At 42.4% G+C, this 144,179-nt stretch overlaps 1 protein-coding gene and 1 non-coding gene across 3 annotated transcripts; one reads left to right on the forward strand and one right to left on the reverse strand.

The window, feature by feature from the left end:
• Positions 1 to 37,903: 37,903 nt before the first annotated feature.
• RMDN2 (regulator of microtubule dynamics 2) lies at positions 37,904 to 103,734 on the reverse strand. Of its 2 annotated transcripts, none has more exons than XM_032776525.2 (11): positions 103,581 to 103,734; positions 101,629 to 102,093; positions 95,556 to 95,748; positions 93,119 to 93,221; positions 90,832 to 90,892; positions 76,876 to 76,951; positions 73,482 to 73,559; positions 63,327 to 63,425; positions 58,491 to 58,544; positions 58,319 to 58,399; positions 37,904 to 38,624 (listed from the first exon to the last, which is right to left on the reverse strand). In XM_032776525.2, the coding sequence occupies exons 2-11, from the start codon at positions 102,081 to 102,083 to the stop codon at positions 38,571 to 38,573; spliced, it is 1,254 nt and encodes a 417-aa protein (XP_032632416.1). In that variant the 5' UTR covers positions 102,084 to 102,093; positions 103,581 to 103,734; the 3' UTR covers positions 37,904 to 38,570. The 2 variants fall into 2 exon arrangements, with proteins under 2 accessions (XP_032632416.1, XP_074920332.1); XM_075064231.1 differs by lacking the exon at positions 103,581 to 103,734 and adding an exon at positions 103,334 to 103,437.
• A 34,513-nt stretch (positions 103,735 to 138,247) lies between these two features.
• On the forward strand, positions 138,248 to 138,320 carry TRNAM-CAU (transfer RNA methionine (anticodon CAU)). The gene has a single exon. It is a non-coding gene; the product is annotated as a tRNA-Met (tRNA).
• The last annotated feature ends 5,859 nt before the right edge of the window (positions 138,321 to 144,179 follow it).

The following is a 144,179-nucleotide window of genomic DNA, read 5'->3' on the forward strand; positions in this document are numbered from 1 at the left end:
GATAGGATTCAGGGAGACTAGACAAATGGAGAAAGTGCGGCCACAAAGAAACCTCATTAAGTTTCAACAAGGGACAAGTGCAAATCCGCACTAGGGAACAGAAAACCCATTGCACTGCCTACCAGTCTGGGACTGTGTTGGTAAGTAGTAGTGCGTGAAGAAAAGGATCTTGGGGTGTTACGGTATGATGGAAAGTTGAACATGAGCCTTACAGTGTGCTTTATGTAGCCAAAAAGGCTAATAGCATACTGGGCTGTATGTAGCAGGAGTGTTGCCAGCAGATCGAGGATTGATTATTGTCCCCTCTATTCGGCAACTGGTGAGGCCGCATCTGGAATATGTTGTTCCATTTTGGGCGCCCATCACTTAACAAAAAAGGACGGTGAACAATTGGAAGAGAAGTCCAGCGGAGGGCACCAAAAATGTTAGAGGACTGGAGCACATGACTTATGAAGAGAAGACTGAAGGAACTGGGCTTATTTATGCCTGCAGAAGAGAAGACTAAGGGGGGGATTTGATAGCAACCTTCATACTACTTGAAGGATTGCTCCAAGGAGGAGGGAGCTAGGTCTGCTTCTCAGTGGTGACGGAGGACAGAACAAGGAGCAATGTTTGAAGTTGCAGTTGCGAAAGTCGAGGCTGGATATTAGAAAAAAACTTTCTGACTAGGAGAGTTGGTGGAAGTATTGGAATGCGGTTTACCTAGGGAGGTGTAGTAATCTCCATCTCTTAGAAGCTATTAAAGTCCGGCTAGACCGCACCCTGGCTGGGATTATTTAGGGAAAATGGTCCTGCCTTTAGCAGGGGGTTGGACTAGATGACCTCATGAGGTCCCTTCCAACCTTTTGATTCTATGATTCTATGATCTTGTGTAGAACCCTGTGTATCAGTGGAACCGGTGGAAAAGCGTACATGAGGGAATTGTTCCAAGGAATGAGGAACGCATCCTCTAGAGATGCATTCCCAAGTCCCACTCTGCAGCAAAATAGATGGCATTTGCGATTTTGAGGAGCAGCAAGCAGGTCTATCGACGGAGTGCCCCAGTGGGAGAAGAGCTGTTGGAGTATCGTGGGATGTAACTCCCATTCGTGTTCCTCAGAGAAGTGCCTGCTGAGTGTGTTGGCGATAATGTTGTTGTGACACCCAGGCAGGTAGGAAGCAGGGATTTCTATGTGATGTATGCACCAATTCCATAGTCAGAAGGCTTCTGCATGTAGGGAGTGTGATCATGCTCCTCTCTGCCTGTTGATTTAAAATATACAAGCTATATTGTCCATCAGAACTCAGATGGACTTGTTCTTTATGGTAGAAAGAAAGTGAAGGCAAGCATACTTGATGGCTCTGAGCTCTAGAAGACTGAAGTGCAGACACGTCTTGCATTGGGACCAGTGGCCCTGTACCTTGTGGTCACCTAGGTGCACTCCCCAACCTATCAGGGAAGTGTCTGTGGTGAGCATGAGTACTGGGGAGTGTGGAAGGGAACACCCATGGACAGGTTCTCTGGTTTTGTCCACCAATATAGAGAGGCCAATACCTTCGGTGGTGGAGTCAGTGTTATGCAGAAACTGCCTGCTGGGTTTCTAGTTGGAGCTGAGCCAACCCTGAAGGCATCTCATGTGCAGCCTGGTATATTTGACCACAAAGGTGGTGGCTGCCATGTGACCAAGAAGCTGTAGGCAGGTCCGTGTCTGTATTCTGGGGTGAACAGAGATTGTGTGTATGAGATGTATAAATAGCGAGGAATCTGTTGGATGTGTGAGGGACCATAACCCCCCCCTCCTCCTTATACTCGTAGCTTTCTGTCCATGTAGAGCCTTGTCTAGCCACTGCCTTTGGGAGTTTGCTATCACTGTCGCAAATACTGCATCGGGACCCTGACTGAAATAGTAATCAGATCAGTCCCTGCTGCAGAACCCTGACATTAATATAAGCCTCTGTGATTTTAACATATAATTTTGTAACAATTAAATGCTTTTAGCTTTATTGTTTCACAGGCCCATATATCCAGGCCTCAGGCTTTAGCTAAATAATGTAAAATAAAAGCCATGGGTTTATTTCTCAAATAAACTTGTTTATCAGTATACTAGGCACTGGGTGGGGAGGAAACTAGATATGAAGAAACAGGGTATAGAACACGGACAAAAGAGGAATTAGGAGGGGAACAAGGGATCACTCTCTCCCCCGCCCCCGGCTTGTTAGATATAGCTTTGCCATTATTTTATAGTTAGATAAGCTTTGTAATTGTTTTTACAGGCCCTGTGTTCGGACTTTGGGCTCTAACAGACCAGGTGTTAAATAAAACATTTTGTTTGTTGGAAACTGAGGACTGCGCATGAAATTATCAGCATATTAAGCACTAGGGCATAAAAAGAACTGGGGTGTAATGAAAACTAGGTATAAAGAAATGAAGTATGAAGCACTAACAAAAGAGGAACTCGGTGGGGGACAAACGGTCACTTGAGTGCCAGCCCGGCTTTAAGCAAAATATAGCATGATAATTACTGCTTGCTTACGGTAACTGCAAGGTGGGGTTATCAAATAACCAGCTCAATCACTGCCAGAATGCATGATATATGCAATATTCCAATAGCCTTTGCAATATGTATTCGCAATCAAGGGGTCATAAGACAGTCAGTATAATTGCAAAAGAAACAATAACTGGAAAATACCCCAAACTGAACTTACAGTAAATAACCTGCTGATTTGCAATATTAATTACCAAAAAAGGCAAATAACTTGTGTAATCAGTATGACGTTTTGCAGTTTTAACCTTTATAAGCTTGGTAAAATTTGTAAGGGACAGAGCAGCTTCTTCCTTGCATGGGATTTTCTCTGTCTCTCCCTGTGTGCATACTTGTACTCTTGTTATAACAATAAAGGTGCCTCAGGCTGTCTGATCCAAAATCAACTGGGTGGTGGTCTTTTCCCCCACAGGTGGAAGTGAGGCTCTGGTTTGAATTGAGTCTAGGTGAGCTCCAATGAACTCTATCTGCTGTGTGGGTATCAGGGTGGATTTTTGGAAATTTATTTGAAAGCCTAGACTGTGAAAGAGGGAGATGGTAAAGTTTGTTGCTTGTAACGTCTTGTCATAGGAGCTGGCTTTGATAAGGCAGTTGTCTAAGCAGGGGAAAAGTATGATCCCGTGTCTGCGGAGGTAGGCCATGACTACGGCTAGGGTCTTGGAGAATACCCTTGATGCTGTGGAGAGACCGAATGGGAGTACTCTGTATTGCAAGTGGTTATGTCCGTGTGTGAATCACAGGAAGCGTCTGTGTGCTGGATGAATGGATATATGGAAATAGGCATCTTGTAGTTCGCGGGCTGTAAACCAGTTCTTTTGTTCCAGCGTTGGTATTATTGTGCCCAATGTGACCATCTTGAATTTTTGTACATGGACAAATTTGTTCAGTCGGTGTAGGTCTAGTATAGGTCTCCATCCCCCACCTTTCTTTTGGGTCAGAAAGTAGGGGAAGTAGAACCCTTTTCCCCGATGTTGCATCGGTACACGTTCCACTGCACCTAGGTGGAGAAGATGAGCCACCTTTATATGGAGGAGGTGCTCATGAAAGGGGTCCCCGAAGAGGGATGGAGAAGGGGAAGGATGAGTGGGCAAGATATGAAAAGGGATGGAGTAACTTGACTGAACTATTTCTAGGACCCAGCGGTCTTGGGTGATCTGTTGCCAGATATGGTGAAAAGCTTGGCGGCGGTGGCCAAATAGGCAGCGGAGTCAAGGAGTGGTCATGCACCCCAACCAGCGCTTCAAAACTGCTGTTTGTTTCCCAATGGGTGGGAAGTAGTTGGTTGTGCATGGTTTTTGTCTGTGCCTAGGAGGTCTGTTGCAGTTTCTCCCAGTATCATACTGGTCTGGATGGGGGCCAGTGATATTGTTGTGCATGGGGTTTCTGATAAGGCTGATACTGTTGTCTCCTGAAGAGGGATGGGTATATGCCCAGTGTGCGCAGGGTGGCTGTAGAGTCTTTCATAGTGTGAAGGACTGTGTCACAGTTTTTTGGAAAAAAGTTTATCTTTATCAAAAAGAAGCTCCTCCACTTTGGTCTGCAGATCTTTGGGGATATCAGATGAAGACAGCCAGGAAGACCTGCGTATCACCACTGCAATGGCAATGGTGTGGGCTGCTGTGTCCACCACGTTCAGGGATGCTTCTAGCTCCGTTCTGGACACCAATTGACCTTTGACAAGGACTGACTTAAAGAGGCTACAACTTTTCAGCTTGGAAAAGAAGAAACTAAGGTATATATAATAGAGGTATATAAAATCCATGAGTGATGCAGAGAAAGTAAATAAGGAAAAAGTTATTTACTTGTTCCCATAATATAAGAACTAGGGGCCACCAAATGAAATTCATGGGCAGCAGGTTTAAAACCAATAAAGGGAAGTTGTTCTTCACACAGCGCACAGTCAACCTGTGGAACTCCTTGCTTGAGGAGGTTGTGAGAGCTAGGAATATAACAGGGTTTGAAAAAGAACTAGATAAATTCATGGAGGTTAAGTCTATTAATGGCTATTAGCCAGGATGGGTAAGGAATGGTGTTCCTAGACTCTGTCTGTCAGAGAGTGTAGATGGATGGCAGAAGAGAGATCACTTGATCATTGTCGGTTAGGTTCACTCCCTCTGGGGCACCTGGCATTGGTCACTGCTGGTAGACAGGATACTGGATGGACCTTTAGTCTGACCCAGTATGGCCATTCTTAAAAGTCCGCTCTCCTGTCCTCCGGGATATGGGAGGTAAAATCAAAGAGCTTGTTGTAGTCATAGCCTGTGAGGGGGGCGGAATAATTTACAATTCTAAAAATTGTAGAGTGGAGGAGATATAAACCTTTTGGCCCAGGATGTCAATGCTTTTGAGGTCCTTGTCTTGGGGAGTGGGCCACTATTGTGGCTTCTTTATTCTGTGTGTTGCTGCATCCACCACAAGAGAGTTGGGTTGTGGGTGGGAAATAAGAAATCTATGTCCTTCACGGGAACATAGTATTTACGTTCAGCCTTCTTGCATGTTGGTGGGATGGAGGCAGGGATCTGCCAGAGAGTATTAACTGGTTCTAGGAGGGCTTTGTTGATGGGGAGCATGATCTTTGAGGGCACAGAGAGTTGGAGGATTTTGAGGAGTTTATGTTCTGTCTCCTGGAATATCCTGGCTGAGTGCCACCCTCTTGAAAAGGTCCTGGAATTTTTTAAAGTCGTTCACCTTTTGTGGAGGTGGAAGCAGGAGAGCTTCATCTGTGGCTGATGGTGAGGCAGGAACCAGTAAATCTGGCAAGGGTTCATAGCCCACATCTTCAAGGGGGTTCAGGAGCTCTAGATGTCAATGTAGGTGGCGAGAGAGATGCGGAACGAGCTTGCGGTGTGATAGAAGGGGTGCAAGGAGGAGTGGTGGCAGGAGCTGGCCATGGGTACCATGGAGGCCAGGGCAGGAAAATTGGGGTTCCATCCACAGGGGGATGAAATAGGGAAACTGAGGCTGGTTCTTATGATGCGCTCTGCCCTAAGAGAGATAAGGCTCTAGTGGAGGGGGAGAATCAGGTGGGGAGAACTCTGCCTGCTGCTGTATGTCATTCTCACTGTCAGTGAAAACAGCCAGGTCTGGTGGCGAGAGCAGTTGTTCAAAGATTGAGCGCTCTGTGTCAAGGAGTGGAGATTCAGTCTCAGGGGCCACAGAAATATCAGTCTGGTGTAGAAATTGTGGGCTGTAGTGCCATGGAGTGTTCAGTGTGAACAGCAGCCCGTAGCGATTTGTGCTTGGCTTTAGCTGGAGCCACAGAGCATTTGTGGCAGCCCTGAAGAGGTTCCATGTCTGGTCCGAGGGTGACAGGCAGGCTTGGTGCCAATGCTCTTGTTGGCACTGGGGTGGAACACGCTGCCAGCACCGGGTCTATTGTCGGTGTGGGGGGACCAGGGCTTCCCACTGTGTGAAGTCGGGTCTCTGCCTTTGTGCCCCACGCGAGTCACTGTTGAGGTGCTGGGGCAGCCAGAGATGCCTGCTCTTGGTGCTGTCAGCACCATGGGTAAAGACCTTTTAGGAGATCCTTTACCCCTTTGAGTGTCTCTGAGTGGAGACATCGGGGCTTCCTGCCTCTTCGCTTGAGAGGGTGAAGCTACGCTCCCAGTCAATTCCAACTTAGTAGGGGAGCATGAGGGAGAAGGTTTACTGCCCTTCTCCAGAGGTGGTTGCAGGGCTCTCTCCATCAGGAGCATTTTTAGGCACAAGTCTCTGTCACGCCGAGCCTTAGTTTTAAGGTTGGTGTAGTGAAGACACTTAGCAGAGACATATGTCTCACCAAGGCATTTCATGCAGAGTGAGAGCCTGTCAGACCACAGCACAGAGTTGTTGAAGAAGCTGCATTTTTTAAAGCCTGGAGACCCTGGCATCATGGAAGTATGATTGCCTGGGGGAAAGTCTCAACGGGAGACTAACGTGAGGAATTTTTTTTAAATAAGCTAATGAACTATTCTAAAAGAAAGGGAGAAACTGAGATTAAGTCTAACTAACTATTTCTATCTACTTATTTCCTTCAGTGACCAGAGAAGAGATTAGCACTGCCCCGAGCCCCATCTTCAGCCAAGGACGGTTGAGAAGGAATCGAGGGGGGTGCAGGACGCGTGCACTCAGGCAGACTCTGATGACAGCACCTGAGTGTGTGCATCTCGACCAGGCATTGCTACCGAAGATCCCTGATCAACGGTGCCGGGATGTACCGTCACCTGGAGTGGAGCACCCAAATTAAAACTAACCTGTTCTTCCCCACCATGAAGGAACGCTAGAGAAATAAGAAACTAACCCAGTGGTTTTCAACCCATGGTCCACAGACTATGTCTAAGATTTCCAAAGGGGTCTGGATGTCTATTTGAAATATTTTAGGAATTCACAAATGAAAAAAGGTTGAAAAATCACTGGATTAAAACAATAGCCTCTCTGAAGAAGGGACTTTCACTAAACTTGTTCTGCCTAATCACAATTTCAAAATGCTTTATATTTTGTTTCTGATTCTTTTCCTGCTCTGTATCCTAACCAATATTTGGACAGCTATTGATGTGAATTTATTAGCGTTTGCACTACGGGACTCAGCAGGCCCATGTCTTTGTACTCAAAACCCCAAACCACGTGAGACTATTTAGTGTTGAATAATGGGAAAGTCACGTTAATGCCTTTGATTGTCCTGGTCCTTTTATTTCATCGAAATTAACATAAAAAGGTGTCAAGGAATCAGTGATGTCACAGAGCCTGTGAAGTCAGTCTCCAGCATGTTCATCCTCTTCTCATCAGAAGGGTTATCGCTTGCTTTTCTGTGTCTTGGACAGCTCCTCAAAGTACCGATTGTGCCTTCTATTGAGGTTGGGAATCGGGTTCAGTGGTAACAAAAAATTGGAAGATACTGAGAACGCTACAGGGCTGCCTGTAGCTTGGAAAAAATCAGTAGCTCCTGAACTGTGTCAACATACATGCAAGAGAGGGAGTCATGTAAGATGAAGCAATAAATACAGCAGAAACTAGGGACGCACACTAACCAAGTGCACTAAAATGTTTCCATTAAAGCCAAAAGCAAAACTTCCATTGACTACAATGGGAGCAAGATTAGATCCAGAATGAGAAGAACAAGCGACAAAATGCTAAAGAACCAGATCTGTGGTGGAAAATGATTTTCAGTGGCTAATAGGAACCAAGTGAGCAGGGTCTGGGGAACAATTCACAACCAGTGGAAGGAGAGGTGAATGGGGTCATTGGCCCAGGACCTGGGAAAACTACAACAAAGATGAAGACAGACCTTGAAAGGAACAACAACCAAGACCTAGTTGAGAGAGACTTAGGGTATTAATGGGGACTGTCCAGGCAGTGCAGCCATGCAGATCGAAACACTGAGCAGAGAAGCACTAGCACAAGAGAGAGAGAATCCAGCTCACTCAAGAGAAGCTAAAAGGAGCCACAAGCACCAACTTCAAATGGAGACAGAGTGTAACAATCAGGGACTGAAAACAGTTGTGGTATGCCCATACCCATCACCAGCACATTTATGAGCCTGCTGCCACTTTGTCCTGCTCCTGACACCTACACTGGTCATTCAAAGCTGCTCCATGTACTGAGGGACAACAGATTTCAGAATTGGGAGATTCTTGCCTCTGAGGCCTATTACGCCACTGTCCCTCATCAAATGGAGCAGTTTGTGCTCCCTCCTGTGTGTGGAGTCTGTCATTTGTGTGGGAAGCTGTGTGCGTGGGGAGGTCTGGACCAACTGTGGAGAGGATCTTTACTCTGTGGGGATTTGCAACAGTTATATATGGGCTTGTGTAGACTGGTCTATATCAAGGGTGTGTATGGAGGGGAAGAATTAAATAGCTGTATGGAGGGGAGTGTTAGAATGAACTGGTGGTGGGTGACAGACTCAGTTGTCTATTTTCAGTGGTGGATGGAGTTTCTTTTTTGGGGGAGGTGGGAAGGTGCCTCTGGTAAATACCACCACTTATTTCCCCACCCCCATCCCATCTGACACTTGGTGATATTGTGACTCAGTGGTTCAGTAACTAGAGATAAAAGACTGCCATCTAATCCATATTTAAAGGTGAATCTAAATTATTCCCACAAGAGAGGTATCGAGACGACACTAAGTTCTTTTGTATATATGTGTAATCACAATAATGGGGTTGAAATGGAGAGGTCATTTCTACCTTCCTTTTTGAACAGAAAGGCTCTGAAAGGCAGGCTCCTTATGTCAGATTCTGACTGTATAAAATGAGTGATGTCCAATCTGCTGCAGAGCACTGAGGAATGGTACTGTGTACCTCTTGAATGTTGTACAAGAGAAACAGGCCTCTCTAGCACAGTTTATATTTTAACTCTGTTTTATATTTTAATTGATGGTTAATTAGTTTTTCCACTCTACTTAGAAAACCATAAAAAAGTATGAACCATGGACTGATTCTCTGTTGTTCGACTCAAGCAAAAAGTGCCACTGAAGATTAAATCAGCAGCTTTCATAGTTACTCTAATGACAAGTTGATTTTTTTTTTTTTTTAAGAGAAGAGAAATCAGTTTGTAATATGGCTTTTCCTTCCCTTGGTGAAGTTCATTCAAGCATATAGCTGCTGGAACCCAGTGTCATGCTGCCACTTGTTCTGTGTTAGAACTACACTCATCTTTCTGCTCCTGGCAGAGAGGAGGTAGAGCTGTACCTACTCTGCAGAACAATATGCCCTGCAGAGAAGCTTCCTGGGTATCCTTTCCAAGTGGCACAAGAACAAAGGGGAAGTGTTTTCTGTAAGTTCTCTCTCAGTTCTCTCTCCTGACACCTTGTGTATTCTTGCCAAGCCAGCATCTTCCAAGTGTGTGATAAGTACACCTGCCACAGCGAGTTGACTGCAAATTCGCTAATGCATCCTGAGAAAAAGCACTTCAGAAAATAAAAAAGTTCAATAAAATAAAACCAGGTCAAATCTTGAATATAGGAAGAAATCAACCAGAGACAAATTTTTACTATATTTGTTAAGCAGCATGCAGTACAGTTTAAAAACAGCTCTAGTTAAAGCAGTGCAATCCTCTAATGCGGCAGCAGTTATTCCAGTATAAAGGTGTTTATGCTGGTACAATATATTCCTCTAGAGCAGTGGTTTTCAACCCTTTTTCATTTGTAGACCCCTAAAGAAAAATTTCCGATGGAGGTGCAGAACCCTTTGGAAGTATTAGTCCACAGGTTGAAAACAAACTACTCTAGAGGCGACACCTAGGGAATAAGCTACACTGATATAAGCACCTTTAAATACTGATATACATGTGTCTACACTAGCGGGCTGTACTGATTTAGCTATATTGATTTCTAAATTGATAAAGTTGTAGCAGTATAAAAAAAACTGTGTGTAGACCAGCCTTTATTCTGTTTTTTCAGTTTACATTGTGCGCGCGTGTGCGTGCACACAAACACTCTCACTCTCCCCCATTGGCTTCTCTTTCTAGCTTCTGTTTGGAGCAGCATTAACTTCATCCTTGGGAAGTTTGCCAGTGTCCTACAAGAGCATACTATTATGGATTGGGTTATACCTTGTTATGAATCAAGTGTAACCACCATTTTGCCTTCAGGATAAATGTAAGGAAATCATTGTAATCATGTGACTGAAACAATTCAATCGCCCCCATCCCAAACACAAGCCCACATCTCCAGCTGAAACAAGGACGCATCAAAGGCCATTCAGAAATTTGATCTACATAGGCCGGGACGGAGCCAGTTGTTTGGGTAAGGGTGTGTTTGAGAGCGTGAAAAGGAGGGCAGAGACACAGAAGTAGCCAAGCAGAGAGTACAAGAAATTCTGGTAATAGGCCCTGGAGGAAAGCTAAGAGAGAAAGCTATTTGAGCACAGAGTGCTGGCTGGAAAGGCAGGTTTGGAACAGCAGCAGAGAAACTGTCTCCCACTGTTTGATTGCAGCTGTGTTCAGAGAAACAAGACTTTACGTAATCTTTGTAAATAAAAAGATGGCATTAAAGAAGTTACTTGGCTATATCCATCAATTTTTCTCCCCAACTGGAACAACCTGCAAAAACCCAAATTTGTTAACTGCTCTGTCAAAAGGGGTAACAATACCATGTTGAGTGGCTGCTTGATGTATCCCAAACCAGTGGATGCTTCTCCAGGGAACAACACGGGTGTAGGAAGGGGGTAAGGCCATGTAACATAGCCACCATTGTCCTTCTTCTGGTATGTCAGACCAGATTTCATGCACATTTGCTCTTTCTGAGTAATGTAGGGGATCTCTTGGCCCAGAATGATCTATTAGAGGCTTTTCTGCTCCTGCATTGTCCAAGTAAGTCATTCATGACTTCCACAGATGGTTCTGTTTTCTGAACTAATGAGAAACTTATGCACTGTCTAATCTCCCCTAAAAAGCAATCCCAGCACAATCAAGAGAAAAAAATTCACCACTTGCCATGGGGAACCAAGAGCTGTCCTGACCCTGAGGGCAAGACAAGTGTCACCAGGAGCAAAGGAGCTAACAAATGGAGGAATCTTTAGGTGTGAACATGTCTCCAACAGTGAAAGTTCCCTCATCTTTTAATCAGTTTTAGCACTATTAAAATTTTGAATGATGACAATTCCCCTTTGAGAAACAGAGAACTGTAGGCATTTAGCTTCACTGTCAGAATTCTTACCATGCTGACACTAAGCAGAATAGCCATTCTGTTTCAAATAAGGATTGAAACCAGGACTTGATTACCCAGTGCTGGTTTGGCACATGAACTCAGTCATTTGGTTGAATACTGAACTGTGATATTTCAACGTTTAAGTTTTCCTCCCTGTCATTCCAAAAGAAGTTACTTTAATACTATTACCATGAACATGTGTGTTTCTGTGTATCCATGGGTATCTGCTGTGTAAATATGCTAAACGTGTGTTGCTCTGGAATTTGTCTTTTTACCTTCTGACTACAAAGTAAAAATTTGTTTGACTGATCAACATTTGCAGGGTTTTTTAAAATCCTTTCCTTGCTGTATACTTTGAACGTGGGTATCCATTAAATATAAACAGTTCTAAAATGAAGATATACTTCAAATATGGGCAGGAGCAATTCAGATAAAAACTGAAATAAAATAAGAAAAATGCAATTAGAAATTAAATTCTGCTCCCTTGCTCATCTCTATTCAGGGCCAGCTCCAAGCTTTTTGCTGCCCCAAGCAAAAAAAAATTTCCCATGCCCCTCCGGCCCCACCCCAACTCCTCCCTTTCCCCACCCCATTCCAATCCCTTCCCCAAATCCCCAGTCCCGCCTCCTCCCACGGGCATGCCGCATTTCCCCTCCTACCCCTCCCTCCCAGACAGAGGGAGAAGCGGAGCGGCAGCTTGCTCAGGGAGGAGGTGAGCTGGAGGGGGTGAGCTGGAGGGGGAGTAGTTCCTCTGCTCCCCCCCCCAGGGTTACTTCTTGTGGCCCTCCTCACCCCCCCCCCCGCCCAACAGCCTCACCTCCCTCAGGGCTTTTTGCACTCTAAGCAAAAAAAAAAAAAAAAAAAAAAGGCAGAGTGCCATCCCTTAGAAAGTGCCACCCCAAGCGCATGCTTGGAGCGCTGGTGCCTAGAGCCAGCCCTGTCTCTATTGATCTCTTCCTTGCCTTCATCACTTGCTGCTCAGGACTAAAATCACATGCTCAAAAGAATTGTCTTAAACCACAGTAAAATGAAGATCTACAAAACCCCAAACTAAGCTTCATGATGTTTTAATAAGACCAATACCCAATGACTTGTGTCAGAAGACTAGGTCTTTTCCTTATACCCTTCCTGATGTTTGTACATATTCACATATATCTATAGATAATTGATGCAACCAATTTTATACATTATACTCTAGGAAATGCATCCACCCTAAGTATTTTAGAAGGTTCACAAAGTACAGTGCAGTTTCTCTTGTATTTAAGAGTGTGGTTTATTGATTTACCATTTCCATTGCTAAATGTAAACATTGTAAAACTATCTCACCAAAGATGAAGTATTATATTTCACCTGTCCATAGCAATGGAGTTGTAAACCTAGGTAGTCATACCAAGAATCAAAGCAATGGCCTATGCAAATTCTTACCAATGTTACCTCCACACAAAACAGGTGGGGTGGAGGAGGAGGGAAAAGAGGAGGTTGCCTCATTTATAACCTTTATAGTAGTGGTTGGAGCACTCATCTATGATGTGTAAGAACTTGGTTTAATTCCTCCCTCTCCCTGATGAGCACAAAGGATCTGAACAGGGGTTCCTCACATCTCCAGTAAGTGCCCTAATCACTGAGCTATGGACTATTCTGCTGTGGCTCTCTCTCCAGCTCTGTTGTTGAAACTGTTCCACTGTGTGTTAAATAATTAAATAGAGGCATGGGGTGGGGGGAGAAGAGAGAATGACTCTATAGCTCAGGGCTAGGGCACTCACTCAAGAACTGGGGAACCTCTGTTTAAATCCCTTCTCCTTATCAGGCAGGAGGAAGAACTGAACCAGGGTCTTCCATATCCCAGGCGAGTACCTTACCTGCTGGGCTAACAAGTTATAAAGGAAGTTGCTGCCTCCTCATTGTGTGTAGTGTTAGGCAGGCAGCTAACTCATTCTTGCAAGAATTGGCTAAGGCACCTGACTCCAGGCTACCTTCAGCTGTTTGCAACCTAGTATGTTTTTAGCTTATAAAATGATTAATCTAAAACAGGATGAGGAATAATGCTTGTTCTTGAGTACAGGAAAATTGGACAGCTATGATAAAGTCATAATAAGATAGGATTATCACATACACAAAAAAACAGTGTTCCTAGCATACTGCAAAAGCAATATTCATCCATGTATATGCATAAAAACATCTGGTTTTGTATCTACTGTTCTTGATATTTGAAGACAGATATAAAAATTATGAAGAAATGTATCCCATTCAGAGGGACCACAGAAGGTATATGCATCATTTAAGTCACACTGAAACTTTCATAATAGATCTTACATATGACAAATAGCATGTAAGTCTGGTGCATGCTGTCTGCACAGGAAGATTTGCATGTTAGAGCATGTCTAAACTGCATGAACACTGGGAAGCCTGAATATGAATACCAGTAGGCAGATCCCTGCCCTAGTCACCCTCCAGTTATACTGGCTGAGGATTTCTCTCATGGCATAATACGAATGCACAGATTTTAAGGTCAAGGGAACATTATGATAGTCTCTAATCTCAAGAATAATACAGCTCATAGAATTTCATGCAATTATTCCTGCACGGACAATAATTTGTCAAAACTTTTGGTCTCTAAGAGGGCCATCTGGTCTTAACTTAGAAACACCAAGTGATGAAAAATTTAACACCCAGCTCCTGAATGTGATTACATCAGGCTAAATTTTCATTTTTGAAAAAAATGTAAGTTTCTTGACCTCACGGTTATGAAGAAAAGCCAAAAACATGAACCAAGTGTAACTAATGAAGTGATCCCTGCCCAAGTCTATTGAGAGCCTGAAGTATCAGCTCCAGGAGACGTGAACTGCAGGGGTAAGCAGGCAGTGAAAGAGAAGATTTGAACTCAAGGTCTTCTGACTCCCAGCCAGCACCTCTTCACGTAAGCTCCAAGATATCACAGTTCATCATTTGAAATGAAAACTGCTGAAATGTGGGTCTTACCACATGAGCTGGGACATAAGAATCCATGGGTTTCTTATTTTATTTAGCTGTGAAAGCACAACTCTCCTCAGAAAAGTGATGCTGTGAACATGGTAGAGAGGGGCTCTGGGCCTGTAGCCTCCCAAATGCTACCAGAGCCAAGGAGTTCAGTTCCAAGTAAAAAGCTGTTTTAACACACTGTCAATGCTGCAAACTGGAGATGGTCTGAGTACAGACAAATCTTGCCACTGTTAGCAAGAGCTCTTCTGTTGTGGAAGGGGAGGTCCAATTTGAATGGGTCATGCAAGGGGTTTGCAGCCCTTGTGTGAAGAAGAGACCCATTCTCTGGGGATCCCTTGCAAAGAGCAAGTAAGGTACAGGAAGGGGTTGATGTTGGGATGTCAGGGGTCCCACCAGTGTATAACAGAGTTGACTAAGGGGCTCTGGTGAGGGGGATTCCTCACCTCTCCATACACATCTGCCCTGTGCCCAGGCCAGGCACAAAAGTAAGGATTTGCCACAGTCAACAACAGCATCAATTTGTACTTCGGTGATTTGAACATTTCTAATGTCTCGTGGAACTAGAAGATCCTGCTGTTTGCTTTGTGGGGGTAGATTTTAACAACATTCACATGCTTTATATGCCACAGCTGGAAACGTTTTTTCTGACTGCACCTGTTTTGGAGTCACAGACCACTTACTTGTCTACATGGGTTTTTAAAAAAAAAAAAAAAACACCCAACAACTTTATTGATTCTTTTTTCTTTTAAACCACACAGGAAAAGTGCATTTTTCCATCTTTCTATGAAACTCACACCAAATTAGGAGACATATTTTATGTTCCATGTCACACTCCACTGATGTGCTTGTAAGAATTACATTAGCAGGTATCCTCTCTGGTCTCTTTGTTCACATGCAATAGATTACATACAGATTTAAGTTATTCAGTGATGGCTCCACTTTATTTCTAAACCTTTACAGCAAAAGGGTCCTAATCAGGTAGCTACTCAGGTGACAGTGAAAGGAAAATATTCAATTTACTTTTGGCCAAGGCAATTCACCACTGATTTCCCCAACCTGATGGGGAACTGAAAACGTGTTACATTAAAAGGACAGAACTCTCAACACCCAGAATAAGAACCTAGCACAATGGGAGTCATCTGTTTCTAGTATATGGGAAAGAGTTGAAACAGAAATAATACTGTTGGTAGGTGAGTGGGCCAATACGTACTAAGGTTTTCATATGTTATAACATTAAAAAGGGACTTTCAAAAGCAGCTAAGTGACTTAGGAGCACATGCTGATTTTCATGCTTCTTTGGCATTTCTGAAGGTTTCATCCTTAATCATTACATTAAAACTGAACACCACCACCAAAACCCTACATAATCTCCACACGTACGGGCAGCAGCAACATTGCTAACTACATTGGGGTATTTGCACAGAAAGACACGTGCAACTGGTATAATTAGCTGTTTCTTTTTAACTAAGCTATGGAATATTCTGATGTGGGTCTCCCTCAATCTCTCCGACTGAAGTTGTTCCACTTCAATTATACAAAATAATTAATATTAATTGGGACAGAGAAAGTTAGAATGGACTCCATAGCCTCGTGGTTAGGATAGTGATCTGAGGGGTGGCCAATCTCTGTTCAAATCCCTTTTCCCCCAGAGGAGGGGGGGACTTGAACTGGGGGTCTCCCACATTCTGGGTCAGTACCGATCCATGAGGCTAGATGTTATGAGAGAGCTACTTCCTCTCCATCCACCTCCCCTCTCCACAGTTTGTGTGCACTCACCTGATGGGCCTCACCTAGTCAGTGGTCTCTGAGCATAAATACCAGATTTCTGCCCACAACTCCCCACACACGACTCAGGTGGCCAAAGGCCTTTCTTCTCTGGCCTGTGCATCACTCTGAGGCTTAGATGGCACATAGGTGCCCAGGTGTCTAGAGGGAGGAAGTAGTGTGCATCTCCAGAGACAGACACATAGGAGCCTAGGGAACTTTTACTGAAAAAATGTAAGTGCTGAGTGAATTTAGGCACCTGTAGGGCCAGGAAGCTGCCAAGTGGGCATTTTGTGAATCACAGTGATACCTAAAAATGGGACTTGGGCACCTAAGAACATTTTTGGATCACACCCCGAGTCACACATAGAAAGTTTGGCAGAGCAAGGAATCAAAACCAGGTTTCACCAGTCCCCAGTGAGCACCCTAAACCCACAAGCCCATCCTTCCCTGGGATTGGGGTCAACAAGCATATTAGCTGATGAGATTTGTAACATGGTTCAGTGTAGACCAGAACAAACTATGTCCACCATCGTGTCAGTAAACCATGGTTAAACATGGCTGCACGGTCCGGCGGATCAAAGCATGTTTGATATAACGCAGTTTCACCTATAACACAGTAAGATTTTTTGGCTCCCGAGGACAGCGTTATATCGGGGTAGAGGTATACATGGTTAATTTTATGTTAGCTTTCCTGACTTCATAATGTGAATACTAAAGAGTTTAGCAACTGCAGTATGCACAGAGTTAACAAAATGTTTTATCATTTAGTAGTAAAAAAAAGTCAGGCAGAGAACAGCATACCTAATTGCTCAGCAGCTGGACAGGCAGCACACTATCACTGTTTCCATCACAACATCTTTCTGTATTTTTGTTTCTTTCTACTATCAATACTATCAGAATAGCTAAATAGTTACCCATGTTGGGGTAGAACTAGGTGCTTTCATGTGGTTGTTGCTTTCTAGAAAAAACACTCTAGTACTGGATTTCATTTTTTTTTAAAAAAAATCCAGCTCTCAGACATGCTTCACTGCACATTAACATGGGGGAAAATATGGCAAAAGGCACAGATAGAAAGTCTCAAAAACCACTTTCAGTACAAACATTTGGATGGAGTAGCAAAAATAGTTCAGTTAATTTCTGGAGACATACCGTGATAAAATTGGAGGGATTTTTCAACTTTCTTTTTTATTGCTTCTGAGATCATGGGCAGGCAAAACCTCAGGAATCCACTATTTCTCCCCATCCCAGGTACATATATTAGGTCAATTTTGTGGTGTATGTGATGCCCATGAACGGGTTAATTTGGAAACTGCAGCTTTCAGAAGCTGCTACAAACAGCACTATGCCCTCAGAGTAAATTCAGCCAAATGAGAAAGTGTTCTGATTTGTGCTTCATTGTGTAAGTCTGTCCTTACTTACCAGCCTGCTGGGGAATGGAAGGGAAGCCCAGGCTCTCTCTGCCAGATGCATTCAGTTCAGTTCTTATTTAGTTCAGTAGTTTTTCTAATTTGCATTTGGATTCCTAATCTGTTTCTCCACCTTAGAATTTTACATGGGATGTCCATCACTGCGGTATCTGAGTGCCTTCCACAGAAAATCAATAGCAAAGTCCCTAGAGGGATTCATGATGTCGACTCCATTCTATATTCAGTCTTATACTGCACTCATCACCAGAGTCTCTGAGCACCTTCCACTTGTGCATTAAGCAACTTGATTTAACACCTATCAAGTGTTGTTTGTTCTCTCATCCTCTCCCCAAGAAATACGTGCAGTGGACGTCTTATTCTGGTAGTTAATGGGTTTTTTAAAATATATACGTTGAATGGATTAAAGCCATCTCACAAAATAGGAAAAGAAACCCATACATACAACCCACCTTTTACCATGATGATTATGAAATAATGAATGAAAAATACTACTCCCTCATTTAAAAAGTTACTCTCCATGAATGAGTGGGTGAGTAATTTCACAGGGCTTTCCTCCATCAAATCTATTTTTATTTCCTTTTGCTCATCACAAGAGACACTGCTGGGGCCTAATCCAAAGTCTATAGAAGTCAATTAAAAGACCTCCAGTGATTTCAGTAGACTTTGGACTATGTCTTTAACAAGGTCTGCCACCTTGTTCCAGATTAAACAGGAAATGAAACAAAGTGGACAGAAATAAAACTGTTCACTGAGCTGCTTTTGCCTCTCCATAAATCTTATCATCAGGCAAAGGAGGCTCAAGCCAGAAGAACCCATTATTTGAACTAGACTGTCAGTAGGGAAACAAGACTTTGGGACAAAACAGGAGCAAAATACCAAAGCCCTGATTCAGGACTGACATGCTTCAGTCCTCTTGACTTCCTGAAAATGGAGTGCTTTCCTGAATTGGGCCATAAAGATATTATTGTTCTCCCACTGCTTTTCTATTTTCTTGTTGCTATAACTGCCAAAATATTCTTTGATGGATATTTAAAAAGGACACATACTTCAATTAAACAAAATGATTAACTGTCCAAGACAGGTAATAAATAAATGGAAATGATCCAAAATCCACTCAAGACAATGGGAGTCTTTTCAATGGCTTCAGTGATCTTTGTATCAGGACCTTAATAAAAATAAAATTTTCACCAAATATCTAATGAATGAGACATTTCTAGTTTCATATGGTGACAGGCAAAGAAATAGTACACCTCTACCCCGATATAACGCGACCCAATATAACACAAATTCAGCTATAAAGCGGTAAAGCAGTGCTTCCAAGAGGGCGGGGCTTCGCACTCCGGTGGATCAAAGCATGTTCAATATAACGTGGTTTCACCTATAACGTGGTAAGATTTTTTTGGCTCCCGAGGACAGCTTTATATCTGGGTAGAGGTGTATTTGGCAATGTGATGGTTTGCACTGTAAAGAAAATATTGATCTTGTAGTGCAGCCTTAATTTCTCTTGCTAACCAGAGGGGAAACAGCTTACAATCATAAAATGAAGCACTGGAAGGGACCTTGAGAAGTCTTCTAGTCTAGTCCCCTACACTCGTGGCAGGACTAAGTATTATTTAAACCATTCCTGACAGGTGTTTGTCCAACCTGCTCTTAAAAATCTACAATGATGGAGATTTCACAACTTCCCTGGGCAATTTATTCCAGTGCTTAACCATCCTGACAGTTGAGAAGTTTTCCTCATGTCCAACCTAAACCTCCCTTACTGCAATTTAAGCCTATTGCGTCTTGTCCTATCCTCAGAGATTAGGGAGAACACTTTTTCTCCCTCCTTCTTGCAACCTTTTATGCACTTGAAAACGGTTATGTCCATTCTCAGTCTTCTTTTCGCCAGACTAAAACTCAGGTTTTTCAATCTTCCCTCATAGGTCATGTTTTCTAGACTTTTAATCATTTTTGTTGCTCTTCTCTGGACTCTCTCTACTTTGCCCACATCTTTTCTGAAATGTGGAGCCCAGAACTGGACACAATACTCCAGTTGAGGCCTAATCAGCACAGAGTAGAGCAGGCAAATTACTTCTTGTGTCTTGCTTACAACACTCCTACTAATTACACATCCCAGAATGTTTGCCTTTTTTGCAACAGTGTTTCACTGTTCACTCATATTATAGAAGGGTTGAGTGAATAGGGGGCTGGCATGTTTGGGTTAACTTTCCTTAATCTTTCTTGTCTTAAACCTTTCAAGTGCCTCTGTACTTCCTGGTTTGGGCTGAAATACCATGAACAAGGTTATGCAGAAACCACTAAGCACTTGGAATCTTGAGGGGGAAGCCTGTTCTTTCAAGTTGCCTTGTCTGATTTCTTAGACTGCTACAGTTTCACTGTATCTTCTTGGGAAAGGAAGAGAGGGGAGAGAATTGTTCATCATCTCATGTTAGTTTGTGGTTAAGTTACCTTTATATCACTTAGAATAAAGCCAGTCTGCTTTCAGAGAGTGGTCACAAAATTATATATCCTATTCTCATGCCCCACATCCTGCAAGAATGGCTTTTGTTGGGAAGAAAGGAGTTGTCTTTAAATTTGTACCATCTCTGAATAAAAATCATGAGCCAGGGTGGGCTGGCCAGCCACAGACTAGGATACCTCAGTGTGGGGCCTGGCCATGGCCATGCAGCTCTCCACCCCAAGTTATTTGGCTCAGTCTCGTGACTGCCTCCTTATAATTGCTTTGCATTCTGGGGTGTTCTGATACAACAGCTGGCTTTCGCTGGCCTGTAGCAAAGACTGTAAAGGGGAGTATTTAAAAAGTACTTTCCACAGGAGATGTATTAAAATACACTGTGGCGCTCTGGGTAACAAAGTGTGAAAACACTACCTGACAGGTCACAGGGGGGAGAGCGGGGAGGAGGAGAGAGATGACATGACTCCAGGTCAAACAGCGTCTGACCAAAATACCCCTAATTAATCCAACCCAGTTAGTTCTGCTACTGTAAGATTAAGGATCCAAACTGATACAGAAACTACATCAGTTAGTGCAGCACCTCATCCACTGCATTGCACATGCTGTATGTATTAAATACGATATAAATTAAGTAGCCTAACTAGTAATCAAAACTACTCTGCATGTGGCTGCGGGAGAGCAAATTTTACTTTGAGACGCTTCACTTCTGTGTTTTCTGACTGTTTAGTGTGTCAGGGGAACTAGGGAAAGTCAAAGCCAAACTTCAGGGGGTGGGAACTATGCAAACAGACAACAACATACAGGCGATTGCCAGAAATCCTGCAAACTAAAACCATCAAGTTTTACTCAGTTTTGCCCAGGATTTGACTTTTTATGGACATATTTCTTTTTGGGCACAGGCTCATCTATCTCAGGACAAACCTATCGACAGGCTTGCAGTTAGTGTTGAATGGCCTGCCCATCTGCTTGGTGCAAAATCACTTAACAACTTAAAATCCTGGCTCTAAGCTCATTGGTTTAAGGTTATGTTTTGGCTCTCTCTTACTTGGAACTCGACTGAAAATACCATTTGGTTTGGCAAGAAAACTGGAGTGGAGTGGTGGTTGATTACAATCTTGAGATCATTAGCTCCTTAGAGGGGGAAGAGGGATACAGATGCACATTCTAGTCATCCATACTGGGCAGATACTACAGCCTGGCTTTTGATTTAGGAAATTTTTGTGGCAGAGCCACACTGCCTGAAGGCAGGCAGAGGAACACTAGAAGACTGCTTCCCAGAGTACTCCAGTGCACAGAGGAAGCTTGCACAATGCTACACCCCTTCACGAGGTTTGGAATACTCCCCGCTGCTAGCCTGGTCTGCTGGCTAGAATGTGGTAGGGATTAGAGACATCTGCTCTCTAGAGGTTTCACCTGCTCCCTTCCTGAGAGCCATGCACCACTAGGGAAGTAGTGAGGGACTCTTTGCACTGCCCTGAAAGCACAGACTTCAATTTTATCAGACTCCTACCTAGGCTGCAACTCCTAATGCATAGCAGCCATGTTTAAGCAATTAGAAATAATCTCCTGCAAGGAAGGGAACTCAGCAAAAAAATGGAACTAAAATTAAGGAAAGACACTGGCATTTTAAAGTGCTCGTATCTAATGCCTTGTATGCAAGATGGGAATATTCAAGAGGCATTGGAATTTCTCAAGAGTAGAAAATACTTTTTTTCAATCCACCTTATCCTTCCAAAGAGTATAAATTAATAATTCCAAAAGGACATTCTGGAGGACAGATGTTTTAGCCTTTTTCTGTGCTTCAGGGTCATCAATTGGTTTTGGATCCATACCCTCTGCACTATATTTTTTGTACCCATTTTCTTTTAAAAAATGATTTGAGAGTGAATTCAGAGCTCAAGAAGATGAAGGAAGCCAGGCATATGAATGGGAAAGTGCTGAGTAAGCTTTCCTCATGCACCTCTCCTACAGCAGATTAATCCTCTACTACAGTACATTTCCTGTGCAACTTCCAGGCCCCTTTAAATAGAGACTTTTTATAATCATGCTGAATTGTGTGGTGGTTTAGTGATATGCATTATGGATACATCTGCTAAGAACTAGAGAATTGATCCAAAGTCCACTGAAGTCGATGAGAGTCTTCACATTGACTTTAATGGACTTTGGAAAAAAAATTTTTCCTTTTTTGCACTCAGATTAGGATCTGAACTCAGGTCCCTAGCAGAAGACGACTAACATTAATTTGCAACAGCATTTACCCTTCTTTCATCCCTCCCTGCAAAAAAAGGGGAGGAGTGACCAGTGACAGAAACTGACTGGCCTGCAGCAAAATCAGCGTGTATTTTGAGACTATTAGCTAGCACCTTCTCCCTCCCTAACAGAAAGTCCACACCTGCTCAAATCTTCCTCTGACAGAGTAATTATCTCCACGTGGACCCCGCGGCTGAGTTCTATTACAGTTGCTGAACTTAAGGCAGTCAGCTGCCATTTCTTCCCTTTTTATAGGGTTGTTTTAACTTTCTCCCCACCCAACACTGCACATGGCCTACATGATGCCCTGTCATTGCCTGTCTCTTGGGAGAAGACTTTACATGTTAGGTGGGTTCACAAACCTCTAAACATAAGCAGGCCAAGTCATGTTTGTCTAACTATAAGATGAGCTACTGCACAAGTCAAACTTATCACAATTCCACTGTTTAATGGTGTTTAGTAAGAAGTGTAGTCCTCATCCATTTTTCATATCTATGCATTCATTTCAGTATTCAGAGGTAAAGCAGAGATTAAGGACTTGAATCTGATCTGATTTACACCAGTGTGAATCAGAAATATTTGCACAGAAGCCAATGGAGTTACACTGATTTCAATGAAGTCAATTAGGCCCTTGATTTTTATCCAGTAAAACTCAAACACACAACATAAATAAGAACTCACTGTATGCTATTGTTCAACTACACACTGTTCTTCATCAGGAGAAATATTCCCTCACTCAACAAATTTCTGCTACTCTTGATTTTTTTTAAATACTTCAGCAGATTTATCATCTGTTTCAAAGCTTCTCATAGAGTAGTTTTCACTTAGAACTGCAAACCAGATCCTCAGCTAGTATAAATTAGCATATCTTAATTGAGGTCAATGAGCCAGACCCTCCTCCCCCAGTCTAAATTGGCATAGCTCAGTTGTTAATAGAGCTACATGGAGGAGCTATACTGATTTCCATCAGCTGAGGATTTGACCTGCAATGGTACAGTAGTTTATAAAGGTCCATTAGTGAAGATTATAATTAACCAGAGTAAACAGAAGAAGTATAAGAGATTAAATAAGACAATACAAATAAACTCAAGTCCCACACAAAAATATTATAAACTGTAAAATAGTCACAATAGCATTTTGGAGCTCAGTGCACATAAATATTTGTTTAATGTTAATTAACTGTTCTCAGAGAAGGCAGCAACAAGTGGCAATCATTTATACTATGAAAGGTCTTCTCCTTGTGCTATATTTTAAAAGACTTTTAGTGTACATGAAATTCTGCTAAAAATTAAAGTGCTGAACATTTTTAATTATATGCAACATTTTTTCAAACCCTTCATTCTGTTATACTGCTTACCACCTCGTATGTAGATGAGGGCTATGCACAGAGAGAGAAAATCATCCATATCTGAAATGGCTCATTTCATTAACTAGGGCCCCAGTGCTGTAACTGGTTCAACACAGATAGGCTCTTGTGCCCCCTGAGAATGCCACTGAAGCCACAAGGACCTATCTGAAGTCAATGGGCTCCACACAAGCATGTGTCTTCTTGCATGGAACTAAATTGCAGAATTGGGGCCTTGAAGTCCTCCTTTTCAGGACATAGTATTTATTTTATGAAATGCCTTATCATGGCTATGGGTAACATCCCTACCAACAGCTTCCATATTCCTCTGTTAACCCCTTAAAAAAAAATAAAAACAATTACCTACTTAAGGGTAACATGTTCCAGCTGTTGTCAACCACAAAAAGGGTCAGGTTCAATTTTCTGGAGATTCCTTCTGAAAACAAACATCTCCAGCTTGAACCCCTACCCAGAAACCTAGGCAACTACTTACAATCACTCTGGGTACCCTTGATAAGCAATACTGCAGGGGTTTAAAATAGGGAAGGAAGAGGTGACCAACCAAAGGAACTTGGGAGAAGCAGCAAACAAGATCTGTTAGGCAAGACTCCCACTGCAGGCTGTTTTAACAGTATTCCCAGCCTCAGATCTCCACTTGCACTTGGAAGTGGCTTATACATTTTACCCATTTCCCTCCTCCCCAGCTCCCCTACTCACAGTTTGTTGTCCTGGGTTTTTGGTATCCAAGCATTCTGCAGGTTAGTGCTGCTCCCACCTGACCCAGCTGGAGTGAGGTCAGCTTTGATTGCTGCATAGGAAGTCTCTCAAGCAGGCTGCTGCTCTCTGCAACTTCAGCCCAAGCCACCTCAACTCTGCACTACCTACTACCTCAACGCCAGACCATCCACCCACTGTCTCAGCTGTGCACTAGTCACTGTTTTGTAGCTGTCTCAGGTGTTTAGAGAGGTCTCTACAGAACACAGGGCCCTCAACAGAATCCTTACCAGGAGACACCCTCCCCTCAGAGGATGCAACCCTTTTCTCTCTCTCTCTTTCTCTTAAAGCTCCCCCACCCAACTGTGCATCAGTGTGGTGAAGGTTAGTCATTCCCTCTTATTCATCAACAAATGCTAGCCTAGCAGAGCTCTCTCACCTACAGAGCTTCTGTCCCTGTCCATGAGTTCTCAGGCAGCTCTGGGCTGCTCTTCTCCCATTTCACCAACAGATGCCAATAGGAAGCTCCCAGCTCTCTAGTGCAAAGGTGGGCAAACTACCACCCATGGTACCATCCTGCCCAGCCCTTGAGCTCCCTGCCGGGGAGGCTAGCCCCCCCACAGCCTCAGCTAGCTGTGCTACCAGTGCTCTGAGTGGCGGGGCTGCGAGAGCCACCAGGTGTAGTGTATTAAATTGCTCCCCATAGGAATGTGCTACTTATGGAGCACTAGGACTGTCAGCCCAGAGTAGTAGTGTACACCGTTAGAAGCACATTCCTCTGGGGAGCAATTTAATACACTACACCTGTGCAGGGAAGCCTGTGCCTCCCCAAACAGCTTAGCTTCTGCCCCCTCCCACTTCCTGCCCCCTGACTGCCCCCCTCCCCACCTAATCCCCCCTGCTCCTTGTCCCCTGACTGCCCCCCCAGGTCCCCCTGCCCCAACCACCCCCCTAGAACTCCACCCTCTATCCAACCTCCCCTGTTCCCTGTCCTGACTGCCCTGACCCCTATCTACACTCCCACCCCCAGACATGCCCCTCAGGACTCCCATGCCTATCCAACCGCCCCCATCCCCTGACCACCACCACCCAGAACCTCCACACCATCCAACCGCTCCCTGTCCCCTGACTGCCCCCTGGGACGTCCTGCCCCCTATCCAACCCCCACCCTCCCCTTCCCTTCCCAAGCCGCTCAGAGCACAGGACTGGCAGCCATAAGTAGTCCACTGTAAGTAGCACATACAAGACACCCGATCTCCATACAGTTTCAGGTCAAGAAGTTTGCCCACCCCTGCTCTAGCACTTCAGGACACAGGGTTTACATCAGGATTTAGATATGGACTTAGGGGGATAACTTCAGGCGCTCACATTTGACAGTGTTGGCTACAATGCCTGTGCGTGTGCTAAAAAGATTTCCATTCTCATTTGCCAGTTTTAAAAATCAGTTTATCCAGAACAAAAAGAAATTCAGATTGAAATAGAAATGCACCTACTGCTACAAAACCATCAGTGGGGTAGGAAGAAGAGGCCGAGGCTGACATCTGTTCTATCCTTTAGCCTAGTGGCTACTGCAACTCACCTATGAGCTGGAGACCCCAAGTTCAAGTATCTCCTTCTGCCTAATAAGGACAAGGGATAAGGCTCTGCCACCTCTCAGGTAAGTGATCTAACCCACTGGGTAATGTCATTAACCACTATATGAATATTTTGTCATACTAAAAATGTTACCACAAAAGTATCCTGGTTTTTTATTTTGAAGAGCTGATAACCGTAGGTATTGCTTTAAAACTTAATACATTACTTTATATTGTGAACCGAAGGAGAGGCATTATATGATTTGACCCAGTGTTTTGGAAATTACCCACCCTAGATATCAAGACACAATCAGGAGTCTTACAGAAGACTTTTATTTCTCCCTAGAAGATCCTCTCCAGCATCTGCAAGATGAAAAAAATGAATATCTGAGTTCCTAAGTTTGGGAAACCAGTTATTGGACAACTTGTACCAACTTTACTATCCTGTCCCTTATTTGACTCCTGAACATTGAAAAGTATACATTACCCTGTGCAGTAACCGCAGTTCGACGAGATGTGTCCTCTTATAGGTGCTCCACTTCAGGTGCACATGCACCTCTTGAGCCCTGGATCAGAAATTTCTAGCTAGCAGTGTTCATTCGGCCCATACATATGCCCTATGCCTCCTAGTGGCAGACACCAAGACTGAGGCTATATACGGGAGTGTGGGTGAACCACCCCCAGTTCCTTTTCTTCTCAGTCATCCCCCAGGGAATGACTGAAGCAGAGGGGAGCAGGATGGATAGTGGATCACCCATAAGAGGGGGACATCTTGAAAAACTATAGTTACTGTACAGGGTGAGTAACATTTCCTTTTTCTTCAAGTAGTGTCCCTAGCGATGCTCCACTTCAGGTGATTTCCAAACAGTATCTCCAGAAGGAGAAAGGAGCTTCAGAACAGGATCCAGAACTGAAGATAGTACTGCAGAGCCAAGTACCACATCAGATCTGATGGCACAGAACAGGGTGTGATGCTTTGAAAATGATGGACTGAAGACCTGGTAGTGGCACTGCATATCTCAGATACCAGGGTATTCTTCAAAAAAGCAGTAGCTGGCACTTGTGATCCGGTTAAATGTCCTCTCACCCCCGGCGAGTGGGCTGAGCACCTGCAGACTCGACCCAATATCCATTTAGAAAGTCTTTGGGCAGAAATGGGAGCCCCCTTACACCTGTTCATTAGGATATGAATAGGCAGACACACTAGTGTTCTGTCTTGGGCTGAAAAGGTAGAGAAAGAACTGAGGACGGTTCACCCACATGCCCCTATATAGCCTTGCTGTCTGCCACAAGGAGGCATAGAGAGCATGTGTGGGCCAAATGGGCACTGCTAGCTAAAAATCTCTGATCAAGGGCTCAAGACGCATACATGCACCTGAAGTGGAGCATCCTGGAAAAATGCAAATATAGTGCCCATCTATAAAAAGGGAAATAAGGACAACCTGGGGAATTACAGACCGGTCAGCTTAACTTCTGTACCCAGACAGATAATGGAGCAAATAATTAAGCAATCAATTTGCAAACACCTAGAAGATAATAAGGTGATAAGTAACAGTCAGCATGGATTTGTCAAGAACAAATTGTGTCAAACCAACCTGATAGCTTTCTTTGACAGGGTAACAAGCCTTGTGGATGGGGGGAAGCGCTTGATGTGGTATATCTTGACTTTAGTAAGGCTTTTGATACTGTCTTGCATGACCATCTTATAAACTAACTAGGGAAATACAACCTAGATGGATCTACTATAAGGTGGGTGCATAACTGGTTGGAAAATCGTTCCCAGAGAGTTATCAGTAGTTCACAGTCATACTGGAAGGTCATAATAAGTGGGGTCCCACAGGGATCGGTTCTGGGTCCGATTCTGTTCAATATCTCCATCAATGATTTAGCTCATGGATGGGAAAACTATGGCCTGTAGGCCAAATCCAGCCCGTGGGATTTTTAGCCCTGCGCTGCTCCCAGAAGTGGCCAGCATCACATCCCTGCGGCCCCTGGGGTATTGGGGGGAAGGGCACAGAGGGCTTCATGCGCTGTCCTTGCCTGCACGCACCCCCCCCATCCTCGCAGGTCTCATTGGCCAGGAACGGAGAACCATGGTGCAGTGCAGGCCTAGGGCAGGCAGGGAGCCTGCCTTAGCACCACTGCCACCCTGGAGCCACTCAAGGTAAGCGGCGCCAGGCCGGAGTCTGCACCCAGATCCCCTGCCCTGAGCCCCCTGCCGCACCCCACACCCTTCCTGCAGCCCAACCCCCTGTTCTGGGCATCACATTTCAGGAAAGATGTGAACAAATTGGAGAAAGTCCAGAGAAGAGCAACAAAAATGATTAAAGGTCTAGAAAACATGACTTATGAGGAAAGATTGAAAAAATTGGGTTTGTTTAGTCTGGAGAAGAGAAGACGGGGGGTGGGGGAGGAGGGGCGGCACACATATGATAACAGTTTTCAAGTACATAAAAGGTTGTTACGAGGAGGAAGAAAAATTGTTCTTCTTAACCTCTGAGGATAGGACAAAAAGCAATGGGCTTAAATTGCAGCAAGGCAGGTTTAGGTTGGACATTAGGAAAAGTTTTCTAACTATCAGGATGGTTAAGCACTGGAATAAATTGCCTATGGAGGTGGTGGAATCTCCATCATTGGGGATTTTTAAGAGCAGGTTGAACAAACACCTGTCATGAATGGTCTAGATAATACTTAGTCCTGCCTTGAATGCAGGGGACTGGACTAGATGACTTCTTGAGGTCCCTTCCAGTTCTATGATTCTATCCACAGGGTCACTATTCGAAGAAGAAAGACTCTCTCTCACACATCCAGGTGTTGAAATTCTATCCACCACACTGGCCATCTCTTTCTATAAACTGGAAACCACAACTCCAATTCTCTTTACTTGTTAGGCTGGAAAAGTTTATCCCCATTCACATCTGAAACCCTTTAAATGTATTTTTTCTATTACAGCCCCATTGGTACCCAGTGAAAATTATTTGTATGACAGCAGTGCCTCATTTGGGCTAGGTGCTGTACAAACACAGAGGAGCAGACAGTCCCTCTCTCAGGCAGCTTACAATCTAGGCAGACAAGAGATGGGAAAGGAAACAGAGATGAGGTGACTTGTCTAAGCTCACCCAGCAGATCACTGACAGAACCAGGAATAGAACCCAGAGCTCCTCTGAGTCCTCATCTATTGCTCTAGCCCTGGACTACATTGGCTCTTAATACAGTTCCAGAATCTCAGCCTGTTTACTGAAATTTAATAAAACATTTTATTGAGAAGGTCTAACAATATTTTAAGGAAACGAAAACCTTTTCTCATTCTTCATTCTAATATTTTGTTTACCAGTGATATAATGCAGGGGTTACACAGACATACCATGGATGAGAAAAGCTTGCTTTTTATACACTGCCAGGAATGATCTCATAGGCAGTTAGATTTGTTTCAAGGTCTACTTGAGAAGATCTGTGGTACGTAAAGCACTAAAAAAATCACAGTATAACTTTATGTATAAAGGAAAATCCAGGTGCTGCGCAGAAGTGATGATGGTGATTAAGTAGGTACTGCTCTCTCTCCACTGAGCTGGTATTGAATAAATGTTGGAGCATAGTATTCATGGTCACAAGGGATTCTATAAATCTGTTTGCCATGGAAAAACATGGAATTTGCATTTTTACAGAAAATCTTTAGTTTTTACATTTTGTGACAAAAACTATCATCATGTACCAGGCCACTAGTGCATACACCGAAACAGGGGAATGACACTTCAGCCTTGGACAGCTCGGCTCTGGCTGTCAGCTCCAGGTGGTGGGGCTCTGGCTGTCAGCTTTCATTTTAAACACAAAAAAACATGCATTTGTGTGTTTTAAGTGGAGAATTTTGGGGGGTTATATCACAGAAAACCAGGATCACTGGTGGTCACTGTATCCAGGAGTTGCTGTGTTTTGGATAAGAGTTCAAGTGTAGGTTGGTGACTTCTTGTGCCCATTAAAAATCACAGGACCACATACATTCCTTTGTAGGTAAATCCCCAAAATTCCCTGACATTCACAAGAGACTCACTGGTTCCAACAGCTTTACATGGAAGATGTTCAGATACAATGGTGAGGGGCAGAAGTAAAAAATGCAAAGATCTATATGGAGACAGAACTTAGTAGATAGATAGTAAATCCATTCTACCTACATTTCTCTGGTAGCTTCTTGTCCATGTTTTTGGTGACATTTTTAATATTACAAGAGTTTTAAAAACTATATTCAATTGGCTATAAAAGTTTTCACTTCTTTTACTAAACTATTTTGTCACCTAATACTTTTGAACAGCTTCTACATTGCTTTGAGAGGTGGTGGTTTAGTGAATTTAGTGAAGCTCTGTAAAGAACTTTGGGATTCTGCAGAATGAAAGATGGTAGCTCTCTAAATGTAAAATTTTCATTATGACATACTTACTATTGATATGACATATGAACTACCAAATTAATATTACAAAACATTACTGAGACTGTAAGCTCTTCGAGGCAGGGACTGTCTCTTACTATGTGAATGTACAGTGCCTATTGCAAGGTAACCCTGATCCATGACTAGGATGGAGATCAGCAAGCAATATCTGAGACTATTACTTTTATTTCAGTAAAGCACTGAACTCGGCCCTGTACAACACAGAACAAAAAAATCCTTGCCCCAAAGAGCTTACAATCTAAGCATAAGAAAAGAGACAGCAATCCAAACAGATTGGGAGAGCACAAGAAAACAATACTAGTCAGCATGATAAGCAGAGGTCACAGCTATAGACTCGGAGTGGCTCTGTCTCTTCTGCACTGTCTAAAGGTTCCAAGAGGTTAATGAAGTCAAAAAATAGCTCCCTAAAGGTGATGAAACTAGACAACCAAGGTGGGTGAGGTAATATCTTTTACTGGACCAACTTCTGTTGGTGAAAGAGACAAGCCTTTGACATATACAGAGCTCTCCTTCAGGTCTTTCACCAACAGAAGCTGGTCCAATAAAAGATGTTACCTCACCCACCTTGTCTCTCCGATATCCTGGGACCAACTTGGCTGCAACAACATTGCATGAAACTAGGGAAGTCAGTGCTCCTCTCCTGGATGTTTTCAACATAAAGGAGAATATATGGCCCTTTGTTTGAAATGATGCTTGCTCTTGCTCATATATTCACCTGGTCTTGCTTGTATATTCACCTGTATTTATGTTTCATTTATGGGAACATTTTCTTGTTCTGGCCACATACTTTAATCCAGATTAAGATCATGATCCACAATTCATTAAAGGCAATTGGAGTTTTTTTCAATGACTTCAGTGGGTTTTGGATCAGATCCTGAACAAACAAAATGATCTCTCTGCCTTTCCTGTATTATTTAGGGTACGTCTACACTGCACGATTATTTCGAATTAGCTTAAACCGATATTACAAAACAGATCTAATAAAATCGGTTTAGCGCGTCCACAGTGGGATCACGAAATAAGAGAGAGATTTTGCATTGAACTGCATCGCCACCCGTGCTGATCAAGAGCTAGACACGTGAAAGCAGGAAATGTAATTCTAAAGTCCGAGGCTTTTCCTGTTTACGGCACGCCTCATCCGCATGAGTTCGGATTGCGGACCAGAGCGGTCAGTGGTGCACTGTGGATACTCTAGGAGGCCAATAATGTCGATTTCCGTCCACACGAACCCTAATCCGAGTTATCACTAATCGAATTTAGCGCTACTGCCTACTCGTCGAGATCACAAACAGTATCCTGACCGTTGTCAACACCTCGCGTACTCTCGTGCTGACTATACTGAACAATGAACTGCAAAGCAGGAGGAGAGGAGGGAGGCAGCTATTGCTGAGCGGGCGAGGACAGCGATGACGAGATGGAGCAGAATTTTCCATAACCGCTGGCCCCAGCGTTTTGGAGCTACTGCTATTAACGGGGCATCTTCTACCCATTGAACGCCGAATTTGGGCACGGGAAACAAGCACAAACTGGTGGGACCGCATTGTTTAATGTGTGGGACGATTCGCAGTGGCTGCGAAACTTTCGCATTGCGTAAGAGCACTTTCTTAGAACTTTGTGACATGCTTTCCCCTGCCCTGAAACGCCATATATACAAACATGAGAGCAGCCTCACAGTGGAGAAGCGAGTGGCAATAGCCCTCTGGAAGCTTGCAACGCCAGACAGCTACCGGTCAGTCGGAAATCAATTTGGAGTGGGCAAATTACTGTGGGGCTGCAGTGATGCAAGTAGCAAAAGCAATCGTTAAGTTGCTGCTACGAAAGGTTGTGACTCTGGAAACGTGCAGGTGAGTGGATGGCTTTGCTGCAATGGGTTTTCCGAACTGTTGGTGGGCCATAGATGGAACCCATATCCCTATCTTGGCCCCAGAGTGCCAGGGCCCCAGTACGTAAACCGCAAGGGTACTTTTCAATGGTGCTTCAAGCACTGGACCACAAGGACGTTTCACCCACATCACGTGGGATGGCAGGAAGGGTTCATGACGCTCGCGTCTTCAGGAGCACTAGTCTGTTTAAACGGCTGCAGCAAGGGAATTACTTCCCAGACCCAGAAAATAACAGTTGGATGTGGAAATGCCTGTATAGTTATCCTTGGGACCCAGCCTACCCCTTGATGCCATGGCTCATGAAGCCATACACTTGGCAGCCTGGACAGTGGTCAGGAGCTGTCAACTACAGGCTGGCAAGTGCCGGATGGTGATAGAATGTGCATTTGGCCGTTTAAGGGTCGCTGGCGATCATTACTTACTCGCTCAGACCTCAGCCAAACCAATGTCCCGCTTGCTATTGCTGCTTGCTGTGTGCTCCACAATCTTTGTGAGGACTAAGGGGGAGACATTTATGCTGGGTGGGAGGCTGAGGCAAATCACCTGGCCGCTGAGTACGAGCAGCCAGAGACCAGGGCGATTAGAAGAGCACACCTGGAGGCGCTGCGCATCAGAGAAGCCTTGAAAACGAGTTTCAGCACGGCCCAGGGTACGGTGTGACTCTGTTTGCTTCCCCTTGATGAAACCCTCCGCACTTGATGGACTTATTCAGTGTAAGCAACCCACCCTCCCCTTTTGATTACAGTGTTGCGAAGGAAATAAATTCAGTCTCGTTTAAAAATCATTTATTATTCATTAAATAGTAATTATGCATCTGTTAAAAATCATGTGTTTTTCCTTACTACTTTTCCCTGTAAGCAACCCACCCTCCCCCTTTCGATGTATTCTTTATTACAAAGGAACTATAAAAAAAGGCAGAGAATTAGGAAGGTATCCCTGGCTGCTGTGCTTTGGAAGGAGGGGGAAGGGAAAGCCATTAAGCACATTGTAGCGTAATTACAGCCTTTTACTTGAACTCTCCAGGGGTGTGGAGGAGTAGGCGGGTGCAGAAAGCCTTCCCCACGCGTTCTTACACGTCTGGGTGAGGGAGATATGGGACGTGGGCTTGCAGGGAGGTTATACAGGGGCTGCAGCGGCACTCTGCTATTGCGCTGCTCTTCCTGAAGATCCACCATGCGTTGGAGGATATCAGTTTGAGCACGCAGCAGATCCAGCGTTGCATCTCGCCAACGCTGGTCTTCCTGCCTAGCCCTCTCAGATCGTTCACTGGCATCTTTCCTGTACTTTGCTACCACATCCTTCCAATCATTCTGTTTATCCCTCTCATTGCGTGTTACTTCAATAATTTCTGTGAACATTTCATCTCGCGTCTTCTTCTTCCTCCCCCGTATCAGAGCACGCCCTCGTTGATGGCATAGGGACTGCAGAGAAATGTGCAGCTGCATGGGGAGGCAAACCAGGGTGATAAGTATGTGGAAAGATACCTTTACAGAGCAATGATAGTACTCTTTCACAAAGAACACTATCCACCTTACAGAGCACATGTGATCTCTATACAAGGTCGCATTTTGTATCGTTTAAATATTCAGTGTCTGTGTGTGACTGGTGTGGCACACACACAGACGCAGGTACGGCCACCCTACTGTCCACGCGGCGATGGTAAGTAAGGCTTTAAAAGTTTTGACTTCTCCGCCGTTCATATACACAGTGATCTATATGATGCCTTGCTCCTGTTAAGAGGAACCTGCAAAGCCCAAAACCCCCCTCTTTCACATCCACCAACAGCGCATGGCTCCTATCATTATACGATCGCTGCTAGTGCTCACCCTACTTCACCCCCGCAGCGCGTTGCTGGTAGCTGGGAAGAATCCTGCTTGCCAGACGCTGAAAACTCGTCGCTATCCCTCCTCCCATCCCCCCGCTCTGGCCAGTAGCAAAATCGCCATGTCTGCCCCCTATTTACATTCCTGATTTCTACAGGTAACAAGGATGATATCTCTCTCCTGAGAATACCACCGCAGGAGGCAGATCGTTTGTTTCTGCAATGCCTTCAGTGCAATGCCTTCAATGCCTGCAGTACCAAATGTCTTGCAAAATGCATGGCGTGAAAAGTTACCTACTATGGGGAACGGAGAAGGCTGTCTTGGCCAGAAATGTTCTCATATATCATAAGGTTTTTTGAGTTCCTCCACGATCGATTCATGGAGATTAATTTGGAGGATTTTCGCTCCATCCCCAGACATGTTAACGAAATTTTCCTGTAACCGTAATGGCTGCGACTGCAGCAAAAGCCCTGGTGTCAATGCGATCTAAAAAAACCGTCTTGTTTTAATCCGTGTTTTGGTACAGAATGAAGGGACACTTACCGGAGGTCGCTTCCATGGCTTCACTGTCTGGGCTTCTCGCTTGGAGCGCAGGGACTGTAATTCTTGGGTCTCAAAAAGATCCTGGCTGTTGGGGTTTACGGACTGCTGTGTGCTCCTCACCATGGTCATCTTCATCCTCATCTTCCTTCTCCATCTTCCCCCTCGGCTACATCCTCAGAAACACTTGATATTTCAATCCCAAAGTCTGAATCCACGGACAGGGGTGGGGCACTGGTAGCGCTGAACCCCAAAATTGCATGTAGTTCAGCATAGAAGCGGCATGTTTTCGGCTCAGAGCCTGACCTTCCGTTTGCTTCTCTGGTTTTCTGGTAGGCCTGCCTAAGCTCCTTGACTTTTACTCTGCACTGCAGGGAGTCCCTGCTGTGCCCTTTTTCAGCCATAGACTTTGAAATTCTTTCAAAAACTTTTTCATTTCGTCTTTTGGAACGCAGTGCTGTGAGCACTGAGTCCTCACCCCAGATAGCGATCAGATCCAGAACCTCCTTGTGTGGTCCAAGCTGGCGCTCTTCTTCGATTATCAGGAGACTGCATTGTTACCAGTGCACATGAGCTCTGTGTGCTCACCTGTGTGTGTGCTGACCCTCACGCTGGACAATCAGGAAATGGAATTCAAAGTTCGCGGGGATTCAGGCTTTTCCTGTTTACCTGGCCAGTGCATCACAGTGTAGTGTCCGATGCTATCATGAGTGCCCCTGTCACAATGGTTGAGAAACCCAAAATTGGAGTGGCTCACTTGGGACAGAGTCAATCGCTCCCTTCTTGTTTCTAAAATAGAGTACGTCCTGCCTGGACTGTCATAGCCCGCTGCCTGCCTCCAAGTGCCCCCCCCCGGTGTATGTCACGAATAAGTCTATGTTTCTTATTCTTGTATTCCTCACGACTGCATGACACAAATGGGGGGGGGGCCCTGCCACGGTAGCTGCGGAGGGTTGGGAGAGAAGGGAAGCAATGGGTGCGGTTCTTGCGGGGGGAACCCCCTGTTAATACAGCCACGGAGTAGCTGCGCTCTTCTAATACACTTGACTCTTCTTGTAGCAGGACAGACTCTATTTTAGAAACCATAAAGGAGGGATTGACTCAGTGGCCAGTGAGTCAATCCCAAGTTTGCTTTTGCGTTGCGCCCCCAGCTGATTTTAGCCAGGGGCAATCATGATAGCAGCGGACAGTTCAGAGAAGGAGAGATAACCGTCATGTCATTGCCAGTTTTTCTCCAGCAGTAGACGGTACAGAACGACTGGTAACCATCTGTGCTATCATTGCAAAAGCAATTGAATGCTGGTGTGTAGCGTTCGAGTGTCGCCTCTGTCTCCACAGCATCTAATACACAAATGGTGACGGGAAAAACAAAAAAGCGGACGGTCTCTAGGGCTGCCGTGCTATTGTTTCTGCAAGGGCAATCCAGGAGAAAAAGGTGCGAAAGGACTGTCTGCTGATGTTTTCCCGGAGCAAGGAATGACTGACGACATTTACCAGAACCCCCCGTGACCATTAACATTAGCCTCAGGGGGCGGGGATCATGGAGGAAGGGAAGGGGGTGCTGAGGACTCCAGCTATCCCACAGTCCTCAGCAGTCTCTGAAAACTATTTGCATTCTTGGCTGAGCGCCCAATGTCTGTAGCTTACAACACGGTGTCTCGCATGGTTCATGAACAGCTCATCAGTCTCTTCCCCACCCCAGCACGAGAAATGAAAGTTAAATAAACCAATCCTTGAGTACTTACAATGTCACCTCTTTGTACTGAATGCTGCTGATAGAGGCGATGCTGCACACTGAAGAGCATTATCCGCTCCTCTCCCCCTCCCTGGTGGTAGACGGTACAGTACTACTGTAGACAGCAGAAACTGTTACCAGTCTCACCTCTTTTTGTTCACTCAGTAAATGGACAGAACGGATAATAACCCTGTGAAAATTTTTGAAAGCAAAATTGGGATTGACTCACTTGGGACTGAGTCAATCCTGCCCTTTATGGTTAATAAAAATAGAGTCACTCCGGACAAGAATAGGATCAAGTGTATTTAAAGCAGTGTATCACAGCACAGCTGCTCCGCGTCAGTATTCACAGAGGAGCCCCTGCAAGTAACGCAACCGTTGCTTCCCACCTACCTGGGCTACCACGGCAGTGACCCCCCCCCCCCATTGTTGGCATGATGTTATGAAGAATGCAGGAATAAGAATCACAGATAGTTAGTGAGATAAAATGAGGGGAGGCAGCCTCCATGGGCTATGACAGTCCATGCAGTTCAGAATCTTTTCTTTACACAAGAGAGGAAGGGGTCTGATGAAGCTCAGCCCCCAGGTGATAAGATGAAGACAGTTACCAGCCGTTCTGTACCATCCACTGTCAGAAAAAAGGGAGTCATTCCCATTTTCACCCAGGAGCCCCCGGCCAGACTCAGCCAGGAGCACTCACTGGGCAACCGTCTACCGCTGGGGAGGGGCAGAGGAGCGGATACTGCTCTTCACCGCAGCAGCATCGCATCTGCCAGCAGCATTCAGTACACAGAGGGTGACATTTACAGTACTCAAGGAATTATTTATTTTTACTTTCTTTCATGTGCTGGGGGGGGGGGGAAGAGACTGACGAGCTGTTCCGTGAACCACGTAAGACACCGTGTATTAGCTACAGACATTGGGCGCTCAGCCAAGAATGCAAATAGTTTTTTCAGAGACGCTGTGGAGACTGGTAGCTGTAGTCCTCATTACCCCCTCCCTCCCTCCATGAGCATCCATTTGAGTCTCTGGCTTCCCGTTACGGTTGTCACGCACCGCTGTGTATCCTGGAGTTTATTTTTCAAACGCTTTGGCATTTCCTGTTCTTTAACGGAGCTCTGATAAAACAGATTTGTCTCACCGTACAGCGATCAGATCTAGTATCTCCCGTAAGGTTCAATGCAGGAGCTACTTTTGCATTTGAACTGCATCGCCACCCGTGCTGATCAGAGCTAGACACGTGAAAGCAGGAAATGTCATTCTAAAGGTCTCGGGCTTTTCCTGTTTACCGGCACTCCGCATCCGAGTTCGGATTGCGGACCAGAGCGGTCAGTGGTGCACTGTTCGATTGTTTGCGTCCATGGTCCAAACTACCAAGTATTCAGGAGCCGGGCACTGTGGGTAGCTGTTCTCAGCTATCCCATAGTTCCCCACTTCCTGGGAGGAGTTCCGAAATCGATTTAAGGAGCCGTTTAACTCGATATTAATGACGACGTCGTGTGAACGGGTACAGCGTTAAATCGGTATATCGGCCATTAAACCAATTTAAAGTCGCAGTGTAGACTTGGCCTTAGACTCCTGCTATTCCATAAACTCTTGGTTTGCTTAAGCAGAAGCAGCATGTTACAGTTACTATATATGTATACATAAGCCACATTACCCAAATGACATGAAAGATCAACAAATGTTACATATGGCGGGGAGGGGCTCTCAAAGACAGACTGACAATACCGCAACAGGCTATTATTCAAAGACAAATGACCAGGATTCATCTACCTGATGGGGCTCATGTATCACAATTCTAACAGATTTAACCACAATATTTCATTTCATTGGTCCAATTTTTAATATTTTCCTTTCAAGTAACATAAAATATGACTTTAAAACATGATTTATATAGTTTTCACATTTCCATCTAAAATCAAAAATAGGCTAAAGTAAAAATAGTTTTTTAAGTCTATCCCTTTTTCCTTAACTTCCATCAGTCGTATACATTTCTTGTGAATAAAAGCAGAGGCACACACATACATATGTTTATGATGTACCTTCACATACATTTATATAGATCAATTCATAGAAACATAATTTAATGTAGAAACAAATTAATTGCTCCATATAATCCTGTGCTAGCATTGCAGTTTAGTTGATTAATCCTTCCAAGAACACAGTTAATGCATTTGGCGTTCTTGCCTATGTGGTGTCCATTGCCAGCAGTGGACTTCATAAAGAGAGACTATATTTCCGGAAAGAAAAATTTAAAACAAACTGTAGATCCAAAAATTAAAAATAAAGCTATGAATCAAAAAGATATAATGCATCATTTTCATACCCAAATTGCCATCCACTTACAGGGCCTGATCCAAAAATGACTGAAGTTAATGGTAGTCTTTCCACTAGCTTCAACGAGCTTTGGATCAGACTCCGAGTGATTAGTTTCTATGGTTCTTCTACAATATCATCACAGCATGAAGAGCTAGAAGTGCTTTTCGTCACAGCTGCAGCATTGGAAGTAAAGCTTCTAAATCTTTCTGGGCCTCTTTATCCTAAGACAGGAAAACAAACACACACACAATTAGATGTGGAATGCCCTGTTTGTTGTAGTTTGTTTTATCATGCTAATACATGCTCATGCACATTTCTCTATTAAGAAAAGATACTACATAAATTTAATAGCCATGGAATGTCTAAAACTACAAATCGTATAACTAGTTAATCTTCCTTTTACAGGGATCACAAAAGTAAAACGGGGGTGGGAGGCAATAGAGCCCATGGCAGCCTTCTTCATACAGCTCTGACAAAGCTCTTCCGCCTTACCAGTGATATCCTTAGCGTGGAAGCAGTGGTGGGAGGCCCACGCTTTTACAGGTACAGTGTGGGTCAAAAGACATTTGGCTTTGTATTTTGTGTGGAAGTTTGTATGCTGTGAATATACAGTGTCTAAGGCCTGGTCTACACTACGCGTTGAAACCTAATTTAGCAGCGTTAAACCGATTTAACCCTGCACCCGTCCACACAACTAGGTCCTTTATATCAATATAAAGGGCTCTTTAAAATGGTTTCTGTACTCTTCCCCGATGACAGGAACAGCGCTGAAATCGGTATTGCCATGTCGGATTAGGGTTAGTGTGGCCACAAATTGACAGTATTGACCTCCGGGCGGTATCCCAGAGTGCACCATTGTGACTGCTCTGGAAAGCAATCTGAATCAGGATGCCTGGCCAGGTAGACAGGAAAGTTCGCGAACTTTTGAATTGCATTTCCTGTTTGGCCAGCGTGGAGAGCTCACCAGCACAGTGCCACACAGAGCTCATCAGCACAGGTAACAGTGCAGTCTCTTGAGACTGAAAAGAGCTCCAGCATGGACAATGGGAGAGTACTGGATCTGATCGCTATATGGGAGAGGATTCCGTGCTAACAGAACTCCGTTCAATAGACAAATGAAAAAAATTGAAAAATTTCCAAGGCCATGATGCAGAAAGGCCACACAGGGATCAGTACAGTGTCATGTGAAATATAAGGAGCTCAGACAAGCCTACCAGAAAACCAAAGGAGCAAAAAGGAAAGTCCAGGGCAGGTCAAAAACAGCCGCTCTACATTGAGCTGCATGCAATTCTAGGGGGTCTGCCACCAATACCCCACCCTGTCCGGTGTTCTGAAGGTGGGATTGGTATCTAGCCATGTTCCTGAGGATTTCTGCGGCGGGGAAGATAAAGGAGGAGAAGAGAAGGAACAACTTGCAGAGAGAACAGCCATCCGTTCTTCCCCAACAGCCAGGAGTTTTCTCACCAGACAGAATTACCCTCCCAGCCCTCCAAGCCACTGTCCAACAGACAATGAAAGCCATGGAAGCGACCTCTGGTTGTGGGTACCTTTTGGTAATATAACTAACATGAGTTTAAAGCAAGATTTTTTAATGATATCATTGGCCTTTGAGGAATTGGGGATGGCATTCGCGGCAGTGAGTTATTGGAAAAAGTCTGTTAAGTTGTGGGGATGGAGGCAGAAGTCTCCAGGGACATCTCATGAAGCTCCTGGAGGTACTCAAAAGCTTGCAGAGGTTTCTGCAGAGGCAGCTATTCCGTCCTCTGTGGTAGGACACTGTGACACGCATGCATGTATGCAGTATCTGGTATCATTGATGACAAAGCCTAGTGTGTATGGTCTGTGTGACTGCTTGGCATTAAGCATATCTGGTTCTTTTATCTTGCCGGTGATGTGTTATCTCTCGGAGGTGATATCGTCAGTAAACCTGGTTGAAATTAAGAATAATTTAAGGGACAACAAGATGGCTTTACTGGGCTGTTTGCCTGTTGCTTAAAAAAATCCTTCCTTGCAGCTAGACAAGCAGGGGGAGGCAGGGTGATTGGCGTGAGCTCTTTCGCGTTTGGCTAGCAGAGAGCTTCCATGATACCGCCATGCGGTGGGGGAGGGCGTCAAATGATCATCCAGAGAATGGATGGGAGGGAGAGGGGGTTGCTGGCTGTGCTGATAATAGGAAGTAAGCAGCACTGACGGGATGTTGCTTGTATTTGGGAAAGGAAGGCAACGTGTTGTATATTGAAGGTGCAGAAGCCGAGACAACGGCTTACCACGGCGCATGCAGCTGGGATTTGCTGCTGGACTGCGTTGTTGAGATCTTCTACCCCGAGCTGCAGGCATCACATTAGATGCAAATGTGCCTTGTAGTGGAAAATCAAATGTGCTATGTAAGGTGAATTAGTTTGTTACCAGTGAAAGGCGTTCAGCATCGTTGTTTCTGTTAAATGTATCTTTTTAAAATACTTCTCTCCTTTTTTCGCTCTAATGCAGCCTGCAAATTTTTCAAGTCCAGACTCCATCCGAAGGCTTCTCAGATAAGTGGCGGAAAAAAAAGAACGGGATGAAAGTTCTCGAAAAGCATGGATAGTGACCTGCACATGAACGGCTATCTGAATGAAGTGGGATAGAATGGTATCAAATTACAGGAAAGAATGCCAGTGAACGTGATTGAGACAGGAGGACACTCGAGATGAGATGGTGGCGCAAGAAGATTCAGCAGTGGGGGATGCAATTGTGGGGCGACTGCGGGATACAAACTGACATGCTCGGACGTTGTGGAGCTCAGGTAACAGTTGCGCCCCTTGTAACGCACCCTCAGCTGTGTTTCATATCTCCTCACCGAAAGGTGTAAGAACGTTGTGGGGAAGGCTCCGTGCACCGCCATGCCACCCCGTGAAACAGCCCACCAAAAGGCTGATCCTTACTTTGAATTTTTTGCTTTCGCTTCCCTCCTATCTCTCTCCCAAAACACACCTGGCTACCTTGTCAGTTCTTCCCTCTTTTTATTAATGATTTTTCATACAGAATACATGATTTTTAAACGATAGTGACTTTATTCCTTAGCAAGCCTAATGAAGTGGGAAGGTGGGTTGCTTACAGGGATGATCATCGAAGGGGGAGGGGTTCATCAAGGGGAAACACACAGCAGTCAGACCGTACCTGGCCCGTGATGAACTTGTTTTCAAGCTTCTCTGATGCGCACCTTCCTGGTGTGCTCTTCTAATCGCTTGTGTCTGGCTGCGCATATCAGAGCCCAGGTGATTTGCCTCAGCCTCCACCCGCACTAAAGTCTCTCCTTACTCTCACAGGATGTGTGGAGCACACAGCAAGCAGCAACACATGGGGACATTGGTGTTAGCTGAGGTCTAGCGTGGTCAGTTAATGTGCCGTGCGCCTTTTACGGCAAATGCACATTCTGACCATTCTGCCTGCTCAGCCTGTAGTTGAACAGCGTCCTGACTACTGTCCAGGTGCTGCTGTATGGCTTCATGAGCCTATGGCATCAAGGGGTAGGCTGGGTCCCCAAGGATAATGCAGGATTTCACATCCCAATGTTATTTTTGGTCTGGGAAGTAATTCCCTTGCTGGAGCGTTTTACAGAGTAGTGTTCTGAAGCCAGGAGCGTGTCATAACCCTTCTGGCCATTCCACGGATGTTGGTGTGAAACGTCCTTGTGATCCAGTGCTTGCGCACCATTGAAAGTAACCTTTGCGGTTTATGTACTGGGTGCCCTGGTGCTCCGGTGCCAAGATAGGATATGGGTTCCATCTATCGCCCACACAGTTTGGGAATCCTTTGCAGCAAAGCCATCCACTATGACCCTGCATTCTCCCAGAGTCACTACTTTTGTGCAGCAACTTAAATATTGCCTTTGGCTACTTGCATCCAGCAGCCCCCGTGTTTTCCACTCCATGAATTGTTCCGAGCTGACTGGGTAACTGGTTCGGTTGTGAAGCTTCAGAGGGCTATTGCACATCGCTATTCAGGCTGTGAGGGGCTGCCTCTCATTTGGTTATGTATGCGTTCAGGGCAGGGGAAAGCAGTCACAAAGTGCCTTATGCAAGTCCCCACTGGGAATCGTCCCAAACCTGCAAAACTATGCGGTCCCACCAGTCTGTGCTTGTTTCCTGAGTCCAAAATCGGTGTTCAATGGCTACAACCTGCCCCATTACCATCAGGATCTCCAAAGCGCAGGGGCCCGCGGTTTGAGAGAATTCTGTGTACATGTCCTCATCACTCTCGTCCCTGCGCTGCCTCAGCCACCGCCTCCTCACCTGGTTTTGCAGCTCCTGGTTCCGCATAGACTGCACAATAATGCGTGAGGTATTTTCAACGTCCACGATTGCGGTCTTGAGCTAAGCAGGGTCCACGCTTGCTGTGCTATGGTGTTTGCACAGTTCACCCAGGAAAAAAGGCGCGAAATGGTTCTCTGCTGCTTTCACGGAGGGAGGGGTGAGGCTGTACTAAGAACCACCCGCGACAATGTTTTTTGCCCCATCAGGCACTGGGATCTCAACCCAGAATTCCAAGGGGCGGGGGAGACTGCGGGAACTATGGGATAGCTATGAGATAGCTACCCACAGTGCAATGCTCCGGAAATCGACACTAGCATCGGTATATGGACGCACACCGCCGAATTAATGTGCTTAGTGTGACCGCGTGCACTCGACTTTATATAATGTTTTAAAAAACTGGTTTCTGTAAAATCGGAATAATCCCGTAGTGTAGACATACCCAGAGGATGCTTCTCTGTCTCCTCTTTGGAACTCTATTATCCAATTATCAAGAAAATGTGCGAAACATATCTAATGATTTAGGGCCAGATCCTGCCCTAACCCTGTGTGTCAATATACCCTGTGCTCCCCTCCTCCCAGTTCCAGGCATGGAGTGAAAGAGAAGGGGCTTCATGCCTGGTAGCTCCCCCTCCCCTGTACATGTGAGTGAGGAGTGATACAGTTTTCATCTAACATTAAGGTTGGAAGGGACCTTAGGAGATCATCTAGTCCAACCCACTGCTCAAAGCAGGACCAATCCCCAGACAGATTTTTGCCCCAGATCCCTAAATGGCCCCCTTAAGGATTGAACTCACAACCCTGGATTTAGCAGGCCAATGCTCAAACCACTGAGCTATCCCTCCCACAACACTACAGCCAGGAAGTTCAAGCAGCATGGGAGCAAAAGGTAGTAATCTGCTACTGCTATAGTACAGCAGATTACTCTCACTTGGAAATAAGTGGGGAGCAGGGAAAGAACTTTGGGCTCCTCCTAGGGCAGTATACAGGTGAACAGCTTATACAAGACTGTGCCTAAAGGCAAAACCTAGCCAAAAGAATTCTTTTGAAGGTCATAAATGACGAAGTTTTGGCCATTAAAAATATCAGCACTAAAATATGATATTCTAGTTATTGAAACATTTCTCCTGAAAACTGCTACCTGTGTGTTGCTTCTCCCTGCCCATGCACACATCTTCAACTCACAAAGCCAGTATCGATTCAGATAAAGCTACATTTTTAAAAGTCTGTACATAATGCACACAAAGAAGTAGGGGTGAAAACACCTGATTCACATACACAGGTTTGGGATTCACATGCACCAAGCATAGGCATGCACACATTAGATGTTCTGTACCAGTATTTCCAAAATTAGAAGCCATGGTTTCTTCAACAATCAGGATAACTCTGCAAAGGAAATTTTCTAAAAGAAAATTCTGCAGCCCAAAAGAGTGAAGTAATCACTTAATTTCAGGATCACTGTGTTATTCAATCAAAGAACTAGAACAAAATACAGAACATTTTAAAATATAGTTCATGGGTGAATAAACTCCTGCTTCTCTTTATTTTGGTTAGTTGTCTATAACAACATGGTGGAATAAAGAGAAATATTTGAAACTGATAGAAAACATATGCAAGAAATGTCAAACTATATTATACTATCAGGCCGGATTAAGGCATTAATATGTTAGCTGTACAAGTCCCTTGAATATGTGCTCTCATTGGCAACAATAGGCTAAACTATCCACCTAATCATTTATCAGAGTCTTGAAAAGCATGTATTGTACAGCCTGTATACTCTTGCCAAAATACTCTTAATAACAGGAAGAAATATCACATTATATCCTGCACCTCTTAAATTCCATGCCACTGCACCCCCTCCGAGTGTCTGTTCTAAGGCTCTTAATACAGAGTTGGAAAACACACAATCCTCACATCAAGAGACTGCCACAATCTTGGTTCAGAAGTATAATAGGTTTACAAATTTATGACTGTTTATTCAATGGAATTCAGAACGATTTTCAAGGCTATACTCAGAAGTAACTGCACAGGCATTTTCTTTCTACAGTTAGGAAAAAAATAGTTCTATTTAATCCTAGTCTTTTCACAATTCTCTCAGCCCAAAGTTATAAATACAGACTCAGGTTCTGTCATATCCTAGCGAATTTTGTTCAGTATTTCAAAGACGGATTGAGTTCTTTATTCACACCACAAATTATCCCATTTAAAAATAATCTCCAAAATAGTCTTGCATATTTCTCTCTTTCCTTAGAAGAAAAGCAAAACTAATACATTGGGCAATCTTTTCAGATAGTTGCAACGCACCCAGAGCTAAAGGTTGGGCAATCTTTCCTGCTTCTGCCTCTGCTGCTAAGAAAAGAAATTAGAGAAAGAAACCAAAATGTGACTGCTCTAAAAACTACTTGAAAGAAGAGACTGGTAACAGCATGAAGACTATTTGATGGCCTATGTGAACTGAGTAGTTCCATCCAAGTGATAAGAGACCACACATCATAAAGCACAATTATTGGGATTTTTGCTGGCAATAACAACAAAGAAACCAAACACAGAATAGAAACAGAGCTATTATGTCATCTTTATATGCGGTCCCTCCTGACGAGGGTTGTGGCACATTGGCAGGGAAGAGAAGCTTGCACTGCTGTTGACTGTGACCCTGCTTTATGGAGGAAGAGCTCAGATTCTAGGGCGGTCAATCTGGCATGCACAGGCCCAATGTGGAGGTAAAGGAGCAGATCACTGATTGTTGCAGGACCAATGATCCTCTACTCCCACATCTGCACAGCTTTCTCCCTTAAGGCATTTTAGAAATTCACTGGATCTCTGATCTTCCAGGGATGAACAATCATATTGATTCATTTGTAGCTGGGAGGATGGAAAGGCCTTGATCTCTTTTTGGAGGATTTAGTCAGACCGGGAAAGCAGTTTGTTGGCAAGAGACTCAATTGTTCACTCCTAGGCTGAAGATTGGTCGTACCTACTCAGCTAGAGCCAATTGCCATTTTCAACTTTGACTTTCTACTGAAAAACACACATTGGTTAAATGCTTCTAATATATTTTTTACAATCAAATGTGAGCTCCATATGTTCTGTGGGCCATAAACTGCTCATCTACGGCTTCCCCCCACCCCCTTCCTGTTTAAACGTCTCTCTTTCGTCCATCAACTTCAGGGAATTTAGTAAGGGAGAGAAAGATCTGAGGGATTAGAGATAGAAAAAGTAAAGAGAGGCAGCTGAGAAAGGGGACAAAGAGGAAAGGGAGATTGCTGAGAACAGGAACGGGAGAAGAGGTTGTTGGGGTGAGAGGTTTGCTGGCACTAGTTTTGAGGCTCATTTCTGAATGTTTTTCTTTAACTGCAAATAAATATATGAGAGAAAGATAAAAATCTTTATTTTTACCTCCCACCTCATGCATGAAGTACTCAGCACAATGGATACTTATGTGTGTTTAGTGATAAAGTCCCAACTGTGCATCACTGGGAGTCAACACACCATGGCAACATTGCAAAATGGGTGCACCAGTTAACCAGAACATAACTTTGTGCTAGTAGGGCCAAATTCTATACTGCTATCCACCATGTAAGACTTCAGTGAAGTCAATGGGGCTACATGGCTTGTTTAATCAGTTCAGAGTTTGGCTATCAGGGTCCAAAACTATACTCTAATATTCATTAAATGGACAGCATTGACATTACCATGTTTTGAGAACCACTCATGACTTCTGGTTATAGCTATACAATTTCTGTATAGTTCCGTGAGACATCTTCAAGTACAGCACAAGAGAGACCCAATCACACACAATGGTGGCCAATTAGAGTAAAATCTCTTGTGGATAATATATTTAGTTATATAAACTAAATGCTTCCTGTTCCCAATTTAATAACTACCACAGGCACTTCATAAGCATGACTACAGTAGTCATCAGTTTAAATATAATTTCATAATATTGTTTTCCTCCTTAGATACTTCAATAAATCACTGCAGTCACCCACTTGCAATTTTCTACATTGTTACTGTATGTCACAAGACAGGGCGTTTTACGGTCTCACATATTTCTAACATCTTCCTCTGGAAATGAGCCATGATTTCTCAAGGCTTCTAATTATCAATGTCAACAAAATGAAAAACATGCAGTTGACTGTTCGTAATGCTGCATGTTCTAATTACACTTTATTAAAAAAATTAACATCAAAATGACTGAAAACTCATATTTCAGCTATTTCTAGGATTTGTGTTGCAAAGGTATATCTTCTACAAATGACTTGAGGTTCAATTTATATTGATCATTAGTTATAAAATTTTATATCCTGATGGACTCTTTGTCCAACCTCAAAAACCAAATTTCACCAATTAATTTGGTTTTATTTTAGCAGTTAGCAGCAGCATATTCCAAATTTTTGAAAGCCGAGCCTCTCTTCAGGAAAATGAAACTAACTGCACCTCCCTTCAGTCCTGGCATGTGCTGCCATCTGAATTGATATTTCTCCTACATGCCCGTAACTAGTCCTTGCTGCACCAACATGGCCCATGCTTTGGAGACTGCTGCAATTCATAATATTTTTATTGCATAGACAACTATGTTCAAACATTTAGGGTGACCAGATAGCAAGCATGAAAAATTGGGACTCTCTTTTTTAAGGGCAGGAGCCATATATAGGACAAAGCCCCTAATATTGGGATGGTCCCGATAATTTTGGAATGTCTAGTCACCCTACTTACATTTGAGAGGATCTTGCCACGAGTGCTTAGTAAAAAACTAATCATCAGTCTCATCATAACATGTTAAACTCAATACATAAATGTAGGATAGGTTATTCATATGTAAAAAATCACCACACAAGTGTGCTCCCAATCAAAAAAATGCAAATATCCAGGTCATCTCTCCATATATTTTTTTGGACTATGAAGAATGTAAGCAATAGAAAAAGTCAAGCCTTTTGGCAATCACTTAAACACCATGTACATTATAATGTATGAGAGAGAAGTTTAAAAAAAAAAGAAAAAGAAAAAAGAGGAGAATATAGAAGGTGTTAACCTTCCTTTGTTTTATAAATTTAGATCCTTATAACATATGGTCTGTTTTTAAGTGGCATGTTTCAGTTGTTAGTCTGTACGAGTAAATTATGGTGTCCTCAGGACTGCCTACTCTGGCTGGGCCCTTCATTGAAATTCAGACAGTCACATTTAGTGCAAATAGAATCCGCAACTAAATCAATATCTAAAGCCTTTGGTATCAATTTCTCCACAAACAAAATATAACCCATGCCCTCCTTTTCTGCTCCAATCATATAACCATGGTGGTTTACCAAGACTTCTAGCTCTCTTCCCATGGCAGGATTATGGAAAAGAGGCAGCCGCTCTATGGTTGACTTTGAGACTTATTTTTGACAATAAACCTGATCCCTCCCCAATCCCAAATGCTCAACAAAGGTAATTTCCATTTAACATTTGGTACTTTTGTACTCCCATGCCATCTCTACAAACCAACTTTTCGAAGAAATTTCAAATTAGGTTTATTTGAAATATCTTGGCAAGACCTAGTGAGGGTGAACAGTTTTTGAGATTGGGAAAAGCACATTTAAGATGATACAGGAGTGTTACGAATATCAAACTTTCAAAGGGGTCAAATAACTGATGGAGGTTGCAACTCTCTCTAATACACACACATTTATTTTATTTATATATACACACACACTTATATATCGTGCAAAAATATGTATGAGAGTGTCTTTAGCTCTTTCCTATGCAGACTGTTGAAAATGTGAATCTATCACTAGGGAGGTCTGTCATGGTGATTAATATACACAAAAAAACCTCACAGGCTGAGTTCTTCCTCTGTTGCTGCATTCTTGTCCAATATCAAGGAATTCTTCAGACTTTCACATTTCCCAGCGAAGTACCTTGACTCATCTGCCCTCTACTCTTGATCCCACAAGTTCCAGATCTTAATCCTTGTTTCCAGTCCCATCTGCCTCCTCCTCATGGACTTTTTAATATTTGCAAGAGCTGCTGTAACCTTTAGTTAATCCCTAGCTCCTGCTCACCTACTAAGGTCATCAGGCAGTGGATGCCTGTCAGGAGTAAGGCCCTGCAGCTGCAGTATTCCTGACACGCAAACGAGCCAGCTAGGCTGCCTGAAGGACTGCCCTGCCTGATTAGCTCAGGAAGCTAGCAGGCCAGTTTTTAAACATACCCATGCCTCCCTGCTTCCCTGTGCTTGCCTCTCACCAAGCCCTGCTCCTCCACAGCTCCCTCCCAAATCCTGCCCTGCATCTAGCCTTGTTCCCATCCTGTCCCAGCTCTGCTCTTACCTCAGAACCAGACCTGCTCCTCCCATCCCTAACCCTTGGTAATCCAGTTTTGATCCTCAGCTCTGGTTCCTGATTCTGACTCAGTCTTTACCATTGGCTCTGTCATCTGGCCTCTGACTCCAGTTCTGACCTTTGACCCTGGTTCTGGGCTTGTCTCAACCCAGGGCTCTGGCATTTGGACTCTGACCACTAGACATGACTGCCTATGGCCCCGTCTCCTGACAATGTCTTCATTGTGCATTTCTATAACACTCAAATGTGCGTTTCTTTTATGTCTGCAGGGTTACTGTAGCCATGCTGGTCTCAGGAATTAGAGAGAGATTATGGATGAGGTAATATCTTTCATTGGACCAGCTTCTGTTGGTGAGAGGGAGAAGCTTCCAAGCTACACAAGAGCTCTTCTTCAGGTATAGCTCGAAAGCTTGTCTTTCTCACCAACAGAAGTTGGTCCAATAAAAAGGTATTACCTCCTCTATCTTGTTTCTTTGATGTTTAGCCTTAACTCTGAATTTCCTGTGTTTTTATTAATAGTTTTTTGATAACTACAGTACTCTGATACATTGTACCACCATTAATATACTTATATATAGTCTCAATCTTAACTCCAGTTTAATATAATTTTTGTCTGGATTTGATAAATCTCCCAGTGTAACTGAATAGCTCTTCCTGCTTTGCTGTTTTCAGCTCTTCTGAAACTATAACACTTTTTGGGGGGATAGGGGAGGCAGGTGTTTATAACCATAGTCCCTCACGTTTATTTTTATATAAGGCCATGGCTGATTGGAACCTTCCAATTTTTTCCAGGAACATGTCACTAAATCTTTTATTATACAGCATAGCGATGAATTCATTGTTCCCAACTGGCAAGCATGGTACCTTCACTGTGGCCCACAGGTAGGATATAAAGCTAGTTATTTTTCCTGTTTTTCTTTTTATATTTGCACATATTAAAACTATACTTTTAGGTTCTTGCTGCTACAAATTTCACCACTGACAATATACAAGATTCTTTCTTAAAAGCAAAGAATCAGTGTTCTCAGTTCTGCAACACTAGGCCTCCTTTGCCTGATGAGAACTGTATTTTAATACTACATGCATACACACACACAGACCTCCTTTTTAAATTTCAAATGGCTGTTCATAATTTCAAATTAAATTATAACATTTTTCTCCCAAGATTTCAACAAGTACTGTTTTCATTTTGGTAGTCCACCACATCTACTTTGGACAGAATTTATATAATGCCTTTCACACTCACAGTTTCTCAATCCACATTTCAAACTAATGGTGGCGTAATGACTACTGGCCAAACAGATTAGCCATTATGCATTCAACCAGAGTTCACACGCAGCCTTGAACATTAGGACCTGTTTCATTGAGAGGGCAAATGTTTCCCAGGACCCTGACGTTATTCACCTGGAGAGCAAGCAGAGAGAAACAGGACAACATAATGTCTCATGCACTTCTAACTGTTCAACACCCCTTTACAATATGAGATTTATGACCAGTGGAAGACCATATGATTCCTCAAAGCCTTCTGTTTAGTACAAGGAGATAAAAGAAAAGAAATCTAATATAGTGCTGTACCACCAATTTAACCCCCAAATCTAGTTTGTGACATTACTCCTGTATTCTCTTGTTTTAAAAAAGACTGTGTACATGATTGTGGCCCCTTGTTCAGAGATGCCAAGTTGCCCATTTCCAAAACCTCAAGATATAGGGACTTACAGGAACAATGACCCTGAAGGATAATACACTCTCTTTGAGAAGTAGTTGTCATTTCACTTGAAGACTTCTCTTGTGCCCCCTCTGAAGAATTCTTCCCAGTTTGATACTGGCCCACTGAATCTTTTTTTTCCTTCATGAGGGATATTGTCTATTTAGAGATGCTCCCAGCTGGAAGCAGCCCACTGGGCATAAGTGCATATTGTAATGGGGAGAGCAGAGAAAAAGAGGATATTTGGATGGGATCTATGTTCATTTAAACCAGCTGAAGATCTGGGCCTATGTTTTCTAAGATCAAAATTCATTAAGGACAAACACAAATATGATAATGGCCTGATTTTCAGAGATGCTAAGTACCTGTAGCCCCCACCAAACTCAGTGCAAGCTGTGAGTGCTCAGCAGCTCTGAGAAATCAGGCCATCATTGACTATTATTTCTAGTGTTTATGCAGCAATGTAAATTGCACCATAAAGTGCTCGTTCCTTAAAACCCATTGCTGCACCACTCCAGGGACTTTGTCATATAGGGCTGGATCCACAAAGGGATCTAGGCATGTAACTGCCACTTCAGGCACCTAAATCCAAAATGCAGATCCTCAAAACACCTACTCAATTGCTGCTTAACCCGGTAGGCACATAAGTTTCCTCCAGTAAAAGTCTTCTGATGACGCCAAACAGCTTGGTGACTATACTCCACCAGAACCCACAAACTAGGTGTTCCCCTGCCTCTTTCGCCTGCAGGGCTCAATCCAGTAGGCATTCCCAGAAGCCACCTATCAGACTGCCTGCACCCATCCACCAAAAATGCAGCCCAAGAAAAGATGGTGATGGCAACAGCAACCCCCTCATACTCAGAACACTCATCCAAGATCTAGGAGACCAGGGTTCAAGTCCGTACTCTGCCTGATGTGGAGCAAGATCTCTTTCCCTTCCCAGGTGTGGGCCTAACCACTGGGCTTTAGGGTGTTCTGGGGTGGATCACTCTGTCTCACTTTTGAAACTGTTCAATTTGTAGGAAATACTCTCTCTGTTTAAGTATTTTTGGTGGATGGGTGCAGGCAGTCTGATAGGTGGCTTCTGGGAATGCCTACTGGATTGAGCCCTGCAGGCGAAAGAGGCAGGGGAACACCTAGTTTGTGGGTTCTGGTGGAGTATAGTCACCAAGCTGTTTGGCGTCATCAGAAGACTCAGAAACCAGTAGTTAGGGAACTCTGTCTAATTTGCATCAGGGATTCCCACCTCAGAAACCAGTAGTTAGGGAACTCAGTAGTTAGGGAACCAGTAGTTAGGGAACTCTGTCTAATTTGCATCAGGGATTTGAACCCAGGTTCAAATCCCTGATGCAAATTAGACAGAATGGGGATTTGAATTGGGGTCTCTCACATCCTGAGTGAGCGCTCTAGCCACTGGGCTACTGGATATAAGGGGACCACTATTACCACCGCCTCCATTTTTTTGTGAGAAAGAGAATGACTTGGTTTAGGCACCTAACTCCAGGAGAGGGTTCATGGCTGTGATTCCTGAGTACACGAGGCACCTCCTTCCGGCCCAGTGTTAAGTGCCTAAATCCCTTTGAGGGCTGAGGCTTAGGCCACATCTCTCTCTGCAGTATTTCCTACTGGCTAGTTTAGGCAGCTCCTTGTCCACATACTGGCCTTTGTGACTCCCATCCTTTGGCTTCTAACTCTCCCCATGCTTTGTATAGGGATCCTAGCTGCCTAACTTGAGACTGAATAAATACCATTAGGTGGCAGGAGAGTTAAATGTTAGACATCGCAATGCTGAGACTCCATTGTGCTAGGCACTGTACAAACACAGAACAAAAAGACAGCCCCTGCCCTAAAAAGCTCACAATCTAATTACAAGATAAGAGACAACAGGTGGATATAGACAGACGGGGAGAAGCACAAGGAAACAATGAGACAATATTTATCAGCATGATAGGCAGCGGTCTCAGCACACCAGCTGCCTAACTGCAGTGAAGCTTTTTGCAGGCCTTGAGCAAAGTAGAGTTTTAAGGAGGGGTTTGAAAGACAATAATGAGTTGGTTTTGTGGATATTCATGGGGAGTGTCTCACAAGCATAAGGGGCAGGATGGGAGAAAGCACACAGGTGCCTGCTTGAAAATTTAACAAGTGGGCGATGGAGGCTGGCCTCATGAGTCGCTCAGAGGAGGAAGTCAACTTTTCATTAGTGAATGAGAGATAATAGATCGGGTGGAGATAGGTCGTGAATGGCCTTGAAAGCAATGACAAGTAGCTTATGTTTCATATGACAGAGGAGAGAGAGTCACTGAAGGGATGCAAGGAAAGCGGTGCCATGGTCAAAGTGATGGGCTACGAAACGATCTTTGTAGTAGCATTCTGAATGGACATCAGTGGGACAAGATTGTATTTGTGACAGCCAGAGAAAAGGATGTCACAATAATCGAGACACCGGATGACAGCCTGGACAAAGGTATAGGCTGGCTGGCTGGATCGAAAGGCCATTTTACACAGATGTTACACAGAAAGAATCTTCAGGTCTTAGACACAGCCTGGAAATGAGGACCTAGACAGAGGTTCAAATCAAAGATGACACCCAGGTTACAGGCCTGAGTGACAGATAGAATAATAGTGTTATCCACTGTATTATTATATTATGCTTCTGCTTTTTATGTAAATATACATATTTCTCAACAAGAACTAGTTTTTAAAAAAAGAGTATAATCAAAGAATTCACCTGCTGAATTACCCACGTGAGAAAATGGCTGTGATTACAGTTGGAAATGACAGATTTTTAGCCTGACTGTGACAGCATCTTAAGCCACATGGCAGATGAACCACCTCAAGACTGAACAATTACACTGAAGTAACCTTCATGCTGAATATATTCTACCTGAATTGCTTCTCCTCCTCTCCATCTTCAATCTATAATCTCCTTATTTTCAGATCTGTTTCCACTTTAGATACTTTATTGATAACCATTTACTATTTTCTTTCCATGAGCCTCTGCATTCTTAGTACAATCTCTTCCCACCCCAAACTAATCCGACTAGATATTCTTCCCACCTTAATCTCCAAACCCTGAATCATTTCAGGAGCTTTTCCATCACATTTTTCCAATTTCAATAATAGTCTTTTCCTTATTCAATAAACAGAACAATCCACAATATTCTAAATCAGATGTAATTAGGGCTGACATTTGGCACAATTCATCTTTCAAATCTCTACATTATATTTACTTGTTGTATGATCACACACATTGGCTTTAATGCATTACTGACTGTGACCCCAATGTCTCTTTTTCCTAGACTTTCTTCTAAATCTAATCCAAAACATTTCACTTGTAAACGAAGCCAAGTCAGGCAAACAATAATCCAGGGCCAGAACGTTGTGATATCTTTAAAATCATGCAAAACAAAAAACAGTGAATCATTTAAGTGTTTTAGTTGAACAAGTATTTTGTTGCTAAGAGGGGCTCAATTGATCCCCACTCTTAGGCTTGTCTACACAGTGGGGTGCTATGCTCTACAGAGTATGATTTCTAAAGTACACTAATGTGCTGAGCATTAGTTGGTCCATGTAGATCTGCTGCTGTTCAAATGTTCTCTAGTGCATTTTAACATAGTGTTGTTTGCCTCAAGCTCTCTTCAACCAGTTTTCACATATATCTTGAAGAGAATTGATCCTTTTGGCTTGCTGTATTCGAGGGATCGTGTGCCCACCATAAACTTCTGGGATCTGTCTGTTCTATTTTGATGCATTTTTATTGTGTAATAGCTGAAATGATTTTCTGTACTTTTTCAGCCAGAGCTCATTACAACATCATGTGGATAGCACTAGGGTGAACACGGGGGCAAAACTTAAACCCATTCAGCATACTTAGTCCTGCCATGAGTGCAGGGAACTTAAATAGATGACCTCTCGAAGTCCCTTCCAGTCTTATGATTCTATGACTAACGTGAACATACTTAACTGACTCTGCTTAAACCAGTTCAGTTACAAACTGTTCTCCGAATCCACGGTCTTGATTTTTCTACAATGTATTGTGTACTGCTAACTGATGTCAGATCTACTGTGTACTGCTAACTGATGAGAGATCCTCTTAACTTTAGTAAAAAAAGGATAAACTCAAGGCATATCTTAGCATTAAGTAAAGAATGAAACACTGCTAAGGAGATTATTAATATTTGTTCCAATAAATATTACCAGAAAATGTCATGCTTAATTTATTATATTATTACAATATACCCTAACTTTGGCTGAAACTAAGGCCCACTCAGAAGCTCCTCTTGGTGCAGCAGGCAGTGATCTGTCTTTTGAGCAGGAACATTTGACAGAGTTGTCAAACTATTAAGCCACTGAAAGGTCTTATTTCCTTAACTTCAAGAACTGAATGGGATAGAGCCATTTCCTCTCAGGAACCACCTCTGTATCTCTCTCCTGTCCCACCACATCTACTATGCTCACAGTAGGTCCTTAGGCTGATAAAGCTCAGGTCTGAACTTGTGATGCTCTAGGATGGGGATAGGCAACCTATGGGATGTGTGCCGAAGGCAGCACGCGAGCTGATTTTCAGTGGCACTCACTTTGCCCAGGTCCTGGCCACTGGTCCGGGGAGCTCTGCATTTTAAATGAAGCTTCTTAAACATTTTACAAACCTTATTTACTTTACACACAACAATAGTTTAAATTATATATTATATACTTATAGAAAGAGACCTTCTAAAAATGTTAAAATGTATGACTGGCACGTGAAACCTTAAATTAGAGTGAATAAATGAAGACTCGGCACAGCACTTCTGAAAGGTTGCTGACCCCTGCTCTAGGACATTAAGGCATTTTCAGCGGAAGATCTGTAATCATGGAACTTGCTTCTACAGGAGACCAGAGAATATGTATGGATCTTATTGCCATGACCTGGTCTACACTGGAGAACTTAAACCAGTTAAAGTTTCTAGAGTAGTTATAAAACGCTTTGTGTCCACACAGAAAAGCACTCCAAATGGTCAACAAAGGATCTAATAGTCAGTTAGAACAGACTTTCTTCAGCAGATGTAACTGGGTAAAGTTCATCTGGTTCAGACTTACTAATTTAACAGTACTGTGGCTGAAGACAAGTTGAAACTTGTCCTCCTTCTGCCACTGACCCACAATGCACCGGTGGTCTTGCAGAATCACCAGGCTCCAGAGTACACTGCTTTTAGAAGCAGAACCAGAGATCCAGAATCATTGAGACCGAAATTATTTAGGGCAGCGCAAATGTGGACATGGGGCAAAACTTTTCCGCATGTAAGGTCTGAGGCCTTTTTCTGCAGCCACATTAGGACATGAGCTAAGCAGAAAGTCATATCTTCACATTCCATCTAAATCGCATCAAAACAATGTAATATGGGGCGATCCTGTCCTAACAGTGCCCACCATCACCAAATAAAGAAACAGATATTTAGATGGTTAAAGAAAACTTTGTTTGATAGCATTTGGTCTGGCAAGGAATCACTTATCAACAGCTGTGATTATGAAATCTATACTTTTTTATTGTTTGCCTTTATGGTCCCCCCTTTTCTATTGTTTATCTGTAGATTTGTATTTGGTTCTCTGATTGTTTCTGTCTGTTACATAACTAATTTTGCAAGATTTATATCAGTTAAGGTGGTGGGGTCTGATTTGTTAAAGAACTGTTTCATAATGGGCTAGGACTGGTGAAAAATATACTGTTTTGGAGCACTTTGGTTATGGTACAGATAAGCAGGACTCAAGTTTACCTTTATAAACTGGGGTCCAAAAGGAAGTTCTTTGGAAATTAACTCCAGGACACAGCCCAAGATCAGAGCTGCCAGACCTCAACAGCCTGCAAGCTATATTGTGCAGAAGCCGGAGGAGCCCCGGATAACCTGATCCTGACTGGCCACTAGGAAAAGTTTGTCTGCCTTATTGGGAGTGATGAGCATCGCATGCTTAGTGTGTGCATTCTGTTTTGGTAACTGTTAATAAACAGCGGTTAAGGGCATTACTGTGTAAGGCTCTTTCACTGGTATAAGGCCCTGCAAACCCACTCTGAGCCTTAGAAACTGGGCAACGGTGGATACTTAAATTAACCAGATTACGCCCTGAGCCCTGTGGTGGCCCCAAGCTCTAGGAACCGGGAAAGGGTGGGGGTGTCTAAATTAACTGGGTTATGCTTTGAGCCCACAGAAGGTAAAGTTGGGGTGCCCCAGAGTGTGCAAGATACAAGCATGGCTAGTAGGGACATACAGAACAGTCTGAGCTTAAGCTAGTTTAATACAAATAGATAAATTACAAATAGGTCGTGTCATAAGTATATAAGTAAGGGTTAATTTTCTTTTACCTGTAAAGGGTGAAAAAAGGGGGAACCAAACACCTGACCAGAGGACCAATCAGAGACCTGGATTTTTTTTAAAGTCTGGGAGGGAACTGGAAACTCGGGGTCTTTTTGTTTTCCTCGGCTGTGAGTACAGCTTTCTTCTAACTCCATCTTCTTTTCAAATATTCTTCTATCAACGTGGAGTACAAAGGACCAAAGTAATCGGCTGTGATGTGCTTTGATTTATATTACATGGGTGTTGATTGCTGACTGGTTTAATTGGGCTCTCTTTTAAATCAGACTGTTTATTCCTATTTCTTATAAGCCATATTCCTGTTTGAGTTCTTAATGCAGTATTATTGTTCTGTTTTTCTTTCTTTATATATAAAGTTTTCTTTAAAACTTGTGGAAGTTTCTTTTCCTAGTGAGGCTGGGGGGGGGGGCGGGAAAAGCTACGGAACAAAGGGAGGGGTGAATTCTTGGGTGAGCTGACTAAGGTTGAATGCAATAGCCTGGGGATAGATTGCTCTCTGGTTGTATTCAAAGGAATAGGACATGCATGCCGCGGCTAACCAGAAGGGGGGAAGCTGGGGATAAGTAGAGGAACCCAGGGGCTCTGGGTCTTGGAGGGACCCCAGGAAAGTTGGGACCCGAGGGGCCAAAACCCTGGAAAACTTCGCTGTGGGCAGCGAAATAGATCCAAGCTGGTAATAGTTAGGGGGAAGTGTTCACAGGTACGGCAATCCAATTTGGTACGCTAAAAGTCCAGATTTGGGAAAAGTTTACCACGTCGATTTTTGGCTAAACCAGACTCTTTACAGCAAGCTTTAGGAAGCTTCCAAACAACATTTTGTCAGATATTACACGCGTTGAATCAACTACTGTAATAAACTGGCTTAAAAAGAAAGAGGAGGTTTCACTTCAAGACGTGTAGCTTTATTCCTACGTGATTTCATAGAATCATAGAATCAAAAGGTTGGAAGGGCTCATAGTCATCTATGTCCAACCCCTGCTAAAGAGGACCATTTTCCCTAAATAATCCGCCAGGGTGCGGTCTAGCCGGACTTTAAATAGCTCTAAAGATGGAGATTCTACCACCTCCCTAGGTAACCCATTCCAATACTTCACCACTCTCCTAGTCAGAAAGTTTTTTCTAATATCCAGCCTCGACTTCCGCAACTGCAACTGGACACTGCAGTTGCAGTCCAAATTTGGACACAGCAGTAATGACTGCCAGAGAGGATGACAACAATCACAACAGAAACTCATTGCCACTTTCGGTACTCACCTCATTGGTAACTGGTAACACTGATGATGCAAAATCACAGTATTTCAGTGCATTGCTTCTCTGGCCAAGATCTTTGTAGCACTGAAAGAAAAAAAATGTGTAAAAACTAACCAGGCCTTCTATAATACCAGATTCTATGAATTATTTTTTTAAAGTAAACTATTTTAGTTACCTTTGCCAAATACACATAATTGTATTTGGAATATCCAGGATGCAGTTCTTCAGCCTGGATAATAAAATACAGGAAACAACAGAGACACAAATATAGCATGATGAGACTAATGTGGTCAAGAAACAATTTCCAGTAAAACACAAAGCTTCCTCAAAGATTTAGGTTAGGTCCCTTCTGTCTGAATCATCTCATACCAGTGCTCCATAATCTCTTTAGCACTATTTAAAGATATATATACACATGTAAAATTCTTATGGTTAATACACAAAAGCTGGACAAGTAATTTTTTGAGAATTTGCTGAAGTCCTGGAGCTTCTCTCTCTTAAATGCTTATAAAAGGATCAAGAAAATGCATCATCTCAGGTACAAAATCAACAATGTTCATCCATTCATACCAGGTGGAAGATAATAATAAAAAAACAGTGTTATTTTACTCTGCTGTCAAATAACCAAGCAACCATTGCTCCCTCTAGGCAAATGGACAAGAACTATGCACAGTTGCTGTATCAATTTTTTTCACCCTTCCTCTATTCTCCTTACTTCTTTTATCTCTGTGTCCACCCTCCTCTTCACTCTCTCTCCTGGAAAGTTCAAGATGTCTTTAAAATATATTTGAAAACATCTGACATCGCTCCCTCTGCTCCTCTAATGCTAAATTTTGTTGTAAGAGCTCTGGATAGACTCTTCTGATGACCTGCAGAGTTGGACATATGTACTCAGAAATGTATTTCACAAGAGCCACAGATATTACCCCTTTTTGAACATGAGAGGTGCAAATCTTAATGATGATTGAACATTTCACAAAACATTTGGTAACTAAGAGGACAGTAGTTATGAAGCATCTCAGTGGAATTTACTTCCACTACTATTTCTTAGGCCAAAACATTCGCTGTTATTGGTGGGACTGCATATTACCAGATAATGGAAAAAATGCACAAACATACATCATCAGGCTTAAGACAGGTGCAGAAGAAAACTTAAAACTACAGTTACTTTACAGCAGTGGAGCCTGAGCCAAAGTCTACTGATGTCAATGGGAGTTTTTCCACTGACTTAGTGGGAAGTGACCCTTAAACAGAATCAGCATTGGTTATACAGGCAGGGTGGTAATATAGATGTAGATATGTATTGTCCAAAAATACAGAAATTTGTTTATTTGTTTTATTTTTAAACAAAGTAGGGACATGAAAAAAGTTTGATATGGAGGAAAAAAAAAAGTGTTTGTCCAATAAATCTGAAAAATAGTTCAAGAAGGGGATGGAAACCTAAGTCCTGAGTTAACTGGGGAAGTGGGATACCAGGAGGAAACACGAGGAGGAAGATGCAACAGGGAGGCCTCCTGATTGATACTGAGAAAATAAGGCAATCAACTAGTTACCTTAGGTGCCTGTATATGAATGCAAGAAGCCTGGGAAACCAGCAGGAAGAACTGGAAATCCTGGTGCAGTCAAGGAACTATGATGTCATTGGAACAACAGAGACTTGGTGGGGTAACTCACATGACTGGAGCACTGTCATGGATGGGTATAAATTGTTCAGGCAGGACAGGTGGGGGAGAAAAGTTGGAGGAGTTGCACTGTATTTAAAAGAGCAGTATGATTGCTCAGAGCTCCAGTATGAAACTGGAGAAAAGCCTGTTGAGTCTCTTTGGGTTAAGTTTAGAGGCGAGAGCAACAAGGGTGATGTTGTGGTGAGCATCTGCTATAGACCACCAGACCAGGAGGATGAGGTAGGTGAGGCTTTCTTCAGACAACTAATAGAAGTTTCCAGATCACAGGCCCTGGTTCGCATGGGTGACTTCAATCACCCTGACATCTGCTGGGAGAGCAATACAGCAGTGCACAGACAATCCAGGAAGTTTTTGGAGAGTGTTGGGGACAACCTCCTGGCGCAAGTACCGGAGGAACCAACTAGGGACTGTGGTCCTCTTGACCGGCTGCTCATGAACAGGCAAGAATTAGTAAGGGAAGGAGAAGTGGGTGGCAACCTGGGCAGCAGTGACCATGAGATAGTCAAGTTCAGGATCCTGATGAAAGGAAGAAAGGAAAGCAGCAGAATAAGGACCCTGAACGTCAGAAAAGCAGACTTTGACTCCCTCAGGGAACTAATGGGCAGGATCCCCTGAAAGGCTAATATGAGGGGGAAAGGAGTCCAGGTGAGCTGGCTCTATTTTAAAGAAGCCTTCTTGAGGGCACAGGAACAAACCACCTCGATGTGCAGAAAGAATAGCAAATATGGCAAGCGACCATCTTGGCTTAACAGAGAAATCTTTGGTAAGCTTAAACACAAAAAGGAAGCTTACAAGAAGTGGAAACTTGAGCAATATTTTTATACTCCTCCTATTCATCTGTCCAAGTACGCAGGGGTGTAATCAGGAAGGCCAAAGCACAATTGGAGTTGCAGCTAGCAAGGGTAACAAGAAGGGTTTCTACAGGTATGTTAGCAACAAGGCGATCAGGGAAAGTATGGGACCTTTACTGAATAGGAGAGCAACCTAGTGACAGATGATGTGGAAAAAGCTGAAGTACTCAATGCTTTTTTTGCCTTGGTCTTCACAGACAAGATCAGCTCCCAGACTGATACACTAGGAATCACAGTATGGGGAGGAGGTGAGCAGCCCTCAGTGGTGAAAGAACAGGTTCAGGACTATTTAGAAAAAATGGACATGCACAAGTCCTTGGGGCCTGGCACAAAGCATATGAGGGTACAGAGGGAGTTGGCTGATGTGATTGCAGAGCCATTGGCCATTATCTCTGAAAACTCATGGCGATCGGGGGAGGTCCGAGACAATTGGAAAAAGGCAAATATAGTGCCCATCTTTAAAAAAGAGAAGAACTACAGACTGGTCAGCTTCACCTCAGTCCCTGGAAATATCATGAAGCAGGTCCTCAAGGAATCCATTTTGAAGCACTTGGAGGAGAGGAAGGTGATCAGGAACAGTCAACATGGATTCACCAAGGGCAAGTCATGCCTGATCAATCTGATTGCCTTCTATGAGGAGATAACTGGCTCTGTGGATATGGGGAAAGTGGTGGACATGATATACCTTGACTTTAGCAACGCTTTTGATACAGTCTCCCACAGTATTCTTGCCAGCAAGTTAAAGAAGTATGGTTTGGATGAATGGACTATAAAGTGGATAGAAATCTGGCTAGATCGTCAGGCTCAATGGGCAGTGATCAATGGCTCAATGACTAGTTGGCAGCTGGTATCAAGCAGACTGCCCCGGGGATGGTTTTGTTCAACATCTTCATTAATGACCTGGATGATGGGATGGATTGCACCCTCAGCAAGTTCGTGGATGAAACTAAGCTGGGGGAGAGGTAGATCCTCCTGGAGGGTACGAATAGCGTCCAGAGTGACCTAGACAAATTGGAGGATTGGGCCAAAAGAAATCTGATGAGGTTCAACAAGGACAAGTGCAAAGTTCTGCACTTAGGATGAAAGAATCCCATGCAGTGCTACAGGCTGGGGACCGACTGGCTAAGAGGCAGTTCTGAAGAGGACCTGGGGATTACAATGGATGAGAAGCTGGATATGAATCAGTTTGCTCTTGTTGCCAAGAAGTCTAATGGCATATTGGGCAGCATTAGTAGGAGCGTTACCAAGGGATTGAGGGAAGTGATTCCCCTGTATTCAGCACTGGTGAGAACACATCTGGAGTACAGCATCCAGTTTTTGGTCTCATACTACAGAAAGGATGTGGACAAATTGGAGGGAGTCCAGCGAAGGGCAATGAAAATGAATGGGGGCTGGAGCACATGACTTATGAGGAGAGGCTGAGGGAACTAGGCTTATCTGCAGAAGAGAAGAATGAGAGGAGATTTGATAGCAACCTTCAACTACCTGAAAGGGGGCTCCAAAGAGAGTGAAGCTAGGCCGTTCTCAGTGGTGGCAGATGACAGAACAAGTAGGAATGGTCTCAAGTTGCAGTGGGACAGGTCTAGGTTGGATATTAGGAAAAGCTATTTCACTAGGAGCGTGGTGAAGCACAGGAATGGGTTACCTAGGGAGGCGGTGGAATCTCCATCCTTAGAGGTTTTTACGGCGCAGCTTGACAAAGCCCTGACTGGGATGATTTAGTTGGGGTTGGTCCTGATTTGAGCAGGGGGTTGGACTAGATGACCTCCTGAGGTCTCTTCCAACCCTAATCTATGATTCTAAGTAATCCCATTTATGAAAATTTACCCTTTTGAATTTGTTACCTGGCTTATACTTAGCAGCTGCAGAAACAGCAGTGACAGATAAAAGTTACCCAATGGCAGCTTTAACACGTATGCACAATTTTCTTAAAATTGTGACTTCAAAGACAAATGCACAGAACATGCTCCTATGTGATGGAGCCATTTATTTTTCTTCATATTACATGCACTCTTCGTATTTACTCATCTCCCACACAAGGAAGAATTTCCCACTGAAAGCTGCAGAATGCAAAGTTTAGATTAGAAAGAGGAAACTGCCACAGTGTCAGAGTTTTCCAATGACATTGCATAAAAATCATCCTCACTTATGCAAGTCCCTTAAAAAATGAGCTTAACATAAGAGCTGTTCACTAAGGTTACTGTTGACTCGAAGGCATTTGTAGCTTTGACATGAAATCTGATAGCAATTAACCTGGGAGGTTACTGAAATTTTTAAAAAAAGAATATATAAATACATAAGTGGTGCTACTCACTCTATTCCATACTAACTTAAAAAAAAAGTTGTTATAAAACTATGTGATAGAACCTTGAATTTATAGCTGCTGAATATAAATTGTTCAGCTGATCTCTTGAAAACAGTCACACAGAGTATTTGGTAAATAGCTACTCTGGAGAACTGTTGGATAGGATCTACCTTAAGGAAACTCTGCAAAGCTTCTTGTACTGTTGAAGTTGGTGGAGTCCCAAAAAGAGTAGTGGCTACTTTCTTCTCAATCCAAGACAACTGTGCTACCTATAATAAAACCAGAGAAGGAAAATATACTTAAGGCTAACTTTCCAGTTGTGAAGCAAAATATTGCCTTGTATTACTGTATACTTACACAATTTGGTGTGCAAAGGAACACCAAAAGGAGTCTTTAATCAAATATTTTTGCTTCACTGTCCCAAAGAGTCATCTCTTATACACACATTGAATATTTGACATAATTTAAAGGGTTTTTAATAAATCCCTTTTTACTGTAAAATACAATATACACATCATGAGAAATTCAGTGCAAAATACTGATTAAACCAACATGAGATTATTTCAACCTGACATTTTAAAAACCGATGTGGGTAGTGATAGAGGGTAGAGCTTGATAGCCCATCTACTAAATATTTCTGAACATTAGAGGCAGTTGTTGATATTGTCATTATGTGGGAAGCTAATGCTCTTCTAAGACAAGTTCATTTTTTGTGCAGTGATTTGACACAGGTATCACTAAGCAGGTACCCAGCTGTCTGCTTGAATTCTGACCCATAGCACATGCCAAGGAGCCTCTCACTTCCCAGGATTACAGACTGGTGTAAAGGGACCTTCTGGAGTTTTCTTCATTCTGTGTTGTCATTGTCACACTACAGTATATACTGTATGCCATTTCCTTCCCATATATAGCTAGGCATACTCCAGCAGTCACAAGAAAGGATTCTTGAGAGTGAGTGGGTTGGTCACTGCCATAATATTTTTAGTTCCACCACCTAACCCAATGAACAGAGACGCCAAATCCCTAATCAAAGCAGAAACAGCAAAGAGATGACAATATAGGGATGGAGAAATTGGTTCTCTCAAATGAGATGCCACTTCACCGAGTGGAGGAACTACCTGTTTTCCCCCCAGCTAACACTGGGAGGAAAACTAGTGTTTCTGGAGAGGAAAAGCAGGATGATTCTCCTGCATATCTGTACTTTAACTGTACATCTGATGCTTACTGAAATTGACTTGGACTGACAAGGCATATGCCCAAGGAGTTAGGCACTATGGGTATGTCTACACTACGAAATTAGGTCGCATTTATAGAAGTTGATTTTTTTAGAAATCAATTTTACACAGTTGATTATATGTGTCTCCACTTAAGACCATTAAGACAATTAATGCGGCGGAGTGCGTCCGCAGTACTGAGGCTAGCGTCGACTTCCAGAGTGTTGCACTGTGGGTAGCTATCCCACAGTTCCTGCAGTCTCCGACGCCCATTGGAATTCTGGGTTGAGATCCCAGAGCCTGATGGGTCAAAAACATTGTTGCGGGTGGTTCTGGGTACATGTCTTCAGGCCCCCCACCATGAAAGCAACAGCAGACTATCGTTTTGAGCCTTCTTTCCTGTGTTACCCATGCAGACGCCATACCACAGCAAGCATGGAGCCCGCTCAGCTCACTATCACCGTACTTCTCCTGGGTGCTGGCAGACACGGTACTGCATTGCTACACAGCAGCAGCTCATTGCCTTTTGGCAGCAGACGGTGCATTAAGACTGGTAGCCGTTGTCGTCGTCTCCTGGGTGCTCTTTTAGCCGACCTCGATGAGGTCAGTTAGGGGCACATAGGCAGACATGGGAGCTCCTGGCAGACCTGGCGCCTGGACATAAATGGGAGTGACTCCAGGTCATTCTCTTTTTAAGTTTCGTCTCATGGAGATTCAGTCCTGCCTGCAGTCGTACTGCACCGTCTTCTGGCGAGCAGCCAGGAGGCGACAATGGCTAGCAGTCATACTGCACCGTCTTCTGGCAAATACCCAGGATACGACAACAGCTAGCAGTCATACTGCACCATTTGCTGCCAGCCAAAGATGTATAAGAGAGATGGAGTGGATCAAGACAAGAAAGAGACCAGATTCGTTTTATATTTATTTGTATTCATTTGCTCCCCACTCCCTTCCTCCATGAATGGTGGGGGGAGGGATAGGTCAGTGGTTTGAGCACTGGCCTGCTAAACCCAGGGTTTTGAGTTCAATTCCTGAGGGGGTCATTCTGTGCATTTCTCCTTGATGCAAACCCACCCGCTTTGTTGATTTTAATTCCCTGTAAGCCATGTCATCAGTCGCCCCTCCCTCCATCGGTGCAATGGCAGACAATCGTTTCACGCCTTCTTTCAGCGCAGACGCCACAGCACTGCAAGCATGGAGCCCGCTCAGATTACCGCGGCAATTATGAGCACTGTAAACACCACGTGCATCATCCTGCAGTATATGCAGGACCAGAACCTGCCAAAGCAAAACCAGGCGAGGAGGTGACGGCAGCGCGGTGACAAGAGTGATGAGGACACGGACACAGATTTCTCTCAAAGTACGGGCTCCGGCAATGTGCACATCACAGTGTTAATGGGGCAGGTTAATGCCATGGAACACCGATTCTGGGCCCAGAGAGATAAAGAATTGACACCAGCAAACCAGCAAAACACCAGGAACCATAAACTGTGTTATGCAGTGATTCCAGACTACATGCTACTGGCTTGGCATGGTAAAGTGTCCTACCATGGAGGACGGAATAAGGCTGACCTCCCCAGAAATCTTTTGCAAAGGCTTTGGGAGTACCTTTGCAGGAGAGCTTTATGGAGATGTCCCTGGAGGATTTCCACTCCATCCCCAGACACGTTAACAGACTTTTCCAGTAGCTGTACTGGCTGCGAATGCCAGGGCAAATCAATCATTAAACACGCTTGCTTTTAAACCATGTATAATGTTTACAAAAGGTACACTCATCAGAGGTCTCTTCTCTGCTTGGCGGGTCCGAGAGGCAGCCTTGGGTGGGTTTGGGGGTACGGGCTCCAGGTCCAGGGCGAGAAACAGTTCCTGGCTGTTGGGGAAAACAGTTTCTCTGCCTCCTTTCTGTGAGCTATCTTCCTCGTCCCCAAAACCCACATCCCTGTTGCGTGCTACTCCATTGACAGAGTCAAAGCACAGAGTCGGGGTAGTGGTGGCTGCACCTCCTAGAATGCCATGCAGCTCATCATAGAGGCAGCATGTCTGGGGTTCTGACCCAGAGCAGCCATTTGCCTCTCTGCTTTTTTGGTAAGCTTGCCTGAGCTCCTTAAGTTTCACACGGCACTGTCCCTGTTATAGCCTCTGTCCTTCATGCCCTTGGAGATTTTTTCAAATATTCTGGCATTTTGTTTTTTGGAATGGAGTTCTGAAAGCTCAGCTTCGTCTCCCCATGCAGCGATCAGATCCTGTACCTCCCTTCAGTCCATGCTTGAGCTCTTTTGCAATTCTGGGACTCAATCATGGTCACCTCTGCTGATGACATCTGCGCTCACCTGCAGATTGCCACGTTGGCCAAACAGGAAATGAGATTCAAAAGTTTGCAGGCCTTTTCCTGTCTACCTCGCCAGTGCATCTGAGTTGAGAGTGCTGTCCAGAGCGATCACAATGGAGCACTCTGGGATATCTCCCGGAGGCCAATACCATCGAATTGCAACCACACTACCCCAAATTCGACCCTGCAAGGTCAATGTCAGCGCTAATCCCCTCGTCGGGGGAGGAGTACAGAAATCGATTTTAAGAGTCCTTTAAGTTGAAAAAAACGTCTTTGTCATGTGGACGGGTGCAGGGTTAAATCAATGTAATGCTGCTAAATCTGACCTAAATTCGTACTGAAGACCAGGGCTAAGATTCCTTGGCAACTGCTGGCATGACCTTCATAGAGGAGCAAGAGAGGAGGGGATGCGACCAAAGAATGAAGAGATGAGAAGAATTCATGTGAGAACCAGGAGCTGAAGAATGTGGTGAGTCAACCCTGTCTCAGCTTAGACAGAGCATCACATTGTAACCAAAGACTTGGACTTTTAAAATTCATGTCTGTTGTGCTACAGTACTGATGATTGGTGGTGAATGAGAATGGGGGACGGAGAGCTTCAGAACCCTCAAACCCTTACTTAACTTAGTTGCTCCTCTGCTCTTTGCTGCTGCAGTCAGCTATTATCCACCTGATTTTGAAAGCTGATAGCTTTCCATTAAAGAAAAGAATCTATCCAAAACTAATGATTGTAACATATACCTAGCCACAGCCATCCACTATAATTTTAAAATTTTCACGGGATGTGAATTTTTTTATATTTCTTATTATAAACTGTTCTATAAAATATGCCATTGCAAAGTATTAACGTAGCCAGCATACAACAGTAAAGTGTATACAGACTATTTTCTTGTCTGTCCTCAATCGTTTTGGCCAAGTTTGAGTAGCATTTTATGGAGACAAAGCAACCTGGCCAAGTCTCGCTGGTCTTCTGGCAAAAGCCAGTTCCTGAGAAATGATGTCATCAGTAAGTCTTTCACTTGAAACCACTAAAAACAATATTCTGCAGATAAACAATATTAAGAAGGAACCGTAGCAATTTTCATATCTTTCTCCCACCCAATGCCTCTTTCAAAGACCTGGTTTCGAGAGAAATACTCTTTGACAAGCTCGCGGTTTCCTGTTCATTAAAACAACGTGGCATTTCTCCCCTGCAATGCATAGTGCCAATATTGTGCTACTAAGTGCAGCATGTGAGTTAAAACTTACAAATGTAAGCTAGTGTGTAGATAAAATGATTCCTCCTCCTCACACTGCACTTTTCACCTGCTCTTTATTTTCTAAAACCCACTGAGTGAGATAGAGAGGTTGCAGCAGAGTTTAAAAGAATATATTGCTTTCTTCAAGCCAACCCATTGCTGCAATGCTCTTTGCTCTCTTAGAGTGGGAGGAAGGTATCTTTAGGTCCATCTGATCCAGATACAGTGAACTCATTAGTAGGGTAGGAACAAAAAACGAAGGGAGAGAAACTGCTCATATTGAATATCTTTGGACCACCCAAAATTCTAGAGTTGCTTACACACACACACACACCCCTACTATGATGCAATAGTGAAGGGAACTTCCAAGTTTTTAAACTGTGGAATTTATAATTTGCTGCTTTAATTCTGCAGGCTGAAATTTAAATACAAGTTTGTCTGGCAATTGTCTTGTTTTCTTACCAGATTTAATAAGAATTACTTTACTGGAGTCTGGTTTGGTATTTTGGCTGGCTGAGTGCGCTTTTGCACTGCTTAAATTAAAATGAATAGCTTTGCTCTGCCTTTTTTATATTAAAAAGAAACACCAATTTAAAGCAACAAAGTTATCTACATTTTAAAAGTATGGATGGAAAATATTTCATTTTTAATAATATTTAATGTGCACAGGATTTGGTACTATTATTATGGATAATACAAAAGCATCCTACTGCCTTCTACAGAGCTTTAAGCATTCAGATTGATACTCTAACCGCTTCCTCTATGCAAAGAGAATCCCCACCCATCCTCATAGACTCAGGTCAGAAGGGACCAACATGATCATCTAGTCTGACCTCCTGCACAAAGCAGGCCACAGAACCCTACCCATCCGCTTCTATAAAAACCCCTAACCTATGTCCGAGTTATTGAAATCTTCAAATTGTGGTTTGAAGACCTCAAGCGAGAATCCACCAGCAAGTGACCCATGCCCCCTCCCGCTGCAGGGGAAGGCGAAAAAACCTCCAGAGCGTCAGCCAAAATCTGCCCTGGAGGAAAATTCCTTCCCGACCCAAATATGGCGATCAGCTAAACCCTGAGCATGTGGGCAAGGCTCCCCAGCCAGCAGTCAGGAAAGAATTTCTCTGCAGTAACTCTGATCCCATCCCATCCAACATCCCATCGCAGACCATTGAGCAGACCTATCTGCTGATAATCCAAGGACAATTGCCAAAATTAAACTATCCTATCATATCATCCCTTCCATAAACTTATCAAGCTTAGTCTTAAAGCCAGATATGTCTTTTGCCCCCACTACTCCCCTTGGAAGGCTGTTCCAGAACTTCACTCCTCTAATGGTTAGAAACCTTCGTCTAATTTCAAGCCTGAACTTCCTAGTGTCCAGTTTTGTACCCATTTGTCCTTGTGTCTACATTAGTTACTAAGCTTAAATAATTCCTCTCCCTCCCTATGTTAATCCCCCTGATATATTTATATAGAGCAAGCATATCCCCGGAGTCTTCTTTTGGTTAGGCTAAACAAGCCAAGCTCTTTGTGAGTCTCCTTTCCATAAGGCAGGTTTCCATTCCTCGGATCATCCTAGTAGCCCGTCTCTGAACCTGTTCCAGTTTGAATTTCATCCTTCTTAAAACATGGGAGACCAGAACTGCACACAGTATTCCAGGTGAGGGTCTCACCAGCGCCTTATACACCGGTACTAACACCTCCTTATCTTTGCTGGAAATACCTCGCCTGATGCACCCGTAAAACCGCATTTGCTTTTTTTTAACGGCCATATCGCATTGGCGGCTCATAGTCATCCTGCGATCAACCAATACCCCAAGTGTGTCCTTCTCTCCTACTCGTTGTTTCCAACTTGATTGATGTGTCCCCAATGTAATCGAAACATTCTTATTATTAAATCCTAAGTGCATGACCTTGCACTTTCAACTATTATAATTTCATCCTATTACTATTATTACTCCAGTTTACAAGGTCATCCAGATCTTACCTGTATGGTATCCTGGTCCTTCTCTGGTGTTAGCAAATACCCCCCAGCTTTGTATCATCCGCAAACTTATTAGCACAATCCCCGCTCTTGTGCCGAAGGTCAGTAAGATCAAAAAGTGTTTAAATAAGATTGGTCTCCCAAAACACGATCCTTGAGGAACGCCACTGGTAACCTTCCTTCCAGTGCCAGACAGTTTCAACTCTTACAATACGACCCTGCTGGAGTCCTCCCCTTTAAACCAATTCCGTAAATCCACCTTTCCCAATTTTGCAATATTCATCCCCATTCTTTTTCCAATATTCATCCCCATCTTTTCCAGTTTAACTAACAATTCCCCATGCGGAACCGTGTCAAATGCCTTACTGAAATCAAGGTAAATTAGATCTACCGCATTTCCTTTGTCTAAATAATCCGTCACCTTCTCAAAGAAGGAGATCAGGTTGGTTTGGCACGATCTACCTCTAGTAAAACCGTGTTGTTCTCCATTCCCTTTGTGTCATGGAAGTGATGCAAAAATAAAAGGCACAAAGTTAGCCCAGAATGTGTATTCTATTTAAAAAGGTGTTTCAGGCTATACTGATGCCAAGGAAAGAATTGTATTGCAGCTGTTGAACTCAGACTTGTTCCAGTTTTAAAAAACCCGTTAATTACAATGTTTGAGGTTATCCCAAAGAGTGTGAGATAGCTGGGGAGGCCTGTACAAGATGGGTTTCAGAAAGACTAGGTGAAATGTTGACCCTCTCAATGCCCGTGGAAAAATTCCATTGACTTCAATTGGGCCAGGATTTCACCCACTGTCTGCTTCCTGGGTTCAGAACCACAGGTTCCTCCTGGAAGTGGAGAGCAGAGCAGGACGTGGCTGATATCACAGGAACACAGTACAAGAAGAACAAGCCATCCACAGGCCTCTGATTGATTTTTTAACCTTTCTTAGGTTAGGATTTTTGAAGCTAGCCCATGGCTCTAACTTAATAGCTTGAAGCTACCCTGACGGCATTGCAAAGGGCAAGGGAAGAAGCATTATGGTCTCATTTCAGGAGAAACATAAGCTTCTTGTCACCAGGATCCTTGAGGGTGCCTGTCCCTTCTACTGGGACAGTGGGTTTATTAGCATCTTACAAATGGAGGAATCCCCTTTGGGATCTGAGGAGAATTTTAATGCTCTCCCTCTTTGCACTTTAGACACCTTCTGGTATAATCTGGTGATGCCCCTCTTTCTGTGGGGTCTTTCCATTCAGAGTTCAGATATTGAAAACAAGGCATCATCCCAGGATTTTATCATTTCCTGATGTCCCTTGGAGGAATAGAATCCATACCACCATCAGGATCAATTTTGAAGGCTGAACAATTAGCTTTTGGAGGGCATCTGTCTTAAAAAGCCTGCTTTCCCGCACTGGAGTCTGTCATACATCTGGGAGTCTGAAGAAGACGACAGTTCTCTACTATCTGAGGATGAGGAGGGTTCAGTCGTTTCCCTTTCCCATGCTTCTTTTTGTTTTCCCTGCTTGAAAAAGGTGCTCAGAGGAGAGAGCCCAAGGAGTCATCAACTCCCCAATTAACTCTACTATGTTGGAGGGGGAGAGGTCACCAAGATATCCAACCTACTGACAAAGAGAGGAACAATCAAGAAGACATCTCCAGAAACCATGGTATCAATAGAAGGGATGGGGACTGGCAGCTGCCTCTCTCTGTTACTGCCGGGGAGGAAAGAAAGCTACCCATAGGCTGCTGCCAGAGGTGGTGGCTGCCAAAAATCTCATACAAAATTCTACTATTGGAGGATGGGGAACAGACTGCCACTCTCTTCTGGAGATTTTAAGGCTACGTGAGAAGTTCTTAGCAGCCTCCCTTTCTCCCAGGGTCCAGCAGTACCAGAACTTAGTGCTGTCAGCTAATTAACAAAATGCAAACTGTGTCCATTCAAAGTCTTCTTCAAATACCAGGAATCTGTTACCAAGGAAACAAACCCATTCAACCTGAAAATTCAGCCTGGAAAGGACTTCCATCCCTAAAGAATTTCCTCCCTCAATGCTTCCTTGGTAATAGCTAACTAAAAACATAATACAATTGTCCTCAATAAAACCTTCCAATCCATCCAATTTTAGCAAAAATATTACTGTCACCTCCTTAAATATCATGAGAGGTTCTTCTTGTTTTATTACAGTATATTAAGATGGAATTGAATTAAGTAATTGTATAATGTCTCAGGACTTCTGGCAGAAATTAAATAACCGGACAGCCTCCTTGTTGTAAACTATCAGCTTCCAACACAAATACTTTCTTGTTTGCCAGTATAAGAGTTGAGAAATGCCATAACAGTCTGCATATGTATCTACCCATTTATCCAGCACAAACTCCATAGGCTTTTCACTTACCAGTGAATGAGAGTAAGAGAATTACAAAGAATATGGTATAAGTAGTTGGGTCAAATTGATCCCTGGTGTAACATCACTGAAATCACTTGAGTTAAACCAAGGGTGAGTCTGGTAATTGTGAGTAATTTGCAAAAAGAAAACTCCAGAGAGTCAACTTTTAACACTTGCATAGCCTTTATTAGAGGCCTTGGTGCAGTTTCACTGGTATGTTTTGGCTGTTCTGTACCACTCCTGTGATACAAAGCAGCCATAAATCCATCTCAGCCAGATGCTTAGGTCAGGTTTACAGCTCCTTTGCATTACTGGAGCAATGAAAAACTTTATTATAAAAAAGCCATGTATTTGTTTGTATAACTTTCAAGAAAATCTAACAAAGCTACAGCACTAAGATGGGATGTGTACCCCACCTGGGGCCTGAAAGAGCTAATCTGGGCTGGGGAAGGCCAGTTATGTTTCTGGATGCACTGGGAAGAAAAGCCAGATTTAATGAAACATGAGTGCCAGCTGGGAAGGAGCTGTGTGGTCATTAAAAGGTCAGGAAGTTAAAAGCAGAAAAGGGGCCGCAGTAAGCGTCTACAATTAGTCTCTGAAAATAGAGTGATGGGGAGGAGGAAGCTCTAGGATCCTAGCCAGACTAGGAGAAGGCTGGGAAGAAAAGTTGGGAGTAGAAGGGAACACCTCTGGACTGTAGGCCAGCGAGAAGGGCAGGACTGGGTGAGGACTCTGAAAAGGGAGTTAAGCCCTGAAACAAGGCAAGGCTAGGAAAGCTGAGCTATGGAAGAAGTCCCAGACTAAAGGGAAAAGAAACAATAGAGAGGCTTGCAGAAAGTAGCTTGTACCTAACACCTAACCACTCATGCTTCCTCTCCAAAACTTAGTTACCATTTCATTGATGTGTGTAAATAATAAAACAAAATTCAAAACAAGAGGCTTTTAATAAGAGTATGTGTTATAGTTAACAAGTGTGATAACAATGGATACTGAGGGGAGTCTGTATTAATAACCAGGCATGTAGAAATAATTTCATGACAAGTACATAGCAATGCTTTGTTTACAATTTCAACATTTCCACTTCAATAAATGTGTCATTTCTCTCAGATTTCAGTTACAGTATTCCACTGTAAACACATCGCCATTTTTCAGCACATTCAAGTCAGCTGTTAGGCATAGAAAACAACTTACTGAATAGCACCATCTTCCATTTAGGTAATATAAAAAAGGATCTTGAGGTTTAAGTTCAATTGCTTTGTCTAGATGCTCCTGTTAAAAATAAGTTCAAAAGAAAGAAAATGAGATATTCATTTCTGGTTGGCAGTTGCCTTCAAACTTTAAAACTGCATTGCAAAATCAGTCCAAATTTATTCAAGTTATCTTTTGTGACTGTTTTTGCTACAGTTCGTCTAATGATCTGTAAATATTTTAACTGGCAATATCCTTGCTTACAGAAGAAAACCACAAACGCAATTATTTAACAACTCTGCACATAACGTACCAGGACACATTGCATTTATAATATGATCTAACTCATCTAAAGTTCAAATAAACAGTTGAAAGAGCTTTAAAAACAAACAAACAAGACTGATGTACTCCAAACCTATTAAACTTTGGTTTTATCCAGAGGTGAAAGTAAGCCGGTACGGTACGGTACTCTGTGCCGGCAAGAGCCAGTATGCCATGCCGGATCGCACTGGCTTCCGCAGTGGGAATTTAAAGGGCTCTGGACTCCCCAGCAGGTGGGGAGCCCAGAGCCCTTTCAATCCTGCCCACGGCTCGGCAGCCGGGCTGGAGCTGGGATTGAAAGGGCTCAGAGCTCCCCGCCGCGGCTGCGGGGAGCCCAGAGCCCTTTCAATCCTACCTGTGGCTCGGTGGCCGGTCTGGAGCCTGGATTCAATCCCACAGCAGGGAGCTCCGGGCCCTTTAAATCCCACTCGCAGCTCGGCAGCTGGAGCTGTGGTGAGGATTTAAAGGGCCTGGAGCTCTGCAGCAGCTGGAGCCCCAGGCCCTTTAATTTGCCCCTAAGTCCCAGGGGCTCCCACCCACCTCTGCAGCTGGGAGCCCCCGGTTGATTTAAAGGTCCTGGGGCTCCCAGCCACAGCCAGTGTCCCAGGGCCTTTAACTCTCGAGAGGCCCTTCCTCTTCCGGTTGAGGCCATGCCCCCTCAGGACTCCAGCAGTACTGGTAAGTCCTTTAAGTTACCTTCACCCCTGGTTTTATCCTATCTGGTAATAGAAAAGCATAGCGCATCAACCCTATGCGAACACTCCTATTTTGCTTCCTAGATACTGTATGCCTGAACAAATGATCAACCACTGAAATGTAACCTCCTCTAGTGTGGAACATGGCACCACATAACATTTTATATTCAGAAGCAGGACCTGGTTTTCTGTAAGGCGGATAATATGAAAATACATCCACGGCAGGTAGTCAGAAACCTAGAATTAATTGGACATAGACGTCTAAGAAAGGAATTGAACCACAGATCTAACTTTTCAATTGAAATGTGACTGGAAGTACAGCTGCTACACCCATGCCCTGCACTTCTGGAGATAAAATGGGTCTGAATTAAACAGTATGAAGGATAATAAAAATCAATAAAAAGATGTTTTCTTCCAAACCCACCTGTCCCTTCCTCTCTCCATTTTCAGGTCTCACTTTTTGAGGAAAATTATTTCTGCATAATCAGTATTTCAAGAAAAAGGAATTTCTTGAAGGAGTTTTTTTCAACCCTGATTTATCATTTGCTTCTCAACATAACTCAGTTGTCAGATACTGTAGGTTTCACTTTTCCTATATCTCTATTTTTTTCAACTAAGCCAGTCACTAACATAGTGGTACAAAGTATTATAACTTCTCATCTGGACTACTCAAATGATCATATTCTTGCAGATCTGAGAGCTTCCTATTTCATTTTTTGGCAAACTATTCACATATATACTACTCTTTCAATCTATGTTTCCCTGTAATTCCCATGTTTCTATAGTATTCGTGTGATTTCAGACGTTACCTCTAAAGAGGAGATTCTTACTGAAAACTGTACTGTTAACATTTGAGACTCTTCTTAAACTCACTCCTTTTATAACTGCAAAAATTACTTCTTCTTAATTATATGACCCTCTTGTAATTATATCTGGCTCATGATGGATCCATTGTCTTCTATTCTTGACCATTTCTGTGTGTCCAGATACTCCAGACTTTACTCAGTTGGTACTGTAAGGGTGGAATGCTCTCTGAGATGAGATTTGTACTATATTGATATTATACAATATGCTCTTTCACATCCCAACTTAAATAACACCTTTCAATTTACACAATTGCTCACAATCTTCCTTAATTATGGAAGCATTTTCATGGATATAAACTGCCTTATTTGGCATCGGTGTTTATTAGTTTTTATTTAATTTACTGTGTAATGTAAAATGCCTTTATATCGCTGAACAGTGCTATATAAGGGACAATTCCGCTACCCTTGCTCTTGCTGAATAGCAGCACACATTTATCAGCCTTCTATTTCTGGATCTCATACGTTCATTGGGACTACTTGTGCAGTAAGATGGTATTCAACATGGAACATATAGGTGCATGTGGGCCTCAATAAATAACACTTAAAATATAATAGCACATGGCAAAACTTCTCCTTAGACACCTTTCAATTACAACTAAGATTTTAAGCTTTCTGTGGCAGAGACTTAGTTCCTTCTTTTTGTTTTATAAAGTGTGATGCACATCCATGGTGCCATGTAATAGATAAAAATAAAACATCAAAAGAAACTTTCAAAACTGGAGCTACAAAGGAAATAACACAAGACACTGGGCACTGGTTGGTATAGCTAATAGAAGCAGGGATACTGGCCATGGCATTTTCTTGCCAATATCCTAGGGGCCAGGACTCCAGGAAGCAGCCTGAGGGTCCCTGTGGGAGTGTACTCTACTGCTGTAGAGGAGATGCTGGAAAGAGGCTAAAATACAGGCTTGGGAGGCCAGAGATGAATCAGGAGCAAACAGACAGATTTATGAATCACCCATGTAAAGATGGTAATTGAAGCCATGTGTGTGTATGAGAATCCCTGGGAAAGATGTAAAGCTAGAAAAGGAGGATAAGGACAAAGCCCCTGGCAAGAACTTCCCCCATGTTACAATGCTAAGTGACATAGCCCACGTTTCTGAATGTGAAATATACATGTATCTGCAAATGGAAAACATTAAACAAAATTATCACTTCCCCAGGGTGACATGAAGCAACATCAATCACTGTAGGAAATGGCTGCATTTAGTGTTAAACTTGTTTCAATTTTTTTTTTTTTTTTAATTGCAACAGCAGAATTCTTTCCCCCACTTTGCTCAGGTCAAAGAATAAAGCAAAAATCTTGCCATTGATATATGAAGTCATACTTAAATCCTTGTAGTTTGGAAGCTAATGGACAATATGTGGTAGGAGCACATACAAATAATTTCTCAATCATAACACTGGCATTGAAACATATCCTGAGGCTGTTAGTTTGCTGCAAAACCCTCCCTTTTATACTATCAGGGAAAGTAAACTAAGAATAGTTGCTAAAGAAACTACCAAAAAACATACCTTAAAGAGATAGCCATTCTTGATTTTGTTTTGTATACTGTCAAACTCAGACATATAGCCGCACATAATTGCAAACCTGGGGGGGAGGGGAAAGCAAAACAACAAAAATAAAGTTGACACATTTATGATTGTTTTAGTCAAATCTCTTTGAATCAAATTATAAAATATTTCCATAATTACCTCATACATTGCTAGAATATTCCTGAAGATTTACTGTCTGGCCCAAAATTTAACATGAGTTGTGAATATTTGGAAAATAGAAAAACATGATAAAATGGCAGCAAAAAAGTTGTTGGACAACAAGAAAGTATAACTGATTTAGGCCTTCAATGGGGTTTGAACCAGGGACCTCCCTTCAGAGCTGAAAGTACGAGCTTCCACTACTTAAGCCAAAGGACTAAGGATAACATTTTTAAAAGTGCCAAGTGACTCAGGCACCAAAGTGCCATTTACAAAAGTGACATATGCCCATAGGAGAAAGTCAGTGGACTTAGGCTCCTGAATGCCTAGGTCACTTCCCCCCACCCTCCCATTTGGAATTAGGCACTTCTGAAAATTTTTACAACTTTGGGTTCTAGCTGTCAGCTGTAATGAACTAATTAACCTTATGTGGACCAGCCATGAGAGGTGGAGAAAGAGCCACACTCTCTTAATTTGGGTTACATAAGCAGCACGCATATATCCTGGCATACAGAGAAGGGTGAAAGTTACCACAGATGACGCGTCAAGCTTGAAAAAGGAGCAAAGCTCGCTGTACATAGAAAACAGCATTATCATTTCCTGTCTTTCAGAACCTGAAGCCAGCAGTGAATCTGCTGGAGCAAATCATTTCACCTCAATGGTGGAGCAATCAGCACACACAGTACCACAACTAAGCAGCATCAAGCAGATTAGCTGTACACTTGTGTTAGGGATATGTCAAGAATGCCAGTGGAGGTGACAAGACAGGCCACGGACAGCACCTACGAAGGAAACCCATGATGTCCACAAGCAAATACAAATACTCACCCTATAGACAGTATGGAATAGCATACCAAGGCGTGCTCAGGGGCATGGGCTTGGGGCAAGGTGGACAGCTGGCATGAGTTGCAATTATTTTAACTGCATGAATTGACCATGAGATATTAACATCATCCTCATCTGCAAACACATATCTCACATCAAGCTGCTACTGATGATATGCCTGAAAGGCTAATAAGTCCAGAAGGACTACACACATTTGATAAGAATGTAACTGCAGCAATTGGCAGCTATGACTGAAAGAATACAAGATTGGCTCTCAAATCATATGGTTGCATCATTCATGTATTCACAGGTTAGCAAGGTTCACAAAAATAGTTTCTTAATTACTACAAGAATGCAATGATTGTCAGATCAGTTACATGGTGCCAAAGAGGTCTGATAGAGATTTTAGAAACATGAGCAAAAGCAAAGGATAGAACTGATAGTTCATGGTGTGCAAAGCTCATAGAAGATCTTGTACAGACATCTTCTGTATAAATGACTTTCCTGTATCTGCCAGACAAACAGAATCCATGAAAGCACACAGAAGTAGAAGATGCAACTACACAGAGACTAGTCTATGATATTGTATTTGAGAAACTATATGTGATCATGTAATTAAAGACTGAACCAGACTGCATATTCATGAAGGATAGGTTCATCAATGGCTATTATCAGGACAACCAGGAATGCAACATCATGCTCTGAGTGTCCCTACTCTCTGTGTGCCAGAAGCTGGGAGTGGACAACAAGGGATGGATCACTCAATGATTGTCTGTTCTGTTCATTCCCTCAGAAGGACCTGGCATTGGCCACTGTCGGAACACAGGATACTGGGCTAGATGGACCATTGGTCTGACCCAATATGGCCATTCTTACGTACAAGGGAGAAGAGAGTTAAGGTACATGCATCTGACGAAGTGGGTATTCACCCACGAAATCTCATGCTCCAAAACGTCTGTTAGTCCATAAGGCGCCACAAGACTCTTTGCTGCTTTTACAGATCCAGACTAACACGGCTACCCCTCTAAATCTTAACTTTGCCATTTCTTGACTTGTGAATGCTACCTTAACTTTTCCATGAGGGACATTTTCCATTATGAAAATGTATATAAATAGATTCCACTGTACTTGATGATGTAGCACCGGCGTATTCTCAGCTAAAGGTGCAGCTCTTTGTGATGTGCTTCCACTCATGAGTGAACAATCAGAATATAAATAGACACTTCAAATCTAATGTATTGTATTTATGGCTTTTTCTGCTGTAACTGAATTAAGCAATGTTTTCACTCTTTGCTGCTGCCTAGCTTTCTAGAAGTTTTTCAAACATCTTAGTCACTTTTCAGAATGTCCCCTCTCTCTTTTACCCATTCCTTCATGTTCGTTAGTTGTTCTGGTGTTTCTAGTATTCTTTGTTTAGTTAATTTTTAAGATTTCCTAAAATTTGTGTTCTGTTACAGCAAACCAGACAATGCTGCTCTTTCTATGGTTCCAAGCCAAGTCACCTATGTACTGACTTCTATCACATTCCTCCCCCTCAGTGCATCTTAGGACCTGTTGCCTTAACTATTTATAAAAAAAAATTTCACAAAGAAAATTCACCCCTATTTAAAAAAAAAACAAACACTATCATACCTTGGGTTTTTTTCCTCCTGTCTTTTTCAATATGAGCTCATGGTCAATTGCTGGAGGCAAGCACATTTTAACGGGGCAGCTGTGAGGTCCCACTTTAGCTATTAGTTTTGGCCCCAATTCTGGAATGTTTATCTTTTATGTACATTGATTTCCATGGGGTGACTCATATGCATAAAATTAAGCATGTACATTAAGTGCTTGAAGGATCAAGGCCTTCATTCCAAACTGCCTATAATTATGAGAGTTTTCAAATTATGATAAATTACTAGGACGGTGACATTAGCATTTCAAAAGAACATTTAGGGCCACTCAAAAAAAATTATATAAAGTTATAATTGGGGAAAATATGCTGTTTTAGAAATATTTTAAATGGACTCCCTCTCTAGGTTTGTATTAACTGAACAATAGTCTTATCTTCTTGAAACTCCAGGAGCTCATGCACTCTTAGTCATGTGCACGTATTACTTCATTCGGTTATAATGGACTCATGCATGTATATCGAGAGAAAAACAGACTCCTGGGCCTGATTTAATTTCCCCTAAGGCCACTTTACACCACTGTATAAAAGTAATAAAGCAGCATAAATCCATAAACATGGTTTCTTAGATCTTGCAGAGTTTAGCTAAGACATTTAAGATTTCACAATGCATTAAAAAATAAGGAGTAATCTAAAAGAGAAAAAATAAGTTGAAATATAGGGTTAAAGTGAGAATTATGCAAAAAATGTAAAAAGTAAATGACAGTAAAAGATGAACAGTCTATGTTAGTATTCATTTATTTTAAACATGGTTAAATCTCAGCTTCATTGGATTCTTTACACAATTTAACAGTTCAAACTATGAGTAAATTCTTGTTAAATGTACATACTGTAATTGTTGACACAGATACTAAAATATTTTACTGCTTATAAATAAATCCAATGCTTTTACTATAAAAATCAATGATAAAACTAATCATGTTATGAACTGTTGATTTCCGATACTGTCAGTATTTCCTGGTAGGGCGCTAAAAGGGCATAACAACAGTTGTTGAATTCATGTGACCCTCAGACAGATTGTCAAACACTGTTGAGCAGGATGTACACTGAGCAGAATCTGGCTAATCACGCTGGTACTCCTGTCAACTAAAACAGCATGATTTCGTATGGGAAAGAGCTGGTGAGGAGGAATGAAGCTAGGAAGGTCAAGAAAGTTCAGGTATTTAGAGAGGTGAAAGGTACTAAAAACATTATTTGGCATAAATTACTCAAATATAGGCAACATATCTCCTACCCCCTTTACTCATTAGGTGCTAATCAGATAAACTCAGCATACCATAGCTAAACGGATTGCTGCTGGAAAAGAAAACAATGAAAAGCAAGCAAGCTAATCCAGCATCTTGCAGTATTTTCCTGTCTGTGCGTGACAAGGAAAAAGGGCCCTAGCTTAAACCAGTTCAGAGCAGTACTTTTATTTAGAGCGATTATCTGTAATATGAAGAGATCCCAACAAAATACACCCAAAATGAAAAACAAACAAGCTAAAATATCAATTTTAAATAATTTCCTTTTTTAAAAAGGAGGAAATCTCTCATATACTTGCTGCATTGTTCTACTTTGCACTTTTGTATCTGAACAAACAGTAATGCTGGCAATTTGTGTATACAAACTATTTAATTGTGTAGAGTTAAAAGTGTAAAGCACATTGGACAATGATTTGTGGATAGTGGTTGGTTAAAGACGGAATTCATAACTTTCCAGATTTCCAGGTCTGGATGCGTTTGAGTGCAAATAAAAGAGGGTGGGGAAAGTGAAATTTTATCCTTATTTGTAAATTGATAATCTACTAAATGGATTAACAAATCCGGACACCTGCGGCTAGTTACAGCAGCACCTTAAAACACTAAACCAAAGCATGAGACTAACAAGACATGTGCCAATCGTCCTGCCCAATACTTTGGATGTTACTTTAAGACAAATAATAATAATTTCACACCTGATAAAATGTTTCACTAGATAAAAGAAATCAAGGAGAATTAAACAATAAACAGCGAGATGAAAGAGTCTTCGATGCATAAAGATCCCTATATGGACTTCTGGCATATTTATTAGCAAAGCTAGCAAAAGGAATAAAACTGGAACATTTATTTTACTACACATATTGAAATATTAACAACCTCCTTTTATCCAAATTCATTTATCTGCGTGTTCAGGGTTCAGAGCTGTACACTGCTAGGGAACTTCTCTCTTACGAGCACACCACCCCACAGTCACTTGCCCCATCTAGTGGTTCAATTATGAACCAGCAGACACCTTTAAATGGGGGAGTATTTAGTAATCATTGGTATGACAATGTAATTGCACTACAGTATTATAAAATTTGTGAAAAACAAAATGTTTAAATACTATATAAAGAGAATAAAACTTTATAATACCTAGGTCTGGAAAAATAAAGAGGAAATCTTTAAAGACTAGGGACCTAGAATAATGACGCCATGACTGAGTTAATGTTGGTACTTAACTAATATCACCAATACCCACATATTCAAACATACTCATTAAACAAACGATACAGTTATAATTACTTTTGTATGAGCAAACATTGTTTCTGTTAAAGTTAAATCAAATAATGAACTTGGAAATATGCTTTAGTACAATCACTGTATAAGAGACACTGAAAAAACACAAATACAGACAAACCAAGGAAAACGGAAATGAAAGTAAAATGTCTAGATTTCTAGAAGAAAAAAAACTTATTGAAAACAAAAATTATTCTCCTGCAGTTAACTTTTTTTTATTTTGCACAAACACACACACACACACAAAATCAGCTAGCTTTCAGCAATCACCAAGGATCTGATCTTGAAGTGAGCTTTGGCTGTATAGATCTCAGTGCCCACATGGAGACCTGTTGAAATGAAGTAAATGAAGCTCTATGCAGGTGGATAGGTCTGCCTACATGGAGCTCCCTGAAGATCAGCATACAATGAATTAACCTTTCCCCTGATGGTGCTCTAGGTGGTCTAATGGCATTCAGGCAAAACTAAGACATATTAGGGCACACCTGGTACAGTCAGAAGTACAGCAGGTTAATTCAGCCCATTTTACCTTGCATGTTCAGAAACAGCCCAAATGTTAATAGACAAAATGCAGATGATTCTAGGATTATATCTGTCTTAAAAACAAGGAAATTTATGGATGAATGAGCCTTTGTTCTACATAGTCTATCCCCTAAATCTTGACAGAAGAAACACGATTCTTAGCAGATATGCTAGGGGCCTAAATTATTCTCCAGCGGTAATAAAACAAGATGTAGTTTAAAATATTTGCCAAAGCATCTAAGTGACTTAGGAGGCTATCCAAATCAGAACAGCTAAAGAGAAGAGAGAGGAGGCTGGGTTTTGCCTAATGATCCCTGATGGTTGATGGAAAGGTAGAGTCATCAGAAGCCTCATATCCCATTATTACTCTGGTCCCTGGTATCTCCTTGTTCATACTGCAGTGCGTCCTACTTTAAAAAGGCCATTCCGAAAGAATACTTCATGCCTAGGACATGTAATACATGCATCAGATTGAGATACTCCTAAATTTATGACTTTCACCTACTGTACTAGCATCTCTAAATTGGTGGGTACAGGCATGAGCTAGCAGCCAGGGACTCTGGCAACATAGCCACCTGCACGGGCCACCAGGAGGCGGATCCACAGCAAAGGCTGTTACTTTTACCAGATATGTTCCTTAAGCCCAGAGGCAGGTAAATGATACGCAACCCTGTAGACCTGCTCCTGACCTACTCACACCTTCCTCCCACGTGGACCCTAGACTGGAAACCCATCCCCTCTTCCCCCACAGGGGAAGGGCTTTGAGGTCTCCTAGGAAGGTTTTAAACAAACATTCTCATTTCAATGGGCCTGGGTTCGCTAGATGTACTGTAATCACACACACACACACACTCTCTCTCTTGCTTTCTTAGCAAAACTTTTTATTTAAAGGGTAATGTTCAAATACATGCAAAGCTAAGGAAAAGAAGGGTTCATTTTCACACAATTATAAATGTTGGTCCTGATTTCCAAATGCTGGTCCTGATTTCTCCCCTGGGCCCTGGGAGCCCCATTCATTCGCCCCCACCCCACCCCTTTCCCTGTCACTGCTCCTCTCTCAGAGGTCCTGTCTCACAATGATCATCCTGCCAGTGGACACTTATTTTCCAACTCTGTCCATAGAGTTTCCTGTGTCAGCCAGAAGAGCAGTGCACTCTCCCTGCTCCCATCTCTGCTGTATGTATGTATGTACACAGTATTCACAACCCCAGACACACAGATTACTTATGTGCCGGTGCAACTAACCTCCTAGGCTTCTTTTCTAGTCTGGCTTTGAATGAGATGTTAATGCCTTATAGAGTTACTCTCAGCTCTGTGACTTACAGTGCTGTTTATGATTACTGTTACTTTATATTACAGATATCATAGGTTTGTGCCTAAAGTTATAGCCTTTCTTACCACTATTTATAGAGTGTTTAGTTACAAAAATGCATCTGATTAGTCTCAGGGCACATGTAAAGCATCAGTGGCATGCTCATTTACTTATGTTGGTGAAAGTGTGGTGTTCGGGTTAGGAATCTGCAAGCCTGCCAAGATGCAAAGCGAAGTCCTGCGGTTTTTCCTTACTTGGAATGCAACAGAGTCTACACTGTAGACCCTGGCAGGAACCAGGCTTGGAAGAAAGAATTTTGGGGCCTTGTGCACTGTGGAAATTGCGTGCTTTGATCCTTTCATAAAATAGGCAGCTAAGCGCCCCCACCTCCTACATGCCCCACTTCACACACATACTACCCAATGCCCCACTCTCCCCACAGACCTCCGTGTGCCCCTCCTACTCCACATAACAAGCCTCCACCATCCCACACTTAACCTGACAGCCCTCACTCACATTCCAGCAGCCCAGACATACAACCTGTTCACACATTCCTCAGCACCTCATTCCTGCCTCCAATCCTGCCACTGCCAACATCCCCAACTGCTCTCTTCACTAAATCCATAGACGACCACCACCAACTCACCCACTATCTCCGCAACCTTGCTGGCCATTCATCAGGGCCATCCTGGGCTAGGGCAGCTTCTCCTGGTCCTGGTTACTCAGTTCTGCATCAATGGGGGGCAGCCAGGCAAAATTTGAGCAAGTGGCATTGCAATGCAGTGCTGCTCAGGGTTCCTCCATCCCATTCCCAGTCATCGGATGGCCCCCCTGAGATAGGGGCCCCATAAAAGTGCAGAGAGAACACATTGGTTAATCCAGGCTGGCAGGAATATTAGTTTTCCTTGTAAGATCTCATAAAAGTAATAAAGCTGAGCTCCATGGAAATGTCAGGTCCAGCAGACACATGTGCAGCTAACATAAGCAAACACACTGGAAAAAAACCAACAGTTTTAAAAAATACCCACATGAATGCAAACTAAATTGGAGAATTTTCATATAGTACAACATTGTAAAGGACACAGCAACACACAAAGAGGAATCCAAAGGCACATCATTCTAGATTAGTATTCAATGCAGGTTAATTTGCTGTACCCAAAACAACATTAACAGAATATTATGGGCCGTCTGCATTTCTGTGGCCATGGAATTTGTAGCGGAACTGTCCCCTAGAAACTAAACTTTAATTTTTAAAATATTTGTTTTTTATCTCGTATGGCTGCAGAGATAACTCTGACAATATTAAGAGAGCTTAAATCAATAGTCACATCTTCATGAATCTGCACAGTGTGAAACAATAGTTCTCAGAGGCGTGAATAGCTCAGTTAATCTCAACTGAGTGTTAACTCTGAAACCTAACTATGATAATTTAACTGTCGTTATTTCTTTACTGATCATTTTAGCAGAAACATCCAACTGCTGTGTTTATGCCACAGTCCCAAACTATGTCCTATTCACCTATGTGAATTGCTGCAGAATTTCCACCAGAGTGCCACTAATCAAAGGACCTTGCTGCAGAAGGTGCCTCATACCCCAGTTTTCCTCTATAAGCTGGGCTCTATCTCCCATGATTCACCATTTCCCTTCACCAAGAAGGAGACCACGGTTTATCAAGGCTACATTTTAGTCACAGCTATTTCTAGTAGAAGTCATGGACAGGTCATGGGCCGTAAACAGAAATTCATGGGCCCGTGACCTGTTCATGACTTTTACTAAAAATACTCCTGTGACTAAAACTTAGGCTGGGAGGGATGGGTGTTCTGGGCAGGGGGACAGTCTAGGGCAAAACAGGTGCTGGGGGAGGTGGCCTGGGACCCCAGGTGTGGGGGGATGGCAGGGCTGGCAGGGGCTTCCTACCCAGCTCCGGTGTTCCTAGGCCAAAGAGGGACAGGGCAGGGGCTCCGCTGCTCCTGCCACAAGTGCCGGCTGCCGCAACTTCCATTGGCCAGGAATCAATTGTGTGTATGTGCTCTCAGACTTTCTATAATCAGCGACATCCTATAAACTAATATAAATAATTAACTGCGGCATTAAGTTAGTTTTGTGGCTAACATATACATCGGCTATGGTAAGTATAGAAAACTTTCTGTGTAAACAAATGTCAGTCAAAACAGCATGTATTTCGAAATTTTTCTGCTCTCTGCAGAGCTTGTAACCAACCTTCCTCATCCAAGGAGTACAGTGGATTGAGCAGTGGCATATGAACAGTGTAAAGAGGAAAAAGTGCAGAAGACTTTGCAGGGAAGCTGTGGCTCCAGCTGTCACACACACACGCACACACACACACCTGCATGTGGATGCTGCTGCTCCAGCTGTCAGCCCCGCACTTGGGCAGGAGACTGCCAGGAAAACAATATGGTAACCAACCCCACAAACCTCTGACCATCACTTCTGAGCTACTGTTGGCAGTGATGCTGGCTTTAAAGCTGTGCGTCTGGCCAGCAGACTTCCTCTCTAGCTGCCCAGCCCTGAAGGCAGCACCCCAACCAGCAGCAAGGCAGAAGTAAGGGTGGCAATCCTATGACACTGTTACAATAGCCTTATGACGCCCCCAACCCTGGCCGCCTGTTGGGTCAGGACCTCCATGGTTACAACACAGTAACATTTCTGATCTAAACATCTGAAAACCTGAAGCTGACTAATTTTATACCCCTGGGCCATGAAATTGACCAAAATGAACCATGAATTTGGTAGGGCTCCTAGTCATAAAACAATCACAAACAAGCAACAAGTTGCACAAGTTAAAAATGCTGCAAGGTGTTCAAACATATGAAGGCATCATCAACATTTACATCTTTTACTAAAATCTTACTATAGTTCTAATCCCTCTTCACAGGGGACTGGACTGATTAGACAGACAAAAATTACAGTTTTGATTTTCATTGTCAAAAGAGTTTTGTTGAAAGTAACAGATTAAAATATCTCTAATCAAATAATCTAAAGACTTCATGATCTATCCAGGAACCATAAAATAAAGCATGAACACTCAGCAGCTGAAGTCTGGATGCATCTATTAATTTTGAGATTTAGCAGCAGCTGCAAAAAAATTGATTGCCAAGGCTGATTGATTGATTGATAAAAGATGTTTTGGTCAGTACTTTCTATATCTATCCCACTGATAAGTTTAATTTGAAGATGAATATTGAATACCTGGCAAGCTGCTGGTAAAAACACTGAAAGCTCTGGTACTGATAATCTTTTAGGCAAAAAGGTATCTACTGCACTGACAGATCACACAACTAAACACAGGCAGGCAGTTGGCCCTATTCCACGCATTTTTGTGGAGGCAGATGTGGAAAGTCGTTAAAAAACAACCTTAGCTATACCAGCAAACCCTCCTAATGGAGACATTGCTTATACCAGCAAAAGACTGCTTCTGCCCAAATAAATAACATATCAGTTCCGCAAACTAAAAAAGATATACTGGCAATAGGACTTTTTTGCTGATATAATACAATAGGGCTTTTGCCAGCACAGCTATGTTAGTAGGGGAGTGTGTGATTTTTTTCATACTCCTAACCAACACGCTACGCTAAAAAACTTTGAAGTATAGAAACAGGTAGACATGAAAGTATTCTTCTGTTAAAGGGCATATTTGTCTTTGCTCAGAAAGCCCATCACTTGTTCTCATATCATAGAACTTTTCTAACAGACTAAATGAAGTCACCAAGTTGACATGTAATATATAGAATATGGTTACCAGGTCAAATAAATCTAAAAAATCTGTATAGGTGGGAATCAATCAATTATACTTCATGGCTGCTGAATCTCCTTGGCTTGTACATATAGAAATTTATTTATGTTCTCATTAGAGCTCCTAATTATTAGAAATAAGTTTCTGAGAAAAGCTTTCAAAGAAGCCTATTATCCTTATCCTCTGAGACAGATATATTTTATGTTCCCAATAGACAAACAGAATAAAATCCAGGGAAACATTAGTGCCAACTTATAAAACAAATTTTCTTCCACAAAAAGGAAGAACAATTTGATGTACACTTCAGAGTTGCTTAATTAAATTTCATTTCCCCCTCCCCATATTATTAGATTACAAGCATCTGTGTAATTAAGGATGAAGGAGGACGCGAAAGAACTGTACAAACTAAGGCCATGTATCCACTTACAGTAGCACTTGTGTAGCTACGAGAGACCTCTCCGGTCAACACAATAAAACCAGCTCAATGAGCAGCAGTAGCAATGTCAGCGGGAGAGCATCATGTGCACATGAGCGCTTATGATGGCAAAATTTATGTCACTCAGGAGGGTGTTTTTTTCACACCCTGGAGCGACAAAAACTTTGCCGACATAAGTGCAAGTGTAAACATGGCCTTAATCAAAGCAGATAAGTAGACTTCGCTGCCTGCTAGGAATTATACTATAATATTATTGCAGCCCATCTATATCACATTTGCAAAATGAATTAGAGATAACCCTTATCCAGTACTAATCAGGGGAATATCAAGTATTACAATATTCTTCATAAACAAAGTGGGATTATAAACTACTGTACAGTCTATACAATATTAATCCTTAAGAATCGCCATCAATGCTGAGCACTTGATCATTCCAAACTAATGAAACCTACAATGCCATTATACTTTTGGAAAGCCTCCGTACCTCTGGCTGCACAGTAAAAAAAAAGTCCAAACTTACTAAAGGCAGAAATACAAGGATGAAACTGTAGAACATATATAATTTTTTTCTACAACAAGACACCACAGCTTAAGCAACATGGGCTTTCCTTCCATACTTCAACCTCTAGAACAATTTTTTTGATCAGTCTAATTTTGGGACACCTTTTCTTTCCTTACTTTTGTACTTATTTTCCCCTCCTAGCGGGGCCTGTCATTACAATATTTTAATTCTAAACTATGACAAAGTCAGCAAGGAGGACAGGATAAATTAAAAGCCTCAAGGGGTAATGTCCTCTAGCACAGACTAAACTATCCTTCCATACTACACCTCTTTAATGGTCCATAGCCAGAAAGCAGAGCTGGATCAAGGAGCGGTGAGATTAACATTAAAGAAGGGGGAAATACACCATTTTAAAAGCATAGCAACTCTCTCAGGAATCCCTGTGCAGGGACAACACAATAATGTGTGGATCTCAGCGGAGCAGCAGCAGACTAAACTGATGCAATAATTAATAAACTAACCCTGGAATGAAAGAAAGAACAACAAAACTTTCATCAGCAAGGAGAAAAGAAGTAAACAATTAATAAATAAAATAGCAGCACTGAGGAGACATCAGCTAAAGCGAGCAGAAATTTTTTTGATGGAATATGTTTGTCAGAAATACTGACCTGCCAAACTTGAAACATTTCATGGGAACACATAGACTTTGATAAATGCTTTATTTTAATAAGGTAAAAACAATTTGTTTCAACTATATTATATTACTTTAATATTATTGTAGAATATAAAAAAGTCAACACAAAGTGCTTTGACCTTACTGAAACAAAGTGCCTTAATGAGGTCATTTTGATATCACCAAAACTAAATTTTTAGAAGCTTCTTTTTTCAGGAAATTTTGACTTTTTTATGTCAACTTGGGACAATTTTGAAATGTTGGAGTTTCTCATGCAAAAAAAAAAAAATTCCAAATTTTGCCCAACTCTAGTACCAACTTTTCATATGCCATTTTATTCATGATCCTAATTTTTACATCAAGCTACAGGAAAAAATGTATATTAATTTTCAAATGTAAGACACTAAAAATAGTTCTAGTGTAGTATGTTATTGGAGTAAACCTGTAAAGGCCTAAATACCTCATAAATCACCTACTCACAATATATAGGAGATTAGCTGAAGTGCTGCAGCAAATAATTCCCTTGTTTAAATAACAGGCGTCTGAAGACATGATTTTGGAGCTTCCTTTCCCTGTTGGTCCACCAGAACCAAATTTGTTGACATCCAATTAATGCTGCAAGTCATTAACTATGCTCACAGTTTCTTTCTTGTTGTGTGGAGGAGGAATTAATTTTGAAAGAGTGATGGAAAAGTCTTAATTCTGGAGATGTGGGAGGATTTTCAATTTTGGATGGACATTGGGCCAGTATCTTGAGGTCCCAAACTAACAGCATTTCAGTAAGCAATACGATAAAATGTAGAAATTAGTATCCGGATACACCCATATCTCCAAATGTTCACATAAGCCATAATTTTCCATTTATCTCTCTCTTCCATTACATTGTTTACTTTTTGCTGTGTCTTTTTTTTCATAATTAGTTATTCCTAAAGTATTTCTATGAATATATTGCTCATTTATTATTACAATGCACCTAACACTCTGGATTCCAGAGGGAATACTTGAATGAAAGATACTACTCAGAATGTATCAGAATGTGGCCTTTCTTGTTTAACTTTCATTGCTACAGATTGTAAATTCATCTAGTGCTTTGGATGGGTGGATTTGAATTAGATAAGAGAAATAACATCAAAAAGAAAATCATGTCAAACAACTGTTTTGAATAGTTTAGGAAAAGAAAGAAAATGGAAAATTGTAGTTTGTATGAACATTATGAAAAACTGGTGTAATCAAATACTCATTCCTGCATTTCGTCATACTTACTGGAAAATTGTTTAGTGCCTTGTTTCACCAAAAACTGAGGTTTCATGTACTAAAGCAAGCTTTTCTCAAAATATTTTAATGTAATTGCTAGATGTAACTGCATTATGCTGGATAAATAAAACTATATAAAGTTATAAACAGCTAACTTGCAAAACTGACATCCAACCAATAATCTGCAATGATAAAATATGAAGCCTGTAACTCTCATAGGACTTGTGGACATTGTTTATAGATAATTTTATCTTTCTGACTTTGCAGAAAACCACAATACAAACAATATTTCTCCATTATTCAAACTTACCATTGATGGCTATCAGCGCACATGGTATCCACCTGAATAGCTTTTTCAGCTACAATTTTTCCTGTAAAAGAAAAAGTTATACTAAAGCATCTCTCCATCTTAGATTAGACCAGGAACTACACTGTGAGATAATATACTTCAGATATAAAAGAAACCAATCTGATTTTCCATTTAAACACTGAGAGGGATATTGTAACATTATGGATTCACAATACATATAAAAATGTATTTTTTATACTTTTGTTTACTTAGGATAGTTCAGTTCAGATACAACCAACTGGTTTTCAGTGATGGTTCTGCTTTTGACTCAGGAATGAAGAAATTAAGCACCTGGCCAAATTCACATTTTGAGTAGGAGTCCAGATGATGAGATTGCTGTTTTAAAGCCTTAGCTGTAACCAATTAAGCAACACTTTTTATTATTATTAAAAGTAACTATAAAAACAAGAGGTAAAGCAAACAATCCTCAGACCAGCTGGAATTAAAAATAAGTTACTGTGCCAAGTCCACTTTAGAAACAGTTCTCTCTGAGCCTCTTCCCAAACAAAAAATTTAAAAAAAAAAAAAAAAAAATGCTGCAAGAGACTTCAGAACTCGGAACACCCAGCCACTGCAGGATGAATATCTGAACAGGCTGTGACACAACACCGCTGATCACAGGAATACCTCTGACCCACTTCACATACCACCATTGCTTCTCATCTCTCTCTGCCCTATCATTATCTCCCATCAACGAGTGCTAAAATTAATCACAAGCAGGATCAAATTATATGAGCTCAAAGTCTAGTTTTATTATTATTTTATTATTTATTTTGGTAGCTCTAGTGTGCTGGGCACTTTCCAAACAAAGAAGGGAACATCCCTGCCCGAAGGAGCTCACTGTACAGACAGACATGTAAACAAATGGACAGTGAGTAAGGGGAAGGGAGTAACAAAGATATACTTGTGTTAATACTAAACACATACCGTGCATACAAATTATATCCACGTTAGTCGTGAAGCAAGAAAATGTCAGTTAGCAAGTTTCTTATAGGAATCAAGACAGAGATGAGTCTTCACAAGAGATGTGATGGCAGACAGAGTAGGTACCCTGTAGAGCAGCTCAGAAACAACACAGCATGTGTAAGGGTAGCATGAAAGAAGGCACAGAGAGGTGTGTGCGAGAGAAGCTGTCAAATGAGTGGTCCAGGCTGGCATCCCTGGAGGAACAGAGTGGATTAATGAAAACTCAGAACAAGACAAAGAGATAAGTAAGGAGAGGCAAGACTATATAGGGCTCTGAAGGCAGTAAGGACAAGTTAAATTTGATGCAGTAGAGGAGGGGGAGCCAATGGATGAGGTACAGATGAAGTGATGTAATCAAAGAGATGGGCAAAGAGGATTATTTTAGTGGCAGTGTGTTGTACGGACAGGGAGGGGGCAATGGGGATATCAGAGAGGCAAGAGAGAAGAATTTTGCAGTAGTCAAGATCAAGGCAGCCTGGGTGAGAGTTTCTCATTAGAAAGGAAGATGCTAGAGATACTGAAGAGAAAGAGGTGGCACGATTTAGATACATCTTAAATCTGCAGGACCAGAGAGAGAAAGCAAATGACGACCTCCCAGTTATGAACCTGAGTGATGGCCAAGATGGTGGTGCTTTGGAAAGCTGCAGAGCAAGAAAGGAGGTAGTGAGAGGGAAAAATCAGGAATTCAGGTTTGACCAGTTTGAGATTAAGCTAACAACAGGACATCCAGGAGAAGTTGGATACACAGGCTAGGTGCAGTGAATGCAGCATATTCTGCTTTTCATTCTTTAACACTGCTTCTAGTCCTCAGTATTCCCAGGCTCCCAAAAGAGTCATATTCAGCCCTCCTCACCTGAGACGAGGTTATTAAACTGTGGGGCCTCAGAGGGGGGAAGGAAACCCTGGACACCTACCTTTGCCTTGGCATTTATTTAGATGTCATCAGGCTGAAGATTTTTTTTATTTCAGTTCTATTTCAGTCTGGCTCACATTTAAGTATTAAAAGCACTGACTGGAGCCAATCCTGACTGGCAAAAACCCTTCTAATCCAGTCCTGGACCTCTGAGTAGAGCGAAACTAAATGCTTGATGCCAAAACACGTGGCAGTTTTACCATGCAAAACATTTTCATCAAGGTCTAAATGCTATCCTTACAAAACCAGATTACAAACTGCTTGGACTATGACATTTCAGGGAAAAGTGCCACTAAAAGTTCACAGTATGAGCCTTTCTACAGTAATCAGGTATCATTTTTATCTAGCCAGTGTTTTGCCCCCTCCTACCATCAGCAACATATTTCTTCTTTTCTTCAACATCTGTCGTCATCTCAAACATATCTCCGTAAGCTCGTGCAAGTCTCCAAAGAAACCCCTGATGGTTTCCATACTGAAAGAAGAGGGAAAAAGCAGCTACATTAGACCATTAAATTGACTAAAATGTAAATGTAATTTTATACAGTTTCCTTGAACAAAAGTTAAAATAATTTAACAGCATATTTATTCTCCCTCCTCATTCCCCCCATTGAAAGATGGTGAATCTTTGGCTATTTTTATTCCTACCACACTATGTTTATTATGTTTGGAGAACAAGATAGATGAATTTTTCCTCTAGGAAGAGAAGATAAATATTAGGACACTTAGCTGGAACACATGTATTAGGTTTGTTCAGGTTTTTTGTTTTCTTTACAAAATGACTTTCTATAACTGTTCGTTATTACAAATAAAAAGGTAATCCATTATAGAAATATCATGCAGTAACCAATTAGTATGTTTTCTTTGTGCATGAAATAAAAATCTCATCATCCACTGTCAGTATCATATCTACCAGTCTGACTGCTATTTTCTACAGTTACTTAAATGAGGAACACTACCAAAAGCACAAATATCTGTCTAACCAGAAGAAATGTATGAAGAGTCAGCACTGTATTAATTACTGCACCCAAAACTCCCAGTGATTTCAATGGGAGCACAAGTGCTGAAAGGTCAAGCTCATCTTAAAGGAAAAGTCCTGGAGTAGGGATAGTAAATAGGTAGACCGCAGGCCAAATTTGGATTGCTAGACATTTTTGAACAGACCCCAAATTCTTTTTACTTATCATCATTATTGGGGTTTTTTATTATTATTGTTTTCTCTGGAGTCTGGACCTTGACTATACCTTGACCAAGATATTTGGACTTTGGCAAACAATAATTTACTATCCCTGTCCTAGAGAATTTACCAGAAAACTGTAACTTTCTATGGGTTTTTCAAATCATCCTTTAGAATTTAATATAGAATTATACCCCTCTGTAACAGGGTCTACTAGGCCTTTGTGGCCCCCTGCTGGAGACCCTACAGTCCTACTACACCCTCCCTAGGAAAAGAGCAGCAAAAGTGGGTCCTGTGGGCCTGCTTAGCCAGGCTACTTAGAAGGAGCCAATCAGAGTCCAGCAGGCTCAGATATAAGGAGCTGCAAGGCCTGAGCAGGTCAGTTGCTAGCTGTGACCAGAGGAGAAGGGAAGGGAAGGGAAGGGTAGGGTGGGGTGGGGTGGGGTGGGGTGGGGTGCTCCTCCTCCTCTCTGGTCACAGAAGCTCCAGAGAAGCAGAAGGGTTCTGGTGGTATTTGCATTCAGAGAGGAGGAAGAGGCTCTGAGAACTTCAGCTCTGAGGTATGGGCAAAGAGAAAGGAGATGCATGGGAAAAGGCCCAAGGAATAGCAGCAGCAAACTGGAGGGACAGTAAGTGGCTGCTATGTGTTGAGACCTGGAGTAGTAGAGGGACCCAGGTCCCTGACCAGCAAGTGCTGGAGTGGCCTAAGCCCTGGAAAGGGACACAGCTAGTTTAAAAGCCCAAGAAAAAGGGACTAGGTTTAAAGGGCCAAGAAACAGGGCCCTGGTGAGGGTAGACCAACAATCCTGGTGGGGTTCTTCGCTAAAATCCCGATAAAGAGGCTAGATTCAAAGGGTCCAGAGACATTGGTGAAGACACTAATAAGGACACACTGGTAGTCCCTGTTGGAACCTTGTTAACCCAGAAGGACTTCATTCATTCATATGGATTGGGAGACTTGGCTAGAGAGCTGAGCCACTGAAGATCCACCAAGTGAGGTTGACAACCTACAGCTAGGTGTAAGAAAGGCATGCATTACCACACCCAGCCACTAGAAGGCACTCAAGAGGTGAGTGTGCCATGATACCCTCTTATAGAATTCTATAGGACACTTTAAAAAACTACACACTAATGAGCACTCTATTTGATTTTATGGGGCAGATCCATAGGTGATGTAAACTGTCATAGCTTCATTGACTTCAGTTGATCTTTCCCTGTTGGTTTTTAGTGTCATTTCTATAAACACTCCTTAAATTTATTTAGCCCCTAGTTGGCTTCTTCCCTATTTGATTCCATAGGACTTTGCCATATAGACAAATTTAAGAGCTGGAAAAACTACTGCTACTGCCTAAAAGTCCGTGACATGTCTGTTCCTTAAGAAGCTGTAACAAACTGGAACTCAATATAGTTTAAATTTAGTTCAAAACAACTAAACCTTTACAGCTACCCTAATAAAAATACTGCTGTGGTGATATTTTGAAAGAATTTTTGTTTTTAATGTAAATTGTTGTACAAAACCTTCTAGTCTTCTGTACTTTAGTTCTAATATTTCAGAGTTAAAAAGGATGACGTATACAGTAGTGAACCTAGAGCCAGGACTATGAAAATAATTGTACATTTATCCCTTAGTACCTTTTCCTCTTGTTCAAGTAACAGTCTGAAGCTCTCCTTTTTATCATCATCTGAACCACAATGCAAACTGTCCACCTGCTGCAGAAGATTAAATAATTCTGTTTCCTTTTCTGTTCTTGCAGATGCTGCAGGTAAATTAATCCATCCCCTTTCTTCAGATTCTTCTTCAGTATCAGTGTGAGCTGTAATATAGCTAAAATTATAGAAACAATAATTATATAGTCTGAAAACACTGACAAAACATTCAAGAACAATTTGTGCCAGTTCCCAACTTTAAAGAAGTTGGGTCAGTTCCTGATTGTTCTCCAATTCAGAATAGGAATACTGTAAAATGAATGTGAAACTGATTCATTATTAGCATATTAGGGAAATAGTTAGGCAGAATGCGTTAAGATTAAATCTGCAAAACATGATTGTCACAGACATTGCCTAGTGGTTAGAGCACAGGAATACTGCGAGTTCTTATTCTGTTTTTGACACTGTCTTTGTAGCTATCATGGTTCTGTTTCCAGATATGGACTGGTTACAGAGCTTGCTTCTGAGCAAGATACCTATCAGATGTGTTCATCATAAGATCCTTTAAGGCACTGCCAGGTATGGCTGAGGTTAGCTTAAATATGATTTTATGCACAGAGACATCTAAAGTCTGAACAGTACAATATAGTTTAGCATTCCATTACAGTAGCCTTGAAAAACTCACGTGAATCCTGTGACTCAATTTCCCCATCTGTGAAATGTAGGTGCAAATACTAACACAAGAATGTTAAAAATGCTGTGTAATTGATTTTTTGCAAAATGCTTTAATGATGTCAAATGCTATTTACATGTTAAGCATTATCAATTACATCAATATAGTTTGTACAGTCAGAAGATTAATATCCCACACTGCAAAAACTAAAGTAGCTCACTAACTTCACTGACTGAGTTATGGAAAAATACAACTAAGGAAAAAATCATATATTATAAAATTGCCACACAGAGATAAAGTAGCCGCCTTATTTTCCAAAGAGCTGACCACCCAACAATTTGCATTGACTCCAAAGACATTTAAAGTTCTGGCCATCTATTTAGGTACACATACTCCCCTCCCCCCAAATAACTGTTGGCATCTATTTTTTGAAAATAATGTTCTTGTGGAACAATCTCTTTTCAGTAGTCTTTAGAAATTATTTGCTACCAAGCACAAAGTGCTTAAAGTTACCATGACCAGAATAAAATACAAATTGCATATTTTTAATATTTATTGCACACCCTAAGCAATAAATAATTCAGTCAAATTTGCTCAGAACCACCAAAACATACAAATAATTTTCTAGAAATAGGACCATTGCAGTATGTTGGAAATATAGAGCTAAATGATTTGATACTTTTATTTAAATCCTGACTTCAATAAATCACTCTATGAAAGCCACCAGAATTAAAATGACATTGTGCATTTACAGCTTGCTTGGATAGATGCAGCTGCTTATTGAATAACAGAATTGCCAGATTTGGCATGGTAGTTTCTAAACTTAAATTACCCCACTGGTATAGGAAAGAAGAGGAATAAAAGCTTTTTAGCGACAAATTGAAAAGCAAAGTATGATGGACAAAAGAAGTGAAATATTCAGAACAGATTTTTATATAAGTTTAGAGCTGAATCCTCATACCACTGAAGTCCAATGGCAAAAATCAGGATGTGAAAGTTGTTAAATATTTACTGTAGTCTGCTAAAACATATTTTAAAGTGCAGTGTGGTGCTATTTCATTATTATTTTGCACTGGTTGTAAAGCTACTGCATATGTAAGCGGTGTATATAATGACTATACAAACCACCAAAAAAGCAGTATATTTTTAGCTGCTTCTTTAGCTGTAATGCATGCTTCAGTGCTGAACACCATCTCGCAAATCAGCTGGAATCCTGACATTCAGGTAAAGAGGGTTGTTTTGTTTAACTACCAACTGAAAATGCTTGGAGTTAGATAGTGTAAAGTAGCAACGATTAAACAGTAATTGTAAATGGAAAGGATAGCTCAGTGATTTGAGCATTGGCCTGCTAAACCCAGGGTTGTGAGTTTGATCCTTGAGGGGGCCATTTGGGGATCGGTCCTCCTTTGAGCAGGGGGTTGGACTAGATCTCCTGAGGTCCCTTCCAACCCTAATGATACATGATACTGTAACTGTAAAAGTGTAGAGTTAAAAGCTTTTCCGAACCACATCAAACAACTTTTAAGGTTTAAAAGTGTTTGATTTTACTCATGGGAATCAAGGTTTCAGTTATCAATTATTATTAATGATAATTAGCAGAAATAACATCTCCCCATTTGTTTTTCTTCCCTGTAAAAACATTATGTCCAAGGCTGAAAAACAGACTAACATGATTACTGCAAGATGTTCCCATATAAGCAAAAAATGCCAAGGTCAAGTTTGCACTGAGAAACACTCAAAAGAAAGCCCAGAGAACTCCAAAGGTTCTTGTGTCAACCTGACAATACCAAGCATTAGTTCCAGATGGCCAGATCATAAAATACAATTTTTCTACAACTTCACTTGGAAAATCTATAAGCATCTCACTGCTGGGCAGTATTTTGTTGTAGAAATCAAATTATACCAAGTGAATAAGCTTCATCAATAACAAAACATAAAAATATCAGGGAAGTAATAATATTCTCTATGGCCAGATCATATCCCCATCAATCCACATCATGTGCCTTTCCTTACCTCCCAGACCAATCGGAAGAACTCCTTTTCCAGCCTACAGCCTGTGCTGGGGAAGGAGGAGGAGACAGGGTGAGTTGGAATAGAATGGGCAGGGAGTTGCACATCATCCCCCACTGATCCCACGGAAGTGCATTTTGAAAAAAAAACACACACCACCTCTCCTAGTCTGTATTAATATTCATATGTAGCACGCCCTCACCCCCCATGCTTGCAAATCCTCACAGAAATGTGTGCAGGAGACAATCCATTCCCTTGATAAAGATAAATGATATTGTTGAATTGTTCATTTTGATACTTAAAAAAAGAAAACAGTATCTCTTAAATAATCTCTGACAAAGGAAAATTCCTAGGTATATTCATAAATGAAACATGCTGAAACAATGTTACATTATTAAGGCAAAACCACTGGTTTCTGGGAGCTGTAGTGTATTATACTACAACTCCATTCTTGCTGAAAAGCATCACAAGACACTCAATTAGTCCACCAGAGAACTGGCCACAAAAAAAAACCTAGCAGTGATGGATGCTGACAGCCCAGATGTAGTATAGCATTTTTTTTAATCTTCTCCTAGCTTGACCTTTTCAGTTTTTCAGATAGCAAGTTGTCTCTACAGCAACAGGTCCAAAGAGAGTACAATCTATGGCTCTGATCCTGCAAATAGTTACACATGTATAACTTCACATGTTAGTAGCCCTATTTTCACAGAGCAATGAAGATACTCAAGGACAGAACTTAAGCATCTGCTTAACTGTTTGCAGGTTCAAAGAACAAATATATTGAGTCTCATCTACCTATGAATTTACTCACTGACTATTCTCTCCTGAGGGATAGCTTAGTGGTTTGAGCAGTAGCCTTGAGGGGGCCACTCAGGGATCTGGGGCAAAAATCAATACTTGGTCCTGCTAGTGAAGGCAGGGGGCTGGACTCAGTGACTTTTCAAGGTCCCTTCCAGTTCTAGGAGATAGATATAAATATAAAATAATAATTGGAGATATTTTATACACCTTTAAGATATTTTAAACATTTTCAGTATGAAAGCATTACATACTAAGAAGAGAACACAGATTTAAAGACAGCTAATCAACAAAGGTTTCCTCTCATTAAAGCAAGGATTATATGCAGTTTATCAGTTTGAATCAGAGACTATTTTACTTCAAAGTAGAGAATTCTTCCAATTGCTAAATTACAAAGTAAGAAAATATTAAAAGTTACTGATGTGAAAAATGCTAAAAGGAGCACAATGACTGGTTTCAGCAGAACAAGCTAGCGGCCTTTTTTATCACCCTGGTTCTAAAAGTTTGAGTAAAGATTGGAAAGCACCTAGCACATTTTAATCAGTCCTACTTTTAATCACATCAGTACTTCCACTGAAGTCAATGGGATTACTTATGTGCTTCAATTTAGGCATGTGCTTAAGTATTAAGTATAGCCCTAAAGAACTTGCAATCTAAGGCCAACCTTGCAGACACTGACCCATGCGTGTAATCTAACTGAAGTCAATGGGACTTCTCATGTACATAAAATTAGGCTCATACGTAAGTGTTTGCAGGATCAGAACCTAAACTTAGAAATGATCCAGTGAGTGAGAGTAACAAAAAGGTGAAGAGCACTATTATGAGCAAGTCTAGATTTCAAAGCAATATGTTTCAGACTCAGGGTAGACATGTGCACAGCTTCATAGTTCAAGTAAAAGGTACTGTTCCATTTTTTTATTATATATTTTATTATAACTGTGATTCTTACAGGTAACAGAGCAAAAGTGAATCTTAAGGAACTATTTCAATGACAAGAGGGTCAGCTTTGCACTTGAGTGTTTTGTTATATTGTGTATATGCTTTTCAATGTAAGTAAAGTTGTTAAGCATTTGTAAAGGAAAGACTGTTGCAAAGAACCATGATGGTAAGTTGTAGAGTATCCACTCAGGCTCAAAATAAAAAAAATTTCAGTAGAAAAGTGGTGTTCTACATTTTCAACTTTACAGGTTAACTTAGTAAAAAAAATTGCTATTGATTATTTCAGCCTCAGGTAAGTCTGTATGTCATTAAAACATTTTCCTATGACAGTCAAACTAATAATCCAAGAATATCATAGTTTATTATTACATTAATCTGTTTTAATTTAGAAGACAGTCTACATGTAACTTCAAATACTGCAGTCATTCCATGAGCACATTTGCATGGACATTAAGAGAGCTCTCTTCAGAGCGCAGTCTCTAAGTGGTGTAGCAGATTTGTCAGTATATGCACTGAAGAGTTGATTACACGCATTTGGGGCAAACTCGTCGAATTTGTTTCCTTTTCTTAAAAGGGAAAAATATTTATTAAGGACTTCAGTAACCTGTTAATAAAATTCCACGTAATCCTCTGTGACAGCTGGCATTTATTTGCAGGCCTAGCAAAAAGGCCAAGGACTGAATCCTCTGGAGACCTCTTGACCCTAGAAGTGGGCCCTTCAAGTCAGGATTTAGATGCACTGTCCAGGCAATATTGTGAAACCTGTACTGTCACTGCCCATGCTGTACCTGTTTAAACTTATAGAAAGTAAGACCAGAAACTGAGCTTAGATTATGTGTTTCCAGGCCAGCAAATGATGACCTCACTAAGAAAACAGTATACTCACTTGTCAGGCAATGGGGAGCATTGAACACAATTAGTGAGGAGTATAACGCACATTGAAGGGAAAACACTAAACTCTTAGACACAACCAGGACCCTTAAAAAATGATCCAAGAATAACATTTTTGACACATTTCAGAAGGAGCTTCTTTTTAAACATCCCATCTGAAGTTGTGCAGATATGGGAGCCTCCATGAGAAGGTCAGGAGCAGAGCTGTGCAGAAGCCAGAAGTTACATTATGCAGAAAATTTCATGATTTCAAAATCTGTTTTCATTCTGAATATGAACACACCCAAAAACCTTAAAATTTCAGGCAAAATAAATATTTTGGAAAAAAATTGTTTCAAGTCAAACTCTTTTGTTTTGATAAAATTGAAACATTTTGTTCTGATGTTGACCTCTAAAATGTTATAATATAATAGAAAATATACATTTCAATATTAAAAGTCATGTTGAAACAAAATATTGAACCATTCCATCCCATGTGTTCCAAAATGCTTCATTTTGATTTTTTTTTGTTCTGTACAAAATTGAGACATACCTAGAAGACCTGTGCAAATCAGCCGCAGCAGGGTATAGGATGGCCCTACTGATTTGGAAAGCTTTTCCAGATGCTGAGATATAGAATAATAAGTACCCATGAAACATAAATAAATTAGACCGCTGTTTACAGAACATAATTCCACATATGTGGTACTAAAATGTTCGCATGCCAATTTTAAAGTGTATTATGCATGAAATATTTTAAAGACTCACCCTCCTTCACTATCTGCCTCCTCAGAGCTGGTAGTTTCTGTTGCACCATAAACTGTCTCAGCTCTTCTTTTTCTGGTGGCTCTGTGTAAAGGGCTAATCCGACGAACACCAGCCTTTCCTTGCAGTTCATCTTGAACAAGCTCTTCCAGCTTTGGAACAGCTTCTTTAAGAAACTTCACTTCTCTCTTCAGTTCTTCCACATTCAGTAGTAAGTCATTCAATTTTTCCAGTATCTGAAGCTGTCTTCCCTGTAAAGCCATTACTGTTCCTTGCTCATTATGTAGATTTGCAAAATGAAACTCATACTGAAATCTGTTGCGTAAATCTAGAAACGCAGGAAAATTTACAGTTGCCCCAGATTTTCGGATCTTGTGATACCAAACCAGTACCAAGCTGATTCCAGCAGCCCCTGCCATTATGCCTAATATCAGCCCTTTGTTTTCAGAGTGAGACATTTCTGTTTATCTGAAAATGAAGCAGGAGGGAGAATGAAATTTGCTTTTTCACTCTGCTGGAAATATTCTCTTACCTTTAAACCATATATCTAAATCTATACCAGGCAGCAGATATAGTATATATTTAGGTATCATACACATTTATTAGCCTCAGTAGTAATAAAATACTACATAGGTGCAATGAGGGCAACAATGTTGCAGTAAAGACCTTAACTTATGTACTTCCCAGTTTTTTTGTGTTCAAGGCCCCCATTCTGCAAACACACTTACATGTGTCCAGGACTGGGGCCTTCGTTTGTTACCTTAATATTGCAGTTAATGTCCTTGGACATTTCTGTTTTAAGAGAAGAAACCTATGTCATTTGGTTTTATAAAATTCTATGGTTTTTAAACTGCAACATTTTCTAATAATACTTAACATTTACCTAAGGATTTATATTTTCACAGCACTTTACAAATGTAAGCCCTGATTTTACAAAGCCTTTTTTTGTGTAACTTCAGATATGGTCCTGCCTTCATGCGCTTAAAAGTTATGTACATGCATAAGGGTTTGCAAGATCAGGGTCTCTGGGTCAGATTCTGCATGTGGATCTGCCCCCCCTGCAGTGCCCCAAAAGAAACTGTGACAGTCAAAGGAAGCTGCCTTAGTTGGCACATACACAAAATCCCTAGCTATGCCACTATGGAGCCGCACAGCCTGTTTTACAGCAGGCACTGACGTAGTTTAATAAAATGTCTATTGTGCATACATGGAGCCTTTAAAAAATGGCTTGTATCTTCAGCATTTTAAAATTCTTTTCAAAGGCATGCAAGGAAGGATTACTCTTCTGTTAAGGGCAATTTGGTGTTTGAAGGCTGGCTTAGAGAGATCTCCCTGCACAAAAGTAGTCATACATTTTTTTTTAAGCGGTAGAAGCACTATCTTCCGCTGACCGCTTGGATCAAAAAACAGCCGAAAGCGAGGGACGATCTTCAGACTTTGGCAAAGTCTTCACCTGCCACCTGACCCCAAGCAGGTCCCCTTCAGCCCCCAGGCAGGATATTTTTAAAAAGCACAAATGAGTGAAAAGAGGGACGGATTAGGGGAGCAGAGGAAGCTGCCCCGGCACCGGAGCGTTCACCGCGTCTCCCTCTCGCGCACCAGCCGGCCGGGACACGGTAACTAGGGAGCAGAGAGAACTCAGCGGCGAGCAGAGGGCATAGTCCAGGGCCGTCCCGGCGGCGTCAGCTACCCGCGGCGCGTGACTGACCCCTCAGGCCCCTTCTCCCCGGCAGGGTCAGGTGCATTTGCCGAGCTAGCGCCTTCCCGCCGGGTTTCTGAGCAAGGGGAGCGGCAGGAGGGCAGCTCCGCAGCCCATTCCCCGGGCCGGCTGCAGCCCCCACGCTGCGACCGGGGCAGAGGCGCCGCCTCCTGGCCAGGGAGAGGCGGGAGGCAACGGGCCGCAGCCGGAGGGCGGCAGCGGGGCTCCGGGGGTCGGCTCAGCCCCGGTTACGTACCGGGCAGCGCAGAGGTGGCGCGGCTCCGGCTCGGAGAGGAGACGCTGCTCCGCCTCGGAGGACGGAGGGGGCGGGCGCCGCGCAGGGGGCCGCCCAGGAGTTGCCGAGACCCGGATACAGATGGGCCGGACAAGCGGGGCCGCTCCGGCGCTGGAGACGCCGAGGACAGCAGCCAGCTTGGAGCCCGTTTGCCCCGGGGCGGCGGCTGCAGGCCGGCGGTGCGGAACCAGCTTCCCCTGCGGCGGGGCCAGGAGCTCGGGGTGAAATCCTGGCCCCGCTGAAGCCTTCTGCAAACCGCCCGGTGACTTCAGTGGGCTTTCCCGGGTGCATCCGTCCCAGCTGGGCCCTGCGCGGGGCTCCCGGGGCAGCTGCTCTCTGGGACTGAGTCAGAGACCCGGGGGGCCGGGGGCGCTAACTTTACAGTGACAGCAGTACCTGCCGGAGCGGCGCTGCTTCACAGGTGGCTTCCGAAAAGGGAAGGGAAAGCGGCGGAGGGATCTCTGCAGCGAGGCCCTCCCATCACCTGGGATATATTTTTGATTATTTGTGTTCCCATAGTGCCTAGGGGAGCCTCAGATGTAGTCCATGATCGCATTGTGCTAGGCGCTGTGCGAACAGAACATAAAGCCAGTCCCTGCCCTAGAGAGCTTACAATCTGAGTGTAAGATAAGAGAGACAGATAGCTGGGGAGGACAAGGAAACAATGAGACAGTATTGGTCAGAATGACAGGCCATGCTCTTTATGCCATCAGCTTAGTCACTGTAAAGTTTTTATAGATATCACAGTAAAGGAGGGTTTTGAAGAAGGATAATGAAATAGTTTTGCAGATATTTACAGGCAGCACCTCCCAAGCATGAGAAATGGCATGAGAGAAAGCACAAAATGCTTGAAAGTTAAACATCTGGGCAATGAAAGCCGTGATAGCAAATGAGAAATGATAGGTGGGATGGGGATAGGTCCCAAAGGACCTTGAAAGTGAAGACAAGTTGCTTACGTTTGGTGCGATAGAGAAAAGGGTGCCATTTCTCACACAAGCTTTTACATTGCACCCTCATATAAGTGCTTTATAAGGCCTAAATCATGTAAAACACACACACTTTAATTTTAGCATGACTATTTACAGAGGTAAAGTTAAGCATGTGAGAAAGTGTTTGCAGGATCAGAGTCTTAAACTCCAATCCTGCAAGGTACTTAACATGCCTTGATCTCTGTGCCCACATAGAAGCCCACTGAGGTTCCATGTGGGTGCAGACCCAGATGGAGCATGTTGTAAGACTGAGGCCTAGTCCTCTGCAGTTTGGTCTGCAATTGATACATTTGAAACACTTATTACAAGGAATGGCTTTATCAGGGTACTTTTATGGCTCCCATCACATTCTTATCTGAGCACTTCTAATACATTTATCAATTTATCCTCACTACACCTCTGATACAAAGAATTATCATTATTTCCATTTTATAAGTGGGAACTGAGATAATCTCAACAGAGATTAAAGTGTCTGATTTTCAAAATTTCTGAACACTGACAATTCCAGTTGATGAGAGCTGTCCGTACTCAGTCAAGTCTTAATATAGTCTCAGAGGTCTGAGCACCTGCAACTTGCACCGACAGTAGTAGGAGTTGTGGGTGCTCAGCACTTTAGACAATCAGTTTTGAAAATCTTATGTGATTTGGAAACTTCATGAAAATATTAGGTACAGTCAAACCCCGCTATAACATGATGATTGGGGCCCAAAAACTTCCATCACACAAAATGTGGGGTCGCGGTATAGCGGGGTTTCAAACCAGTCAATTTATCAGTGGTCCCCAAAGTGGTGCATTGATGTGCGCCGCCTAGTGCCTAGAAGGAGAGAGGAGCCGCAGCCTGCTGCCTGCGGGGGACAGAGAACTCCAGGGCCGCGGCTTCTCTCTGGCTTCAAGAGGAGCCGTGGCTCTCCGCAGCCCCAGAGTTCTCTGTCCCCGGCAGGCCGGGAACCGCGGCTCCTCTTGAAGCCGGAGAGAAGCCGCGGCCCCATGCCTGCCGGGGACAGCACCAGCGCCCGCAGCCCCCGAGTTCTCTGTCCCCGGCAGGCAGGGAGCCGCGGCTTCTCTTGAAGCCGGAGGGAAGCTGCGGCCAGCGCCTGTTGGGGACAGAGAGCACCAGCGCCCACAGCCTCGGAGTTCTCTGTCCCTGGCAGGCGCGGGACTGCAGCTTCTCTCCCCTGCAATGGTGTTGGGGACCACTGGTACTGTATAGTGCTGTGAAAACATTATCTAAGTTGTATCTACCTTAAAGGGGAGCCATCCTATGATTGCATTATATGCGATTTTGTGTTATTGCAAGGTTTGACTGTATATTATTTCCAAAGGATTGGATTTTAGTATAGTGAAAGTTACAATTTTAAGTTAGATAATACAGCTGCTATTTTTAGACAGAATAGGATGGTGCCAGTCTTCTAGCTAATTGTCTTTTTCATGTGTTGATGTTCAGGAACAAGTGTAGCAAAAACCTTGTTTGCAAACCTTTATTTATATTTTCATTTTTAAGTACTGTGCCAAATATAGTCATGCAAGCCAAATAAAGCTAGAGAGGATTACCAAAGGTGATTTACTAGCACATGACAGATGCAACATGAAGTTGAAATAAAAGATTACAGATGCAGCAACAAGTTAATTTTTTGTGTCAGTGTGCTGAGATTTTCAAAAGTAGGTGCCTAAAATGAGGCATCTAGATAAGTGGCCTGATTTTCAAAAGTACTTCTAAGAATTCTAATGGGGGTGAGTGTCCGGTGCTTCTGTCAACTTCAGTGGGAGCTGTTCTTCCTATTGAAGAAGAAAAGGTATTTTATGATTTTGCTCATAAAGAATTGAACTGTGAGGCTGCGTGGTGCCCCAGCCCAACCCTCTACCCATTCTGTCATGATGAGCACATACCGCGAGGCAGTCAGACATTAGAAGTGGCTGCCATAGAATATGTATTTATTTTTCTCAATGACCTACAAAGTGCATATGGGGCAGTACCTGGAGCTGACTGGAAAACAACAATTCTGTTTTGCAAAAATTTGCAAGGTTTTGAAGTTTCGTTTTCATTCCAATGCAGAAGGAAAATGAGTCCTCTTGAAATCTTTTGTCAAAAAAATAAACAACAACAAAAAAACCAAAACAAAACAAGGGAGACAGAGACCCCAGAATAACCAGTAGTTGGGACAGTTTACTTGGTTGTGGGAGCCCCCAGCTCAAGTCCCTGAACTGAATCAGCCAGCGCAGGGACTTGGTCCTCAGGCTCCTACTCACCAGGTTATAGAGTCAGTCTTTGTTTCTGGCTCAATGAATATTTATACTAAGTGGAACAGCTCCAATAGGAGAGATTGGGCAGTGTCTGAATCCAGCATTCTAGCCTTTTAGTTGGACTATATTAAGCAAGTGGCCAGAGGTCATCTTGGAGCTCATAGTTTAGCTCATAGTTTTTGTGTCGTGTCTACTTGGAGCTTCACAGCAGCAATGGGGCTAACCCTCGAATCTAGAGCAGGGTTGCGATTTCTTGATGAAAGGTGCTTTCATTGGAAAATGCTGATTTGTTGAAACCGAAACTGTTCATGGCAGGGTGGATTTGATTTAAATCATTAGTCTGGAAGACTCGTGCATTCTTGTTGGTTGTTATAACCTTAATACTAGTCTTAACAACTCAGAGATAGATGTAGGTTTCATTTTTAGAAGGTACACACTATACTTTTTTAAAGAGTGATTTATTTTGAAAACTTTTCAGATTAGTGTTACAGCTAGATGAAAAAATAAATGATTGTTTGGTTATTTCATTTACCAAAGGTAATTGAAGCAGATATTTATGAAGTCATTGGGAGGTCAACTATCTACAATTCAACAGGTTAATTATTAATATTTGGAGGATTTTCTTGCCATGGTATATTAGGAAGAGAACATCACCAGACAGACATTTAAATTGTTTTATTTAACTAAAACAACAACATTAAGTATTCTGGATTTTTTTCGACAGCAAACGTATAATATTTTAAGAAAACAAGCATATGTCCCTCGCTTCTCACATTTATCTCCAGATTTCTTCCCCTTGTCCAGATCTATTCCGCCCCCAACAATCTTCTATTCATTGAACTTTTAGAATCTTTGCACTTTTAGAGAAGGGTAAGGGATTGACTCTGTGTACACAAATTTGCAGAGAGACAATAGAGTTGAGGTCTTATTTCTCACCTCTGTATATTATTTATTTATTTTAAAACATTTTTGCTGTTACAAGCATGTTACCTCTGGAGACACATATCCAGTTTGAGAACTGCAAAACTAAGCCTCTGTGTTGGTAACTTGTAGACTGAGCACTGAGTCCCGTTGGGTAGATAGAAAGATTAACCTAAATAATCTATACAAAAGCCCCTGGAGCTCCATAAAAGTGGGTCCCTAATCCATGAACTATTGGAACGCATTTACAAAACTTTTCTTAAACATTACATGGATATATTGTCTCATACTATAGAAGTAGAATTTATAATCCCTATTCCATGATGAGATATCTTTGAGCTATAATGTGTCTTAATTAAAACTACCTTTAGATAGGTTTTTTCCTCAAAAAGCATTTTATAAAAAAAATCCAATTTAAATTAAAATAAATCTTTTTTTTTTTAATCATTGATTTTTATCCACCCTGGTTCGTGGAAAAAAATGGTTGCAACAAATTTCCCGCTTAAGCAAAACATTGAAAAAATATTTTCAAAATTATCGAAAGACCTCCCCACCACTTGCATCATTTTCTAAACAAAGAAGTTCTAATATTTGGAGGTGATACAACTTCATTTTGAAAATTAAGTTAATTTATAGTAAAAACCAAAAAATTCTTTACATTCATTTTCCTATTTTATAATGAAGCCCATCATAGATGTGTCTAAACTCCAGAATTCTTCACTTCCCTGGCTGCCCTGAAATCCATTCCAGACATAATCAAGGGATCTTCAGAAGGCTGATGAATGCCTTACCATAGGATTAACCTTTATAGTTGGTTCTTCTTATACAAAGTAACTCTTGGAAAGGTCTGATCAGGATATGATCTAATAAGGCTATCTTTAATGCCAATAGAACCTGCACCAACACTCATTACGAGTCCTTCTGTCAACTTCATTGACTTCACTGGGTTCTGAATCAGATTTATGAAAGAAGAACTATTTTATCTTGTATTGAAATGCAGCTCCCTCTGGGGTGGAAGGTGATATAGTTGTGCAAGCTGTGGGAAAATCGTTGAGGACAGGTATTTAAGAAAGTGTACTATATTCAAAGAGGGTTTGAGTAGGCAGACTGTAGTTTCTTACATTGGCGTGTGGCCAGGAGACTGAGACTAGGATTTTTGAGCACGAGAGTCGTGGTCAGTAGCATCATTTTCCATCTTTTCCAAAAAGCTGCATGTCCAGCAGCACCTTGTTGGGACATTGATTCCAAACTGCCTCAAACAGATGTGCCTCCTACTAAAACATCCACAGTACTCCCAACAGCACATTGTTTTCTTTAGAGGTCACTTATCCAAGCACCAACCAACCCTGCTTCTCGTGAAATCTTACAACAGCACACTACTGTATGGATCCAGATGACACGTAATTGCTTTTCCAGTGCTAAATATATGCACACCTCTCTGAGATTGTTCATTAATAAAAATAAGCAGATGATGCTATAATCAGTGTGTATCTGCTGCTAACTCACCCTCTCTCTCCCCTGCTCTCTTCATATAACTGCCTGCTTCTACCCTGTATTACTGCAAACTGCTTGGTAGTTCGTTAGAAGAGAGAGTGGGGTGGAGGTGGGAAAGAGGCAAGATAAAGCACATGCTCAGCGAAGGAAGAAAGCTAATATGGTGTTATGGATTAGGAGCCAGTACTGGATAAATGCATTTCCCTGAGTAGAGTGTGTTTATAAGTGTTGCTTTATTATTCCAACTGAAAGTAAATGATAAAAAAATATGACAAGAGTTATCTTACTAGCAGCAGGAAAATGTATAGATTTTAAGGTCAGAAACGACCATTCTGTCCCTCTAGTCTGACCTCTTGTATAACAGGCTGTACAGTGTCACCAAGTGGATCTTCCATCAAATCTATCCATGTGACTGAGCCAACGCACATCTTTTGGAAAGGCATCCCCGTGGAGTAGAGCCAGATGCTAACAAAAAATCTTTTTTCTGTAGTGATATGGGGTTAAGGGACATGGAGAAAAAGAAGAAAACCTCCAGTTGGGCTGAGACTCAAGTTAGAGCAGAGAGGCCAGGATAATCAGAGCTAGAGTCCAGGACTGGCAAGCGGAAGACCTGCCATTTTCTATTGCTGGCTTTGTGACCATGAGCAAGTCTCTTCACCTCTGGGTACATCCGTTTCCACAACTATAAAATAGAGATAATCAAGGTTTCATTTTTTACCCCCATTTTACAGGGTTGGAGACTGAGACACAGCAGAGGCCTGTCTACACTATAGGACTGTAGTGCATTTGTAATCTGCTGACCTCCACATGTTGCTCAGTACCTATGGATAACACAGCTCCTAAGCATGTGTTTGTTCTGTGCTTAGCCCCTATGCCACACTAGGGCTCAACAGCCTTTTCCTGCTGTGCTGTAGGGAGCAGGCACTTGGTACTAGGGGTCTGAAGAGGCTCTCAAGAACTAATTTTTTAAAATAATTTTTATCAATGAACTGGAAGAAAATATAAAATCACTGCTGATAAAATGTGTGGGTGACAAAATACTGGCTGAGTTGTAAATAATGTTGAGGACAGGGCAGTCACACAGCAATCTGGAGCACTTGGTAAGCTAGACCCATTCAAACAAAACAAGTTTGAACAGAGCCAAATGCAAGGTAATACACCTAGCAAAAAAGCATGCAGGCCACACCTACGGAATAGTGGTATCCAGGAAAGTAGTGACTCTGACAAGGTTTTAGGAGTCATACTGGGCAAGCCACTCAACATGAGCTCCCAGTGCAATGCAGTGGTGAACAGGGCTAAGCCATCCTTAGACATGTGAGCAGAGTAGTGAGTAGGGTAGGGAGGTGACACAGTATCAGTGAGACAGATTAGAATATTGCAGCCAGTTTTGGTGTCCATATTTTTAAAAACTTTTGAAAAATTGAAAAGATCATGCAGCAAACAGAAAATATTTTGAGGGCTGGAGAAAAATGCCTTCTAGTGAGCTATTGAAAGAGCTCGATCTGTTTAGCTTATAAAAGAGGTCAAGAGGTAACTTCATTAAAGTGTCTAAGTGCCTTCATGGAGACCAAATATCAAGTATTAAAGGGCTCTTTAATTTCACAGAAAAAGGAATAACAAGATCGAGTGGCTGAAAACAGACAAATTCATATTAGAAATAAGGCACAAATATTTAACAGTGAGCATGATTCACCATTGGAACAACAATCTACCAAAGGAAATGGTGAATTCTCCATCTCTTGATGTCTTCTAGTGAAGACTAGATGCCTTTCTGGTACGTGCTTTGATCAAAACCTAGCTATTGTGTTATACAGGAGGGCTGGGATATGCTCTAATGGTCCCTTCTGGCCTTAAAATCACTAATTTATGAAAAACTGTGTGTGGCATAGGGAGCAGTTTCTGAAGCTTTACTGTGTAGCCGGCTTGATCCCCAGACTCAACTGTCATTGAGTGGGGTGATCCACAGGGAACACCTCAAACATCCAGAGAGGCTGACCAGGGGCAGACATCAGCCTTGCAGGGAAGGAGTGAGTGTGGCAGTGCCATCACAAAGACCTGTTGCAGGACCTCAGCCTATTGGGCAAAGGTGATGGGGAGGCAGTGACCTCTCAGAGAGACCCTGACATCAGCCAGGCAGGATAGGGGTGAGGGGCCAGGGAAACCTCAGAGACCCCTGTGGCTTTGCTTCAGCAAGTCTCCTTCTCAGGGTTTCTCGTTGAGGATTGAGAGAGAATTAGGATTCATGTACACCTCTACCTCGATATAACACGACCTGATACAACACAAATTCGAATATAACGCAATAAACAGTGCTCCAGGGGATCAAAGCAAGTTCGATATAATGTGGTTTCACCTATAACGCGGTAAGATTCTTTGGCTCCCGAGAACAGCGTTATATCGGGGTAGAGGTGTACTTGAGTGGGAGGAGGAACCTTTTTAGAGCTTTCTCCTTTCCTGCAACTCATTTTGCTAGAAAACTAACGTCCCTTTCTAGAAGGTAAGAGCCTCCAAGAGGTTTGGAATCTGTTCAGTCTGATCCACCTGGCGCCAGCTGAATTCTAGGCACAGAAAACACTAGGTTAAAGTGGTAGAATTTGATTTCCTGTCTAGGACTTTGTCCCCTAGAATCACTGGGGATGTTGGTGTTTGTCCTTTTCCTCTTTCCCTCCCTCCTTTCTCTTCTTCTCTTGCTTCTTTTTTTCCCTTTTCCCTTCTTCCCACCCTCTCCAAAGAATGTTTGTGTTTTGTGGGGTGATGAGGTTACCCTCACAAAGAGGTAGGGCTGGAATAGCTCTAAGAGTGACGTGGGCCATCCTTTGGGACTCTGCCTCCCAGCTCCCAGAGTCTGAATGCTGATTGGCCGAGCAGGGCAGAGCTGGTAACGGGGAGGAGACTTGGGTCCTTTTGTTCTCTTTTAACTTAAGACCAAGCAAATAAGTCATAACCAATCACGTGTCTGATTAATCTTGCAGATTCTCTCCAATAATTGTCCCTGAGCAGTTCATGACCTAAGACAAGTCACTTCACCTTTCTCAGCCTTAGTTTCTCCTTCAGTCAAGTAAGGATAACAAGCCTCTCCTTTCTACCTCACTGTGGTAGGAGCTGTTAGAATCCATTTGAGAGTGTCACTAGGAGTAGTGCATAATATGAGGTGTCCCATCATGTTGAGTCATATCAGATGGTGACATGATATATCTGAAATATTCTATTTTATTTGTATTTTATTATTTGTAAATGTTAAGAGCAGAAACTACTTAGCACAGACTGAAGCATCTTATCTAATTTTCTTGACCAAAGCATCTCCTCTTTTTCTGCGACAAGACAATTTAACACTTTGTGACAAACAGGAGATGGTTTACTAAGATGACCATATTTCCCAAAGGGAAAACAGGATAGCGCATGGGGCTAGCCCAAGCCCTGCCCCCGCTGATTGCTTGAGCCCTGCCTGCCCCTCGCGTGAGGCTGGGGCTGGCATCGCTGCTTGCTCAAGCCCTGCCTCCCCCTCAGCACAGGGATGGCATCATCGCTCTCCCCTATCTCCCGCATGTTCCTCAGGACCCCCCTTTTTGACAAAAGTGGGCATTTGTCCTGCTTTCTCTTGCCAGCTGATCAACTATTGCTGTTTTGGCAACTGTCTTTTAAGCGTATAGGTAAGCCTCTTTAACAAATTACCAAATATTTATTTTATATCTTAAGTCTAGTGGGGAATGTTCCTCACTTGCCTTCATCCCCCAGCTAAGCTGCAAATGTCCCTAAATATGTACCAAGCACACTTCTTAATTAAAAAAAACCCTCTAAATTACAAGGAGTTGAGTGATTGCTCATTGACCTTCAGATTAAACACATTTTTTTTTTTGCACTGACAGTTCAAATTGCAGTACGGGAAACTATCTGTAAAGGGTTATTGATGCCTTGGCAGTATTTATTTTGAAATAATATGTTCTGCTGTCTGCATACATTTCTTCATCTTGTCAGGATACTCAAGGACATCTTTGTCAAAATGTATTATCTCAGTGCATGGTTCACTTTCATTGACCTAGGAGATAAGAGCTGTCTGTCCAGAAGATAGAAGATTTTCTACAGCGTATTCAAAATGAGAAGAAAAAAAGTTAACAGGCTGGCCAGGGCACAGAAAATGTAAGGGGTAAGTCTATACTGCTAGTCTAATTTCCTCCTGCACAGAGAAATAACCCTTACTCAGAAACCATGCTGCAAATACTCAGATGCATTCCAAATGACTGAATTAGCAGATTTATTCAGAAGACAAATTTAAGAATATGGCATACAAGTATAAGAATTATATAGCCTTTCAGAAGTCCAAGAAAGCTCTTTATGCTATATATGAACATACCTGTTACAGGAAATCTTCCAAGGCTTCAAACTTTGAAATAACATTAAGGTTTCACATTATCTAAGCCTTTTTCCCTTAGGCGTAGTCTACACTAAAAAGTTAGGTCAACCCAGCTATGTTGCTCCCAGGTGTAAAAAATTCACACCCCCTGAGCAATGTAGTTGTCGACCTAACTCCTGGTGTTGATGGTGCTAGGTCAACAGAAGAATTCCTTCATCAACCCAGCTACCACCTCTCAGGGAGGTGGATTAACAGGAGATCTGCTCCTGTAGTGTTTACATTGAAGCACTACAGCAGCACCACCACAGCGTTTCAAGTATAGACAAGCCCTTAGATATGGGATGTCCATCTGTCCTTTATCCCTGATGTGCAATTTTAGAATATTTAAAAGGACTGTCACAATATCTCTCTGCAGGAGCCACAAGTGAGTGAGCCTTCCGAGACTCAGGACAGTTGCTCATATTGATATTGGGTAGCCATTCCAAACTACAGTTTCCTGCTGAGCCAGTCTTACCTTCCTGCCTGCCTCCTCCCACAAACTCATTCTTACCCATCTGATCTAATTAACCCCACTCTCTCTTAGGCGAGTCTGATCTAATCTAATGCCTTTCCTCTTGTCCTCCCATCTGGGCTGGGCTGGCTTCTACCCCTTAGGAGGTGTGACTTGGACTGTTGTAGTGTCATTTGGTTCTTATGCAACTAGACCTCTGGCTGGGCTTCCTGATGCAAATATCTCTTAGAGGGCTGGCAGGGCTTGGATCTGTTGTTAACAACAAGTTAGAGGAATGAATGTTGGGACTCAGAGATAATAAATTACGAAAATTTTGGAAAGACACCTAAAGCATTAAGGGCCAGTCCTCAGCCTGTCTCCAACTAGACAGTGGCAGTAGTTGTCAGTCCCTGAAGGATGTATGTTTTTATTTAAATGCAAAAGTTTCTAGCCAGTTGCAGTGAGGATCTTCAGAATTTGAAGTGAATATAAACCAAAGCAGTCTTATCAATTATCTGGACAAACTAAAACAATAACTTGCTGAGGAGGATGAATTGCCCCATTCATCAAAATGAAGTATAACAATGACAATACTATTAACTATTTCATTAATTCTAATACATACATCTAAGTATTTCAAGTTCTCCAGCATTGTCTATTGGTGAGATGATGAGACTGGCAGTCAAGGACTCTAGGTTCTTCAGATGGAGTACCATCATATGCTCAAATATTTTCATTGTCCCAAGCACAGGGATGTCACCAACAAACTTTGTTAGGGGTATTAGGTAGTCCTGTCCTGAACAACTCCTCTGTCTAGTCCACTCCCAGCTGAAATAGGACCAGCCAAGAACCCAACCTTTAGAAACAATACAAGCTATAGTGCTTCCTCTGAATACCCTGCATTGTTGTTATATGGGGAGGTAATCTAACATTCTATGCCCAGTATATAGATATGTGGGTGAGTGTATGTGTTAGGAATGTTTTACCACTGTGCTTGCAAAATTTCTTCCAGAAATTTCCAGTGGCTGACTAATATGTACCTGGGCTATAGTTAATGCTGCATCCAAGGAATTAAATTCTCACTCAACTAGTAGGGCTGGTGTTGAGCTCTACCACACAAGTGGCAGTTGCCAAAGCCGTTGGGTGAGGAATGCGGAGGCAGGCAGAATGCCTCCCCTGGTCCTGGGGTGTGTGCTCATGAACTGTCTCATCAGCAGCATGCAGTCCTCCCAGCAATAGCCTCTAAGCACTAGCAATGGGAGCAGGCCATACTACCTTCCAGCTCCCACCCCCCCAATTCAGGGTGTGGAGTACTGCAGGCTCCACTTACCCAGCTGTGTAACACTCAAGGAGTGCAAGCACCAGAATTCTGGTTGTCACCTATACTGATGCAGAAGAGGGACTGAGCTAAAGATTTCCTCCCTTCCCTCTTGTAGCCCTACTCTAAGGCTGCCACAGTCCAGTACTTGGAGACTAGGGCTATGTCTACACAGCATTTTGGAGCCCACAGGATTGAGCATCCAAGCCCAGGTTGACAGAGTTGGACTAGCAGGATTTGCACTACTGCTCTAAAAAGAGCTGTATAGACAGTGCTTTGAAGTTGTGGTTCAGAGTGGAGATCTGAAACTTGGGGGAGGGGGGTGAGGCTTCAGACCCCTCTCTCCCCTCCAGGAGGCTTTTGATATGGGGGGAAAATAACCAGACACAGAAAAAGATCACTGTTGGCAAATCATAGCTTTTTAACGTATCAACATACAGAAGGAAAAGTGGTGAAATGAGAAGAATTGAGGGGAAGGAAGTGTGACAAAGTTCCTCCTCTACCTTGGTGGGTCCTGCACTTATTTGGCAGATTTGCTTACCTCAGTGATCTTCCCACAGTCTGGGGTCAACTTCTCCTGTGTCTGATCAGGAGTGAGAGGTTTGGGGGGAACGCCAGGCCCACCTCTAGTTCCAGGTTCCAGCCCAGGGCCTGTGGATTGCAGCTGTCTATAGTGCCTCCTGTAAACACTGCATGACAGCTGACAACTCCTGGGCTACTTCCCATGGCCTCCTCCAATATCCTTCTTATTCTCACCCACAGGACCTTTCTACTCTGGTGTCTCATAATGTTGTTCCCTTGTCTCCAGCAGCAACACCCGTTCACTCTCAGCTCCTTGCGCCTCTTGCTCCCAGCTCCTCACATGCACTCCTCTTCCTCGTGGCTGCCCCCTCACCTGACGTGGTGGGCTCCTTGTTTTAAACCAGGTGCCTGATTAGCCTGCCTTGATTGACGCAGGTGTTCTAACAGCCTGTCTGCCTTAATTGGTTCTAGCAGGTTCCTGATTACTCTAGTGCAGCCCCTGCTCTGGTCACTCAGGAAACAGAAAACTACTCATCCAGTGACCTGTATATTTGTCCTCTACCAGACTCCTGCACCCCACTGGTCTGGATCTGTCACACAAGTCATTCACAATATGTTATGGGATATTTGCTATATACAACCATAATTTTTATCTGTGATTTAGGTTGCTTCTAGCAAAAATAATTCTGTAAAACATCTCTGCTCTGTAGAAGGAACCACCTGACACTTTTGGATGTTGCAAGTACCCCGGGGCTTTATTTTTCAGCAGTTGACTGGTGTGCTAATGTACTGTGTGTCACCTTTTGGGGTGCAATCCAGACCAATAAGGGGCTGTGTCACCACCTGCTCAGTCACCCTGGTGCCTTAAATGCTCTGCTGCTGTGGCTCACAGCCTGAATGCCAACAGACAACCATGCAGTATCCTAAGTGTCTGTGTGATGTGCAGCCCTGGTTCAGTGCTTCTGACCCCAGCAGTCTGCTACAACACAACAGATACCCCGGGTTTCCACCAGCTTTGGTTACACCTGGCAAGATGACCCCAAAATACTTCCAGTCCCAAATTTCTCCAAAACCATCTTCCTGGAAGTGTCCGACTCTCTCCTGGGCCACTCAGAGAAATAATACAGTTAGTTTGCTCTTTTAAAGAGACAATACCCATCAGTTAGCCATATTAAGTAGAGTTAACAATTACTTCAATTCAGACATAGCACTGGGATGGCTTAGATTATTTATTAACAGCACGACATAGGTTAAGTGTTGCCAGGTAGAAGAAATAAAGCTAGAGATGGTTACAAACAAATAAAAGTGAAAACACACACCTAAAAGTCTAACTTAATCCAGCAAGGCACAATTTCTGTTTAAGATCGTTTTACTCACCAATTACTGTTGGTCCAGCATGGCTGACTCTCTCTCCATCAGGACTTTCCACAGAAGAACAAGATGTTGGTTCCTCTTGTTATCTTAGGTGTGAAAGAAAAAGGTGGACTCTCCCTCTGTCCCTTATATTCGCAAAGAACTGTCTTTGTTCATAGAGATAGGAAGATGTCTTGGGGTTTCAGTCTCTTATGTCTTTCTGGGGTGCTGGTGCCATGTTAAATCTCTGTCTCTCGAGTTCATGCTCAAGACAACCCTCCCCACCACACACTGGTTTGCTTAATAGTTTTGTTTACGGCTCATATGTAAACTGAGGTAGGACAGACCTGTTTATTGCCTTTACCTAAGCTAGGCTGTCTTCTTAAAACTGGCCTAGTAACATTATAAAGAGGGAGTTCATAACTTCTCATATAAGATTAGCACATGCATTTTGCAATTATATTAATTACGAGTGTGCTGTTAGTTTACAAAGTTACTTTACAAGGCATCTTTTGTACAAACATCATTGCAATAGCATGTGAATACAGTGGTGCTTAGTAAATTCAGGCTTCTATTTTTCCTCCATCGTTTGCACCCAGTTTTATCTTCTGGTGTCATTTTTCATGGGTGACTATCAGCTACAAATTAAACTGATCCACTCTTTACCAGAAGATGAAAAAAGTAGCGAGAGTTTCTTGAACTTCAATGGAATGCTCAGTCTTAGGGTACGTCTACACTACCCGCCAGATTGGTGGGTAGTGATCGATCTATCGAGGATCGATTTATCACGTCATCGCTCTGCCATCGACTCTGGAACTCCAGCGTGGCGAGAGGCGGAAACAGAGTCGACGGGGGAGCAGCAGCTGTCGACTCACCGCTATCCTCACAGCCAGGTAAATCGACCTAAGATATGCCATAGCTGAAGTTGGATATCTTAGGTCGACCCCCACAAGTGTACACCTAGCCTTAGTAACACTGCTTACCCAATAGTGCTATCAATGCCATTGTGATATTGTGATATTAGCTGTCACTTTTCTTGTGCAGAGGTCAGGATTGGAATTAAGTGGGAGGAACACAAGCAATATAGCTTTTCTCCATATGTTTTCTTTGTTTTCATTAATTTTTGCCCTTATACAGCAACTCAGTGAAGCAACAGTTTTGTCACATCTGAAGATTGACTAGTGATGCCAACCTCAAAAAGAAAATTTACTGACAATAATAAATGGAATATCAGTAACAAATTTATATTGCCAAATTTTCAAATACCCAAATATATTATTTTGCACTTTAATAGGCACGTTAAATAGTGATTTCATATTATAAAGTATTCATACTCAATTAGGGAAAGCATTTAAGCACATGCTTAAATCCATCTCTAATCAGTAAACATGCTTAGTGTTTTGCTGAATAGGGATTGATTGCTGAATTAGGATCATAGAGATTATTTCTGTAGATTACACAGGCAAAACTGTCACTGACTTCACTTGGAGTTCTGCATGGATAGGGATGGCAGGATTAGACTTGCAGACTGCAAAATTAATAATTTGTTCAATGCAATTTGACAAAATTATATTAATTTCAGTGGGACAATGTCTGTTCCCAAAATATGTAGTGAATTTTAGAGCAACTGCTTATCCACTGCTGTTTTAAATGTTGTTTCAAGATTTTTAAGAAGGCTTTGAATTCAGTTATAGAGTTGCTTCAGGATTAAAAAAACACAGGTGAGTCGCATCATACGCGCATTTAATTTACGCAAATTCAACTATACGTGGTTGGCAAAAAAAAGAAAAAGAGCAAGATACCTGTAAATAGTATGGGCGATTCCACCCAATGAGCGTATGCACCGGAGTGAGCGTGAAATGGGAGACATGAATCTGCTGTTCCCTCAGTCGGTCTCAGTTCCCGCGTGCCTCTCATAGTGTGAGCATCTCGCTGCGCTGAGTGTGATTCTAGTGTTTAAAGATACGTATTTTTTGTACAACATGGCCCCTAAATGCAAGCCAACTACTTCATCTAGTGCTCAACCGAAAAAACAGCAATCTGTTCCAATGCTGGAGGAAAACTGGCTGTGTTGGACCTATTGAGAGATGATATGTCAGTCTCCAACGTGGCACGTAAATATGGCTGCAATGAATCTAGCATCTATGCCATCAAGATTTGAGAGAGAGAAGTTCATCAAGCCATGGCATCAAGTGCTCCAATAACTGCTAAGATGATGAGCCAGGTGCATGATAAGACTTTAATGAAGACTGAAAAGGCATTAAACTTATGGCTGGAAGACATGAATCGTATGGCAACACGTTGTGAGAAAAGGCTCTTAGCCTCTAGGCTGTTCAAACCTCCTGCTGAAGGGGGAAAGCCTTCCGATGAGAAGGAATTCAAAGCCAGCCAAGGTTGGCTTAACAGTTTTAGGAACCATTTCAACCTCAAAAACATGCAGACTAGTGGTGAAGCTGCATCTGCCAATGAAGAGGCAGCAAAAGCCTACCCCGAACAATTAAAGAAAATCATAGAAGAAAAGGGCTATCTTCTGGAACAAGTTTTTAATGCTGACGAGACGGGGCTCTTCTGGAAAAAAATGCCCAACCGCACTTAAATTTCGAAATCAAAAAGACAAGCCTCTGGCTTCAAAGCAGCTAAAGACCATGTTACTGTGTTGTTTTGTGGCAATGTGGCTGGGCATTTAATAAAGCCAGGCTTGCTCTACAGGGCTCCAAATCCCCACGCCCTAAAAGGCAAGAACAAAAATCTTGTGTCTATGTTCTGGCAATCAAATAAAAAGGCTTGGGTGATGGCAGCATTATTTCTGGATTGGTTCCACAAGTGTTTCATTCCGGAGGTCAAGCAGTACGTCAAAGAGAAAGAACTTGCCTTTGAAGTGTTGCTGATTGTAGACAATGCTCCTGGCCACCCTGTGGCACTCTGGTTTGCACATAACGAACTGAAGTCGTCTTTCTCCCCCCTAATACCACCTCCATTCTCCAACCTCTTGACCAAGGCATGATTTGCTGTTTCAAGGTGTCATGGTACAATTCCCCACTCTGAACCCCAGCGTCCAAGAGATAGGGTACCAGCATGAATTTCTCTAAGCTTAATTACCAGCTTAGAACCTGTAGTGCTGCCACCAACCAGGAATTCCAGTGCCTGGTACACTCTGGTCCCCCCAAAACCTTGCCCGGGGAACCCCAAGACCCAGACCCTCTGGATCTTAACACAGGGAAAGTTAACCCCTTTCCCCATCGTTGCCTCCCCAGGCTCCCTCCCTAGGTTCCCTGGAAGATCACTGTGATTCAACCTCTTGAATCACAAAACAGAGAAGACAATTCACCTTCCTCCTCCTTCTCTTTCCCCCTCCCGACTCTTCCTGAGAGAGAAAGTATCCTGACACAGAGAGAAATTAGCACTCTCTCTCCCCTTCCCTCCTTTCTCCCCACCAATTCCCTGGTGATCCAGATCCCGTCCCTGGGGTCTCACACCAGAATAAAAACAATCAGGTTCTTAACAAGAAACTTTAATTAAAGAGAGAAAACAGTAAAAATATCTTTGTAAATTTAAAATGGAATAGGTACATGGTTTTTTTAGCTATAGGCACTGGCAATAGTCTCCAGCTAAGTAAATTCAAGTACAAATTAAAATCCTTTCAGCAAAAATACAAATTTGAACTCCTTTCAGCCAAATACACAATTAAACTCCTTCCAGCCAAATGCACATTTGCAAATAAAGAAAACAAACATAAACCTAACTTGCAATCTACCTAGTACTTACTATTTGGAATCTATAAGAACCTGTATCAGGGAGACTGGAGAGAAACCTGGTTGCACGTCTGGTCCCTCTGACGCCCTAGAGTGAACAACAACCAAAAACTAACAGCACACACAGAAATTTCCCTCCCTCAAGATTTGAAAGTATCCTGTCTTCTGATTGGTCCTCTGTCAGGTGACAGCCAGGCCTACTGAACTTGTTAACCCTTTATAGTCAAAGAGATATAAAGTACTTCTGTTCTATTAACTCCTACTATCTGTTTATGACACAAGGCCACATACACGAGGCTTACATTCTCACGGATACGGATACTATGGATGCTGATCCCAATCTTAATGTAATGGAGTGTTGGAAGTCTTTCAACATTGCCAATTGCATCACTTATATTAAACAGGCAATGGATGCAATCCAGCCTGAAACAGTCAATGCATGTTGGCAAAACCTATGGAAAGAGTGTGTGAATGATTTTAAGGGTTTCCCGACCATTGACAAAGAAGTGAAACACATTGTTCAGGTGGCCAGGCAAGTGGGTGGTGATGGCTTCATCGACATCCTTGAGGAAGAAATTGAAGAATTAATTCAGAGCCATAGAGAAACATTGACTAATGAAGAGTTAGAGGAACTGATAAAATCATCTGCAGAAAACAAAGATGATGACAACGAACAGGAAGAGCCAGCAAGTTGGAATCTTCATAAATTTGCTGAAGTGTTCCAAGCAGCAAAACACTTGAATGATTTAATTTCTGAATACAATCCTTCTATAGAATGAAGCCTCAAAATCACACGTAGTATTACAGATGATTTGAGACCATATCAAAAAATGTTTGAGCAGCTCAAGAGACAACAGCGACAGTTGCCAATCACCATGTTTTTCAAGGAAAAGAAGCCAGCAGCAGATGAGCCTACGCAGTCAACTTCTCGAGCTGAACCAGAGCCAACTACTTCATCTACGACTCGCTCTCCGTCACCCAAGCTCTCCATCACCTCCTTTTCTTGGATCGACCTCAAGCCCTGACAGCCCCCTGTAATTACCCCCTGTAATTAACATTACAGTACTGTAAAATTATATTTTGCATATGTACTCTTTATTACATACTGTACATTACTGTATACATTATACATTTATACATATTACTGTACAGGGTTGTATACACAAAACGACATACAGTATACTGTAATTTATGGGTGATTTAAGGGATTTTCAAGGGTAATTTTGACTATACATGATTTTTGCCTTATGCGCTGACTTTAGAACCTAACCCCCACGTAAGATGCGACTCCACTGTAATATAAACTGTTTTCTATCTATAATAAAATCTCACTTTTAATTTTTATTTTATTTTGTTTTTCACAATTGTTTCAAGGATGCAAAACATTTTATTAAAACATTTAAATGCAGTAAATTGTGTGGTTGCAAAAAGTTGTATTTTTAATATTTAGAAGAATTTTAAAGTTGTAAAGCAATCCATGGGTTCCCATTCTCTATTCCTTATCCATCCAAAATTCCTACTGAAATCAACAGGACTTTGAGGGGTGCACAGAATTCACAACTGGGTCCCTGAACATATCTCACACCAAGTCAAAAGAACTTTTTTGACATGGCTGCAGTGTTTTGTGCAGCAAATGACATAGCTATGTCAACAGTTCCACTGTCTTAGGCCCTGATTCAGGAAAATATCCCTATATATGAAGGGTGCTCCAGCATGTACTTAATTTTAATTTGAGGCCTGAATCAGGGCTTAAATTTGCAACTTGTTTCCATCTGTAACAAGTAATGCTTAATATATAATCGCACAGCATTAAGTATCAGCTGTGAAGATGATGCAATCAACTAGCACTTCTCTGCCATGCATAATAGAGGCACAATTGAATTCAGGCAGGAATTTGAAAACATAGGAAGAGAAAGATTAGGCTCAGCAGGGCTCATCTAGATTAGTGAAATTTGCAGTTGTGTAAATACCGCAGTGCACTTACACCAGTGCAAAACCCTAATATAAGCACACTGTACTAGTTTAAAATGGGGCTTACGCTAGTAATACAATACAGTACTGCAATAAATTACCAATGCAATATGCCTGCAGTAGAGGCTTTTAGCAGCATTTTAGTACCTGCTATGTTGAGGTGGAGAAATTGCAGAAATAGAGTTCCCAGCAAGGCAACATCACCGTGTGTAACAAAAGTAAAAAAGAAACGTTTACATAGCTGGATCACAAATTCATGCTATTTGAGTTGTTTATTTCAATATATTTACAAATAAGTATCTATTCCAACCTCTAAGTAGTTTAACGCAACCAATATAGCCCTCCAATACTGAGTGAATCAAATATAAAGTACGTACCTTAGAAACTCTGCTCTTTTATTGGAGCTTGGATATGCCTAGGTTCTACACATAACTTTTTACAATTGTACCCCATCAAGATCACTTCATCCATCATTTTCATTTGACTCAATACTTTCTGCCTTTTCAAAGATAATCCATGTTTAATAGCAACTTTGTGTGCCATGCAGCAAGCCAGGAACATCTCATACACTTTGGCTTGACAGTATGGTAATCTTTTGAAGTATAATGTTCTCACGTGTCACCTGAGTTTATCTAGACATTTAAATCTCGCTTTAAGATGCCAAAAGTTCTTTCAATTACCACTCTATGAAGTGGATGAACTTAAGTATATTTTATTTCTAGGATTGAGAAATAGGACTCACAAGCCAGTTTTTCAAAGGATAGCTAATTCCCTGCTCCTGAAAAAGGGGAAAAATACACACAATGTATTTTCACGTTTTAAATCTTTTATACATCGTATCCAGCAGTTTACACAAATGCCATCCTAGAATTCCATCATTACCTGAAAGTTACACAAATCCTAAGAGTTAATGACTAGTGGCTCAATACTGGATGTTAACCTGCTAGCACATTTCTTGCCTCTGACATGTTCTGAGTGAGTGAGGAAATTTACAGTTTCTGAAAATTGCCTGATTACAAAAGGGAAAAGAAAACAGAATATATATACAGTATATTTGACACAGGACAAAAAGTTATAAAATTATTGCATATTTTGAAGTTGCCATTGAGAATCTAAAGCCACCCTATAACTTTTAAATTAATTTAATTTATATGTATTCTATGGCAAACATTGTATATTGATAAATATCCAGTAATTTATTTTCTCTGATACACTTAGAGTATGTCTCTTTAACAAAGTCCGAGGTAAGGATTCCATTCCCCTACCACTACTACAGGACCCCTTTTAATCAGTTTGTCCTTTGAACAGAGGATGGGGGTGGGCAGTGAAGATTTCTGTCCCCTCTACTCTTTACTTAATGCCTCCACCTGGCTCTCAACAAACTGCAAGTTCTCCTTCAATTTTGTACAGGAGAACCCATCTCATCTCTTAAAGCTTTACATTCATAACTGCCAGTGCCCTTTTTGTATAATCCTGGGCCTTTTAATTTCCAATTGTTCTACAGGAAAGGAGTGTTTGGGTTTTTTTATTAAACAGGAATTCAGTATTATTCAATTGAATTCACCCTTGAGAGCAGGAAACGTCCTGAAGAAATTTTAAAGCTTGTAAAAGCAATATAATAAAGGTATATCAATATCTTCCCAAAGCTTCTGTTACCTCTGGCCATTAGGAGAGTGTTACTGCTTTTTCTGTCTGAAACATGCTCAGTTCTAGACAACCACATTACATAACTCAAAATGTTGTGTAAGGACAGCTAGAAGGGTTTACTATGAAGGTATTTTTTCCCATACATTTTTAGTGTTGGGGTTTTTTTTAATAAATGCAGTCCTCTTTGGTTCCATAGGTTCTGCAGAGCTGATTCTAAATTAGAACCAGAGCATCTCCTGTTTGTATACTGCCAAAGCTTAAAATCAGCATTCTGACTCATGAAATTGGAAAGTCAACCAACATGAGGGAAACAACAAAAACCAGTAATACAAGTAGTTCCCAGTGAGGCAGACAGAACTACTGCTATATTTAAATAGGATCTGAGATTATTTTATGTTTATAATTTGCACCCCTCCTACTAAATTACACAATAGTCTGTGTGCTGAGTGTGATGAGTGTGAAACTGATGTGCTCTAAGCCTGATGAGTCACCTGAAGTAATTCCCTGCAAGTCCTAACGGTCCAGCCAATTCATAAGCAAGCATCTAACCAGGTCACTCTGAGGCAGATATATAAGCTCCTAATGAAAGCAGCCACCCCAGCTTGCTCAACATAGTTGCCTGGTTGGGGATACTCCCATCCACCTGGTAGTTCTCGACAGACTATGCCTTCTCCTGTTCCTGCTAAAGCCATGACCAGTCGCCTGGCTGTCTGACAGTTTGTATATTTAGGTGTAACTGCATGTGTGGAGGAGGCTAAATATGGTGGGAGAATCAATATATCATACGCAGCACGTGACTTTAAAGAAGCTGACAGTGGCCCCTGTGCAGAGGAACTCTTTGTTGGCAACAATCTGGCAAACTATCTTAAATCTACCTACCCTCTCCACTCTGGATGTAAGGTGAAAAGGGGGGCTGTTTAGGATTGCCAGCCCTCCAGAATTGTCCTGGAGTCTCCAGGAATGAAAGATAAATCTTTAATTAAAGACTATGTCATGTGATGAAACCTCCAGGAATACATCCAACCCAAACTGACAACCCTAGGCCTATTGCGAGCATTCTGGATTCAGGACATGGGTGGGACAGGGAGGAGGTGGTATGGGAGAGGTCTGCTATGCTCAAGCCTCTGATGGAATAATTTACAGCTGCCCCTGTGCAGCCATAACTGGCACCAGAACATGCCAGCTCTGAATCATAGAGCCCTAACTAGCTTCCTACAGCTGCCCCTCTAGGGTATAGTGGATAATCAGATTCTGTGTAATGAAAGATTGCATCAAAACACGTATGGAGAAGAGGCCAGCCTTATGCCTTTTCTTTTCCTGACATCTGAATACTTCACTTTGCAACCTTAACATTCTTTTCATGTAGTTTTTCTGTGCAGGACATTTAGCTCCAAGTGGCTGCTTGCTACAATGTGCACTAATCTGACTGAGACACTTAAGGCAGTGGTTCCCAAATTGTGGGGCGTGTCCCCCTAGGAGGGCATGGAAAAATGTTTGGGCCCCTCCCTGCCCCCACAGGAGGCAGGGCGGAAGTGCAACCCATCCCTGCTCTGCCCGCCAGCCACAGTGCAGCTCCGCCACCTGCTCCATCCCCAGCTTGGCTCTGGCACCCAGCCACAGCACCACTACATCCCCTCTCTGCCCCCAACCCAACTCTGCCTCTAGCCCCAGATCCTTCTCCATCCCCAATGCTTCCTCCAGCTCCACCTTCAGTCCAAGCTCCTCTGCTGAGCTGAGCCAACTATGCAGTAATGTGGGGGGAAGGGTTGGACAGATTCCATTACTGATAAGGGGGGGGGCATGACAGGAAAAGTTTAGTTACCACAGACTTAAGACCAAATGGAGCTCAACTCCATGCCAACAAAGCACTGGTTGTTTTCTGAGCTTGACTACTGGCTCTTTAACTAAGGAGTGGATTCTTGTACTTTGGGGTCATGATGCAGGGGATCTCCTGTCAACAGGTTTTTGCAACTATTTTTCTTTTTTGGAAAAGGGTCATTTTTCAATGGACTTTTTTCATTTTAAAAATGTCAATTAGCTCTAAGCATTACAGACATTAACGTGAGAAGAAGTATTATAACTGAGTTTGCTAAATGAATAGGAAACAAGTTTGTAAAACAAAAGTATAGTAATGGTAATTCATTGACTGGAGGTGTAGCAGTGCCCAATGCTAACAGTTAGGGCCCAATTCTGCAAAGTGATGAGCTCCTTTTGAGAGGTGGTGAATGTCAACTTCTATTAGAAAGACAAGGTGGGGGAGGTAATATCGTTTATTGGACCAACTTCTGTTGGTCTCCCTAATATCCTGGGACCAACATGTCTACAACAATATTGTATACATCAACTTACATTGACATCACAGGGAGCTAAGGGTCCTCACCACCTCACTAGAGCAGATTCTGAAGTTATGGAGCATCTAGAGCAGGGGTCAGCAACCTTTCAGAAGTGTCAAGTATCAGAGGGGTAGCCGTGTTAGTCTGGATCTGTAAAAGCAGCAAAGAATCCTATGGCACCTTATAGACTAACAGATGTTTTGGAGCATGAGCTTTTGTGGGTGACATAACCACTTTGTCAGATGCATGGTAGTGGCAAAATTTCCAGGGGCAGGTATATATATATGGCAAAGTCAAGCTAGAGGATAACGAGGTTAGTTCAATCAGGGATGATGAGGCACTGTTCTAGCAGTTGAGGTGTGAAAACCAAGGGAGGAGAAACTGGTTTTGTAGTTGGCAAGCCATTCCACAATCTTTTGTTTAATCCTTGAAGCTCAGCAGTTCTCTTGAAGTCTGATCCCTTGAAGTTTTTTTTGCTGCAGCTGGCCACCTTTAAGATCTGCTATAGTGTGGCAGGGGAGGTTGAAAGTGTTCTCCTATACAAGGTTTTTGTATATTGCCCATTTCTAAATTTATTCATGATTTGTCCTTTTCCGTACAGACTGTCGCAGTTTGGGCAAATGTTAGCAGCAGAAAGGGGCAATTGTTGCTGGGGGGGGGGGCTGGCAATATATGAATGGCAATGTTGGGGGGGTGGCAGGGCAAGAAAGAGGTCCCCGAGATAGACAAGACTTTTCTTCTGCTATCTACATACTACACAGACCACAGTGAGAGATTATACCATACTCTATCAAAGAAACTGAGGAACCACCTGATCAGCATCCTATACAGCAAACAGGAAAACATCAAAAAAGAGCTCTCCAACCTGGAGACTCTCATTAATAACCAAACTTCCATACAAAAGGATTTCACTAAAACAAGACAAGAGATCTACATTACTCACTTCACCTCTCTACAAAGGAAAAAGGACTGTAAGCTGTCTAAACTCCTACCTGCCACATGGGGCCACAACCATGGTACCCTAACCCACCCAGCAATATCGTCAATCTATCCAACTACACAGTCAGCCCAGAAGAAAAGTCTGTCCTATCTCGGGGACTCTCTTTCTGCCCTGCCACCCCCACCAACATGCCATCATATGCCATATGCCTTCTTCAGTCACAATGGAGGCAGACAAACACATACCTGGTGAAGCATATGGGAGGTTTTCTTTGCTTCAGTAAGAAGGCACAACTCTCAGGGACTTCAGCGTGAATTGCACCTACTAACTCCCAGGCTAAATTTGGCTCTGAGAGAAATTTTCCTTTTGGAGGCTGGCGCAGTGTTTCCTGACAAGGGTAGGAGAAAAGGTCAACGCGACACAGAAATTTAGGTCCAAGAAGATGTTTCAATACTTTGTACGTAACATTTTCCATTGAGTTTGGCCAGGCTAGGATATTTTTAGGCCTATTTTTCATTTTACGATTTAACTCTACTTCAAGTAAATTGCCAAGGAAATACTACCAAATATTATTTTATTTAAGAGTGTTTGAAATAGTTCTCATAACTGTCAGCCAAGTCAGTAATTGATATGCACTTTGGAAAGAGTATCCAAACTCTGGGGAGGCAGAAACAGGAGAAGGGAATAGAAGAAAAAACAAGATCTAGGTTATGGAGACATTTGCATTCCTGCTACCTAAACTTTATTATACATTTCATTTGTGATAATACCCACAGAGAGAGACACAATTTCCAAACAGAAATGAAAGCAGGACCTGTTCCATGAAAAGTCCATGAAGAGTGCCTCAGGAGGTGTGAAGGTCAGTATAGTCATGGACAGTACAAAGTGATAGGAAATATACTTGAGAGACAAGGTGAGTGAGGTAATATCTTTTATTGGACCAACTTCAGTTGGTGAGAGAGACAAGCCTTCAGGCAACCTGAAGACTGTTTTGGAGTTCAGAAGCTTGTCTCTTTTTTCAACAGAAGTTAAATTAGAGAAGATGGGGATTAATACTAGAACTGAAAGGTAAGTAAGGAACTAGTTAAAGGTGAGACTACAATAGGTCATGCTGAAAGGTGAGCTATCAGACAGGAGGGAAGTCACTAGTGGAGTTCCTCAAGGATTGGTCTTGGGAACAATATTATTTAACATTTTCATTAAGAACATTGGCACAAAAAGTGGGAGTGTGCTAATGAAATTCACAAATGAGGTAAAGTTTGGAGGTATGGCCAATAAAGAGGAGGACAGGAATATCACACAAAAAGATTTGGATGTCCTTGGAAACTGGAGTAATAGAAATGGGATTAAATTTAATAGTGCAAAGTCATGCGTTTAGGGACTAACAACAAAAATGTTTGCTGTAAGCTGGGGATGTATCAGTTGGAAGTGACAAAGGATAAGACCTAGATGTATTGGTGAATCACAGAATGATTATGAGCCAACAATGTGATGCGACCATGAAAAGGGCTAATGCAATCCTAGGATGAATCAGGCAAGGTATTTCCAGGAGATAGGGAAGTGTTATTAACATCGTACAAGACACTGGTGAGACCTCATCTGGAATACGGTGTGCAATTCTGGCATCCTATATTTAAGAAAGGTGAATTCAAACTGGAACAGGTGCAGAGAGGGGCTACTAGGATGACCAGAGAAATGGAGAACCTGCCTTACCAGAGGAGACTAAAGGGGCTTGGCTTGTTTAGCCTACCAGAACAAAGGCTGAGGAGAGATAAGATTGTTCTCTATAAGTACAACAGAGGAATAAACAGCAGGGAGGGAGAGGAGTTATTTAAGTTAAGGTGCAATGTTGTCACAAGAACAAATGCATATAAACTGGCCCTCAACAAGTTTAGGCTTGAAATTAGACAACAGTTTCTAACCATCAGAGGAATGGAGTTCTGGAATATCGATCCAAAAGAAGTAGTGGGGGCAAACAACCTTTAAATTGGAAATTTGCAGAAAAACCTCGGAAAGAGTTTAAATTCCGTAAAATTATAAACTGTTTAATTGGACATAAACTGAGTGGTAATAGTATCAGGACCCTTTGGAATGCTTAGGAGAGTAATTCATTTTAGGAATAAGTCTTTAATTAAATAAAACTTAAGAATAGTAATGGCGACTATAGGGTGATGTAATATAGTGGGAGATCCCATTTCTAGGGCACATAGGGGTCCATTGCATATGATGTAATAACTTCACTTTCTGTGACATAATGGTGAATTCCACTTCCTTTGGGGCATGACTCCACAAAATCCCATATATATTGTAGCCCACAGGAATATATGGGACTTTCAAACAGGAAGTAGCTAGGGTTCATCCAAAGGTCAACTGAAAAGTTGACTAGGAATAGAGCCCATACAAGTTTATGAGAGGAGGACCTACAAGTACATGTGACTAAGTAGCATATAATTAACATATAATAATCTCTGGAAGCTGACTGGCTGAGCTTGAGTGTCATGTTGGTACACTGACATAAATTAGCATATGCAAATCCTTGAAAGCTGATTGGCTGAATTACAATCCTAAATTATAGCTAATGAGCTGCAAATTGTATATAAGGGTGACAGCCAGCTAAAACCTTGTAGGGGACAGGCCGTTCCCAGCCAATGGGAGCTGCGGAAAGCAGCGGGCTGCAGGGATGTGCTGGCTGCTGCCTCCCACAGCTCCCATTGGCTGCAAATGGCGAACCGTGGCCACTGGAAGCTGGAGGAGGCTGTGCCTGTACACAGTCAATGTCAGCAAAATGTTCTGCGGCCCACAGTCAGATTACCCTGATGAGCCACATGCAGCCCAGGAGGCATAGGTTGCCCACCACTGTCCTAAAGCGTAGGATTTTGACTGTAAATAAAGCTGAATGCCTGTGGTCTAAGTTCTTCTCCTACCCATTTAGTAATCACCAAGCCAGCGCTTACTAGATGCTTAGTTTTAAGTATTTAATACTGAATATTTAATATATTGTTACGTTTAATTATTAGATTGTTATAATCATTCACTTAATACTCTATATATACCTTATATTGTTATACAGTCACTCCTCACTTAACATCGTCCTGGATAATGTTGTTTCGTTATTACATCACTGATTTATTAGAGAACATACTCATTTAAAGTCATGCAATGTTCGGTTATAACGTTGTTTGGCCACTGCCTGCTAGTAGGTAACTACTTTGTGACATAAGCCAAGTGACACTCCTGCTTCAGTGTGGCAGCCATTGTTTACGTTGTGTCAGTACAAGTATTCCCTGAACATGTCTAACCCGTTGTGATTGTATCACGCAGCATCATGAGTCAAAAACACCCAGCAAGTTATAGTAGAGTGCCTAGCAGTAGCAGTAAGAAAACCAAGAAAACCATTAGTTTGGGTATTAAATTAGATGCTTTAAGGCATTTTGATGCAGGTGAGCATGCAGTAGACATTGGCATCACTCTAGGTCTTACTCCAACCACTATGAGAACAATTCAGAGTAATGCAGACAAGATTAGGACTAGTGCTCAGGGGGTAACACCAGTTAGTGCTACTAAAATAAGTTGATCAAGAAGCAGTTTGATGGAAAACATGGAGTGTCTTCTCTCAGCGTGGCTAGAGGACCAAAATCAGCAGAACATACCTCTAAGTTTGCTAGTGATACAAGCTAAAGCAAAAAGTTTGTATGACAATTCGAAGAGAGATCAAAGTGGAAGATCATAGACAGAGACATTCATGGCAAGTCAGAGATGGTTTGAACAGTTCAAAAGGTGGTTCCACCTGCATAACATCAAGATGTCCGGTGAAGCAGCTAGTGGTGATACTGCAGCAGCTAAAAAATTTCCTGACTATCTCAAGAAAATATTAAAGGAAGGTGGCTATTCACCTAAGCAAGTCTTCAGTGTCAATGAAATGGGACTCTACTGAAAGAGGATGCGTGAACGGACTTGCATTTCGTGAGACACGAAGACAGCTCCCGGATTTAAAGCAGCTAAAGACCACTAACCTTGCTTCTAGGTTGTAATGCTGCTGGAGACATGAAGATGATACCGCTGAGAGTGTACCACTCCGAAGCACCATGAGCTCTCAAGGAATTCTCAAAAGAACACCTCCCGGTCATTTAGAAATACAATAAGAAGGCATGGGTAACTCGAGCTATTTTTTCAGAATGGCTGATTATGCCATCCGTGCATGGAAGGAATACTGTGCCAAGGAAAATCTTGATTTCAAGATTTTATTACTTATTGATAATGCACTGGCTCATTCAGTCAACCTGGACGACCTGTGTGAAAATACCAAAGTTGTTTTTCTGCCACCTAACACCACATCACTCATCCAACCCATGGACCAAGGAGCCATCGCTGCATTTAAGGTGTATTATTTATGCCATACTTTCAACTAGCTCAGTCATCAGAGGCACCGATAGGGAAGGCAAGCCTACGATTCGGCAATTTTGGCATAACTACAACATCCTCAAGTGTATTGATAACCTTAGTGAGTCCTGGGCTGAAGTTACTCAGGCATGCGTGAATGGTGTGTGAGGGAAGTTGTGGCCTGAATGCGTCAATGACTTAAAAGGATTTAAAGATGTCCCTTCTATGAAGAAAGATATCCTTGGCTTGGCCAAGAAAGTGAGTTTGGATGAGGTAGAAGAAGCTGATGTTACACAACTTCTGCAATCATACGGAGAAGAGCTAACCAATGAAGAACTGATACAACTAGAGGTGATGAGAGCAATGGAAGAAGAGGGCCAAGAAGTAGAAGAAGAACCAACCCATCAAACTTTTACTACCAAACGTCTTTCTGAATCTGGCTTGCAAATCCTTAGTGATGACTATCCTAACAGGGAACGCAGCTCTGGAGTGATTAGAGGAGTTGATGATGTAATGAATTGCAATAAAGAAGTTTACCCCCCCACAAAAAATGGAAAGCAATACGATCTCTAGCTGTGTTTTTCCCAGTTGGGAAAGTTCAGTAAGAGGAGCAGCCAGAGGATCCACCATCTGACTTCACCACCTCAACCAAGCTTCACAATCATCATTGGTGAGTACAATATTAAATTGTTTGTTTAAAATTATATAAAACTTATACTATATATGTATACATCTTTTGTCTGGCAAAAAAAATTTCCCTGGAACCTAACCCCCCCATTTATATTAATTATTGTGGGGAAATTGGATTCACTTCACAATATTTTGCTTAGTCGCATTTTTCAAGAACGTAATGATGACGTTAAGCAAGGAGTAGCTGTATGCCAGAGTTAAACTGAAATTGTTATTGTAGTGTAGTGTTTTTATTTGTCATGCCGCTTCATTCCCTTTTTAATTGTAACCTTAATTTGTCTAGCTCTATTCTTTTACACTAACCACTCACTTCTAAATAAATATTACTTTTGTTTGCAAAGATTTTCTGCTTGACTGTCTATTCTTGATCGGAGATCTGTAACCGTGTACTTTCAAGGGAAAGTTAGCGAGCCGCAGCTTTGCCTGGAACCTCCTTCAGGGCAGGCCAAAACTTTAATTATCAGAATAGATAAATTAAAAATAAAGGTTTTAAGTTAAGAGCAGCATTTGTAGGCAGCATGATTGGCTTAATACAATTGCTTTCAAATCTTCTGGCAACACCTCCTCTACCTGACCTTGCTGCTTCTGATAGGGGGAAGAGCTCTGGGGGGGTCTCGCCATGGTTCCTCCTTCCTCTGATGCAGGAAACCGGGTGCTGAATGTCATCTCACTAAGAATCTGCTTTCGGTGCTGGCCCTGGCCTGTGAATGGTCTTCCTAGATCCATCCTTCAGCAGACCTCGGTGGTTCACATTACTTTATGTTCAGGCTGTTGGGTATTTTTTACATCCTTGGGAGAGACAGTAGGGACATGGAAAGGGAATGGAGCCTCTGTAGTTGGGCTTTGGTCCAAAAGGTGTTAATAATAGCACATCCAACAGTACTGGACAAGCACGGGTGACATTGGAAGTGCTTAATTCAGCACTGAAACAATTATGGCACAAAAATTACATCATAAAGCAGCAAGTCTTTTTTAAAAATCCCCAGCGTGATATTGCAATGCAGGCAGGTGGGCTTCATTACTCTGTGAAAGCAGCTGCACCATATGTTACTACCATACAGGTTAAAAGGTGAACATTTGGAAATGCTAGCTATGACTTCTTCTACCTTCAGGCACGCACATGAAAATGTCTGATATTTGGCTGCTCTTGGGCTGACTCTAGGAGAAGGAAGGATCACCCTCAGTTCCTCTGGCCCGGGAGCCCTCCTAATATTAACAGGGTTTGTTTTAACTTTAGAAAAAAATCTAGGTTATTCATTAGGTCTCCTTACACCACCCTCATGTCATCTCAGGCTCATATTTGTGATCATCCACTAGGGGGGGCTAGAATGTCACTTGCTGCCAGGCAGATCTCTGTAAAACAATTGCTGAAGCGTAACTATTTAAGGGATTAACTGTACATATGAAGCTGCAAGTACCCCTCCTCTTCCTCATGAATATCAGTGCTGAAACAAAGCAGTCCCCAACATTTGGACCGACCCCAAGTCTGATCCTGTGAAGGCCTGAGTCCCTTTTACTCCCACTGACTTGAATTTTTTTTGGTGCCTTTCCAGAGTTGCACAGCACCTTCTGGATTACAGAGGCATGTGTAAGGTCTTCATTTATCCTAGCACATCTCAGCCCTGTTCTCTTGCACACTATTTGTATCATAGGCGCCCACTCCATGGGTGCTCGGGGGCTGGAGCACCCACAGAGAAAAATTAGCGGGTGCTCAGCACCCACCGGCAGCCAAGCTCCTTCCTATCCCCGAGCATGTCTCACTCACCTGCATCCCCACGGATCTACTCCTCCCCCTCCCTCCCAGCACCTCCCACTCCCACAGCTGTTTCTCAGTGTGCCTGAGGCTCTGGGAGGGAGCGGGAGGAGCGGGGACGGGGCCAATGCAGGGAAGTGGGCGGTAAGAGGAGTGAAGAGGTAGGGTGGGGGCAAAGCAGGGGTGGGAAGAGGTGGGGCAGAGGCATGGGAGAAGAAGTGGGGGGTGGGTCCTGGGGCAGAGTGTGGAGGTCGAGCACCCTCAGCTAGCGGGGAAGTCGGCGCCTCTGATTCGTATCAACACAAACACTTGTCCGTGCACATTACATTCCAGGATTTCTTTTTTCTAGTTTATTATTTTAACTAGGGACAGGCACATTTTACATAAAAGTAAGAATTGCCCTGAACCTTTGCTTCATCCCTTGAAAGGAACTTTTGTAAAGTTAAAAAATATGCAGTCCCTCCCCCACCCCCAATTTTTCATCAGTTGCTTTGTACTTTCTGATACCACTCCGGACTGAACATGGAAATGTTGAAATGCTACAAGGTCTTACTACATGTTCTTGTGGCAATAAACAGTAAGTCTCTCGTAAGAGCCTTTGTGTGGAATTCTCAGTGAAAGCCTATAAAGCTGGGCTAAGATTTTATTTTTTTTTAATGGGAGGCCTAAAATGTGACTTCAGAATCAATAGATAGGCACTGATAAAAATGTCTGATTGACTTCACTGGAAACTGTGAGTGCTGAGCACTTTTGAAAATCAGTCCACTTATTTATTTAGGTGCTTTAATATGAACATAGGTGTCTAACTTTAGACACCCAGTTTTTAAAATCTTGGTCCCAACAGGCTTAGACATTTTACATAAGGTTTTGGTTGCTGAACTGAACAACTTAAAGTTTTTTTGTTTTTTTTTAATTTGGCTATTACTAGTTTTTCTAGGAAGAGGTATTGAAAGAGAAGAGAAGTTTGAAAAGAGAGAGGTTTGGAACAGAGGAGAATGGAGACAGAATGACTGAGAAGGAAAGAACTGGGTGGGTCATGCTTTTGTACCAGATATGGACTGGTCACAGAGCTTCTACTGAACAAGATACACACCAGATGTGTTCATTGTAAGTAGGGCTGTCCCTAGCCATTTTGGTGCCCTACATAGCCCCCCCTGTGGGGGTGGGGGCGTGGCCCCGGGCCTGGGGGGCTGGCCCCAGTGCTCCGTGAGGGGGCAGGAGCAGGCTTGGGGGGCAGGGGGCAAATCACCCCCCAGCACGAGCCGGTGGAGCGGAGTGGGTTGGGGCCGGGTCGCTCCACTTCCTGCCACCCAGTGAGTGCAGGGCAGGCCCGACCCCACACTCACACAGGGGCGGTAAGTGGAGTGACCTGAGCCCAGCCCACTCTGCTCTGCTCCCCTGGCTCCTGGCCTTGAGACTGGGGAGCAAGGGAGAACTGCACCCTAGCACTCATTGGTGGCGTGGCTGGGAGCCAGCGGCGCGGAGCAGGCAGCGTGGAGCAAGCTGGGGCTGGGTCACTCCACTTACCCCCCGCCCAGTGAGTGCAGGGCGCCTGACCCCTGCTGCAGTCCTTAGGGGAAGGGGTGGAGTGGGGCCGTGGCTGGGGCAGACTCTGATTGACTCTGCCCCTGCAGCTCCTTTTATGCACGTCTGCTGGGCCCTGACTGGCTGCTCCCTGCAGCCTCTTCCATTGGCAGCTTCACCACAACCAGTCTAGGAGGCTTGGAGGACTTTTCTTCTGCTCCTTTCAGAGACGAGGTGTGGTAGGACCCTGAGGTCTCTCCATCTACTCTAGGCCAACCCATCACAGTCTGTAAACCCAGACTCAGACTTGCTGCAGCTCACTGTAGATATATCCTGAAATCAGATAGTTAAGATGAGAGATGCTTTGAGGGAAGGAGAGATGGAGGATACTAGCGGAGGAAGGAATGACATTGTGCATTAATACTTCTGCATATATCCAAATCTCTCCACCAGCAAGGCAGCAGTTACTATGATGGGTTTGCTAGTTTCAGAGAGCAGTATAGTTCCTTCTTTTTGTTCTTGTTTTTGAGTTTGGCTCACTTATCATGGGATTTGTTTATTAACAGACTCCTAAACAAAACACAAATGCCAAACATGATTTTGTCCAGAAACAAAAAGTTTCAGAACAAACCCATGTTCTCTGAGTTACTATAATATAGGAGCTGCAGGAGACGTGTTGAAGAAAAATATTGTGAGGGAAGCATGGAAACAGAAAACAGAACAGAGAAGCAGGAGAAGAGACAAAACTGTGTAGTTAAAAAAGCAGAAAGTAAAGAAAGAAACAGAGAAAAAACAAAGGAAGATGGAGAAAATCCATTCTTGCAGAGAAGGAGCTGCTTGCCAGTCACGGCCAGGAAGTGCTGTTTGTAGAAAAGCTAAGTCACGCTTTTGGCCCTTATGAAAAAGTCCTATAGGATTTAATATAACGTGATAACTTTTCTACAGGTTTTCTGCACCACCCTACTGAATTTAATAGAAATTTACACCCCTTCCATAGATTTATGTAGCTTGGTTTTACAAATAAAACCCTGCATAAAAAGCCTTCATTCTCTATTATATTCTACAAGTTTTCAGAATAGTTTAACAGAACCCAATTACATTTCTATAGAACCTTATTGGTTTCACCTCTATTCAGTTCCATAAGACTCTCCCATAAGGGGAATATGGCCAATCAATCAGTAGTGGTGGCCCAAGGCATAGGACTAAAAGCCAACCAGCCAGGATACCATGCTGCAGGACGTATGGCACTCTGGCTGGCTGGGAATTTAGTGGGGACTCAGATGGGTGTAGACAAAGCAGCAGAAAGCTCCTTTTAAGGACATTTGCCCAACAACCTGCTCTTCTCCTGATACCACCCATTTAGGATTGGCTGGGAATTGATGGTGCGGTGTCTGTGGCGGTAGCATCAGCCAACTCTTTAATCTGTTCCTGTGGAATGTGAGAGAGGTCGGATGCATGAATTATAGACCAGTGGTGGAAGCAGGGTACACCGATTTCTTTTCTTCAGTTTGACTCACAACACGCCAATGGTTGAATGCCAAAAAATATCTGTTTACAGCAGCAATTCACCTGAGGATAGGCCATATATATTAGGACAGAGGCCAAATTATCTGAGCTAGTTAGAAAAACTGTTGGGGAGGGTGAAGTAGGGAAATAAGCAAAGACACAGGAAGAGGACAAAGAACTTATCTGCACTGCAGCTGCACAGCCATGGTGTTGTAATTGTGTTGCTGTAGCATCATGGTGTAGATGCTTCCTATGGTGATGGAAAGGTTTTTTCCATCACTATAGTTAATCCACCCCTCCAAGAAGCGGTAGCTAGGTCGACATAAGAATTGTTCCATCAACATAGCTACATCTACACCAGGCAATAGGTTGACCTAACTATGGTGTGCAGGGTGTAAATTTTTCATACCCCTGAGCAACATAGTTAGGTCAATCTAATTTTTCAGTGTAAAGGCCTTTTTAGCACAGTTGGCAGCGTGTCAGTCTCATAATCTGAAGGTCCTGGGTTCAAGCCTCAGAGAAGGCAATAGTTTGTGGGGAGGGATAGCTCAGTGGTTTGAGCAGTGGCCTACTAAACCCAGGGTTGTGAGCTCAATTCTTGAGGGTTCCATTTAGGGAACTGGGGTACAAAAACAAACACACACACAACTGTCTGGGGCAGGCCGTAGCAACAAAGAACGTGGCCCCCTCCAAACATAAGTCCGGGGCCCCTTACCGAAAAAGTCAATGGCATATTTCAATGACTTTGCCGCGTCTGAGATCACAAGATTCCAAGTGTGAGCTCCACATGGTGCATACAAGGCATGGTCATTTATTTCTAGCATGCGGGCTTGAACTCCTTTATTCTTTCCTCTCATATTTGCACCGTTATCATAAGCTTGGCCTCTCATGTCAGCAATGTCTATTCCTAAGTTGTTTGCCTTTTCAAGAAACGCTTACAATAAGCCCTCACCAGTTGTATCATGAACATTAAGAAGAAAACAACAAACGCTTCATGAATATTGACACCATCTTCACCGTTGCATTCAACCAAGCGTAACAGCGACAGACATCTGTTCTTCATGTGACACGTCGGGAGTACAGTCCAAAATAACTGAATAATATTTTGCTTTTTTAAGCTGCGCTATGTTGGCCTCTTGATGTTACTGGCAACACAGTTGAATCAGCTCATTTTTTGGATCTTGTTGGATCTGAGGTACTGAACATGTGTCTCTCTGCCTTCTTAATCCTCTGTAAAAGTTCACTGAGGACATATCATACTTTGCAAGCAATTCAAACAGTCCAAAAAGTTGCCATTCGAAGGATCGCCGAGCTTTTCATTACTCCTCTCGAAATGCCAAGTTCTTTCGGGAAGAAAATAATCGACATCAAACCATGCGTTGACAACATTTTCTCCAGAATCTCTTTCTTTCAGAAAAGCCTGGCAATTCGAGTGGTCAATAGATGTACGGTTTACTATGCCTGACCGAAGGTCAAACCATTTCACCATACCGTCTTGATGACCTTTGCCTGTTTCATGCTGCTGAAGTCTTTTTGACAGTGCTTTCCAAGCAGATGTTCCACGATGTAAGTGGTATGTCGCCAGTGCCAAATAATTTAAAACAAAAACAAAAATGGCATCTTTCTGAACTGAGTACATTAACCATGAACGTCTTATTTTCTCGCCATTTGCCATGGTTCAATAGAAATGAGTACTTGTGAACCTCCGTCTTTCTCCTTAAATGGAAATTCGTAACTTTCATTCTGCTGCGGTGGGCCACGTGCAACAATGTCACACACTTTGCCTGTCCGATATTATAGACGGCCAATCTCCTGGATCATCAGTCAGTGGTTCAGATTCAGATACTTCTTTCCCGGCAGCAGCTGGAATATCTATCACAGTTTGTTTGGTAGAACAACTGGCTTCACCTTCGACCTCACTTGAAGCTGAAGCACTTCTGGATACTTCTGGATACGATTCGTCGCTGCTAGCGCTGTCCGTTTCATGTGCCTATATCTGTACGTTGGATTTGCAGCTCAAAATGCAGTGCAACTTTGGAATTTTCTCAGGTTCCTTCTTGGCATCTTTTGCTGCCTTTCGTTTACTAGCTCCACTCTTATACATTCTCTTAGACATCACAAAGCACGCTTCTGCGTTGGAAACGATAAAAACTAAACAACTACATTAATAACATTTATTCCGCCGACCACCATTATGAACGCAAATACACATTCTTTGAATGGGTCCAACTAAAATTTAAACTGACTGACAGACAACTGATGTAGCCAATAGCATTATGATGTATCATAATGACTTCACGGTTTTGTCAGTAAAACCGACATGGATTGTGCAATAGCGTCAATAAATGTCACTTACCTAGTTATACCTTACATTTTTTTTGCCACTTTTAGGGGCCCCCTTCCTTGCGGAGCCCCCTCCGGTCGGAGGGTACGGAGGGGGCTCGCTACACCTCTGGTCTGGGGATTTGTCCTGCTTTGAGCAGGGGGTTGGACTAGAGGATCTCCTGAGGTCCCTTCCAACTGTGATATTCTAGGATTCTATAAAAGCAGGGCCAAAAAAAAGGTGATTCAGACTTAGCCTGTTCAGGGGCAGAACTAAGTAACTGGAGATGAGGGACTAGGAAGAGATGGGGTAACCTGGAGATTCCACACCGTTCTTAGAAAGATGCAGGGAGCCTCCAGCCCACATGGAGGAAGTTAAAGCTAATTCTTTGGTTTTGAAGTGCTTCCAGGTAAGATCTGTTTAGCAAAATATTCCCAAGGGAGATCTCAGTACTTTTCCAGTTTGTTTAGATATTTAAACGTCAACACACCTAACTCTTTCCTTTGACATCTCAATATTACAGTGTCTTATGTTTACAGTGACAGAGTTCAATTTCTCTCCTCCTAACTTTTACTGAGCCTGACTATCTGCAAATTGTCTTTTCTAATTGCCTCACAATGGCTTATTTGGTGTTTGGCTTTATTGGTTCAGTCCTGACTTTAGAGTATCCATATGTAGAGTACATTCAACATGGCACTGTCTTACATTTTGTCTCCTGTTCTTTCTATTAGGAGTGTGTTTGCAGCGATGAATGTTTATAACAACATGACCCAAGGAATTTCATCCTCCCCTGGAACATTGTGTAGGAGATCATCTTAATGGACAAAGAAAAACGTCTGCTGGGTTGTAGCCAAAAGCTTGCACTTGCTAAAAAAAAAAAAATCATGTTTAACCTTCTGGTATTGTGTACAATACAGGTTTTTTAACAAAATATTCACTTCTCAGCTTACAACCTAAAATGGAATCAATGAAAGAGGAATGAGCTCTTCACTTGTTTTTATGGCAAATCTATTAGTCATGACAATTTTAATTCTGCCTCTTGACTAGATGCCTTACAAGGCTGTACTGCTCAGTTTGTGCTTGTACAAATACCCATACGTGGTAAAATAAATTAGGGGAAGATTGAAGAAAAAATCTAAACGGGATAAAAAGAGAGTGTACAATGAGACTCTGATGAAGATTTTTATTTGCAGGTGCAATGTTCCTGAAACTTCAAAGAATGGGTGAAAAGTTTAAGTCCAGTTTTTACCAGTAAAAACTTCCATTGACTTGAATGAAAGCTTCACCTGAGTATGAAGTGATGCTCCAGTTCAGCAAAGCACTTATGTCAATGGGGGTTAAACATGTGCCTAAGAGGCCTGAATAAAGACTTCAGGATTTGGCTGATTTTATATGATGCAGGGGTTTGGGCAAAACTAAACTTTACTGTAAGATAACTGCCATTTGTCCTGCTTTGGCCTGCTAATTTATTCCAGTGTTTTTATTGTAAATAAAATTAGTACCGTCAAAGCTGGATTGAGGCATAGGTACTATATAGGAATAGGGCCTAAACTCCTTGTGTCATGATTAATTCAGAATCTCAACCTTCATTTTTAAAAAATGCAAGCATCTAGCACTCATGACTGTGAAGAAAAGTTTGAAACAAGATCTGAGCATAACCAAGGCAGCAATGTGTGCCCAGTCTGCAGCCCGCCTGAAATAACAGCTCTGAGTGTAGTGAACTGCCCCATGTATCTCAATGGACTGTTAATTCCAAGATACTGTTCAAGGGGTGGGGGCAGAAGAGGTACATCAACACCAGCCCAGCAGAGAACTGTATGCGCCAGAAGGTTAAAAATACAGCAGCTCTGATCCCTCAACTAAGCAGACACTCCTCGCTGCTGGAGTAAATGGTGCACTCCCCACTTCTGCCTGTCTCCAAGGGTAAGAGAGGACCCAAGAGCAGGGTACACCTCCTACAGCTCCTGGAATGAAGATGGATGCCCCTTGCTGCTGCCCTTGCCCATGCTTCTCTAGGAAAGGATCTCAATTATAGCTGTGCAAGAACTCTGGAATTTTTCTCCTACAGAAATTTTCACATTTAAAAAATACATCCATTCCAAATTGGAACAATAGGTCAACTATGTAAAAATCTTTCACAGGAGAGCTATTTTCCAAAAATTCCATTTCAGGAGAACTGAAATGGAAATTTCAAAAAATTCTGGTCCCATCATCTTGGGCTCCCAGGCTTTCTGGCACACTGCCTGGTGAACTCAGGGGCAGCTCTAGGTATTTTGGCACCCCAAGCACGATAGGTAGGCTGCCGTTGGTGGCTTGCCTGCGGGAGGTCCCCAGTCCCGCGGATTCGGCGGCACGCCTGTGAGAAATCTGCCAAAGCCGCAGGACCAGCAGACCCTCCGCAGGCATGCTGCCGAAGACAACCTACCTGCCACCCTAGCGGCAACCGGCAGAGTGCCCCCCGTGGCTTGCCACCCCAGGCACGCGCTTGGCATGCTGGTGCCTGGAGTCGCCCCTCAGTGAACTTCTGAGGAGCTTGGCAGTCCCAGAGGCTGCTGAGGTGGGCTACTGAAGTGCCAGGAAACCAGGCAGGTTTCTATCCAAAGTTTTGTTGAAATCAACACATTCCCACAGTTCTGGATGAATCTGCATTTTCTGATGGAAAAACGTTCCATTGGAAAACTTCCAACGAGCTCAAGCCTTCATCATCACCATCCCTAATGTGGAAAAAGAGGAGCCATAGTGTAAGGCAGGATCATGGGGCTGATGAGAAAGCAATGAGGGGCCTTGCTGTATGGTATGCCTCACATCCTGGCTTGCCTTAATTCAGCCCCGACTATACTTTTAACAATTTAAGGTTGCCCATCCAAAATTAGATATGCTCATTCAATACGATGTAGCTATTGAAATACTACAGGCAACTTGAGAAACAAACAAACAAACAAAGGGAACCTGTTAGTAACATTATACTTCATTTCTAAAAACCCTTCTTTTTCATTACACTTGCCTTACTAAATGTCTTTTTTATCTGCAGAGGAAAGTGAATTCTCTTGATATATTTCCAATAAGAGGTATACATATTTTTTATTATATATTTTAGTTGTTTAAACTCATGTTTATCAACTTAACTGACTGAGATGCAAATGAGATCTATTTGAATTACAGTGTCTGTATATATGTTCAAGGCTGCTGGGTCTTTTTAGTGTAATCAAAGCAATGTTCTTGCAATGAGTTAGGGACATTATTCCTTATATATAAATTTATCTTTTAAGGAGCTACATGTGCCTCTGCTTTCTCAGATCAACTGTCATATTTCTATATAATTGATCTATCCATGTGCTATCGTCTTCCACATATTAGGAAGAGAAATGGCAGAGTTTGGTTATGTTTGATGTATGATTTTAATCTCTCCATGATACTAATGATTGGAGACTGGAAGAAAAAAACTGAAATATAAGGAGTAACCTGACCTTATAAACTAACAAAGTGTTATCTGTAATCATGGATATGCAGAACCAGAGTTGAGCTAACATTTACTTTTTATTACTTGTAAGCACTGATGATCTTAGTGCCGACAGATAAAGACAGCCGTTGCCTCAGAGATTACAGTGTAGAAGGTATAAGAAATGTGTTGGTTTAGAAATAATGGCCAAAATTCTCAGCTGTGCCAGACCTCTTTCAGTACAGCAGGCAGGAAAGGGTGGGGGACAATCGGGGAGCCTGTGACACCTTTTTGGTTATCTGCTAAGTCCTGGTACAGGTTAGAACACCTTGTGGGCTGCTCCAATGTATACCAGATACATCAATTTTAAGGCCAGAAGGGACCATTATAATTATTTAGTCTGATCTTCTATAAAACAGGGGCCATAGAACCTTACCCTATGATTTCTGCCAAAGTCCAAAGGGACTGTCCACCATCTGGGGACAGCCAGAGCACAGCACATGCTGGTCACAGAGAGAGACAATGATAGATGAGAAGAGGCAGATTTGGAAGTCATCAGCAAAGAGACTGAAGACATGGAAATATGTAGGGTAAGAGGAAGAAAAGAAAGTGTTGAAGGATTT

The sequence above is a fragment of the Chelonoidis abingdonii genome, chromosome 3, assembly GCF_003597395.2.
Source record: "Chelonoidis abingdonii isolate Lonesome George chromosome 3, CheloAbing_2.0, whole genome shotgun sequence".
Classification (NCBI taxonomy): domain Eukaryota; kingdom Metazoa; phylum Chordata; order Testudines; family Testudinidae; genus Chelonoidis; species Chelonoidis abingdonii.

What these genes read in the sequence shown, in the direction of transcription:
- RMDN2 (XM_032776525.2), bottom strand. Translation starts at nt 102,083, where the DNA reads ATGTCTCACTCTGAAAACAAAGGGCTGATATTAGGCATAATGGCAGGG. An exon ending in GAGGCAGATAGTGAAGGAGG is followed by an intron (nt 95,749 to 101,628) that starts GTGAGTCTTTAA and finishes CTATAATTTTAG; the next exon opens with CTATATTACAGCTCACACTG. An exon ending in AGAATGGCTATCTCTTTAAG is followed by an intron (nt 73,560 to 76,875) that starts GTATGTTTTTTG and finishes TATTTTTAACAG; the next exon opens with GAGCATCTAGACAAAGCAAT.